Source organism: Trachurus japonicus, chromosome 17 (genome assembly GCF_045865225.1).
Source record: "Trachurus japonicus isolate A0001 chromosome 17, Traja_1.0".
In the NCBI taxonomy this organism is placed as follows: domain Eukaryota; kingdom Metazoa; phylum Chordata; class Actinopteri; order Carangiformes; family Carangidae; genus Trachurus; species Trachurus japonicus.
Window position 1 is genome coordinate 18,734,104 of NC_140923.1, and position 129,115 is coordinate 18,863,218.

The 129,115-nt window shown below is 42.2% G+C and overlaps 2 protein-coding genes across 3 annotated transcripts; both read right to left on the reverse strand.

The window, feature by feature from the left end:
• Positions 1-15,118: 15,118 nt before the first annotated feature.
• On the reverse strand, positions 15,119-112,035 carry gpc5c (glypican 5c). Of its 2 annotated transcripts, XM_085803662.1 has the most exons (9): positions 111,552-112,035; positions 101,850-102,011; positions 86,757-87,460; positions 71,900-72,063; positions 70,664-70,720; positions 69,803-69,925; positions 46,984-47,104; positions 33,089-33,230; positions 15,119-17,632 (listed from the first exon to the last, which is right to left on the reverse strand). In XM_085803662.1, exons 1-9 carry the CDS (start codon positions 111,727-111,729, stop codon positions 17,445-17,447), a joined length of 1,839 nt encoding a protein of 612 aa, XP_085659788.1. In that variant the 5' UTR covers positions 111,730-112,035; the 3' UTR covers positions 15,119-17,444. The 2 variants fall into 2 exon arrangements, with proteins under 2 accessions (XP_085659788.1, XP_085659789.1); XM_085803663.1 differs by lacking the exon at positions 70,664-70,720.
• A 2,625-nt stretch (positions 112,036-114,660) lies between these two features.
• Positions 114,661-117,854, reverse strand: LOC146970494 (G2/M phase-specific E3 ubiquitin-protein ligase-like). Its single transcript, XM_085805924.1, has 6 exons — positions 117,193-117,854; positions 116,582-116,892; positions 116,135-116,310; positions 115,717-115,889; positions 115,368-115,582; positions 114,661-114,917 (listed from the first exon to the last, which is right to left on the reverse strand). The coding sequence occupies exons 1-6, from the start codon at positions 117,852-117,854 to the stop codon at positions 114,661-114,663; spliced, it is 1,794 nt and encodes a 597-aa protein (XP_085662050.1).
• Between the last annotated feature and the right edge of the window lie 11,261 nt (positions 117,855-129,115).

The following is a 129,115-nucleotide window of genomic DNA, read 5'->3' on the forward strand; positions in this document are numbered from 1 at the left end:
GTGTGTGTGTGCTGAAAGTGGAGGAATGTGCACGGGCCGTCCTGACAGCTTGATCTCAAGCAGCCAGGTGTCACAGGTGAGCTGTGGGCGTGTCCTCGACCCTCAGCCCCCCCCCCTTCTCCAATCCACACAGAGTTATCTCTCTACACATGCGCCATCACTCCTCAAGGTGCAATTAAAAGGGGCAACAAGTCTCTACCTGCCCCTGTGCCTTTCCCGGTTTACTTGTCACTGGCTGAATGCGTTCATTATCCTACTGTCTGGACGTGTGTGTGTGTGTGTGTGTGTGTGTGTGTGTGTGTGTGTGTGTGTGTGTGTGTGTGTGTGTGTGTGTGTGTGTGTGTGTGTTAGGGTTGTATATCTCCACCACTGAGGCCGATTCTATACGCATCTCGATACGCTGCCACCGATATGATACATTAACGATACACTGAAGTTCCTGTCCATAAGATGCGATACGATTCACTCCTGTGCATGATGCCATTCAAAAGTTATTTGATAATGATGCGACTTAATTACAAAGAGATTTGGTTGGATATGATATATCCAGTTCGATACAGTTGTGATACAAGAGTTTCTTAACCCACATCAGGTTTTTTACCTCAATACCACTATTCTGCCTTACTGTCTGTATCAATTTGAGGGATGTAGCCTATTTGGTTAATTTTTATGGGGCAAACAACTCATATTTGAAAGGTATAGTAGAGGTTTTTGCTCAAAAATAAATGCTAGACTTATACAAATGAAATCCAGCTTAATCATCACCTATGGGCTTCTAGTCCTGTGTGGTGGTAAGTCTGCATTTTGGTCTTTTGCTATGTTTTAATAATAATAACTTTAATTATATAGCACCTTTAAAAACACAAGTTTAAAAAGTGCTTCACAACACAACATAAAAGAGACAAGTCACAGATGTTTTGTTGTGCATGGGACATTTCTGGGTGGAGAGTCTGTTTTCTCAGCTCCGTGCAGCAGACTCAGAGTAGGAGAGCTACTGTACTAGCCCTGTTAGCTCTGTCCATGGATGTATTATATTAACGGCTCTGTCCCGGATGCTTACCGCTAACTAGCGGTTAGCATCCGCGGCTACCACCACTTCCCAGCTCACTACAACCAGAGCCACTACCACGGCCCTCCTCCTAGTTACAGCCAGTGATGGCGCTTCAGATGGGACTGTAAACTTACTTTTCTTGGCGGCTCTGACTACAGCTGCTGCTGCTGCTGCTGCTGCTGCTGTTACCTGTCAGGGGCGGGAGCTAACGGGCGGGAGGCTGCACACGGCTTCAGCGGTGGTGCATTCAGGTTGCCTCGGAAAATGAAACGATCGATTTATTTACCGATGTAGACAGGCTACAGAGATGCATCGCAAATTCAACCATAAATCGGACCACCGATATGAATAGGTGAATCTCCACATCCCTAGTGTGTGTGTGTGTGTGTGTGTGTGTGTGTGTGTGTGTGTGTGTGTGTGTGTGTGTGTGTGTGTGTGTGTGTGTGTGTGTGTTGGGGAATAACACAAGCATGACATGTTTCTGAATAATTTCAGACTTGACCAAACACAGAGAAGAATTCAACTTAAGTATGAAATAAGTGTGTGTGCCCCTGTCTCTTAGCCTGCTCACAATAATCCTATAAATACAGTAGACAGCCAATCCCTGTTTGTTTTTTTTAATTATACTTTTCTTCAGTGTAGCTTTTCCAATATGAAGAGTGTTTCCTGTTTTCCCATTTACATTTCTAAAGGAAATGCTGTGTTTATGAAGTCGGCTACATTTTATGCATGCTTGGAATTTTTCCATTTATTAATTGCTTTTAATGGGAGCCATGGATTTCCAGTTCCCAGGTCCAGATCCAGCAGGCCAGTGCATGGCCAGTGGCAGTAATATGTCCAGAACTAATGCTTCTGTTTATTTGTGGATTTGTTTATGTTTATTTGTATGTGAGAGGAGAAAGTTCACTCAGTTCAGGTTGGATTGGACCCAGGGCCCTTTTCTTATGAGGCGAAAAATAATTGAGTTTAAAAGTCTCATTACACTTATTACACATAGAGAATGGTATTGGCTTCGTGAATGCAGGAGTCACGCATCCTCCCATGAATACAAACATGCAGTGGAGTCAAAAGTTCAAGGTAAGGTAAAGACAGCGTTATGAGTATTATGTGCCATAGTGTATCACAAAACATTCAGCTGATGTTAACTGATTCTCTGGTACGGACCTGGGTCATTGTGTTGCAGCAACAAAAGAGGATGTCTCCGAAGTCACTCTCTCACGGTGTATGAAACTGAATCAGACACTGTCCGATGGTGCTACTGTACAGCAGGAGATGCTTTTTAAAGGATTGTTTTGCTAAGGAAGATGACACTGCACGTTATTGCAGTGACACATGGAAAAACTCCAATGCGGCCCGAAATAACCGGCCGTCACACAGCAGACTGACAAACAAAAGTGAGAAGCGACGAGGGGAACGAGACGACAGAGAGAGCCGCACAGCGAGTACAGTCATCTCCTGCTTCCGAATCATTCTATTTATGAAGACAGACATTGTTTATGAATACATTAGGAAACGTTACTCTATAATTAGTCTGTTCCTCATGACTGGATGAGTCCAAACAAAGAGGACAGCATCTTGCATGTCGCAAGCTGACAAATAACTACACTTGCTTCTTATTATTTCAGCTCTGAAAGGAGCAGGCGAAAATTACACCTTCCTTCAGCAATGTCAAGTGTTCGACTCTGACACTAAAACGCTGCAGTTACCCTGCTAAAGTTGAGACTTGTGTAACTGTGCCACACAGCAGACAGAAACCACTTTCTAATTATGTGTAATACCCTTGCTTCACTGTTCTTGTTGCCAAAGGCGAATACCGAGAGAGTTAAAGCACATGTGGCCAGAGGTTAATAAGTCTGGTGGCCTCAAAGTGTGTGTGTGTGATAACATGTCCGTCTGTATTATATATGGGTTTGTGTATGTATGACCTTTATGTGCATGTGTGTCTGTGCACATGTCTTGTTTGTGCGCGAGAGGCAGTCAGTGTGAGTGTGCAATGCCAGTTTATGTGTCTGACTGTGTCCCATATGTGGCCATAGGTCGGCAGCGCTGCTCGGGAAACTGATTGGCCCTCCACTGTCTGGTATGGAGATCATGTAATTAACGCTCAGTAAAGCCACAGAGAAGCCATGTTTTCTTCAGGCTGCCGCCCATTTGAAGTTTTATTGGCTCTGACCATGAAAGGCCTTCTAATGAGGAGCAGGATGCTGGGGGAAGTTCAGGAGACCGGGGAGCGCTAAAGAGGGGAGGCAGAATGGTAGCAAGGAGAGAGAGAGAGAGAGAGAGAGAGAACGGGGTGAGAGGGTGTGCAACGTAGCAACTGTCAGTTTAGTGTAACATGTGCAGTAATTATGTGGTGAGCAGTGTCTGGGGCGTGATGAGGTTTTCTAGTGAAAATTACATTGCATCCATACAGAAATACTACAGATGTTACACCACGTCTTCTAAGAAAAAACACTCACACTTGATTCAAAGTAGAAACACAGTAGAAAATGTTTTTGTAACACATGCCATTGCCTTTCCCTCTAAATGATTAGCAGACTTGAAAACTCATCTTTTACTGCTGGCACACAGAAACTGAGCATGTTAGACAGAGTTTGTGCTCAGCCGATCCAGCCAACACTGGTGCAACAGTACACATAAACTCACTGTAACGACAATAATTTTACTGTTTCTTTTTCTTTCTTTCTTTCTTTCTTTTTTACCTTGACATGTTTTGACTGTTCTCTGCAGTTTTCTTCAGAAGAGACATCTGACGGCCACATCTGGGATCATCACCTGAAAAAGGACACGTCGCAGCCGTCAGACAACGCTTCTGAAGAAGACTGTCAAGGTAATAAAAAAAAATGATATTTGTGACTAAAAGAGACAGTAAAATTTGTGATAACAAGTAGACAAAATGAACCTACTCAAGCTATCACAGTGACAGCGACCCAAACTTCCCAAGATAACTGCGTCACAATAAAAGCTCTTCCTGCTCTGATTAGATAACTACAACACACCTGCACATGTTCTGGGACCTACAGTAGTTGTTTTTAACAGATTGCACTTCAGCCTCCTATGAGTTTAACATTGCATTACTTATAGAAGTGGACATAGTGAAGGGTAATCTCAAGGGAACCTCTGGGTACAGAATAACATTATATGTAATCCATATGTTCTCCCTCAAACTTGTTGTTTTATAGTATTGGCAGGAAAAATGTACATTACTAATTTAATTTCCGTAATGTATAATTAAGGATAATTCAGCATGAAATTTGTTATAAATCACTGTATTTTGTAATGAAGCAACAGGGAATGTGCGGAAAATGTAATTTCAATTATCATCAGACAACTGCAGATAATTGTTCAGGTTTGAATCAACTAAATCAGGACTGCAAACCCCAAAAGTATCACCGGCTAATTAAGTGCTGATTGCAGAAATTTACTGCTGTCAAACTAGAGACCTCAGTGTTTTCTAACTTCTGTTCCGAGTATTGAAAGCTGAAGCTGTACCAAACATCTGTTCGTGCCAGCTGAACATTTCCTGCAAGCCAATGCAATGTCTTTATTGTGAAGACATGTTAAAGGGCTAGAAACTTGTTGAAAAAGAAAAGAAATATTCGCAATTCGCAAATTTGGAAAATGTAGAGGCACATTTGTTTCCATAACAGTTTTGAATATTCTTGGCGGTGGATGGTGAGAACAGATTCCATCACACAGACACTTTGATGACGTAATCCTGTCAGATAGTGTAGGCATCAGTTGTGCAGGTATCTCACCCATATGGGAATTTGACATTAGGGCATTCTGCCTGCGTTCACAGAGCTACACTCTGTTAACGACATGCGAGTTCTACCGTTATAGGCACACATATATATAGAGAAGCAATCTGATCCATCTTCCGAAGGTCAGCTTATGTAACCATATGAAAAAGGTGCAAAGGAAGATTTCGTAATTTTCATCATTTTCATAGTGTAGCGCTGCAATATAAACACAAAAAAAGCAGAGTGCTCTCCTCACACTCATCAATACAGTTTTATGAAGACATTAATAACTAAAGAGCAGGGTACAGCCAGATCTGATAGACGACACACAAACATACACACACTTGAGTTTCTCCCTAAAAATAAGTGATGCACTGAAGGAGCAGCAGGTTTGGCCGGAGTACAAGGCCCACTGCCAGGCCTCAGCAGGGTTTCTATGTAAATATCAGAGTGCTGTTTCAACAGATGTAATCAGCCTTTAGAGGAAGATCATTGTGTCCTCTCCCTAAAACCAGTCTCATCCTGGGCTCTTACAGATAACATCGATTCTGCCTCTCCGCTGGATTTTTATGTCAACCATTAGCCTGAGTTCAGCACATTCACCGGAGTGCTCGAGTGTGTGCACATTACTCATCAGGTCTATCTCTTCCCTTTCTCGTTCATTGTCTCTTTTTCTTCAGTCCATCTCCTTTCTATTTTCTCTCTTGTACGCGTATTTGCGGCTACTCTGTATTTTCTGCCTCCTCTTTTGAAGTCTCATGAGAACATATGATCGTGCCTTCATCCTCGCCTGTTAAAATGCAGTCGGGCATAAAAATTTAAACTTGTTTTGACGCCTTCCTTCTCTTCTTGCCTTCCCTTTTGCCGTTTTGCAATGCTACATCATCCCTTGATCACATTTACCCAGTGTCGGCCTGTGCAAACACAGACTCCACAAACAGTAGATCTGCATATCTCCTCACACGGGGCCCTCCCCAGTTGCCAGAGACAGATGATGACAGGAAACGGAGAAATTTTGATGGCAAGTGCAAAGGGTCGACAGATTGTATTGTAGAGAAAAATGAGAAATAGCGAAGGAAACTGGGAGGGAGGGAGGGGGTTGAGCTTATGAGGCAAGATAAGGAGGGAGAGAATGTGATGATGGATGATGGGGAGGGGGGATGACAGAGAAGTGAGTTGGGGGAAGAAAAAAAAGTAGCAGGGAGGAGAGGGATTGCACATTCAAAATGTAAAAGATGAAGTGCAGGGCATAGAACAAATACAGTGTTTTCAAAGAGAAAGGAGTGAGCTAGAATTAAGTGAAAACAAGCGTTGGCCAGCACAGTCCAATCTTTTGGATTCTTGGGGTTGTTCTTGTAAACAGGCGCTGTGGTCGATGAGAAATGCCCCCTGTGGTGTGCTGCGTTGTGCTTTTGTATGTCTCTGTGGGCATCCTGGCACTTTTTCTTTCTGCTCAATAATCAGAGCACATTCCAGTCCTTTCCTAGCTTGGACAAAATTCTTGGTGCACCTTGCAAAGTAATGAAATCCAATGTAAAAACACCGCAAACTACTTACTTGGAAATTACGGCAGGATGGAGTGGAGCATATGAAATCTAATTGAGAAACCACTTAAATCTGAATAATAGCCCCTGAGTGCTGTTTTAAAAAAAATAGTATTTTCTCATGTACAGTAGCTTACGTAGTCATCAAGGAGGAAAAGAAAGCACACGTCTCATTTGTGTAGATTCATTAAATGAGATGATGGCGCTGAATCAAGCCTCTCTCATACACAATGGCAGACTGTACCCATCTGGCAGTGGCGTCTCCTCATCTCTCCACCAACTTCATCCAATTACTCTGTTCATTTGCCTGCATGCTGTTCTCATATGAATATTTCACCTCCTCTATTTGTCATATGTCTAACTGGATAAATTAACTACTCTATTCATCTGTCACTTGCTGTGAAATCTCATAAACACACGGGAAGCAATGACGAAATTGAAAAATACCTCAGATGACCTTGTTTGACCAGCTCTCATGCCATAAACTGTTCACTGGGCACAGACTACCTTTATCAATATAGGCTATACTGTATATATTTATATACATGGTAAGTTATGGTAAATTCCATGTTATGTGCTTCAAGAATAACAAGTTTGGTGGGGTGTATTTTCCTGAGAGTGACCTTGACAGTGATCTTACTATCATAACACGAACGGAAACACTGAAACAAGCCACAAGTCTTGACCACGAAATGGTCCAGAGCCAACTAACCTCAACTCCCACCAGGTTTTGTGGCTCTATGGCAGATCTTCATCCAGATTGGCAGCATCTCCCTCCACGTCGGCCTCGGGGACGGTGGGAGGTCGGGTCTCTGTGTGGTTCTCAGCCCCCTATGAGGAGTCCTTCATTATTTTCCCACTGCCACTTTAGAATATCAACACATTCCTTCAACATTATTCAGACCTCCTCCGTACAGAAGCACTTTATCACATTACCCCACCTCACATTGCTCCAATTTGTTTTTAATGAGAAAGACTGCATAAAAATTGGAATGAATCAGTGCTGAGTCAGTTCGATCACTGGCCACAAATACTGTAAGTGACTGTGTAAGTGCTTGTGTTTATCACAGATAAACAGACTTATAAAACAGTCTTTGGCTACATTTTCTTTTCAATTTTCAGTTTTAAACACTTTGAAAGCTGCCCAGCATTGGTACTGGCTTTTGCCTGTTGCCTTTACTCTCACATTCTGTTTTCAGAGCGAAGCTGCTAATGGGCCATTGCCATTTAGACGAATAGTTCTCTCAGCATTCCCTTCATATGGCGTTGTAAACCGGATGGTAAAACAAATCTAGCCTGTAAATCTGTCAGTTTAGAAACAGTCCGCCTTTGGTTGGGTTTCAAATGAAGCTGTAATGCACATTTCCTGCAGCCTTGCGTGCCTCGTCACAGATGTAAAAAGCCCTCTTGCCTGGAGCATGATTTACAGTAGCATATTCAACATGGGTGTGCTTAGCATGTAACGTTGTCAAGGTCACTGATGCATACATGCATGTTTTACAAGGTGCCAACTGTAAACTGAGACCCTTGAATATTGTAGTATGGTATAAAGGGATCAGAAGGGAAAATAACTATTATTATACACACCATTTGTAATTTCCAGGCTTTTTGAAAGTATCATTTGGCAAACACCGGACAGAACTCATAAACGTACTTTTCTTAGTTCTTTTTCATATCATGCTTTTGTGACGAGTGCACACATTTCCAGATTAAATTCAATGTGCAGAGACAATACTTTCTTCCCTATGGCAATATATAGAATCAAAATCAATTTATTTATGTGACAAAAAGAATTGAGACAACATACTGTTTTAGCTGCAATGTGGAAACTTTACAGTGACAGCTTTTACCAATAAACACATCACTTCCAATAGAGGGACCCGAGCAAGTGTAACTTAACAACATTAAGGATGTTTTCACTGCAGTAGCATATCCCTGGCATAAGCAGCCATGCCAGTGCAACTTTTTTTCTTTTCTTTTTTTTTTCAAACCAATGATTCACAGCAGGACAAGCACATGTGCAATTAATAGGCTAATAACCTGCTGCAGGTTTCTGGGCCCTGATACCAAAGACGGTTTACTTCACATAGCTACTGGCTCCCTGGCTAACGGGGACACCTGAACAGATCAGAGTTCTCATTAGTATTATCAGTTAAACCTGCTATGACAGGACACAATCTCTGCTGTGACAAAAGCTTTAATGTACTGAAGCTACCAAGAGCCCAATTATTATAGCCTATTAATTATAATTTAGACAGGATTTAAAAAAAAAAAAAACATTTCCCTGAAATGATTTAGTACATGTTACATAATGTAGTTACTTTTCCAGTAGAGCAGTGGTTGCTCTAATGCTCTGACAATTTAATCCTGAATGTTTGATTGTCCGGATTTTGCTCCAGGTATAGCCTCGTAAACCAGCCGCTCCCGGAAATGCAATTCATTTAATTTCTGAGGGAGAGTCTGGCCTCATCCCCATTGTAAGCGTTTGGCCTGAAACCCTTCAATCAGCGTCGCCGCTGTGATTGACACAGCACGTTGGCCAATCAGGGACCGACTGGTGCAAAACCCCGTCACTACACCAACTTGCTGATTGGCTGAATGGGGTTGTCTGTCAACGCTACTACTCCAGCCCAGCTCCCGCCCACCCCAAACGCTTACAGGGGGAATGAGGCCAGACTCTCCCGAGAAATGAAATGAAATGCATTTCCGCGAGAGGCTCCAGGTAGGCCTCTGGTTATAAAACCATGGCAACTACATTTGAGCCTGTAGGGACACTGTTTTGGATGTAGGCTACTGCTACGAACAAATAGCTACATTGTCCCTTTTGCTTACGTGTGCGGTACAAAATAACAAAGCATGCTCGCCATGATAAGAAGGTTGATGAATGGTTGATATCCGTTTGCCTCGGAGAGATGTTTTTAGCCGTCGAGCTAAGGTTAGCCACTAGCAGGTCCACATTTATCATTTTTGGCAGGTCGACTGTGAGTGAACCTGGTTTTGCGACATCCGCAAAGTGTGACTGTCACGCTGCGTCACTCACCTGCACCTGTGAGGAGGAGTCTCCTGTCATATAAATGCAAATGAGCTGAAAGGAAATCTAATCAATTTAAGAATGAAATGGAGATGGACTTTGAAACACTAACAGGACTGACGAATAAGGAACTAACTGAATGTACCCCATGTTCTAATTATTTATGATTGTCGGACTATGATTTTATTTTTTCTTTTACAAAGCCTTAAATAAAGTTTGGAGAGAGAAAAAAGGAGTCTCGTCATGGAGGCTAACCTACTTTGCTGTTTGCTGCTTGCTAAACTATAACGTCTCCTTTTCTATTTACAAATGCATTTCAATACATAGGCTACTGTGATATGTAGATAATGGGCTCTTGGTTTATTACTGGCACGTTTGAAACAGCTGTGCTTAGGAACATAAGGATGTTATTTATTTGTGAGCTAATTATTATTCACATAAATGTGTCAAGTGACGAACCTAACATTTGTCTCCTGATTATGTCAAAGCATGTATGAAATCAGTCACGTACTGTAGGCCTAGGCTACTATTTAAAAACATGTTGGCTGTTGAGTTGTTTCTACCGCTGTCTAGTTATTTTTTTTAAATGAAATGGAAAAATAAAAACTGTTTGCATGTTAAGACTGAATTCAACAAATTAATGTGCTTTCATTCACATAAGTAGCCTAGTCTAAATATCACATTGTTGAATTGCATGTCTTTTGTGTCACAATATGTGTAAGACTTTTGTCATTCCTCATGATACATAGCCTACTGTTGTTATATTGCCAAGGAGCAACTAAGGCATTAGATAAATATCACATCATAATTTTCTTATTAAAGCCACTACATATGTAGTATTATTGCTGAGGAAGATTAGCGAGGTTGAAATTGAAAAATAGGCCTATGCATTGGGCTTTTGTTTTGTTGTCACAACAGTAGTCATGTCAAGCAGCAATGTGTTTTTAGTGTCATTAATGTAGGCTGATCCATATCCCCTCTAGTGTGAAGCAGGGGGATGTGTGTTGTAAGTATGAGGGTGTACGTGAGTGAAGATCTTGTGGCCCTGCAACATTGATCGCCGCTCTCTCAGGCCCAGCAGAGTTGGACAGCGGCAGGCGTCTCTGAATCTGTAATCAGAGCCAATCAATGATGCTCCTGTCTACCAGCGCGCTCATTCATTCTGGGTCACACACACACACACACACACACACACACACATACACATGTGGTCAGCATGCTCACACACGCTTACGCCAACCAACAAACAACCACGTCAACGTTCACACTCGGCGCTCATTCAAGTCTAATATCACAACACAATGATGTCGGATATTCAGATCATGCAGGTAGAAATAATCCTGACAGGAACAAGGGAAATATAAGATTAGGAGAAAAAACAGAGAGCAACTAATACAATACTCAAAGAGGGTTATATGTGAATTCAGCTCCAGCCTGATAGAGACAGAGAAAGAGGGAGAGAGAGTTAGAAAGGTAGAATGGCACTCAGGGGAGCCATGGTACATTCACACCATAGCTCATCCATCTGTGGGACATGAGTAAGGAGGCTGCCTGTAGCATGCCAAGCAGACCAAGCCTGACAGAGAATCCAACATGAGATGTTGGCCAGCATTGAACATGTGTGATAGACATGCATGCATGCACACACACATTCTCACAAACTCCTTCTTAAACTCCTTAATCACGCCTCACACCACACACACACACATCAGCGCAGACCCCACTGGTCTAATTGGAATGGGAGCTCATGCTAGCGGGGCCACATTTCTCTCCAGCTCGCCATTGTCATGTGGCGACATAGTTAATCTGTTTTTCTAACAGCCAGACTTTCACTTTGACTAATGTTCAGGCCCCTTTTGCACCGCCTTATTAAGACACAATGCATTCTAATGACAACTCGACCTCAGCGAGTTTCTGGTTGGTTTTCTTGGGCCTGTGCATGACTGTTCATGTGCTGTGTGCGTGCTTTGAACTCTTCACATCTGTAAACACAATTTGAAAAGTTTGAAACACATGAAATTGTAGAAATTGAATTATCTTCTTTGTGACAAGAAAACATATGCAGGCAAGTACACTTTGTTATTGGTACAGCGGACATAAAACAGCCCAGTGAGCTTTCGTGACTATTTGAGGTGAAGAGATATTGAGACCTCTCTTCTCATTTAGCGTGCTAATGTGGTATCGTTATAAATTGAAAGATTTAGTGCATTTGTAGCAATGGTTGCTTTAATGTCCTCTCTCTCATCAGCTTGAGACTTATTTTAAAATATGTGTGGGCAGAGCACTACCTGAAGCCCAGAGAACATCTTCACCCTCAGGTGTCCTCAACAAGTAGAGAGGTCCAACACAACAACATGTCCATTGTTGTGACGTGTGGCACTGCAGGCACAATAAATTGGGATTCTCGTGGGATCTGAGATTATAGCACAGATGAATGGCTGTTCTGCATTACTGCCTCCGTCTTCAGCTCTGTTGATACACATCCAGAGGGACTTGCCAGAGGGAACTGTCTGTAAAGTGACTTGTACAACTTGTGCAATCTTGCACAATCTTAAACTTTCACAATTGTCGGTATGCATGAATGTTTTGTACACACATGTTGGGTTTTATATTCCTTCATAAGAGTTGTTCCCACGGTTGGAGAGAAAACGGCAACAACCTCACTGCTGCCAGGAAAATAACACCACCTAATACTGTTTACCTGCCCTCAGCCAGCAGCACACTGCATGATGGGAAACAAACCTGACAAGTGAGGCCAATCAAGGAGAAGGAGGAATCGAGCAAAGGTTCCTGCAGTGCCTGTTGCAGATACGATCTCTGTCAGGGTTGCTGAGATTCTCAACCTAACCCTTACCCTTGATTGCTGTCATGTTGGAAATTTGTTTAATTGGACTCAATTAGACGACTTAAGAGCTCATTGAGCAAAATGCTAAGTGGCCAGCAGAGCAGGGTGACAGAGGGAGAATTGGCAGTGACAGCTTGTGTTGTCCTGTTGTGGGGGCAGAGGCTGCTCTGAACAGAGGGGAATAGATACAGTTGACGGCTGAAACTCAAGGAGAGCTGTGGCCAACAGGAGCCGCAGGTCCCTCTTCGTTTCCCCCTCTACCTCACCCAATTGTCCATCTTTGAAAAGCTATTTCCAGTGCCTCCCTCCTTCCTTTTGCCCCCCTCCTTCTACTTCTAGTTCTTGTCACTCTGATCCCCTGGCTCAAAAGGTAAGACAATCTGGTTGAAGGGGAGAGAGAGAGAGAGGGGGGGGGGGTCTCCGTTGACTTCAGGAAACATCTGGTAGAAGATGCATTTGTGCATCTTAAGGCTCCGTTCACGCTGTGCGACGCAACTGTTCATCTCTGAATGTTCAGAGTAGTGTAAGCTAAGGCAGGAGACAGATTTCAGTGTGTGTGTGTGTGTGTGTGAGGACATTTAGGTGTGGACTTGGCCAAGCCAGTGGGACAGAAGCGCTGATGTGTGCTACCGTTTAAAATAGCCCAGACAGACAGCTGAGCAGCTGTGACCTCAGGTCCCCCGAACTCTCAGTTACACTCACTGACCACACTGCTCTTTGCAATATATGTGTGTGTGTACGTACAGTATAATACACTGCGTTGTCTATACCAATTTTGGAGACATTAAAATGTTTTCTACAAAGTGGACTTTGGTTAGAAAACTCTGCTGAAAGTAATTGTCAGACTAACTCTCTCTCAGTGCCCGAGTTTGCTCCCATTATTGTCCATATTTTAAAGTCATCCATGGCTTTCTGCGTCAGTCAGCGGAGGTTATTAAAGGACGACAGACAGCTTTGGTTTTGTCAGGCAGGGACAATGCAGCCCAATTACAGCTCAGGCAAAGAGGAGGCACGATATCCTTGGAATAGGCACTCGGTCTGCTCTCGTCTGCAGCTATAGCCAGACACTCAGTTTCACAGCAACAAGCATGAAATAGACTCCCAAGGATCAAATACGGTCCGGGTGCGATTGGAAGTGCACGACTGCGGGATATGGCGTGTGAATGAGATCATCAGTGTGGCTTTTTTCTGATGATTTTTGTGTTCATGAAAGTGCACGTCTGTGAGAGTGAGACAAAGAGAGTGAGAAAGAGCTCATGGGCATTATGCGCTTTAGCCAGGAAAGTGCTATTAGGGTATGCGCTCTCAGGCTGATGGCTAAAACAGTGAGAGGTGTGGTAAGACTTGGAGGGCCACTGTCGCCTGATACATTGCCATCAAATGCTTTTATAATTACTGCAGAGGAAAAAGAGACATTTGAAGGTTACTTTTTTAAAAGTTTGCCTCATTCCTATTGTATGCCTGTGTGACTTATTGGGCTTTATTCGGTAATGCTAAAATAATGCATAAAAACACTCCTACAGTATAGCCAAGGTCAACAAACAGTGATGCAAACATTGCAGATGACAGCACAGACTAATTCAGGGCCATTTTAGCTCATGAACACGCAAAGTTTCCAGCCAAAGGGGTCAGGCGAACATCAGCTGAGCGAGCAAACTGTCACTGTCGACGCCGCTGTCATCACAACGGACTGTCTGTCGCGGTCCTTTCCAGCACCATGCCTATTCATGTCCTCTGCGCTCTCACACTCCCTCTGCCTCTATTCCTGGTGCAAACACACAGATATGTTTAACAAGAGGCTTCCTGGATGCAAATAGAGAAGGTCAGACTGAGACGGCTTGCCCTGCCTACGCCCTCATAACTCAGGCCTGCTCTCCTGCTGACCAGCAACAAGTATGGTCGATGAAAGTGATGTCTTTTCAGGGACAAGACGCATGACAGTGCAAATGTAGTCATGTTACTTACACTTTCTGGTTTCAAGATACTTAATCATCCGTGGAAATAGCCTTACTTGCAGAATTAGATGAGCAGGACTATACTGTATCTATTAAGAATGAGGTCGTTAACTTAGTCTGCGTTAACAGCTAGTCTGGCTCACTCCCGTAACACACAACACATCTACAGGCTCCTCCAACGCTCACAAACTTGTTTGTTTAATCCATGCACAATTCATAATTTTAGACTGACAGGGTGTGCCGCTACAGGGAGTTGCATGCTGTACCTGTTTCTTGGCAGGTCACAGTGACTTCCAGGAGTCTTGGATATCAAATTAGATATACCGTAATGTGCTAAGCTTTAGAGGTTTGAACTTTGGTGTGAGCCAAGTTCAGTGTTTCTGCATGTTTGCTTGCCTTTATGCTATGCTAACTGCCTCATGGCTCTGGACCCACATTTAAGACACAAATAACACAGAAGGCTCAGAAAGTATCACTGGAATAAGCCACCTCACTGTCACTCCTTTTATTATATTCTTTTTTTGAGCACAGGGGCAACATGTGCAGTGTCAACATGAAATATTTAAAAGCCTTCTCACCCACACAGGTGTCTTCACCTGTCATGGTTCATTAAACTCTCCCCCAGGTTAAGGTTGGGTGGAGATTTGCTTGCGTAGAATTACATATTTTTAAAAAAAAAGTGATGATAATTAACAGATCAATAGAGAAAACAAAGACGTAGGTTGTCTCCATCTAACAACAGCACAAAGGAAAGGTCAACCAAGCGTGGCCACACAGTCCTGAGAAGAGGATTAATGAGAAATAACAACACCTGTGTGGTGTGGGTGTGTTACTATATGAGTGCACAGGCCCTTTAATAAACACCTTGTCCCAGCAATTCTATGTTTTTAATTAACCAACGTCTGTTGTGACTGGCTAATCTTCAAGGAGAGGCTGTAGAGACGAGCAAAAAAAAGCAGAGCACCTTTAATAGAGCCCAGCTACACCGTATCATACTGATACAAAAGAGAGGAAATGAGACACAAAACAAATGGTAAATGACTTAAAATATGTACATTTATACACATGCGAGGGTATAGGGCTGTAAGTGACCTGTGGGTGTAATGAACGCCAGTCTGGAACAAAACATACATGGAGGAAATCATATGAACTAAACAAATGGTTATAGAACACAACATGTGACACATTTAAACTGGAACCGTTTACATCTGTAGTCATTGTCATTCTCCATTAACTGCAGGCAATTAATGTATAGTTGTATGTGTTTGTGTGTGTAGTTAAGCAGGCCATCCTCTTTGCACTGCCAGGCAGAGTTCAAGGTGAATTACTTCTCATTAACGACAAGAAAAGTCGTTTACAACCAAGGCTTGTTAATGAAAGAGGTATATCACTGCTCATAGACCCATGTCAACCTGTAAGTGTGTAGACCTTTTTTCTTTTTAGCTTAGATACTTTGTCTATGTAGCTTGTACATAGGGCATAGTCAGCTTTAATAACGCATTTGCATAGCAATCATCATACATTCATCATCCTCATCCTCATTCACACAGGTACTCTGCTGTACCAGCATCTGTACGTACAAAATCCTTATCTACACAAGAAAGAAAATTGGTATACAGAGGAAGCCATTGTAGAAGTTGCTTTTTTTCCATTGTTGTTGAAATTTCCTTTTGTTCCATCCCCCATGAGGAATCATCGAAAACAAATAACAATTTTCTCTTTAACTAATGGAATTCCAAGGAATGGTGTGCAGGACTTTGAGCTTATTTTGCTTGTTTGTTTGCTGAATGAAAAAAAAAAAAAGTTCAATACAGGACAAAACACATGATAAAACCCATGACTTATACAATGGCTACCACTGTACCAGATCAAACAATAGATGCACCCATTTGTTAAAATACTCAAGATATTTTTTTTTGCGTTTGTTTTGTGTGTGCAATGTATCCGGGAAAGGTCAAACCTGATGTCATGCCATCAGTGAACCATCATAGGTAAAAGATTCTCGGATATTTGTATTTTATGCTGTCTGAAGAAGGACCTGATCCCATCATAATGACTTTGAGAACCTGGCAGGCGATACATGCATTAATGTGCAATTCAACAAGCAAACACACAAAACTGGATGCATGATAAACATCAAATCATCGTCAAATCAACAACGTACAGACTCGTCCACAATTTGTCCATAGGATTTGGGGTTGAAAACTGATGCACATTCCTGCTTTGTTTCTTATACAAATGACATCTCTCTACATTTTTTGCATTGTTTTCTATGTAGTATGGACAGACAAGCATAGTCCATTCACAGCTGGTTGAAAATGAAAAAAAAAACAACCCATTCAGCTAAATCAGTTAAGAGCTTTTTGCAGAATCAGAACCTAGTACACGCCATCAAATCTTTCCGCCTATATACAGTTACATACTATACACACCTAGTTTGTCTGTGTTCAGCCGTGCAAGTGTGCCCGTGCTCTACCTGTGAACTCATTACGTTCTAATCCCTGCCAAGGTACACAGTCATTAGAGTACATCAAATCTGCTGTTCTGGGCCAGGCACCTGGGATTGATCTATCAATCTATCATGCATTCCTTAATCCTCCAAAAGAAAATGAGTGGAGTTTTTCCTTCTTCTTCTTCTTTTTTTTTTTTTTTTTATTGAGCGTGATTTCTTCTGGCTGGCTGGCAAATGGCTATGATGAGGATTTTTAGCCTGAGAGGATAAGTAAAATCCAGCAGTACAAAAAAACCAAACAAAACAAGATGGCTGCGTTGGTACTGTATATGTAAAAGACATGTAAGTGAGTCTATAAGTGTGTAAGTGGTTTTTAAGTAAAATCAGAAATGATGATGTCCTGCCCTGAACTACAAATCGTGTGTGTTTATGAGTGGAGTTACAGTAGGAGCTGTAGGCCTATATTGGCATTTTGTATACACACACACACGCACACTCATATCTAGTCCCAGAACAGCCGAGTGGAAGCAGCAGGCATAATCTTTGTAGACGAGCGTGCATGGGATCAGCTTGTTCGATCGTCCACATTGGTGATGCTGCAGGACAAGAAATTCCTGCAAGTCCCCCCCCCCCAATCTACAGTCTCCTACAATGGTGTCCTCCTCTCTTCCGTCTCCATCTTGTTTTCCTTCTTCCATCTTTACGATCCATCCGTGCAGGTCGAGGACAGGAGTAAGGATACTACGTGTGATTTATATGATATGAGTGTCTGCATGTACATGTAAAGGAGGGGGGGGGGGGGGGTTCACAGATGGTGCTGGCATCAGAATAGGGTCCACTGCAAGCAAAGTGCTGCTAAGAGCAGTGCAAGGCTCCATGGTTGTGCCCAGCTGGCAGACGGCGAGCCCCCCCTCACCTTCACTGAGGGGGGCCTGGAAGAGTTCTCGGGTGGGCTGTCACCTCCAGCCTGTCTCCCGATGGGCTTCCCTTCGCTGGAGACTTCTGTATGTGCTGTAAGAGATAGACAGGAGGGGAGAAGGGAGGAGAGAGACAGACTCAGATAAATGGTTTGGCACATCACGGGAATAATGGTAACCTGCTTTATTGTTCCGAGTCCTTTGGGCTTGTAAAATTGTACATTAGAGGCTCATCATCTCCAATCACCATTCCCATCACCTCATTCCTGGGATATTCAAAAACAATCAGACAGAAAAATGATGCATGATTATGTCTGTTCATAACGTACGTGAGAAGGAGCACAGCTGTGGATGCTTCAGTCGATCACATTCATAATTTTCTCTTTTTCTTTTTGAAGAGTGCTCTAAAATAATTCAGAAATGTATCCACAGCGCTACTAGATTACTCTTCAGCTACCAACTTAATTTTAAATCCTTTTGTTCACAAGCCACACACATCGAACTTGTGCTGCAATACACAGTTTGTGTTTCTACCCCACACGGACATAATATAATAAAAACTGAACTCCAGCTACAGACGTACATCATTATTGGGGACTGACAGGCTGTCTAATCTCCAGCAGCAGATGATGGACAGCCCTCGCCGTGTCATTACAGCCAATCAGAGATAAATCAGGTTGATGAGGGTAGAGCTGACATTAAGCACCCTTTCTATCACCGTCCCCACAAACACTTCATAGAAAAGTTTCACGCACATTCGTACAAACCCACTCTTGCTGACGTCGGTCAAATCCCAGCTTTCCTTAGAAAAGGGACTTCCCTCATGCCTCTACCCCCTGCTGTTCTTCCAGTCTCTCCCCAACTTCAATCCTCACGCCACACCGCTGCGGCTCTGAACGAACCTCTTTCTTCCCGTCATCTCGCTTTTCCTTTGGGTGGTGACAATGTGCTGGTTTCCCTGATATTGAAAGGAAATTAATTCCATCTGCTCGTTACCCAACCTTGTTTCCACTCCTCTTTATGGATCCCACGCGGACCAAAGCCCAACCCTGACCAAATACGCACATGATTGGATTAGAGACACATTACCACCCCCGTCACAGGAAGTGCACCACACACTCGCAATCAAATTCCCATTAACCTGCACCACTTAGAACTTAACACGTGCAATAGATTTAGTTTGCACCCATATGGAAGAAACAAATAGAGACAAGGGTGAAGGATAGAATGACTGTGCGTGTGTTGTGAGAGGGGGGAGAGCTTGTTATCAGCACTGACAATGCCAAAGCGCCGTGTCAAAGTGTCTCTTCAAGCTGCCACTGTCGCATAAACAGGCCAAGTTTTCAATGATTCACACCAGTGTGTCTGTCTAGAGTTCAGCCGTCTAATTATATACAGTTCAAGCTGCCCCTCAGTGGTGACTTAGCTGTCAAACAATGTGACAGCCAGGTGTGTGAAAGGTTATGAGATGTTGTGCTCACATAAAACCCCCCAAGTTTCAGAGAACTCTGTGTAAGAGCTTTACATATGTTATGTGATCACTTCTCTGAGATCAATCAACATTTGCTGCCCTTTTAAAGTTGTCATGCAATATGATTTTTTTTTTCTGTCACAAAATTCATAGTAATGTGTGATCCCTTTTGCAGAACTGAGAATGTGTAACCCATCCCTATTGTGCACTTGGCTTTTATGTGTATGCAAGTCTGAATGGGGCTAGGCAGGGCTCTAGAGAGAAGTGTTTCACATGCCAATGGTTTTTGTTGTTCCAGAAGACAATAGACAAAGACATCATTTATCCCAAATCAGATTGCTGTTATTGTTTCAATGGAAATGGGCTGCATCTCATCAGGGAGATGTCAGAAAACAGCATTTGAATGGGCCAACACAACACTAATACTGCTCCACTGCAGGCTAACCAACTGGCTAATTATTGGAACAGGTCCTTGCCAGAACAACCAATTACAGCACAGACAACAGTGCTGCCAACTAGTTAAAGTGTCTTTTTTCATATAAGGTAGGTGGTGCATGGTGTTGGAATGCTTTGAGATCTCTGATATTAAACAAAACTGGATGCAATAAAATGAATTTACAAGGCAGAGAAATCAATGCGTAATAAACTAATCAGCTAACCAGCTCCATTTTTGGGCAAAGCCAAATTTGGCATAACCTGGAGTGCATGCTGTGGGAGAATCATAAGAATCTAATATACTTTGAAATGTTTATCAAAATTGCATCTGATGCGACAAATACATAAATAAACAAGACAAAGCTCACACTGTGTACCACGCCAGCCCTGGCGGTTCAGACCCAGAACATGTAAGGCAGATTAAGTTTCCCAACCAGATAGTGTTCCTGCTTCCTCCACACGGAGATGGTGCACATGCCTGGTGAGCTGTCCTCATGTGCTGCTGTCCTGACCCAGACCCAAAATAAGCAGTCAGAATTTCACTTCATGGATGGATCAGTGCAGTGGCACTGTGGTAGTTTAGTCTGAAATATTTTCTTTTATACAGAAAATATGTTTTTACATCGATTTAAACAATTCTTAAAGAGGACATTGCTGAAGTCTTGAAAACAGATGACCATCTGTTGTGAAACAGGGGAAGGGAAGTTTTCCAAAACATTGACAGGTGCAGTCAAATTTTATAACATAGTTGTCATTTTATCCTAAAATGTAATAATGTGCTGTGCCATGTTTATCTTGGAGGAGTTTCTTTTCAACAATGGAGCATTTTTAAGCAGTTCTCCACATTTATTTTGGCAGATTGACCATGAATACGTTCTCAGGGGAAACCTTCCCACACAGTTAATAAAGGCCAGGAATTGTGTGCTGTATTAACTTATCCTATTTATCTAATATTTCTTTTCCATCTATTTGGTCCAAAAATTTGGTCTGGTGTCTTTTAAATTGTTAATCACATAATATAGGGGATATTCTGTCATACTGTAAGAGTTTTATCCAAGTAATAAAAGAGAAACAGTGGATGCAGTAGAAACTTGAGAAAAAAAAACAGAGAGCTATTGAAATAGAAAAAGTCCCTAAAAGTATTCAACAACCTGAGGCAGAAAAAAAGTGAAAACCCAGGAGGGCAGCAGCATAATGGAATGTAGTGTTGTTGTCATAATGAGACAATGTTAGCACATAAGCCGTGCTTCATAAGCTGGCTCATGTGTAAATCCTCCAAATAAGGCAGGAGAACAAGCAAGATAGAAAAACAGAGGGTGGGAGGGAGTGAAAGATGACGTAAAGGGCAAGAAGAAGAAAACAGTTAGTTTGTCTTTCCAGTATGAAGAAGATGAATGTCTGTCGTCACCTGTATCAAGGCTGCGGGATGCCTCATTGACATGCCTCTCCCATCATGACAGCGTTCAACAGTTGGTGACATACGTTCTCTACCAGTAAAAGACAAATGCGATTTGATTGGTAAAAAGCTTTGTAATAGGTGACAAAGAGTGACAGTGAAAAACAGGAACAGGGCAAAGCAAACCCAAGAGACAAATAGAGCCTGAGTGCTGAGACATTTAATGTGAAGTGTGTATATGTGTGTGTGTGTGCCCCTATACAAGTATAAAGAATGGGTTGTGGTAGCTTTTATTTGTCATTAAAGTGTGTGTTAGACAGGGCCATGGAGTGAAAGACGATGTGGGATACATTAGAACATCCACCATGTCACCTTCATAACGTACAGTACAAACCCCCCCCCCCCCCCCCTCTCCTCCACCTTGTTGACCTCTGTGTTGGCTGACTGTGTGAGAAATGGTTCATAGTGTCCTTTGCCATTAATGCCTCTCCAGATGGGCAGCTTGTGTGTTTGGAGGAGCCTCCATTTCCCACTGGCCAAGGAGCAACAACAGCTGCTTCTAACAAGCCTGGCCACGGCACTGAGGAAGAGGTGGACCTCGGGCTCTGGCCAAAAGGAAGGAGGGATTGGAGGGGAGGGAGAGAGGAAGGGAGGAATAAGGGTTGGAAGGTGAGTGGGAGGAATAACAAACGCCTTGGCCATCACTTCTTTGGAAAAAATTCTGAGGGACAGAAAATTGCATGATGGTTGTCTGGGCAGCCATGTCAATTTTATTCTGCTGCTCTCCTTCCTCTCTCTTTCCCTCTTGCCTCTCCTCTGGTTTGCCAGCACACAGCCACTGCTGCCACACAGTCTAAATCCTTGAATCTATGCAAAGGGAAGAAGCAAAACTGTTCCCGAACAATCCTGCCTCTGTCTTCAACTGATAAGATTTAGTCTCTCTTTTCCTCAGCATGTCATGCATTGACCAGAAGACACACTCGTAACAGTATAGATGCAAACAACCACACATCACAAATGGAAGCATTAAAAAAAAAAAAGAAAAAAGTATACGCACACTCTTAGAGGAGGCTTAGAGGAGCAGCAGTCCCGGTGCAACAGGGCACAGAGTTTACTAAGGGACAAATCCAATGAGTTAACCCAGTGTGTATATGTGTTGTGCATTTGTGTGTGTGTGTGTATGTGCAAGTCTCCATGGGACTCTTGGCAGAACACTAGCTGCAGAGCTGTAATCCAGTGAGGAATGGTGCTACTGTATACTGGGGCTTAGCAGGTTGTCATACTATATGCTATCAACATGACAAGGCAGCTTCTCCAGACTAAGCACAGACCTGCAGCCGTTACAAACACAGATGTGCGGTCTGTTCGGCTCAATTGTGCTGCTTAATTCTGTTATTTCACTGAATTAAAATCAATCTACAGTACAACTGTGTTGTAGGGTCTCTCAGTGTTGTAACATAACTCCAACATAAATAGCACGTGTAAAAACAAGACTTTTAACATTAACTTTAAAGCATGTGCGGTTGCTCTCGCCCCTCTCCCTGCTGTGTATAATTATAGAGATGGTCAGAAAGGTAGAGCTTCGATTTATGGCACATCAAGGGAGTGCGGTGGAGGTGGTGGGTAGCGGGTGGAGGTCAGTAACTTGCTCCTCCTCGCTCTCTCATTCTCAATCTTCCTCTCTCTGGGCTCACACCTTGACCTTGGAGGTTTTCCTCTCTGCTAAGCGGATGATGGGGAGATGGATGCGGGAGGCGTCGGGGCTGTAAAGCAGCTCATGGTGCTGAGTTTTGACAAGGCCGCTGGATTTGTCTCACGGCGATGTTTTATTAGGAGAGGTGACCTTTAACCTCTTCTTTTTTTAACACTCAAACGGGCAAACATACATGTGAGCCTGCGCACAGATGAAAAGATTTGTGCGTGTTAATATGCACACAGACATGTTGTCTGAATTAGTGGAGCGTGTGCTTGGTTGCAGCTTCAGTTCAAGACTTGTGAGCGTGCCTCAGGGACAACAGAGGTACACTTTATCCAACTGTTCCTCCCTTTCCCCTGCGACAGCTCTGCCAAGCTGCTGAATAATGACACTGTTGATTTGCAAAATGATTCATTTGTGGTAAAACAAACGCAGCAGCCGATATGTCTTTGAAAACGTAGGCTCACCTGTTCACCGTTTTTCACGAGCAGCAGAACTGTTTGTACTTTTAGTCTCTGTTGACTTTAACAGGAACAGATCATTCCCCTCTGATCCACCCTGATGCGTGACCTTTGCCAGATATTTGCCTCTTGCCATCTATCCCTCTGAGAACAGGAGGCACTCCGTTTCCCAAATGAAAAGAGAGGAGACAGACACAATGTTCTACCACTCCCTTTTAGTACAGGCACATATCCAAATAAGCTTTAAAGTTTCATGTCTGTAGATTTTACTTGGAACTGTTTACACTTTTACACCTCCTTTCAGGCTAAAGAGTAGATGAGTTCTACAAATATGATAAATAAAGTCAATCATGAACACATATTTTTGCCATTTCTATTCTCAGGTAAAGCCAGTGTAACCAACAGCACAGATACATCAGTCTCTCTCTGATCAGACCTTTGGACACCAATAAAAGACGGATGCTGCTCTTGGTGGCAATTGATCAGGAGTGTCGACAGTATTTGGTACATCAGCAGAGCCATTGAGACCCAGGAGAAAACTCTCTGAGTCACAATAGTTTTTACGGGCTCTCTTTCACTGTCTCGCACACGGACATTTACCTTCCCAAACGCCCACACAGTGCTCCCTTATCTCTTTTTCACATACAGTTTCTTACAAAGAGTGGTAAGGTTAGAGGGTGGAGAGAAGGGAAGGATGCATTCACACAGTTCATGACTGGCCATTCATCTCGGTGCTGTTTTTGTCCACAGTTCACTCTTTATGTGGTCCCATGTCAGGCAGGGGCTCCTACCCCATCAAAAACTAATCTCCCTATTCTGTATTCTAAGTTACACACTGAATCTGAATCTCACACAGACTCACTTCTCTGGGAACTGTCCTTCTGGTTCACAGGCAACCTGTATAGGGAATCCAGGACTGGTACGGGGTCTCTGGCAGGCCACTCGAGGGGCTAAAGGGCCAAAAATACAGGGGTACCGGTGGGGTACACATTGGAGCCTACAGCTAACCTAGCAACGGGCACGGCAGCATGGCAACTCTGGAGCGGGGATCAGCGCAATGGAATCTACCAAGTGCGATTCTTGGCTGTACAAGACTATTAAGCTCCTTGGCAAGATTAAGATTTACTCCCCTCGACACACAAACACATACACACAGAAACAAATAGGCTAAAGGGGCCCTGGGAGGACAGTGACCTCCACCAGTCAATGGGACAGATTTTCAAGATGGAGGGGGGATCCTGAGGAGAAAGCAGCCTCTATGCAACAGGAGGAGTTAAAGGCCCAGCACAAGTCTCCATCTCAAAGAGGCACATACGCTGCTTTCCCACCAGAACACTCATTTGGATGATATCAGCGCTGAGACACACACACACACACAAACACACACTCGCCTAACACCACACCTGTGTGCACTCAAACACCAGATGCCTCATTGCATTGGCAGGTGTCAGATTGTCCTTGTGGACAGACAAGCGTGAAGGATGCAGAGATAAACTCACATTCATATTGTTTCACTCTCTCTCTCTCACACACACACACACACACACTCACACACAATTCATTGCCATCCATTATAGTCAAGAGGAAGTGCACATCAGGAAGCGCTCGGGGGACACAGTTGCTGTGCATGTCTGCCGACTTAACACGCCACACAAGGATCCCTGCCCGCTGGAATCAGCGAATCAGCACAGTCTCAAGACAAATCAGATTCTCCCAGTGATTCTATACAGTTTTGTCTGAAGTGTCAAGAATCCAATGACACACTCGGTGCTTCAGAGCCCGCTCTTGTTCGGGTTCCGCAGAGGGCTGTAAACGCTGAAGTATGGAAAATATGCTTCACAGTGTGTAAACTGTCATTGGATACAACCTGCTCGGCGACACCGAGCAGCATTGGCAGTGCCCACATAAAAGTAAGACGCAGAGAATAGAACGAAAACCAGCCTCCTCCGAATTTAACTGATCTAAGTGATACTTGCCTTTTCAACTTCAAAGTGTTTTCAGAAATCTGTGTGGGTTAGAAAAGAAGAAGAAAAAAAAAGTGGCATGATGTTATAAATGTTTGATTTTATGGGGGCGAGTCAAATACTTTGATGTAAACTCTTGGTTGCGTAACTGACTGCAGTTTCAGAATCAAATTAGAACTGTGCACTACATTAAGTACGCTGTCAGCGGGTCTTCCAATCTGATCTGTAATCAGCTGAAGCAGTGAGAGGTCAGCCCCCTCCCAGCCCTCAGGCCTGGCAGTCTGTTGCGAGTTCAGCTCTAATTGCCAAATCAATTATGGATAAAGGAGAAGGGCTTTGTCGTTCTCACTGCTGGTCAATAGCATAGGCTTTTAATGAAGTGACCAGTCTTGTGTATGTGTCCCTTTGATACATCCACATATATGATTGCACACAGTCACAGTGCAGGTAGTCAATATAAAATTTGGCTCATTAGCACCAACCTCCATTATCTGATCACTCATGCAGTGCTAATGCACCTCTGCAGATACTCCGATCATGGTGTTGCTTTAGAACAAAAGTTTGCATCGTCTGAGTTTGAGATAGAAGTACCTGCCTCAGTGGGAAAATTCCATCCCGAGTCCCTCCACGCTTTTCTCTCCTTCTCCCCTTCACCTAATTTGTATTTCCCCCTGCATACCACGCTGAGATGAGACAAAAAGGATCAGACTCATCCCTGCTTATCCTTCAACTGTATTTTTCAATATCAATGGAATGTCTGCCTTTATTTGCTCAGTGCTGTGTTACAGCAGGAATGCCAGTTTCTGTGTTAGTAGCCAGGGTTGGGCTCCAGGCAAAGCAGGAGAGTCAAGGAGGTCACTCATGCAACCCCCGCACACCCACCCTCCCATCCAATCCCCATCTCAACCCCTGACAGAGAAGCCTGAGTATGAGCATTAATAAAGCAGCCCAAATAAACTAGGGACATTACAAAGTTGCCTCAGCTGTGGGCCTGTCTGTTAGTGTGTGTAGGCAGCAACAAAATATTTCCATAAATTCATTGTGTAGTGATTAAGTCTGGTCCCAATGACATCGCGCAAGTTTAATATCAGCCTGACTAGAGGCTGGGGCAGAAAGTACGAGTGTGTTAGGCACACAATAAAATTGAAGTCATATCCACTGAATTTGCAGCTTTCAATAAAGAACACTTTATGAGTCTGGACACCATCTTTAAAATGCCATTTACTGCTTGGAAACGTGCACAAGTTGTAAGGATTTCTTGTTATATAAGTGAATAAGAGCTCCTTCTGCGATACTGAAGTGAAGACTTTTATATGGTTACGGTATCAGAGCACTGAGTCAGTGGCATTCCTTGCTCCCCTTGCTTGTAAACTTCATAGCAACCATACAAAATGCAGAATACTATGAATCATTTTCACTTTACACTTCCAAGGTAGTAATTCCCACCACTTCCTTTAGTTTATAACCTGTTGCCATACGAGAGATTCTTGGTGTTTCCCAACCGGGGTCCCAAAGGTGTGCTGGAGAGGCTCAGTCATAAAGGTCTCACACTGACGCTGCTTAGAAACGAAATGATGATGCCGACTAATGAGAACCATTCTCCACTGATGACCGCACGCCTAGGGAGCCCTTCAAGCTAATATGCTCTCATAGTGCCATAAAACCACAAGGCAGAATATGCCAAGCTAGGACAAAAAGAGGAGACGGCTGAAAGGCGAGGTGGAAAATAGTTTAAAAAGGGATGGATGGGGGCAGCAGGAGGTAGGATATAACAACAATGAATGTCTGATACAGCAGTTGTAAGAAAATTGACTATCTGTTAAGTAGTTTAATTTCTGAAAATGGGTTTGGACACATCTTAGTGTGAGGGATTACCACTGTAATTGTTCCACTTGAAAGATTCTGACAGTTCTCAGAATCATTCACATTTGTCAGGGCAAATACGAAGAAAACTTATGCAATGTTATTTGCAGTGTCGTATAAAACAAATAGATGATTCTGCATATCTGAGAGAAATTGTGACTCATTCCTCCCACATCCATCCGCAAACCAGACCATCGCCCTGCCCTGCCAAAGCCGTCTCTGATCCTCTTGTTCCTTCTTCTCCAGCCCTACTCTGCCCTGCGGAGCTCCCTCTCAGCCCCTTGAGCTTCAGATGAAAGGCTAAGGGAAATGGCAGTTCTACTGGTAATATCCGCACCGGGACATCTGCTGTCCAGCCGGTCTCGACACACGCCAGTCCCAAGGGGCCCAGGCTCGGTCCAGGTCCTAAGGATGGGAAGAGCGTGGGGTGGATTGGTTCTCACCAGCCTGGCAGAGCATACACGCACCAAATCCTCCACCCATCCTCTCACGGCATGTTGAATCGCAGGTTTGCACGTTGCAATTGTCCTCTCTGAACCTCAGCCTTTAGCACTTTAGGCTTAAGCTGTACCTCCTAACTCCTGCAATTGAACTGTAACATCACGTCATACGGCTCCATGGTATTAACCCTGTGTTTTGTTTTTTTTGTTGTTGTTGGGGGTTTTTTTCCTTCTAAAACCCTTTCCTGCCCCATTCACCCCTACTTCTGACTGGTGTCCTCTCTCAGACCCCAACTCACAGAACTTCTCCCTTAATCTCCAGTTTTCTAACATGAAAGGTCGGTGCGTGCTGGATCCAGGGCCACAGCAGGCTGTACTGGGCTTGGGGCCGATCCAGTGTAATCCAGCTAACACTGGTGTAGGTTGGCCATATCCTGCCCAAGCAGCCGTTCATGCTAGGAATGTACTTCCCCTGCCAGGGCGAACAGCTGCCGCACACCTTTATGGCCTTATAGGCTTTGAAAAGTTCTCTCCAGGCCTCTGACTTTCAGGTACAAACACAAGAGAAACCCAAGACACCTTATTAGGCTGATATGGCAAAGCTGAGTCACCGTATCACAGTCAGAGTCACATTCAAGGTCATATCGGACACTTTGCTGTAGTGTATTGTTGACAATCAAAGTATAGAAATACAGCTGTGGATAGCGAAGTCTCCATAATAAAAGAGTGCGTGTGTGTGTGCGTGTGTTTGCGTGTGTGTGCGGGCAAGAGTGACAGACACACTGGGCATTGATGGATGGGGCGTACAGATTTAATTGGGTGACCTTTAAACTTAAATCCAAAACCTGCTGCCATGCGAGCACGTACCCACACACGCACCCGCACACACACACACAGACAGATATACACACAGCCAGCTGTTTCCTGCTGTATGATCGTACGCTAAGGAGAGACAAAGAAAGTTAATACATTTGACCCTCTGTGCAAGAATAATGGAGCGCACTGAACTGCTCTTAAATCTTCCCATCTTGTCACATTTAGCTAATTATGTTCCGCGACAGGATGACAATGCAAAACAATCATTGCTGGTGGCTTCATGCTAATAGGCAGGTTTAGCCAGTGAACTGCAGAGTGTGAGTGAGCGATACCGGGGGTGTCTTCACTTTCCTGATGAGCTCACCAGTGTTCCTGACAGATGGTGTTTGTTACCAAAAGAGAATTGTACTTTCATGGCTGTACGATTCACACTTTTTTTCATTGCACATCCCCCCGGCTCAATCACAGGAAGTGTTTATCCATGCATTTACTTCTCCTCCTCCTCTGAGATGGATAACCTGCTCTCTCCCTACATTGTGTTTTTATGGCTTCTCGCACCTTTGCCAGGCAGGCTGCCTCAACAGCAGCACAAACAAAACTATATTGCAGTAAGCAGAGAGCAGTGGGACTTTTCTCTTTTATCTCCCACGTTCCAACTTAAACTCTTTAAGAGTTCATGAAATCTAAAATCAACTTCTACCTTCTCTTACACCTTCACTGCTAGGAAATAACATCTCTTCTCCATTTGCTTATCTGTTTCATCAGATCTACTCATAAGGCCAGAAAAGGAAAAGGTTGCGTCAACTCTGCCAGAGACTCAGACAAGACAGCTGGATTGGAAGCACAAAGATAAATACAGTCATGTTGTACCTTTCAAAGCACAGACATCTGGAGTCTCCTCTCTCTATTTAATGGGCTGATAGTGGTCTAATGTGCCACTGTGGATCTTTTTAGAGATTAATACGTTAATGAGCTAGCTACAAATGAATAGCTCCTTTGGAAGCAGTGGCTATAAGTGTTCCCGGGCTAATACAGTTAATAAGCCATAGTCACACCACAAAATCTACCACAGAAGAGGCTCTCATAGCTGCAGGGGAGATGGATGTTATGGTTCATTAAAGATTCACTGATTTATTCTCCTGTTCATGGCTGTGGTCATGGCAGTCCTTACATTACCAGGCCTTGTTTAGCTGGCACACAAAGTACACTAGCATGTCTCCAGGCAAGAGTAGTGGGATCTGAACCAAGATCAAACAGGCATGACATCATGCAATCAGGCTATGCTTTCTTGTGGTGATGGAGAGCAAATTGGAGTATGTGAAAAGAATGTGACTTTTCCAACTCTTTTTCTATAGCCTTTTTTTAAACAGTGTTAAACAGGCACATTTGAAGCCCAGTGTCCATATGGTTTCCTCCAGCCCCATGTCATCTGCATGCATACAGAGAAGCATCTTTAAATATGCTTTTGGTATGCAGGGGGCTGTATGTATGCATCCTATCTCCTCAGAGAGACTTGCAGCAGTTCCATCAAATCTGAGTGATAATAGAGACAGTGAGTCTGTCCTCTGCAGATTAGCGCTGTTCATTAGCTTGGTAATGAAGTCTCTCTTAGCAGAACAGTGGGTGGTCATGGCATGCCCCCTTTTAACATGGACCTTGGGAGCTCTGCCACATCTACAGACTAGGCAAACAAATGCACAGACAGGTGGAAGTTGAAATTTGCCTCCAACCCCTATAATGGATTACAACCACACCCACCTAAGGAATTCTTTCAACAGTTGCCGAAATTTATGGTTTCATCAATAACATTTTAACTTTTTTGAAGTCGTAAGAGAACAATAAATCAGAGATTTTTTTTTTCCTTTCTTCAATTTCCAAGTATCACGTGGCGATCAGTGCGGCAGATCTCATCAAGAAACATCAAGCAGCCAAGCGGTACATCTGCATCTACATGTCAGATAGTGAGCTGTAAATGACTTTAAGAAGATTTAATAATGCTAAAAGTCACAGGAAATCCGAGATCAAATCCTAAATCTCAGATAAAATCCTAACTCCTAAACCAGTCTCTTCAAAGAGCTTGACAGGGGAGCGCACCCCCCAACTGAGACCGAAGAATGAATGTCGATTATCAAGTCAGTTTTTCACCTGAAAGCTTTGGAAGTTGTCTGATCATACCCGCAACTGAGTTCAAAGCGAGCCTTGGCAAGTGCGAATGGACGATGTACCAAAACTGGAATATCTTTGCTTCAGAGAACAAGTGCTGCCAAGCTTTTGCTGGTAGTCTTCAGAGAAGCAAATGATTCTCTGTCATATTCAGAATCGTCCTATGATAGAGCCAATACTGGAATCTGTTTTTATAGATACCAAGAGGCCAAATACCTTTCAAAGCAGCACGGATTTGTTACTGGATGACAAACCTTCTTTTGAAAGCTAAAGGACAGCCGAACAGAGCTCACCAGGATATGGATTTATACTTAAAGCACAGACTAATGGGTTTTGTTCAGTAAATCTCAGACAGTGGTTTGGATTGATTACCCCCTGCTGTTGGGATACTGGCTCTGCTGTCAGTGCTCAAGACACTCCGGCATGTTTTATCCACATCATAACAAGGAGCAGCAACGACCTGACCAGAGCAGTGTGTAACTGGGAATGTAATGGTTATCGATTGCCGGCATGGATAGCCTCCTCACTACACTAAAAAACTACACTGCTGGATCTTAAACCACACTGGCTGTTTGTATATTGACTTATATCCCTTTTGTCTTGTACTGTATGTATTACTCTGCACATACATATATTACAACGGGGTGGGATTTTTGTTTTTTGTACTGAGATATTTGAACTATTTTACATGGACTGATGCTGTTTTTAGCTGCCTTTTAAACTTCAAGTTGTTATGTAAACTGCATCAAGCACAGGAGCACAATGAGATTTGATTACCAATTATGCAATTGTCATCATGACAGACATCATGACAGTAAAGACTGATGAGATATGCCCCACTTTCTGTTTTTGTCTTTGCTGTCAATTGCAGCCCCATGGTGAGTGGTGAAAAAATCATTCTGGTATTTTAGTGTGCTTAAGTAATGTGGTGATGACGGGGGTTATTTGAAAATGTCCATATGGGTGCACTGATGGCTTTTGTAACTGTTGAGGTTTGATTCTTTGAATGTATTGTATATTCTTAAATGACATTTTGACATCAGAGAAAGAGAGGCAACATGTACAGTAGCAGATGACATGGAAACAGAGAAAGTCTGACAAGCGCTTTATTTTATTTATTTATATATCTAACTGTTATTTAGCCAGCTAAGTCAAATGAGAACCAGTTCTCACTTGCAATGGCAACCTGGGCTAGACGCAACAACACCAATTCGTGGAGAGAGTTTCAATAGAAGATAGTAAAGAGATTTTTTAGAACACCTGAAACTATGGCAAAGATAAATTCAAATCAGATGTCATTCTCAACAGGAAAAGGATGTACAGTACTGTATATCCTCCAAATAGTACTTATAGCAGCAAAGAAAGCAATTGGCTTAAACAGGATCCCCCCACCTACAGTATGCTGAATGGGTAGGATCCTAAGAAATAGTTACACAATGGAAAATGGAGGTGGTGGGGGAACAAATGGACTGATAACTCAAAGAGTTTATTTTCTTTGTTTGTTTGTTTTCAAGACAGGAGTTGGATCATAAGTGATACCCAGAGGTGATTGATGAAGAAATTGATTAAGTTTATTTATGCAAAGGGGATGTATGACCCATGATTCGTTTTATTTTTAATAAATAGTTTTTTGCTTTGTTTTGTTTTTTCTTTGTTTTCCTTGTTTTCATTGTTTTTGCTGTTCTTTTTTGTTTTGTTTTTCTGTCTTTGTTAAATATTCTTAATTTTGATTTTTTTTTACACACACATACAGTATATATAAACAAACCGATGCTGATTGTTTGTCTACTAAGACCAATTGTAAAAGGAATTGTTCTAATGTGTGTTGGATTACTATTGTTGTAAAAGTGGATGTGAGGGAACAATAACTAAACAAACAAAAAAACATAAAAGACCAAGGCCACCAGCAAAGCACGGTGTCTACAATATTCACTTACTGTATGTGCTCATCATAAGACACACGTTGATGCATGTGGCCAGCCCTCTGTGCAAAATGTGTCTTTGATGGACAGAGGAGGCGAAGTGCACATTAAGTTCCAGACTGTTTTTCTGCAGTCTGGCACTCAGGGCAGCCAACAAGAATCAACTTACTCCAATGAGGATCTTATCAACTGGGCCTTCCCCTCATTAAGTTTTCCTGTCAGCTGGCTTGGATGTCTCAGCGTACAGTATCCCCTCATGGCCTATTTACCACCCACATGAAAAGAATCACAACACTTGTACCAAACCTGGCACCCGCTGCTATTGTGCGCATGGATGAGTGAATTTTCGCTCCTCTACGATTCTCTCTACTCCCTCCTTTCTAGTAAGACAATGTTCCACACCAGACTCCTTTGTTTAACTGTGTAGGTGGAAAATACCAACATGATAATTAGGGATGATTAACGTGAAGCTTCTGCAGCAGATCAAATGATTTTCATCAAAGCCAACACATGCCCTAACACCTCTTCACGGTTTTTTTTCTGTGTGTGTGTCTAAGTGCCAACTGTAAACTGGCTTGTTTTCTCAGGATCTGAAGAACCTCCTGTGCTGCCACCTTTGCTGTAGCCTGGAGGAGCTACAGTAGATGAGGACCGCTGAGTGTGGAAATGCGCTCTTAAGTTAATTTCTCTTGCTATGCGGGCAGTGAATGACAGATTCTCTGAAAAACGGTTCAGAGGCTGATTTGCCTATGGTTACTGCTGCTCAACCATAAAAACCACAATGATACAGAAAATCATCACAAAGATCAGTGTGGACGTAATGGTCACTATGAAGGAGACATCAAGAGTGAAGGACACTGGGCTTAAAGGAAAACAAGAATGATTTGTGTTCATGTGAGTGTTAGTGCAGGTGTGTGACTTACAGGTCTTTTCTGGACCGTCTCCTGAGGCTTGACATCCGTCTTCATCATCACAGTCTGTGGTGCTGCCCTCGCCTGGTTCCCCGCTTCCCAACTCGTCCCAGGCCTCCACCTGGCCCAGTTTTGGAAACCTCTCCTGGGTCTCCTGAACCACAAACACAACAACACAAGGTTTATTATTATACACTGGTTCGTGCATAATATTAATAATTCTGTATCATATTTAACTGCCGCTATCCAATCCCATCAGGAAGTAATGACTACATGGATTTAAAAATGGAAATATCTGATTTCTGATGTCACGCAGTGTGTGGGAGCTTCAGAGAAAAATCTTATTTAACACAGCCGAAATCCCTTTGTCAATCCCTTTAACACAAGCCTTTACACAGAGAGATACCGATAACGGGCATAGTGTGCGTCGCAGGGGAACATTATGCTTCCTTGTGACTCCTGTTACTGTTCTGAGGTTGACACACAACTTTTCTTGCCCTGACGTATCAGGCCTTGTAAATGTCAGGGTCCAATAGATGACGCACCATCCCGGGGAGGCAGAAGAGCAGTGTGGGTGGTGTACAACAGCGAGGGCCCTGGGTGGCAGGATGATGGGTTGCATTTAATCATAACCATATTTTAGGATCATTGCTTATAAAGTTAAGAAAGAGAAGTTTTGTGGCTAGGCCCTGCAATGTTAAGATGTAAAAATTGGTTGTAAAATTATTGGATATCAGTTCTGATAACTACTGTATGTTCAACACTTAACTAACAAATAAATTCCACACAGACTGGACAAGTTTTCGGTGCATGATCTATTCGCATGGCGATTAGATTATAAAACGTCTGCAGCTATCTTGACATTTGTTGATTTTACCCTAAGTTCCTCTGAGAGTCAGTTCACAGCTCTTGCATTAAGTAAATCGTGGCCTGTGAAATTTGAATCACAGTGCATCAAAACACTGACGAATTCCATCCCGTTAACACTTTTCTTATACCACATATCTTGTACAGATTGTGAATCTTTTTACCATGCATGTGCTGTCACAGCTCATTTTGCCTTAAACAAAACATCATCTGTACGCCACCGGTGCCTCTAACACCTTGACTCATAGATAATATATCACATCATACTGTGACTGGAGCTCTTGCATGAAGACTTTCTCAGCCTGGAGCATGAAAACACTCCTCTTTATGATGTTCTTCCCTTCCAGCAGGCAGCCAACTAATTGGACCACCTGCTGGCCCTTCCTGCTGTCCACCATCATCAAGGTGGCCTTTGTTCCATCACACCATGTCAGACAAGGGGCACTCTTGACACAACAACAAATGGTGCTTTGGAATAAGAACGCAGAAGACTGACATGAATACCAGATTTGAAGCACATGTGAAACAATAGACAGACACACTTTGCTCTTGTTGACCATCCTTAAGCTCTGTGCACACATACACACACACACACACCATTAAACATTCATGAGAAAGCTGACAAAGATCAATCCTGCAACACATCTGACCTTCATATGGAGGGAACAGCCACTGAAGACATGTCGAGGGGTGGATGGAAGGAATGGGGGTGGCTTAGGTTGTTGAGGGATGACTAATATCCTTGCCACTGACACCACACTCTGCCTGCCTGTCAACACACCTGGCAGCAAAGGTGACCTTTAACCAATTGTCTCCTATGGCTTGAATGCCCCCTCAAAAAACATGAAAGCTGAGAGGCTCATGTATTGATGAATACAATGCGAATGTGAACCCAGATTAATCCATGTAAGCTTCTCTGTGAGTTTCTTCATCAAGCTACATGTCAGCAAACATGCAGAACATGTACATGCACAATGTTGACACTGTGATATTTAGCAGGTATAACGTCTAGATTGTAAAACTGGCAGGTCATAAACCAAAGTAACTGTTGGTGCCACTGTCATTTGCAGACACCACATACTGTATCTGTAGCAGAAGACACAGTCTTATATTTAGTAGCTTTGAGATATTTCAGTCTAGACCTTCCAACTTGCAAGAGAATTATATAAAGGACTACAGTAGGTGCCAGACAGTCAAGGCCTTAAACTGACAAGTAGAAATAATGACTAAAAGGCATATAACTGATACTGATTTATACATGTTTCACTGTCGCCAATAATTCTTCAGTAGCTAAACTGACATCAAAGTTATCAGAGGAGCCGGTATAGAAACGCTGGTGTTCTTTCTGTTTTTAATGCCAGAGTAGTTAGTACCCGTTTCATGCAAGGGAGAGTAGAAGAGGAAGCCGAAAAATGATCCTGACACTCATGGGTACTTCTGATTCTGTAACTCATTACATCTGTCATGTATCTCATTTATACCCAATGTAAATGCACTCCCCCTCACTCAGGCCTGAGTGGGAGAAAATGAGTGCTACACTGAAATGAGTCATGTACAACCATAACACAAGGCTGGGCTTCACGAAAATTGAGTGGGCTCTTCAGTAGGAGCAGGTAAAACATATCACTTGTGCTCACCGCAAAAAGTGAAATCCATCGACAATAGCAGGATGGCCCACTTTCCACAGATCGACAGTTACAAGAGGATTACATTGAAAAAAATGCTAACAGTTCTGCACAGTGCTTACAGCATTGCATTTTATGGTTATGGATAGACATGCAACAATCTGTAGACAGGCTCTTTGTGTGTCTTGTGCTGGTCCCACCTGTTTCGAGGCTGCAATGTGACAAGCTTTGGTCAGGGGACTCATGGCTCATTAAAAAAACAACCCTTCCCTACTTTTAACACTTTGAATTCTTAGGTGGTAATGGTTTGATTTGTGGACACAAAGTAAGATTGAGTTTAAGTATCTATCCACTGTTTTAGTAATACAGATATTTAACAGAAGCCTGCAAAGGGGAGATAAGTGATGGTGGAAGATAGACAGGAAGGGAGAGAACATCTTCCTTGGTTCTGGACAGCAACCATGATAAACACATTAAGCTTTTTTTTTTGTTTTTGTTTACTATGCAGAGCAACAAAATAAATTCAATGCACATTCCACGAATTCACAAGCAAACGCTCTGCTGAACAGCCGAATGCTGTGTACCAACACCATCCAGATAACCAGTTGGGTATTAAGCTAATAACCGTGCTGTTCAGGGGACGTTTAACACAATGCCGCTTGGCCCAGCTGTCCTTAAAGCATGTTAATTAGAGAAGGAATCAATTAAGGCGCCGTCGCTGTGGAAACCACAGTCGGGTCGTTGTAGAATTGGTAGTTGGCTGCCGTCCAGCGGAGTTTTTTGGTTTGCTGTGACTAAGTCAGGGTGGCAAGACTGCCAGAAATTTCAGTTATGCCTTTCTGTTGAAATGGCATCTCCACTGTGGTTATTTCAGAGGTAACGCGCATAGAACGGAAAGCTGGAACGGAAATGTGGCATTTCAACAACAAAATGAAGAAGAAAATTTCTAATTTGTCCTTGGCACTAAATGAAGAAAGATATACAATATTCCAATACGAGTTCTTAAAGACTGTTGAATGCATTATATGTGGTGAATCGTCTCTCTCCCCTTATCTGCTTTCTCATAGAAAAAGACTGTTGCTGTACTAAGGAACGGCTCTGGGTTTCAATGAGAGTCTTAAGCAGTTCCTCAAATTGGATTTTCTTTCCTCCAGCATTCCATCTTCTTTAGACTTGAGGCAGTCATCACATTAGAGGACAGTCCACACACATCACTGCCAAGCCACATATGTTTATTTCAAGTACAAAAAAAACAAAAGATTAAAAAAAAAAAAAACTGACTCAAACAACAAGCGTAGAAAAATTGAATGGAATTGAATTGAATTGAAAAAAAGTGTGGTCTATTCATGCCATCCAAAAACAACGACGACAACAACCTTTCAAAGGCTTGTCCTCCTGATCTGTCACACTGGAACATATGGAGAATGCAAGCAAGTGGGCAGAACATTTCAATGGCAGCGGGGGTGAGGTGCTAACTGAATGTGATGTGCTAAGCAGAGAATTGCTGTGACTTTACTGCTACAGGTATAAATGTTTTTGGTCTACTCTACCTTCTCCTTCTGACATTTAAAACGATAATGAATATCCTCTGTGGTTGGATTAAATATCGTTTCCCAGCAGCCTTTGGGTAGTGAGAACGTGATGCAAGTAAAAAAAAAAGAAAAAAAAAAGAACAGAATATTTCGAAAATTCAATTCTATGTAAAAGTTAGTCAAATATCTATTTTCTTACGTTTCATAAGACTGGTCTGAAGTTACCATACTAAAATCACAGGTAAACTTATGTAATGATATGTTCCTTATACTCTTGTGATTGCACAGCATTGTGGGCTACTGTGAATACTGTACCTCTGACTGATAAATTGTCAGTGTTGTAGATTTAGTACACTGTGTTCATTAACAATATGACAACTGGGTCAGAACATATGAGTGCAGTGCGAATCAGTTAAAGTGTTGCCTTTACAGATCAACATCTAGATAAGAGTTCCAACTGCTCGGGCCAAATAAAACACGAAGACGATGACAGAGTGAAGAGAGAAAGACAAAAGAGAAGGGGGAAGTAAAAGTAGAGAGTGGAGGTGGGAGAGGAAAGAAGAAGAAAAAAGTCAGTCATAATGTACTTAAGTGTTCAGACAGGAGGACTGAGCCGGTAGCTGTGTAAGCAGGTGATGGGGCTGAGGGTGGAGGAGTTGGGAAAAAAACCAACAACTATAAAAAACAAAAAAACAAGATGCCAGTCCTCTTTAAGATTACCTTGAAATTACCTTGGCATCCGAAGAAAAATCGTTTATTCCCCAGTCTTTGAATAAAATCCCAAATCATGAAATATTTTCTAGTTCTCCTCTCAGCCTGCCAACTCATTCTCCTCTCTCTTTCTTTATCAAAAGCATTCCTCAGTCGAGGCTGATTTGGCAGGTTTGAGAGCATCAAGAGCTGAATTCCTGCATGTATTTGACTGCATTCTTGTCACATTAAAATCTGTTCTGCCAGGAGTAACCGATCACCCTGAAGAAGTCTGGTGGAAATAGGCTGAAAGAGTGTGTGTGTGCAAGTTAACCAGGAGGGAACTGTGGATACACATTCCAGTTTTATGTGGAAATAGAAAATCTGATTATGAAATATAAAAATGTGAAATGTGGTCATTAGGGATGGAATATGAATACTGCAGCTATTGCACTATTGGCGTAAATGTGTGTGTGTGTGTCCGTGCACACGGCGGTGCACGTGTAATATGTGGGATAGCATTGTCGAACTGGAGCACCAGGATCATAAGTCATAACCTTTTTTGCATGCCCACATGGAGACATGTGCTCTTTTTCTTCCCTGACAATTTGAAACAGTATCGGCTCATTGAGGGCAGCGGTGGTAAAACTGCATATGTGGACAGAGAAAAGGAGACGAGAGGAAAAGCTGGAGGAGGCAAAGGGAAAAAGTGACAGTGGTAATCTCTAAAAGTCTGCAGCAGCCCTCTTGGCTTTTAAATTAAAATTCTCTCCATTCTCTCACGTACTGTAAAGGCTCATAATGCTTTTGTGTATAAACAAACATCAGCTGAGAGGCAGAAAAAGTGTGTGTGTATGTGTGTATGTGTGTGTGTGTGTGAGTGAGAGAGAGAGAGAGAGTGTGTGTGTGTATGTGTGTCCATGGTTTCAGAGGAAATGGCTGCAATTCTCTCTACATCTCAGACTGCATGACCAAAAAAAGGCAGCCAAAGGAGAAAAAAATAAGCACCTTTCCAAAGTATGAGTGTGACAGAGAGAAAGAGAGAGAGAAAAGTCTTCTAGGAAGAGCGACAGACTGCAAACAAAAAGTAACTGTAGATATCTGCACTGCTCAGCCATCCAAATGCTGATTCTGGAAGAGATACGATGTATTGTTTGCATGGATTAATTGCGTCTGTTATGGCTAACCAGTTACCAGACGGTTCTTAATTAATGCAGTGCCTCTGACTGGCAGAATGAGCCATTTGTGGACTGGATAGCAAGAATAGCTGTCAGAGTCTGGACTTCAGTAAAAGTCTGTCATTGCCATCCACAACATGGAAAATGAAATTGATTCCAAAATGATTTTTTAAATCAAAGGCATAACAAAACAGGGAGCCAAGTATTTCTCTGCTGTTGCCCTGATCTCTGTGGTTGAAGACATGGCCAACACAAACCCTTTATCCAAAACTGACAACTAGATATTTTGCTTTGTTGACTTTTTATTGTGAAATCTATATGACACTATGGAGAACAAAAAGATGGAGTTCAATTCTCAGATCACTGACCATAAAAATACAGCTGCCATCTTTCTGGACAACATACAGTATCTGAATTTAAAGGGGGGGATTTTTTTTTTTGCTTGCAGACCACACGCCTCTCTGCCAAAGCCAGGCAAACCTTGAATATGTTTTGATAAATGATAAAAATGTTTTATATTTCTGTGTCTGGATCTGCACCAATGTACAAACAGTGATAGACAATCATGCATACTGTAAAAACGAAGGTAACTTCTTCTGCACAGTGATTATCAAAGCTTGTTTGTGTAATAAGTGTAATACCCCAGCTGGACGTCATAGGAGGAGCATGGAAAAGCAGAATAGAAAACAATAGAGAAAATGATTGACTATTTATTTAGGAGGAAATGATCCTGCTGGAAGAGATCACTTGAACAGTGAGATACAGGGGAATTCTGCATCCATGTCTCCTAAGCTATGAGCCAACAGTGGCCACATGGTGGTGTTTTCTGCAACAGAAACTAACCATTTCAGCCCCTCCTCGTGAAATCAGCATGAAAGATGAAAACAGAAAACAGTCATGTTTTTGAAAAGGAATGAGTAAATTTCCCATGAAGTCTGAGTAATGGTAAGAACCCTGTCTAAAACAATAGCAGAGTCACACACCCCTGCGCTGCAAGTTAGCACAAGCTGATTCTGTTGCTAACCGTTAGTGACACTTTATTGGTAGTGACCTCATGTAACCCTCATGAGTCAATCACAACAACACACCGTGGCGTTGGGCTGTCACACCCTGCTCCTGTCAGGCGCTGACTGAGAGAGATTGTGTGTGTGTGAGAAACTATGTACGTGTGAATGAACTTTGGTTTTTCTCAGCCAGATGATGGAGACGTTGTTCGAAAATGGATGACAGTTTGAGTGGCATCAGCAGTTTTCAGAGAGCATGTTCCAGCAGCTACCTCGCTGATGAGAAGTCGGTTGTGAGAAATGTCAGGATCAACAGACACTGAAGGCTGCCGCTGTGATTCTGGGAAACAGAAGCCTTTTAGACTTCAAACTGGGTCTCAGAAGCCCTTATAAGGCAGCAGCAGCACAAAAGATTTGAAGAGGCCCCCTGATATTTGACCACTCCTGGTTACTCACCGCAAATGTCCATCATTATGGTCATCTCTGGCTTACACACTACATTAATGAGTGCTGGTTCTACATCAACTCTAATATGATTCATGTGAGACAGAACAAAAGAAATAAGATGATGTCCTACTTTTTCTTTGACAACCAATCTATCCAAAACTCGACTGGGTTAAAAAAAAAAAGAAAAGATCTATGAATAAATGAAATCTGATCTCAATTTTAAGCAAGAAAGACTACATAATGTTCCGCTTAATCCTACTTTTTTATAAAATGGGTAGGTACAACCACTTTCCAGATATGGCAGCTGAGAGATAATATCATGTGTGTGTGTGTCCCGACTAGACAACAAAGTCCAAATGAAGGTACTGCCGTGAAAGCAACTCCGTTAATGAATTAGGTAATTTATTGGTATACGGTTTCTCATTAGCTTGTTATTTCATCAATATGTAACCTGGTTCGTAATCAAGAGAGCTAAGATCCAGACTGTCTGCCCTCACACTGTATTTGTAACATACAATACAACAACACAGCTGACCTACAACTTTGTGCAATAACACAGCTAAGCTACTTCATTAGCATCTTCATCACCAGCTTTGCTTTGAGTTAACGCAAATCGAACTATGGATGGGGAAATGGCACCTGACTGGACACAAGTTTGTTTTTTGTTTTCCTAAATAGACAGTCCATGAATGAATGGACGGGGAAAAGCATTAACAGAAGTGAGCAACAAGAGGAGGACTAAATTTGGTTAAGACTTTTATTGGATTTATTAATTACATTAGTTTTGATAACTTTTTTTGGTTAACTGCCCTGCCCAATATACAGCTCATTAACTAGCCTATTAGCTTTTGCTACTGTACACCTGCTGAGGGAAGACCCTTACCATATTGCTTTCGTACATTGGATGAAGCACCTCTGTACAAGCATAAATGATACAGTATTTATTCATAAACTGTAAGTAAAGACAGATGTACCTAGTTTTCTGAAGAGCACTTTTGAAGGGCAGAGTGAGCTACTCCACCGCCGCCATTTTCGAAGTGCCTAACTGCTTGCATTAGGCATGTGAAGTCAAGACATGTCGGTTTTTGGCAAGGACACGCTCACCAAGCTGTCACTCACACTAGCACACCTGCAATTACTCATAACATAATCCTTAATGAAATTCAGACATGGCTGATTTTCTTCCAGGCTGTCGACATGTTTATTTCCGCTGTGAGGCTGGGCATTTAACATGCGAGTCTGTGTGGATTGACTCACTTTTGCAGTCAGTATCAAGTGGCCATTGCTTGTATTCATCTTACTCAAGATTTCAACTGAACCAAACTGAAACGAATCAATCTGAGTTCATGTGAGACATCATGCGAAAAGAACATCAACAGGCTGAAAAACATCCGCAGGAAGTGTCAAAGCAGAGGGAGGAGACCAATCACAAATACTTGACAGGATACAGGACGCAGGGATTTATGAGTTGGGTCTTTGAGTTGACATGACAGACTTTGTGTCCAGGCAGCCATATGCACAACTAGTACAGCTAAATCTATGGTGAGACTCTTGATTCAGATTGTGGATTGTGACTAATGCCAAAGTGTGATACGATCTTTTGGCCATATTGCCCACGCCTTTCCAACCCTATAATGAAAACCATTTTTACCCATTATCCTGAATGGAATACATTCAGTGAGGAAAAAAACAAAACAGAAACAACCATCCATCAATACAGTTTACAAAATACTTGAACCCAGAGGAGCCTGTAATCCCTGTTGCAGATAACCTTTGAACATGGTGTTTTGACGTTTTACGAATGCACACGATATCAGAAGGAAAAGGGGATTTTCTTAACCATGTGCCAGCAACACAAACAGGTCACATATTTTCTCCACATGACAGGAATCACTGTCTTCATGGAACTGAAACCCACAAGGAAAGTGAATATGACCCAGTGTGGAAAAACATTCACAGTTCACTGGATTTTTATGAGCTTTTCATCTAATTGTGACGGTAAAAACTGTTCTGCTTAAAGTCTGGGTTCATGAAGGTTGGTTGCCAAACTACAGAGAGCCCTGTGCTGTGAGACTTGTTGCTGTATCGTTGCCACAGCAGCAGCAGCAAAGAGCAGCAGAGCTCCTGTGAAGGCCAGCTCCATCATCTTCTTCAAGTGGAAAGAATCTGTCCCCTCCCTGTGACAGGCTGCCAGCTCAGCCCGAGCTCTTTCTTCATCCCTGGACTCCACTAACTCTTTAAAGCTCAAACCCTGTCTGACTGCTGCAGGCACTGCTAAAACTTTAGAGAAACGTATACAGTGAAGGCGAACTGAAGTCACAAAAGCAACTATGGGTTACTCATACAACTCGTATGTTCTTTACGAGTTAACATAAAACATTTTATTTTGTTTATTTCAAGTCCTCAAAAACAAGAGCACTGGGTCCCTGCACTGGTTGATAGATTCAAGGATCTAAAGGATTCACAGTAGGGATGTGTGTGTGTGTGTGTGTGTGTGTGTGCGCGTGTGCCTGTGTGAAACATAAGTAAGCTCTCTGTGATGTGGTACCTGGCTCGGCCACAGGCCAAACCAGAGAGCAAAGCAGTAGACACTTACAACTGGCCTCTCTGTACTGAAGTTTTATGTTGGAGTCTTTACAACTCCCTGTCCACCACAGCATTTCTAATGATGCTGTCTGAACCCGTGTGTGTGTCTGTGCGTGTGTCTGGGAGAAAAATATTGACAGAAATAGGGGTTCGAAAAGGGTAAGAATGAGCGTCTGGGTGTTTTGCCCCTGCATGACATGTTACTACTGACTTTGTATTTGCTTAAGTGCAAATTGAAATACTGACAAGTGATCTGGCTTTAATATTCACATGGAAACAGATAGACCACTGTAGAAAGATCCCCACCCAAAAACAGCTGGACCGATGGCCGCGGATCAAAAATCCACTTTGAAACATTTATTGTCCACATTCGCAATATTTACAGGCAGAGGGAAACAGAGCAAGAAAGAGGATCGTCAGTGGAGACACACAGGCCTGCTCACTTAATGGACCATTTTATAAGAGGTCAAGAGATTAGGTTTGTCCTACGTGTGTTTGTGTGTTATTTACAGCTTTTACAAACTTCATTTAACTCCAGATATTTTGCTATGATTGTGTGTATAATCCCTCTCTCACCTTGCAAGCCTGTCTGTCATAGGTTGCCTGTGAATCCAGCAGATGCTCTTCTAAGTGCATGCGCAATCTAGTGTGCGCCCATACACACACATGCACGTTGTGTTTGCAGAGCTCTGAGTGCTTTAAGAGCAGAATGCCATGGGTAGATGAGAGGTCAGAGCCTGTGATACATCAGCAGCCGTTTCCTCAATCCTCTTAGTGCCACAGTGCTGTGGACCTAACTACTCTCCAGCAGGTAAAAATATACACGTCTCAACCTCACTAATCCCGGAAATGGAGGAATAAAGGTTATTCAAATATGGAGAAGCTCAGATTAGGGATTCGTTGAAATACCTGCAATACCTTTTAAGTCAAATAAAGAGAATATGTGTGAATTTTAAAATCAGTCCACTGTATTTTCCCCACTGAGCATAAGTCAAACCAGCTCCAAGGATGAAAGAAGACAAACACACAAGAGGCCTAATTGTATTTCTAACACTGACACAAAATTCAAATCTTAGCTCAAAAGAGTTCTTTGATGTCGTAAAGACTGATATAAATTATTTGGCTTCTTAAAAATGCCCTCACTTTGAGAGTCTGAGACTCAAAGTTGTTATTCTAAAGACAGGAAAGTACAGACCTAAAGAGCCAAAATTAACCACCGCACTGACATTAGTTTGATTGTACAATATCTATGTGGGAGCCGTCTAAGCACAAGATCAACAACGCTGCTTTCTGTTAAGATTTTTCTCACTGTTAAGGTCAGGTTTGTTTTTCCTCAATGTGGGCCTGGCAGATCACAAAGGCCCATATAGGCAATTATTTATTTAAAGATCTAATCAGTATTTAAGCTGGGGTGCAGATACAGTAGGTGTTGCTGGTCAATGCCAAACACTTTGCTGTTACCTCAACGGCTATATATATTTAAAGTTATAGTACCTGCTTCTCTCATCCACATCAGGATCCACACAATGAATGCTGATCATTCATCCATCAGTCCAGTCCAGACTCGTAGTGCACTGGCCTTCTTATCATCAGTAATGATTGTAATCTCATCTCAGGTTATATTGCTGATTCAGTTATAAGTCTGAGCTTTGTCAATGTCAACTAAGGAAATAAATCAAACTTGTATGGATTTACAGTTTTTTTTATATCTGTAAACAACTCCCCCCTGATTGAACTGCAATTACCTTTACAGCCTAAAAGGCAGCAAGGGTGTCCTGTAAAGTTTGCGATTTGGAAAAGGATCCAGATGGGCTTGCCAAAATCAATCTGCAGATACATTTATTTTGTGAGCTTGACTTGCCCACCTGGAAGATTCAGATTTAATGGCTGTGTCTCCAAACGTATGAGGGCTCTGGATAAAGAGGAGCAGGTGATGACCTTGTTTGTTCAGAAACTAGAATATTTGTCTCTTTTCAAACAAGGATTCAATTTCAATAATGTTTGAAGAACAATTATCGTAACTGCAGAGAGAGGGGAAACGGCATTTTGATTTTAAGACCTGCAAACTTCCCCTTATAGTAAAAGTGTCAGACTTTCAAGAGTGAGGTGGCAGGAAATTTGGTGATTTGGGAGATGCTATGCACTGCTGGAGGAAAATTAAGGAGTGTGCCTTTAAGCCTGTCCAAAGCCGTTTGAGCGTGAAATGGTATTAGCCTATTACGACGGCTGGCAGAGGATGGCATTTTAAAGAAAATCACTTTGATCTATAACAAACAGTTTGGATGGTACCTAGGGTTCCTAGCTGTCACAGGTGAGTGTCAGAAGTTTAAATGCTTGGATACAGAATGGGACAAACATTTTTATCACTAATGTTTAACAGTTTAGTAAATATACAGCAACTGTGCAACTATATAGCGTTGGCGTGACTCAAAAAACGTAGGCTATGTCCATACTCATGGGTGTGTTCAACTCATCAGACATCAAAGAGCCTGCCGCGTCAAACCGTTTAACACTTGGTGATACTTTTCTCTCATTTGGCACCGCCACAAAGCTCAGCCACGCTCCGCCACCTGGTCTAGAATGAAGGTAGGCGTTTTCAACCCTGTAAATGTCAACAAGACACCCGCTCAACTCTGCATAGTTACCATGACAACAGGATACTTGACAGATACCATGTATAATTGGAGGTTGTGGTCTGACAGAAATGATCTTGAGCTGTCAGTGGCAGACAGGTTGGCTGACACAGGTTGGCTGAGACATATATGTGAGACTCAAGATACATGTGAGTCGGGAAGGCAAAAATAACAATGTATGGGGAAAGAGAGAGAGAGAGAGAAGAAGAAAAAAGAAGAAGTAGAGGCGTATAAGGTGATGGTTGCAAGTGAGGATAAAGAACTACCATGATATAGAATGGATTAAGAGCTGATATAGAGGTGCTTTAAAAGAGAGAAAGACAAAGACAGAGAAGAATAAGGGCAGACAGGAGTAGATCTTAAGATGTATTAGAAACATCAGAAATCAAATAGGTACCAAAAGGGTCAAAACTGAAGAAAGAAAGAGGGATTTAGAGATAGAAAGTGAGAGATGGCTGGTGTACTGTCTGTGGGCATAATTTTCAGGGCAACAAAAGGGCAGGCAGGCAGAGGGGAACCGAATCCTGCTCCGTTTGTCTCCTCAAATGGCCTCTAGGGACTGTGTGAAATGGCCCTTTTCTTCTTGGTCCCTTTCAGCCCTAAACCCCATCTACATGACAAACAGTGTCACTTTGAAGCTGCTTGTGTCATCTCGGCCTATCTGTCACTCATTCCTGACCTTTTGCTCCCGCCTCTCATCTTTCTTTTTCTTATTTTTTTTTCCACAGTAATTCACTTTTTTGTCACTGTCTCCCTTTCACCTTCTGTCCTTTTCATTTATCTTTGATATCTGCCTCTGCTCTCAAAACAAGACTTTGGGTCTAAAGAAACGGCAAGGACATTTCAGCATCTCTCATGACTTTGTGTTCTGTTGTTCAAGGAGCACTAATTAGACAAAAGCTCCATAATTTAAGATTTTGCTGTTGTTACATAATACTTTAGTTGATAGTGACTTTTGACCCGTTTCAGTACACTGACATTGAAATACTGGGAAAGGCTGTTCTGCAAAACAAGATATAACCCTGAAAACTATATTCAGCTCCGGGTTTTTTTAATACAAGTTATTTTCTTTATAAATTCTTCTTCTAAACAACGCAACTGTCAACAGATAGTCAGCTAAACAATGAGGTCTCCTTGTTTTGACATGAACAGTAATTGCTGTGACCCCCCCTGCCACTCAGTGGAGTCCCACATATTATGTGTGACATATGCAAGAATCAACAGATGAGTCACTGGCACCCTGATGCCAATTACTGTAGTTTTGAAAATGCTAAAACACAGACAGCACATACACACTTATACAGAATGTGTTTATACACATCATGTATAAGTACATTTATCATACCTGGTTAAAAAGATCCAACCTCTCCTTGACCTCAGCCAGCGAAGGGTCTGCACTGCGAACTTTGACCTCTGGGTTCTGCCTCTGGGCGTGTAGACCGTTTCCTACAACTCTGCCAGAATAGCTGTGAGGAAAGGAAAGAGATATTATGGTATTTAAAAAAAAAATATATATATATATATATATATATATATATATTGCTGTCAAACAGAGGTAAATATTGGCAGAAACACAAGATATTCTGGTGCAATTTTGCTGTTGTGTTTGCTACTCTAACTGTAGGTATTTGTTATTGTGAGTTTGTTCATTGTTGATCTTTTCTTGTTGTATGTAACCATGTGTAATTATGGTTCATCAAAAAAACCACAATGGAAATAAGTGTTAGACTTCATTGTATTTTACTGTCAAATAAACTAAGCTAAACTAAGGACAGTGCTGTCCACTGATATGTTGAAGTCCTCTGCCTACACCGCAGTGCTTCTTCAACATGAGCTGAAAACCATTAGTATCTCATCCGTCAGAGACGAAACATAGAGCATGTTGCACAAACACATTAAAAACTCAACACTGCAATGTGTTTTGTGTCAGCAATGCCTTGAATGAATCGAATGTGCTCAAACATCACAGGATGCTGCTATTATGGTCTTCTGCGACTGAAAATATTTCAAATGAAAATATGACTGGGCACAGCGTGGTAAAAATGAAACTGAGACACATGGTGAGCTGGACCCTTTAATCCCTGGCATGCTCCTTGGGCCTGGCAGGGATTATAGCTGTTGATTTTGTCAGAGCTGTTGTTGAGCTGATGTCAGGGAGGTTAACATTTCTAGCAGTGTGCCTGATTTGGAAGGGAAGTACTGTAACTGTTTAAAATTAAAACATAGCTGTCGTTGTTTTGGCTGATAAATAATACCTATCATGATTCAGCACACCACAGCTCAGCATCCACGAGGGATTTACTGAACATTGTATTATTATGATAGCATTAATTTTTATACGAGCTGGACTACATCGTTATTTGTTTTTTTAAAGCAGGCCTTTAATAATGTAATCCACAGTACTCTAGCTTTATTTATTTAGCCGTCACCTATATGTGCTGCATATTATTTATTCTACTTTTCTCTCTGTTAAAGGTCACTGAAAAGGTAACGCCATTTATTAACTGTTGCTAATAAAACACACCGGCTTGTGGGCAACTGGAAATGAGTCATTACACTGAACCTAATTAACCCAATTCATTACATACAATAACTAAATGACCAATATCTCATTTGTTTACAACGTACAACCAAAGTCACCAATTACAGCAACCAGTACAATAACAATGACAACTCAAAACTGGTAGAATAGTGATTAGTTTCTGCAAATGAAAAGCTCATAAATTTACCCTGTTGCGGTGTGAAAGTGTCTGTACTTTAAAATGCATTAATATCTGGGAGACTGTTAATATTAAAACTCACTCACCCACTCTCAACTCTATTTCTCATACTTATTATGCACATGCACACTCAGTCATTCCCCTCTTCATTCTGGATATTGAGTCTCCTCAGCCTGTCCCTAAGGTTAAACACTACAACCTGCAAAGGAAATTTTCATCTGCCTCTTGAATTGTGATGTTGTTCCACTGATCAGAGACTGTCCTACTCGGAGGAAATGACCCCGCAGTGCTGGGCAAACAGCTTATTACCCATAGTGAGGCTTTATTGTTAGGCGGAAGGAGGAAGTCAGGTGATGTAGTATATAGAGAGAAATAATCCATGTCCATGTCTGGAGGAAACAATACCTAAACAATAATCTTTTCCTTAATATAACCACATCATGCTGATTCCACAAGCCTTACCAGGGACTTATTACAGTAACCATGGCACCAAAGGTGTAGTACAGTACATCTGCTGCCCTACTGTTCTTACCTACGTTGGCCAAGGTTAGATATTTACTGTAGATACATTGTTAAACTGACAGCTTCCACATATTTAGTTTTTTCTCCCACAGCCATTACACTGTTATCCAAATTAATTTGAGCATTGTGGATGCTAATCTTCAATGCGTGGGGGGAATTCAACAGTAAAAGAGAAGAATAACATCTACCACAGGCATCGAATCAACGGGTGCTTCCACAGGCAGCGCGAGGCTGATGAAATGATTATGGACTGTGTAAGTGAGTGTGTTTATATGTGATGCGATGGATGGGCACGTGCGTGGATCTGCGGTGCGGTTGTGTATGCACACACCTGCATGTATTCATGTGGATATGAGCGGAGGCAATCATAAAAGTGCTGAACCTGAGAATCTCTGTGATCTAAGCAATGTCTTGATAAGGTCTGTGCCCCTTCGGCTTGCTGAAACAGCGCTTTACACATCACGCCCATAAAAATGCAAAAATTTCTCACTTAACCCTCTGCTGCTGCACATTACTCCACATCTCCTTCTTGTTTTATCCCCTCCTCCTGCTTTCATTGCTTGTTTCTATTTACTGTATTTGCAAAGTGGACCCCCACCATCCAAACACACACACACACACACACAAACCACTGTCTGCTTTGACAACCAGTGAATTCTTAATGGCCGGCGGCTTTGAATCGTCTCTTGTCAAGATGGAAACAATCGATTGCTTTTGGGCTTTCAACTTCCCCCCTATGACATAAATGATTAATTGAAGAATCAAACAGCTCCCTAAGCAGTGGTTGAAAGTGGGGGCCAGTGTGTTCGGAAGCATGTGTGTGTCTGTCTCCAGCCTTGGCTTGGGATAACAGCACTGGCGTGGAAAAGAGCTCGTCAGATGGGATGCTAATGAAAGGGAAGTGTCAGGGTGAGTTTGGCAGGCCGTGTTAGACCTGGAACACTTCACTGCGGTCTAGGTTTAATATGACGTAAGGGGTGTGACAACTGACACAGCAGGACATCTCAGGGATGATTACCTGCTAGACAGAGAACTAATGCAGACATCAGATGTCATGATAAACTTCCTGCCAGTGGGCATGCCCCTGTTTCAAAATGATTCTCACTACAGCCCTATGTCCTAAAGGATTACAGTGTGACTGTGAAGGTAGAGCAGAAAACGGTACGAGAAAAGCGAAAAAGCTCAGCACCTAAATGATATCACCCTCTCGTGTGGTTAATAAATGGAGAGCTCTCCTCCGGTGGTCTCAAACGTTCAACCTCAACAAACATTCAAAATGACTACCTACACATGTACGGCTTCTGACTCATGGCTCTCCGGCTATTTTCTACTGAACTGACTCATTCCCCTGTGAATGCCCAATTGATGCACTCTCCTGAAGGCAGCTTTGTCTGTTCTGTCATTCCCTCTGCCTGGAGCACAGACTGCAAGTGACCTCCACTCCCCGATGCTGACCCCAAACTGAACTGTCTTGATCTTTTGAAGGCCCGCAGGAATGCCTGTGGGGCTGTGAGGCAGAGAACAGATATTCAATATTCATCTTTCAAGGTGCACAGGGAGACAACAGAAGGCATGTGTGCGTCCAGGGTGCACGTTTAAACATGCCCCTACAGTGCACTGCTCTATGTGCTGTAAGCAAAGCTGCGCCATAGCATTAATAACAACATTTCAAGGATGTGTAAACATTTGATGAGGGGTTTACACGAGGTTAGAAACAGTCAGAGTGGGAGAGCTGGCCCCTGGTGAAGTAGATTCTGATTGGTCTTTCATCTTTGCTCAATTGCAGACTGAACACCAGTTGAGCTCACAACACTCACCAGGGATTCAATTAGATAGATGTGTTTTGTGTATACACTACATGTGTGTTTCTCTTTAACCACAGGTTGGGATGATCTTTGTTTTCAATCTCTTTTTGTTATGCGACACTCATCGGAGCACTCTGAACTCCCCTTGAACCTCCCTTTAAAACAGTCAGTACAACAAACAGCTTGAAACTAGACTGATTCCTTTTTTCTATTCAACAGCAAAATTTATTTTAAACCTCCAAACCTACAATGATTGCTGGAGACTCACAGTGTGACCCATACACACCATAAAATAAACACACTGTCGATTCAGTAGTCTTGTTGGGATTGTAATTTGTCTAATTGCTTAATTGCATTGGTTCAGCAAACTCTCTGCAGAGATATCTGCCAGGATCCCAGTGGGTAAGAAGATTATCCAGTTGTATCTGCCAGTGAGATAAACGGTTGCACATAATCTCTGAGATGATTAAAAGGCAGTTTTGTTGATATTTTTTGATTTGTTTCAAAATTCACGGCAGGATTGTGGGATAGCGCATCAAGGCTACATGGTGTGCCTGACATTTTGTGCCAAGATTTTCTGAGTGAATACACAGTCTACAGTATCTGGATCTTTGCTTTAGTAATCAGAATCAATAAATCAACCTTTAGTAGCTCAAAAGCTCAATGCATCACGAGGAATGTATCAATAGGATAATACTGAATAATACAGACATATACAATGCAATGGGGGATACTTTCTGGAACAATGAAAATCAGTCTTGTAGATCCAAATATTACTTTCCACGGGCAGCATATGAGGACTAAACATTACAACTCTGCATGTTTCCCTGACATTATACAGTGATATAGGAGACATGCTGTGCTCTCTGCCTCCCAGGTCAGTAGGAAACACATCAAATTATGCCTGAGAAGCACACACATCTCCTTCGTGCAGTAGGATGTATAAACAGTCAATTACACTGAAGGGAAATCCTCAAAATGAAAACTGCCTGATACCTGACCACTGTCCATCTATGTATGAGTCTGTCAAAAAGTATTCAGTCACATTAACATTTAATTGACTGATATGCGATATAGAAGACATGATACAATTTCCATCATCCTGCCTCTTTCAAATAAAGTGTTTTCTTTGTGTGTTTCCCTCTTGGAGATGCTATCTTCTGAAAGCACACAGCATCACTGACTGATGCTTCTTTGATTAAGCGATCTAAAGCTTCCTCTCCTTTTCTATTTATTAGAGGTGGAAATATTTCCGTTTGCTTCTTTTGCAGTCACGTTTCCACATGGAAATTGATTTGGATGAATAACTCCTCTGAAAGAAACATCAGGCTGAATCAGAGCAAAGTGGGGAGGGCAATGATTAATGACTGAGAGGGGATGAGGTTGTTTTCATGTTGGAGTGTGTGTATTTTTGTGGCTGTGGGTGGTACTATTTCAGCTGAGGAGGGCATTGGATTAGTGCTGGTGGATACTGCTGTCAGGGTAAACAGCAAATTGTTGGTTCATCATGATTAATAAAGCCTCTCCACACCCTCCCACCCGCCGTGGGTATAGGAGATTGAACAAGCGCCGAGTTACTCACAGTGAAAGGTTATGATTACTACACAATGGTTCAGGGCAGCTGTAGTATCTGAAGATGTCATCATTGAGGCTTTGGCACTTTTTTTTGTGAAATTGTGCGATTTTTAGCCACTCTATGGACTATTTGCTGCCTTTTCAGAGCCCTCACCACTCTACACTATAGCATCAAAGATAATTTCACTTTCAGGTCATATAGTTTATTTGTCTGTTCCACTGCAAAAGTCTATCCACTTTTCCTGCAATGCACACTGTGACGCAGTCTAATCAAGAAGTTGCGATTTTAAAGGAGGTTTAGTTCTTGCTCTGCCGATTTTTTCATTACAGACACAAATTCCATTAATAACCGCGTGTTACTGTGTATGGGAAACACAGTGTAAAATGTGAACTTGCTGCTAACGTCAAGGAGAAAGCAGCTGCCACAGAGTTTTAAAATAGATCCCTCTTGAAGTCTACTGTGCATATTTGAAGAGAATGGATACCTCTGGCCCATCTAAAATAAACAGAAATATTATTACACTATACACATTTAATTATTTAATTTCGTAGCCCTTCTTTTTATGATTTAACATTCTGTGATTTACACTCACAAGACAAATATATATTCAGATATTTTAGTACCAAAAGAAGAGATTGGCAAGAAGAAAAAGACTATATTTTCATACTTTTCCTACATTGCCAACATGCTTTTCACTGAAGCTAAGACCATAGTGCTCATAGTGCCACTTAAATCTTCATTCACACTGGATTAATAGTGCAGAACAAAAAACATAAACATACTGTAGAGCAAACAGTGCTTGGGAAGTACATTCATCCATCATTCAGGCCACAGTTTCTAATTTTTAGATAGTCCATTTGTCCATTTGCACGTCACCAGTCTGAGTTTTGTAATTTGTCAATATTCTCCAATTTGTCCAGTTGTGCTTTTTGCAATCTCAATTTACGTGTCAGTTTTTTCCATTTTGTAAATTGCTTCAATGATTGTTAGATATTGGTGCTTTGTTGGTGGTTCTACTCCCCCAGTTCCTTGAAATTGCTTTTTACTTGCTACTAACAGTATTCTAACAAGATAACTGTCGCTCCCCATTACACTTTCTTCCAACGATATAACTCACATCCTAGTGCTGGTGTTGTGTAACAGTTCATGGAAAATTGTGTGCCAATGACACATTTACCGCTGCTAATTTGACTGTTTTATTAAGTAATATAAGTCTACATAAGATGAAAACATACACTGTATATACAGCTCATCATAACTCTGAGTAATATAAAGGATTCCAGCTTTCTCTTCCTCTCCACTGGAAGAGGAGGAGGACCTAAAGTCACAAGTGAGGCCAGTAGTGAGTGAGAGCAAGGGAGGGGTTGAGTAGATGCTTGTAGCCAGCTAACTTTACGAGCAGGGCTTGGACATGTTGAAATACTCTGAACAGGAGGTTTTGTTCTGAAAGGCCAGGCTGTTCTCACACACACTGTGAGCTTAGCAGTCATTCACTGCACTAACACTAAGCACATGAACAGGCAACTGGTCAAAAGCCACTTTGCAAACATTTAATCAACATGACATGATGTATGTGCACATGCTGTCCGTTGGACAGTAAACACCAACGTGTGCAAACACACATACGAATGTTTCGCAAGACCTACCACAAACCCTCCTCCCAAAGGCTTGTTTCCAGTGATAAACACAGTGAAAATAAACATACCAAACAATGAGGTATATACAAAATTAAACACTGGCTTAATCTTTGGCTGCTCTTACAGAAGACGTACAAACTCCTGGCTGCAAGCGATGTGGCTTTCTGTGCCTCAAAGTCAACTTTATTAGAGCGGAGATGCTCTGATCATAAAATGTGCAAGGAGAAATAGCACGGAAATCAGGAGAGGTTATCTACAGGGCAGGCAAGCTCAAACAATGTGCTTTTCTGTCTGTGCTCTATTCCTCTCATTCACCTCCCAACCCCACCTCTTTTTTTTTTTAAATGATCTCTCCAGCTCATCAAGAGTCTTTAGTTCAAGTCATATGTTCTTCTTCCTTTTAATTTCTCAGCCCACTACCACAATATCCAATTAAATTGTGCTTCCTCTCTCTGTTCTTTTTGCTGTCCTTTGTAACGTAGCTGGTAACCACATGAACATGCTAAACACCACCAGTAGCTGCAGTCGCTCGGAAATCTCGGCAGTACATGGGGCATGCAGTCATGGCTTCATTTAACTCTCACTCTGTTCCCAAGAGACACGTGTTTTTCCCCTCTTTATGTGTCCCCTCGTGTCTTTCGTCCTCACCTATTCCTTGTTCCACCTGGCAGCTTGGGAGATTTGGAGCTAAAACAGTTCTAGCTGCTCTTGTCCCAGTGAGACATCGGCCTAATGGACGTTCAGAAACACTGGGACACTGTGGATAATGAGGCAGACTTGGAGAAAAGTTTCCCAAGTTTAACAACCAGCAAAACTCAAAGAAGCGTGTCAGATTTACTGTAACTGTTCAGTTTCATTAGATTCTTTTGATTTATGTGATTTCTAGATTTCCACTGCTGAAAGTAGAAATTTTGACTGTAGTTTCCGAGCAACGAGAGTTCAATTAATCCGTCCAAATTCTGTGAAGTTCCCAGTTAATTTCTTTAAAAGCTGAGTCAAGGATGCCATGTGATGTTCGTAGACCTGGCCGCTGGCCCAGTGGACCCTCTGTCATGCTTTCTTTCAGTCTGGCAAGCTTCAGTATATTGAGCGATGAGACAGAGATGTAAGGTGGAGTCAGGCGGGGTCAGAAAAATAAAAGAGCAGCACAGGCACAGCAGTCATGGTAGAAACCCCAAACAAGATCAACACAGTCAGCTGCTGAACCCAGCAATCTCATTTCTCTTGTTTTGAAGCGAGTTGGAAACTGTTTTGGTGATTTCATACTGACTAGCTGTTCCTTGTGTCCGCATGACTAATCATGAGATGTTGTGATACTGAACCTTGTTTTGCCTACATAATCAACCATGGTTAGTCCATGAAACTGCTTTCTTTAGGTAGGACTGGTGATGTCACTTTTACTTGAACCTAGCAAAAGTTGACTTTTTGACCTACGAGCGACCCATTTAAACAATGCTCAAATTCTGTCTACTTGTGACCCAACACCACAGGTTACATACATATCTGTCAGTTGCACAGTTTTTTCCTTCTGGTTATTTATTTATTTATTTGTTTTTTTGGGAGGGGAGGGGGTTACAGTATTTCACAAAAAACTAATACTAGTAGAAATAAATCATCCTGTGACCTCTTAAGAGAGTAATGGGGCCTTAAGTTGAACTCAGTGACCTAAAGCAATCGTCACAAGTGCAGAAGACATGCCCTTTTACAATTGATGATGGGGCTCCACACAAACATAAACAGTCCACAGGCTATTTCTAACTCTACTTATTCTACTAACTGCAGGGTTTTGTCATGTCAGCCAGGATGAAACATTTTAGTCCAGGACCTTAACATTATTGAATCTGTGCAGTTTTTTTGTGTTGGACTTTACCTGAGGCATGACACCTGTGCTGGGATGGCAATATATCTGTCCTAGCGGTGCTGCGGACCAGTGAAATATATGGCTGTTTATGGCTGTGTGGTTTGGTTGGAATTACACACCACTATGTTGGTCTCAACTGCTTTGCCACTTCTTAAGAGGTCCCAGGGTGATTTTACCAAGACCAGGCTGGTTTATTGAGTGGTTGCAACTGTAACAGCTATATGGTTGAAGGTCCAATGGCTCATATTACTCATGGCTATTACACACTGACAGCCTGTCCTCTACAGTGCAGTAAAAGGTGTTAGTGCACTTATGAATGGCTCCCTTCATACTGCATGTTTGTTTTATATATTCTTTTCTAATGCCAGCAAATACATGTACACAGTCTTTATTGGGGCAGGTCAAGTATCAGATCAATATTCTCCCTCCATCCTGTTTTCAGTTCGCCCATCACTGCTGACACTTATCTCTTTCACTGAGCGCCCCTGAGGGGAATCTAGCATTCATAAACAATCATTAAATCCTGATTTCCTTTCATTTGTATTATGCACATTTCTCTCTCTTTACTGTGACCAGAGGTCCTTGTGGTGAAGCGACGCAGCCTATCTGAATGTTTTCTTGTCTGCTGTGTAATCAGAGTGGCAGTGTGGTAGCTGTTGACTGGACATCTCTTATCAGATTGTTGGGCGGATGGAGATGAAAGCTGACCCCAGCCCCCTCTGAGCCAGCAGACCATGGTGCCATGGAGATGTGGCCCACTGCTAATGGCAGACTGGAAATTCTCTTGAGGATCGGGATTTCCAAGATTCTCAGTGCCAAATTAATATAAACAAGAACTGCTGACCATAGTTACACTTACACTTCCTGGATACAGCCAGTCTAAACGTTTAAATTTAGAAAGTGGCCCTAGTCCTTATTTGTGGTTGCAAAACCACCCCAGCCGTAGGCTACTTCAGCAAGTACTCTGTCTTCTGGGTTTACCCCAAGTCTAGTCCTGCCTCGGTATGCTCTCTAGGCCACTGTGACCTGGGCCAACCCTCAGGATAGTCAGAGAGCTGGAAAAGAGACTGAGCAAGAGAAAGGGCAGTGAGTTTAAAGAGAGAAAAACAGAAATATGAAAATGATCTATGAATAGGCACAGTGATTTACTTAGCAGGGGTATATACTTACAGGTAATCAAATACTGTGATTACCTTGTACCCAAGAGGCGTTTGATATTTATCATTAAGACTCTTCTACCTGTCTCTTTCCATTTCCGTCTGCTGACGAGGTGAAGTCTGCAATATCTAGTTTGGCTCATCATTAGCCCATTATAGGCCTACACGTAGCCAAGCATGTTTCATTTCAAAGCTACTCCAGGCTAATGAACAAGTATCGATTTATCTAACAATCACAGTAACTGCAAAGAGCTGAATTAATTTGGTGTAAGTGACTCACTCTTGGCAACAAACTGCTCTCGCTGCTGCTTTTTTCCTCACGTTCTCCAATGCACACACATACACACTCTGTCTCTTTCATCCCTGTGGCTGTGTCAGTAAATCCTGACATTAACAGATCCAAAGCTGCAGCACGATGTAATGTATACACTCATCTACTCACGATAACAGCTCGTCAGATCCAACGCATGGTCTCTGTATTTGGTTCTACCTTAAAACGCTCACCCCATATGTAGAGGCTACGGTCCTCACTGCAGTCGGCCCCGGTTCCGAATCCCGCATCGGGCTGACCTTTACTGCATGTCATTCCCCCTCTCTCTGCCTCCCCATTTCCTGTCTCTCTCAACTGTACTATCCATACAAAGCTCACAAATATACTTAAAAAAAGCCTCACATGATGACATTGAAGGTTTAGTCTAATGTAAAAAAAAAAAACACAAACAAGAGAAAAGCAGAAATTAAATACGGTAACTCTAATTGAACTACATTTTAGTATAATACCAAAGTGTGTCATCAGACTTTGTTGCTGGTTGACAGTGAAGTAAAATATGCTTCCACACTGCACCCTTGTGGCTAATATTATGTACTGAATGCTGACAGTACCTAATGTTTAAGGTAATGAGCAGTTCTTGAATTTTAAGAATGACTTGACTGTCCTGACAGTGCCTTCAGGCTAATTTGGCACCAGTGTATATTTAAAATGAAAGACAGGGCTCTGACAAGCCTTAAGGGCATATTTATCTGACAATCATCTTAAACAAAGCCTGACTATTCAAAGTGAGAAATCTAATATGACTAAAACTCCCTAATAACCACTGGTAATGTGTAATAAGATAATCAAATCTTAGTCTTTGCCAGTTTTGTGCACTGTAACTAAATCCAGTTGAGGCAGCACATATTTCACAAGCTGTAATTCACCCCATCTCAAATCAGGCAATAAACATTAAACCAGTGAAATTGTGATTCACCGCTTTAATTTTCAGCTAATTAAACACAATGTCCTTACAGGAAGTGAGGAGGTGCTTCTACCCACACTCCTCCTCCACTACTACAAATCAATGTAACTACTTGCTCACATGAAAGTGAAACAAATTGCAAAATGAAGAGCTTCAATTTGTCTGTCTCTTGTGCCACAGGCAGACAAATGGAAACCTAGAGGATGACTACAGTGCTTAAAGCTGGTAGCAGTTCCATAGATTACAACTCTAATTGGTCTGTGGTTTGCTTTGAGGATATTCCCAGGCCTGACTGTCCCGACTGTGTCTGTCGCTGGGTGTAACAGTTCCCCACCTCACTGTGTCTCCTGCTCCGATGTACCAGCAGACATACTGCAGGCTGAGTCAACAGACCACACAGACTTCTGGGAAAATGCTGCACGGCTCCATTAGATTGAAGGAATACGAAAGTAATGTCCGCTCTGCCCACACATGAAAATCGCATGCAGACAGCAGGGCATAATTTCCTGTCAAATACAACAATTTTTCTCTGTGTACGCCGCCACACACTCACTCAGCTGCGCTTTCCCATCTCTGTGTTTCCCACAAACCCGCACAAATAACCTCATATGTGTCTGACTCAGTTACACAGGTCTGTTTGCAAAATGTGGTGAAATTACTGGTGAATCTTCATGAGAAAATGTCCTGCTTTAGAAGAGGAAATATCACGTTCTGCCACTCAGCAGTAATCATGGATGACAGTGAACCCACTGCTCACTGTTAACTATAAATCTATATCACACACAAACAAGTCAATTGGGTGTAAAACCGGGGAATTCAGAAAGAAACAATTTTTGATTCAAAAAAGTATAAAAAGAGTTTCTCCAAATTGCATTGATTTCTCAAATATATTTTTTAAACTTTATAAGCAGTAATGACATGACACATCTGCTTCAGTGACGCTGACTCCCCAGTAGGTGGCAACACTGACCTATTTAAATTCCAACATCCACCACACAGCTCAGAAATTACAAGGATATAATGTGGATGTATTTGGAACAAAGGGATAAAGGATGTATGACAGAAAAAGTGAGGAACCATGAGGCCAAAGATACTGACACTGTGTACCAGTGCTAGTAAAGATAGAGGATGGATTTAAAAAAAGATGTCAATGCTGAAGGAAGGAAGAAAGAAAGAAAGAAAGAAAGAAAGAAAGAAAGAAAGAAAGAAAGAAAGAAAGAAAGAAAGAAAGAAAGAAAGAAAGAAAGAAAGAGACACAGGGCGATGAATCTATCCCCCCTTCCAGCCACATGCCCACATGCCGAGGAGGGCATAGATAACTGAGGTTGGGTTGGGGGAGGGGGTGGGGGGTGGATGGTGGAAGGGCAGTTGGTGTGTGGAAGGCAGACAAGGGCAGGCAGGGGCAGAGCCAGGAGAGTAAACTATGCCCCAGAGCATAGACGAGTGGAGTGGACTCTGATCCTCTGGTGTGGTACGACCACCTGTTTGTCTGTCTGTGTGTCTGTCTGATCCGGGCCGGAGTGGTGTGATCTACTGCTTCAAGTTGACAGCTTGAGTGTACACTAAAAACCAGTCAGGGGGCTCACCGCGGATACAGCTGAATATATCCTAAGTCGTGACTTTACGTATCTTATTTTACATCTGGATGTACAGTACAGCCTGGTTTTGCAATCACACGGTGTCTCAGTGTGTACAGTACAAAGTGTCAGAAACATGGACAAACGTAGAGGGAGGCATAACGCCACATCTGGACTGTACTGTATATGCTGCATGTGTAAGCAAAGTCAAGTCAGCACAAACAGTCAACTTCAACTTCAGGCTGTATGTTTGACTCAAGGCAACAAACATGCACTCAGGCGCCCACATACTCAGACATACCCGCAAAGAGTGGCGAGGGCTTGCGAGGGTGTTGAGTGAGGGGGTCAGGGATCAGACTCTGTTGCCGCAAAGGGCACGTGGGATCACAACTTAACCACCCTCTACCATTAAGACGTGCATACACAGACAACCACACAGTACATTTATGATGGCAATGTGCACTCAGAAAAAAGCATACACCCTGTGAGAGTCCTGGGCAGAAATGGTCCCAAGACACTCAATGAGATGGACATTTGAGAGTACGTATATTGTAGATGAAGAGATAAGGCAGCAGCTCCAACTGCAGCTATCTGACACCAGAATAACACGTACAGGATTATATACAGCAATGTTGTGCAAACTTTGTTTAAGGTCACGGAGTAAGGGAGTGACTGTGCAGCAGACAGTGAGAAGAAGGGGAAAGGTCAGGGAGCAATTATCGAAATGAAGTCGGGCAGATGGTAGCATTGACAAACAGATGGTCAAAATGACTTTCTTGGCGGAAATCCCAGCCATAACTATCATGTTTGTCATGATCAGGCTTATCTGTCAATCAGCCACAGGTTGGAAATTGGACACATCATCATAAGTCAATCAGTAAGATGAATCTGAGAGATCGAGTTTGGGTTAAGAGGCTTGGGGAGTGTAGCTTAACAAATTTGTCCCAGGAGCTCAGACTCATTGGCAGTATCAATTTTTTTTAATAAGATTAGCCCCTATCTGGCATTTTTCAACAGGTCTGGCCACACGTAACAGGTGCTTTTCAATAATTTACCCCAGTCAATAGACTAAGATTATTTTGTACATTTGAGACTCTACCATGATTTCCTTCTCTTGGGAGTTTGTATGCAGCAGGTGACAGTCTGAAGTTGTTTACAGTAGGTGTCAGCTGTGATTGTGGCCTTGCCTGCTGGAAATGTCATCAATGATCTCTAAGCATGCTCCTCCTCTGGTTCCAATCTGAGATTACATTTATTTAAGTCACAAATACGTAATGTTTTCGTAATGTGGACCACAGCTCTTCCATCAATGATACCTTTGATGTACAAACCTGCAGCAACAAATTTGATTGGAAAACGCTGTGTTCATTTATTGTGGGGATCACCAATAGGTTTGTCTTTCTAAATGAATCATAAACTTCTACTGACTGTAGATCATGTTTTTTCTTTTTACCAACAACAACATCACATTTTTTTACGGTTATTATTACTACAGCTCTGGGTGAATCTGTCTTGTAAAATGTGTTATTGGCAACAGTAAATGGTTTTGTGTCTCTCTTTCAAATACAGAGTGAAGTCTGCATACTGTTAAAGCTCCTGAAGTGTTTATTTATATGCGTTTCGATCGCATGGATCTTCGTCGAAGATCTATGCAATCGAAACGTTGATCCCTACAATAAACACTTGAGGAGCTTTAACAGTGTGCAGACTTCACCCTTTTTTTCCCGAAGTTTACTTGTTTGTTAGTCCTGCACCTGCAACACTTTTGGATGTGCGTGCTCTATCCCACTATTGTGTTCTCTTTGGCTTCTCTCTTTGTTCAGATGCTGTGGCTCAGATGGCAGTGGGATGTTTCTGTTGCCTATCTGTCCAGCTATCTAACAATAATGACCTATGCATATTTGTTTTTTTCCTGCACTGTCTGTTTCAAATAATTTGTACAAAAAAAGAACAAAGAAAAAGTGATGGGCAAAATATTTTGGCTCCATTCGCCACAATATGCTCCACAGAGCGCTGCTAAATGGAGATGACTCTCATCTTGAACAGGCCGTGTCTGCCCCTTCAAATCCGTCCTGATCTGGGAGCCAGATCCTGTTCACATTTTGTCCTTCTGTGTATCATTACTGACAGTCCCAGTCAGACTGACCCGGCCGGAGACATCCACGCCATGCAAGACATTTGACCTAGACATGGTGATTCGCATTGCTATCTTTCGTGACTTCACAAGACACATACTGTCGAGGGCCTATATGTGTCCATCCAGTTTTGAGTAAGGTCAGGGTGTTGCCCTAACCTTTGGGTTACGACCTAAGGGTCAGGGTCTGAGCAACAGACAAATAAAAAGCTATTTCTGAAAGTCAAACAGTTTCTTCATAACTTCCGTCTTACACCTATTTTGTTTAGATATATGCATCAATTGGCAGGTTGCTGAAAAATGTGTGTGTGTGTGTGTCTGGCAGCCTATGGATATGTATATGGATGTATGGCCGTACGGAGATGAGTAGGTGGGTGGCTGGGGGGACTTTCCCTTCATTCTGTAGCTCTTCCGTGCAGAGGCCGCATTCCCAGCACCACTCAGGGGGCTCCAGTGAGCGAGCCACGACACCAAACCCACCCGGAATTCTAGGAACGTTTTCCCTGTGGTTTCAGGTTACCACATACACACAGCGAGCGCAGATCACAGGCACACACACAACACGCTCCACAGTAGTGTACTGTACTTTTGTTGTTTGTACAGAGTTGGATTTGTTAGCTTTCCTGCTCTCCTCCCATGCCTGTCATTCGTTTTCATTTTAAACTCACATACTTATCCATTGGGTTGGACAACAACTTGGACTGACCTTAAACCTGCCGTTGGAGTTAAACCAGACATGTTGTTCGGATTCTCACTCTGATGGTAAATACCACATGCTGAAAACTTAAACTTGTACTCAGATTCACACTGAAACTCTACAGGGAGTACAGCCTGTGCTCACTGCAGGACCCAAATTTCAAACTCGCAGGTCTACACTGCATCACACAAAACTTCAGCTAAAATTCAGACAATCAAGCTCCAACTGACGATGTCTGCTGTATCCCCAAGGAAGAAGGATAACGGTGTCCCCTAAAAATAGTAACTACAGAATGAGGTTCAGCCCTGTAACTCAGATGTGAGCATGCTGTGTGAGTGTTGACGGTGTCGGCTGCGTGAATGTGTGCTGTGTCTGTGGTACACAGAAATAGTGTGATAGTATATAAGGCCGTAATCCCATGTCCGTACGGCTACGAGCCCTGTGTTAGGATCAAAGCAGAGGTTTGAGGGTGGATTTTCTCTGCCTTTGAACACTGTTAAAACACACACTAAACTGAGTAAGTGTGTTAATGATACGGTACGAGTGAAACACATGAAGCCTTCATCATACCATGAGCTGCATTACATGGGAACTGGTTTTGTTTTTCTTGGTTTTAAGTGCACTATCAGTCAAACTTCATTACTTCTAATGGTGGCAAATATGTAGCTCACTTTGGTGCCACCACTCAAATTTCCACTTCTAGAAATTTAGTTAGAAAGTCACGTGAAGCTGCCAGCTGAGAAATATGACATAAAATGTAACCTTTGATCTTGCATACAGTATTATGTTTTAAAACGTAGAAATCAAATTGAAATTCCTACACGAAGGGAACAGACTGTGTTGACACAGACAGAGACAGCTCTTATATTGTGACACCACGATAAGAATCAGAGCATTTGCGGAGAAACAGCAAAGCACTTCATTGCATACTTGTGGTGTCTTCCAAGAGCAATTTTATGACACAAGATAAAATTGCCTCTAAAATTCAGGGTTCGTCCTTAAGGACTCATGGGTGACTGTTTTGTTTTGAATGTAATATCTGGGTGGTGTGGAGTTGGTGCAATAGCACATAATCAGTGGTGTCGACATCGACGAGGACCCATTTTGTGGGTTTCGACCATTGTTCCCTTGGCGTGGTCGGTCAGAATGCATGTCAAACTGTGATACAGAAAAGGCTACAGTACCACAAGCCTCACACACACGCACACACACACACACACACAGGACAATGACATGCAGACCACTATTGACTGGCACCCAGACACGCTAGCACTGAGGACTTCAAACGGGCTCATAGAGGCAATTAAGCCACAAAGACAGAGAGTTCTCCTAAAGCCACTGCTTCCTGCTGCCACTGACCTACATCTCTTTTTTTTCTCCTCCATCCATCCAACAGTCCATCTCTCCTTCTATCCATTGTTTTCTCATCCGCCCTTCCTTTCCCTCCTCCCCTTCATGTCTATCTCCCCGTTTCTCGTCCTCCTTGCCCGCTATAAGTCTGATGCCTTGCCAATGGGCCAGCGCAGAGGTTGGTGAGTGCACTATGTCAACCTCACCCAGTAGGAACTGCTCCAGTAAAACATGCCGGCCTATTGTGGCATTTTAATTATATTAGCTCTACCCACTCCACCGGCTGGACACACAACAGACGGGAGAGGCTGTAAAACTGTGTCCCTTCCATAAAAGTGATGATAGTGAGACTGGAAGGAGATTTTTACAAATACACGATGTGCACAAGGCACACCATAAACCCCAAACTTGAGGAGGCTGAAACACATAAACACTCTTCACTCAGAGGAATATAAAGTCCCAAACTGGCAAATAATTGTACAGTGAGGCCGACAAAATCACATTTGCTTACAAACAACTGCAGAAACTATCTCCTAAGACATTGTTTCCCCATTTTCTTGTGTGTATTGCAACACATTTAGAAACACCATAACTCTAGACTCTCACAATCCAGGCATTTCAGCAGAGAGAATAAATAACTCACAGTTACTGTAATATGATCACCGTTGTTTTCTTTTTCTGTTACATGGACACTCACACACACACACACATACCCACACACACACACACACTACAGAGATGCAGGCCCAAAGAGAGAAAAGTCTAAGCAATGTAGAGCGGGTCATGCTGAGGTCCCAGGCAGCAGCCCAGGGTTATGGGAAAGGGATGGGCCACTGAATCACAGCTAGGGACAAATAGAAGAGAAGGATTGTCGGGGGGGCAGAGGAAGGACTAAAAAGCTTGTCGTGAGACGTCAAATGCAAATGGCAGAGGTAAAAGGGCAAAATGCAAGAGAGAAAGAAATGAAAGGGTATAAAGTCCATATTTCCATGGCTCGTCATTACTGTCAACCGTTCTCATGACTCAGTCGCTGCTGCCTGGCGTCATGTCTACATTTTAAAAAAGAATTGACAGATTCAACAGACTGAGCTGCTGGTGTTCTGCTGCCACACCACAGGCCTGTAGGCACATATGCACAGCACACACAGGCTTGGAGCAGAGGATGTCCTTCCTAGTAATTAATTTATTGTCCCCTCTGCCAGAGTTTCATTATCCAATTCCCTTACACTTGCATTTTTGAGATTGTCTGACCCAAGAGACTGATACAGAGAAGGTAGAGGAGGAAAAAAAAGAAGAAGCTATGGCTTGATGGGACTGGAAGAAGTGAACACGAATGTGAGGGGTGAGGGCTTTGCCCAATACAGCACTCTCGCTGCTTCTCCCTGCAATAACAGAATGGATTCCAGATGTCAAAATGATAAACAAATGGATTGTCATAACCTTATAAAAATGCAAGGCATTCAGAAGCACTCACACTGCTGTATTGTCTATAGTACGTCCCTCTGAGCTAATCCAGAACTTTTGAATCATCCCTAAAGTATAGTGATGAGTCAATGAGGAGTTCTTCCCAAGTACTCAAGAACACACACATTCAGACACACACACACACACACGTGTGCGCACACATTCACACACAGCCAGAGGGGCATACACCCATTTATTTTAAGATCCTCAGCAATCTGACCACATTTTGACATCCCACCCTGAGGGTTCAGTGGAGAACACATTGAAAAAAAAATCTGCCAAAAAAGTACAAAATTGAAAAAAACTAAAACAAAGAAAAAAAGTAATATATTTCTCCATGCCTGATGATATTGAGGGAGGTTGACCTTGAGGTTAAAATGAATGTATCTCCACATATAGGTCAGAGAAGGAAGTGAGCTGTCCAAAGAGCATTATAATGCCTTACTGCTGATGTACTTGGCTGGAAGTGGATTATTTCTCTTCCTCCCTCCAGAAACTCTACCTGTACACATTGTGTAAATCAGCTTAATACAATGCAAATCCCAAAAGACTCAGAAGGCCTGACTGCTGATGAACTGCCAGACTCCATCTAAATCATCAACACTTGTACTGTATGTAGAACTTAGGCAAAATTAAAAACAGGGAGACTATTCAATCCACTTTTTGTTTCTTTTTTTTTTTTTTTTTTACATTGTTCTATTATAACATCAGCTTTAAATCTAAATGACATATCCTTCCTGGATCATGTCATTTAATCAACTAAGTCTAAGGCTGCAGGGAAACCAAACGCAGCAAGTCCACCAAGCACCAGCAGTGCTTCTCAGACTGATTTTGTATGTCTGCTGCATAAATCCAAACAATGGTTTCTGCACATTGTTCTCTGGTGGTTGCAATAATTGTTATTGTTGAAGTAGATTGCTGCATGAGCTGCGTCTGAGAAACAGTGAGTCTAAATCCAGAAATAAAATGACATACTGCACTTCCTTGTTTAAACTATGGCCTCCACTTCTTCACCTGACTGTGCTTTTGCCACTTCTGGTGTTGATTTTGCTGCTCCTCATAAAAATGACAAATGCCCACAACAGATGCAAAGGCTGATTGTTGAGCACCATTCCACTCTTTTCACAGTCAAATTAGTAGCACTTGCACATGCTCCGCTTCCTGGATTGTGACACTGATGCCAAACATCTGTCCTCCATGCTCCACCATGCTCTTTGTTGTCGGATTGGTGATGGTCAAAGGAGTTATATTACAGACTCATCATGAGCAAAACTAAACCTATACCGGGAGAATTAATTGAAATTCTTCCCTGAATTAAATATTATTCACCTTAATTTGCCATCCACACCTAGTATTTGGTGTCTGGTTGTGAGTGGTTGACATTTGTTTTCTACTAAAACCCTCCATGTGTTTTCAGTCGGGGAGCCGATCATGGCCTTTATGGAGTCAAACAGTAACTATATCCAGAAGGATTGTTTCATAACTTCCGCACATTATCTCTAAGCATGCGACAAAATCTCAAAAGGGCAAGACAAAACAGGAATAGGAATGGTAATGATACATAATTTAAGCAAGGGGAGATGGCAATTGATTATTACGATTTGTGATCAGACTACTACAATAGATTTACAGTAACTGGCAAATCTAAATAAGGAACGTGGTAAGTTTGGTTGATCTTATCTTCCGGAAAAGATGGTGTGAAGTATTCACACATGTGCTGTTGTAAATGTTCAGAGATGTTTGAACACATGCCAACACGCACTTTTGGTTGTAAGTACAACTGCTTGCCCCCCGCTCACCCTTCTGTCATCAGATGCTGAATAAAGAGAAGAAGGGAATTTCAATCCCCAGTGCCTTTGATGTGCTTTGAAGTATTACAACATACAAGTGTGTGTGTGCGTGTGTGTTTGTGCTCCACACATGTGGATGTGTGTGTCTCCTTGTCCCAGCACAGTGTGATTGTGTCTGAATGAATAACCCCTCCAGCTGTTGAATAGCATATGGATTTTATGTGGATTGATATGTGTGCAAGTGTGTGTGTGTGTATCCTCCTGCATGTGGCTGAATGTGGGGGAAACCCATCAAGTCCTCAGAGGCTTTGTGTGTCCACCACACAGGAAGTGAGAATATGACATGAACTAACATGATGGCAGCTTAGCATGTTCATTTTTGATCCCACCATTCCTCTCATCCTTTTCTGCATCTCTCTGTCTCCCCTCCTGTCATCTCCTCTGCAGTCTCTCATGCAGCTTTCCCAGGCATGGTGCGGGCAGTGGCAGAAGCAGTGGCAGCAATGTCCAAGTCTTTCCCATGCAGCCTCATAGGAGGGTCTTTGTTTCCCCTCCAGGCTTTGGGGGTCCCCACGGCAGGACTGTGCCCCACTCCACTGACTCCACAATGGGTCTTTATTTGCCAAGCCCCCCCCCCCCCCGCACAATCACTCCACCATGCTTCCCTCATCAGGGGCACGGGGAGGCACAGGGGGCACCACGGCACCAAAACGCCAACCCTTTTCATGCCCTGTCCGGCCCCTCTCTCTCTAAAACATGCCAACAGAGTCAAATACAGTGGAAGAGGTTCACTGAATAGCCACAAGCCAATGTGAGCAGTTTATGAGTGGTGCCAACTGTCTCAGTAGGGTACTGTTTTCTTATTCAACCCAAGAACACTTGACACCGCAAGCAAAGACCTGGCTCTCACCAGGGAGTGTGTGATAACACACCGTTACAACTCATTAGCAATGTTGCTGAAAAACCAGTGGCTTTGGTAGTACGAGTGACATTCACACACTCACACTCAAAAAATAGAAGTGGCTTTAAATACACACAAAGAGGCTGTTCCTTGACAAGTTCAGCCAGAGATACGGTCGCCTCACCCTGTGTTTATGCTCATATGTTCCTGATCATGGACCAAGCGCACACACACATTGGCTGCCTACTGTATTTTGCGTGCATGACACACTGTCACAGGCCCTGATGAATGGGTGGTCTGCTCAATATGTCTCAGCCATTGGCAGATTCTCCGCAGTTGGGAAGGGTAGGAGAGTGCAGGGCCAGGAGAAAAGAAGGTTAGAGAAAAGGAGAGAGGAGAAGAGATCCAAACTAAAATAATGCTCAGATCCTGAAAGCTGTCGTTAAAAGTGTTTACAAAATGCGTATGTCTAACACTGACGATTATAAAATAAGCCTACGACATCTGTACATTTGCCTAATGTCTCCTCATGTACTCATGTAAAGTTTAATGTATGGCTTAAACCATCAAGCAGACAGAGGCCAAAGGATCCTGCAAACACTCAGGGCGGATTGTGGTGGAAAAGCATCCCCAGACCAATGTCTTCCTCTGTCAGGGCCAATATTGGCAGTGCCAAGAGCTGAGGTTGTCATGGTAATGGGAGCCAGTTTAGGGCCACCACAGAAGAAGGAGAGCATAACCTTGTCATAATTGTGGCCTGAGTTTCTAGTGTTTAAGAAACAGATCCAGCAGGAGGAATCGGTTACAGACTTGCATTGGCTCAGTGCTCTGCATCAATTCTGTGTTCTTCTCATGCTGACTGAGAAACACACAACCACACACATACACACATATACAGAGTGAGAGCTCCAGTCTCTCAGAGATGGACCCAAAACCATAAAGAGCAAAAGGGCCCCAGGTCCACACCTATAAATCAGCATAAAATAGAAAGCTCATAAATACAATAAATATAACACAGAGAAAAATAATGGCACAGATAACAGTTCATTAACTGAATCTAATACAAAGGAGAAGAGAGCATAGCAACTATTTGTTCTATCTGCATTCACTCAGTGTGGAGATGGATTTAATAAATTCCTTATTTCCACACTGATTAACAACAGCCATACACGCTGACTAACATACCCTGACATTATCCTGCACAAGCGCACAAACACGTGCAGAGAGGGTCTGTTACTTTTTCTCTCAAATCTCAATATATTCAAAACTCACAGTGCTCAATGCAATTCAATTAGGGCTTTTAAATCTCAGGTGGATCAGGAAGGATGTGTTTGAAAGATGCCAAGAGCCAGAATCTCCTGTCATTTGGAGGAAATGAAAGATCTCATCCGCAAACTCCTGCTCTGCCAAGAAACCTGTTTATGCAACTACTGGCCACAGCAAAGCAATGCAACGAGATACAAAATGTTGCCTAATCATGATGAACGGCAAGGAGCAACATAATGCCAAACTTAAATCGCACTTGCTTTTATACAAACTGAGACAAACAATGGATTTTTGGGCACGTAAGGTGACAGTAATATTTATGTTTGATGTATTTCTTAAGGAATACAATTCAATTGTGATGATAGACGAAAATCTGGATTGAATTTGATCTTTTTTTATTTTTTTTATCAGTAACAGCATTAATATGGTTATTTATAGTTCAAGTTTAGTGTGTGTGTGTGTGTGTGTGTACCTTTCCACCACATCATCTCCGCTCCAGCATGTGGAGTCGTCCACTACGTTCTCCCCTTCGCACAGCATCTCTGGTAACGCCGCAAAGAAGGACTTGTAGCGCTGCAAGTACATCAAGAACTCCCTAAGAAAGAAAACAGAAATGTGGGGAGAGCACATACAAAGGTGTGCGATTTAACACATATTGTATCACATGTCTTTCTTCAACACTGGGAATGTTAGAAAAAACCGAGTAATGCAATGTGTCGTGTGACTGTGGCATAAGTGGCCACTGGGCACATATTTAGGACAGCTGGTGGCCACACTCCTCAGTATAATTCTTTGGCATCATCCCATTAACATGAAATAGTTATCTGTATCCCACTCAACAATATATGCATGTGGTAAATAACACCTAGTTATAATATTAATGGTGGCAGAAAATGAGCGGCTTTGAATGTGACCATTTCTCTAAGTCGGCACATTTTTTTCACTACTATGCCGTGCGGTGCAGCACACGCCTCACCAGATCAGCTAGCACATGTTATCGATATAGATGCTTTCATCGCGAGCAAAACAATGGCATGATATTTTGATCTGACGCATATTGCTGCCACCCATGAGACTGAGCAAAAACAGCAGGGGTCGTGAGAGGTTATGTGCTGAGTCAGTGCAGTGTCGGGAATCACTTCTCAAGAGCAACAGATGATGGTTTTGTAAGACATGGAAAAAATGCACGAGTCACCCAAAACACAAAGATGATCAACTGTTAAATTAAATGAAAATGTCACAAGTATATAAACCAGTCAAAACATTGAGCTGTCATTGCTTGATAGACTGTGTGAGAGATTGAGAGGAATGAGTCCCTTGGGTTCATGCTTACCTAGAGAGCGTTCTCAGACTATGTTTATTGTTCTTGGAGGGTTTCAGGGGGAGCGAGCTGGGAATGATGGGAGTTGAAGTCCAGGGGAGATTGTTGCAAGCAAGTAGGATGCAGGGATGTGAAAGTGGGGGGATGGGAGTAGGAAAAAAGGAAACAAAAGGACGACATGACGGGACACATGGGGAGGAGGGAGAAAAGACCAGTCAGTTGACCCTGGAAAAGAGTGATTAATCATGCACATGCAGAGAATGCCCACACTACAAAAACATCAAAACCCATTTCTCCCCATCCTAACACCACACCACACCACACCACACCAACATTTAAAACAGCCCCCAGTATGTAATGTATATGTAAAGTCAGTAAACAAACAAACAAGCAAACATCTACAGATGTGCAACAGTTAAAAGTTTCACAGGAGAGCCAAAGAAAGTTTGGCTGTATTTCTCCATTTACATTTTTCCCCATTAAAACGAAACATAAATGTTGCTCAACTATATCGTGTTTCATGTTTTTCAGCCGTACACTCGTCTCCCTTTACTGCAGTGGGTGCTGCCAGGCCTCTGAAGTGGTCAGCGCTCACATGTGCTCTGGTCAGGGTTGGCAGCGAGCAGGGAGTTGGATTGTGTTGTCATGAATGGCGGTGGCAGTGCCAGGCCAGACCTGTCAGCTCGGCTGGCATCAGTGCAGTGATTCATGGTTTGGGACAAGGTCAGACAGGCAATGCAGCAAGTGTGTGTCTGAGTGTGTGTTTCTGTGTGTGGTGCTATTTAAGCCGAGGCTGGCTGGTGTTCAAAGTTGGTGGTATGGCCGTCTGGGTAAAGAGGAAATGCTTGGTCCGTCAAGATTAATCTTACCCACACCCCCCCCCGCCCCCTTGACTGTAGCTGGGCACATCACTGCCAGCTGCTGTGGGCATGGGATGGCTGCCTCAGAGGCCAGGTGGAGGGCACGGACCTTAGCGCCAGGCATTGCATTTACTATGGGTGTGTGGGCGCGTGTTGTGTTCAACCAACCATATGAAGAAAGCAAGAAGTCATGGCAGCTGTTGAGTAGACGTGGGCCAACCCCTCAGGCTGTGTCATACACAATTAACCACTTTTCATTTGATTGGAATCTACTTTCCATTTAGATCTAGCAGCACAACAAATCAAGAGGCAAAAACTGTGCTTGGAACAAAAAGAGTCATACTGAGTTTTGAGTCTGGACGAATTCATTTTTATTTCCTTATCTTACCTCTTCAAGTGGGCGAGCTGCCCCAGCCACTGCTCTGGTAAAGGTTGGGAGGGAGCGGCAGATGGGAGAGGAGACGATGAGGTCACGGTGGAGGTTGTGACCTCTGGGCTCGTAGGCTGCATGCCTGTAGGTTCCCCAGTAGTCAGGCCACACACCTTGTCCACCTGTGGGTTAGCATAGAAAACACACAGACGCACACACACACAAACACACACACACCTGTTAAGATAGGAAAACATAACAGTAGGGGAAAAGCTGCAGGATTGCTTCCGCAGTTGAAAGCATGGAGTTGAAAGCATATAAATGCGGATAAATTATTCAAAGTGAACTTCTTGATTTCAGAGTGAGACTGACAGCTTCAAGTGAAGAGTGAATGATTGCAGGATGAGAAGAGGTGAAAGCGATTATGGCACAGAGAAGCTCAGAGTAACGGACAACGTGGGAAAACAGTGGGCGTGAAGTGAGGGATGTGATGAAAGAAAACGCTGCGATGAGTGAGTTATTGCCAGGAGGGCTGACGGTAAATGTAGAACATTCCACTACCTCATGGAGGTGAATGCATGTGTGCGCAGTTGGCAACGATGGCAAGTACCTCCAGTGGGCTATTAAAGCCAGCAGCGGAGAGGAGGAGACAGCAGGGTCAGGAGAATAAAAGGGGCGTGTGCTTCAAACCAAGAGGTAAAATCAATGACATCTCATTGGCTTAAAAGCATCTGGGCAGCATTATTAAGTGGTCCTCAATTAGCCAGAGAGACAGAGCGTAATGGGTCTTGCACACTGGACTGAATAGCTCCTCACTGTAATCAATGCACATGCACTGCTTTGTCCTGGGGGATGCGTCATTCCACTGCGTAAGGCCACCCAACAGGACCACGAAATATTTGACAGCACAGTTTATTTATTACTGATTGAGAAAAAAAGAGCAGTGGGAATTATTCAGGCTGATGTAACTGAAGCAGAGTGACCCCATCATGCAGTGTGAAGTTTTCATACATACAGTTAAGCACACATAAGACGTTTCTCATTTTACTTCACCGGTTTCAATTAGAGCTGAATGATGTTTTCATTTCCAGGTACACAGTGGGGAGTTTTTACAACCAGTGCTCCCAGAATACAATGACTTACAATAAACACCACATTGGAAATTGGTTGGTTGTTCTATACTTGATAACAGTATATTAAAACAATACAGTAATTAGCTCCAATGTAAATTCTGCACCTCTGCTCTGGACAAAATAATGTGATTTGATTACACTGTTAGTCACACTGCTATGGCAAAGGCAGTGTATAGGACTGAGGGCTTCTGGGACAATGGAGCACACAAACAAGTGCATACATTTCACTTGGGAAGGAAGTGGCAAGCATGTGTGTTTAAATGGCTGCTTGAAGTGGTGTGCCTGCACGGTGGGAGGTAAGTATAATTCTGGAAGCAGCTGAAATATGTGTTAAACAGTCACAAATTTGTCCTGCCAGGCGGCTAAAGATACACTCCCCCACCAGGGTGAAGCACGTCAGTCATCTCATGTGCCTTATAAATTCAGTTTTAGTGGAGGTTTTCACATAACAGCTTGCTATTCCTGAGCTGTGGTGAAGGAACCAAAGAGATGCTTTACTACTGCTAACTTACTATCAGGACATTTTTCTTCCTCATTGCACTGTTTGCACTTCACTCCTCACTCTGGCCTTTTCTCTCCTACTTTTTCTTTACGACACTCTGGTCTTAAATCCTGTCTTAAGGCAGACGCTGGGCACGGGGAAAGTTGTTTTATTGCATTAACCTTAACTCCCTCTGGACCCATAAAACACGCTCACATGTGGTAGAACAGCTCACAGCCACACATGCACATAGCCACACATACACATGCAAACATGCCACACACACTCGCGTTCCAATGCGTCGGTGAGAAAAGATGGAGCATCGCAACTGTTCTGTCCGAGGAGCTTTTCAACACACTAAGCCAAATGCTCTATGCTGCCGTGCTTCTGCAGACAATTACAGTTTAATTCATTTGCACACCGTTCCCTCACTATGATGTGTTCGGACATTTATATGAACACTTGTAAATGTTAAACCTGTAAAATGGTTTTATGAAACAAAGTTAGCAAAATTTGAGCATTTGAGCAACGGCAAAGAACACTGAGATCCTCTAAAAAATGTTTTAATATTGTTTATTAGACTTGGGGCTTTCAGCATTGCACAGTCCGGTATGATCAACAGCAGCAAGTATGCTAGTGTTTGTAGCAACGATGTTAAAACTAACCAGCTGATTCCAATGAGTAGTGAAGCTGTAAAAGTCAAAGCTGATTCATTTTACCTGGCAAACTGACTTAAACCTGTTAATTAACTAAATGTATAAATGTTTAAAGTACTTAAAGTCCTCTTTATTTACAGTAGTTCAAAGTCCAGTTATATGAAGTAAATTCCTTAGATATTCCTGAAACATCATATAGTACAATGACATAGTGTCCAGACAGTTTTTGGGAGGTCTGTAATACTGTGTGTGTGTTTGCATGAAGTGGTGAACCAAGTAGACTGTGAGTGCAGGTGTGCAAAGGCCTGAGCTTAGCCAAGACTGGTCTGCAACAATATATGGAGTTTTTTCATTGGGGAAATAGTGTGTTTATAATGTAATTTTTTATTTATTTTTTAATCTTTTTTTTATTCTACTGCATTCTTTGAATTTTGCTTCTGTGTTAGTTGGGGGCACTTCAGCTGGGACTCTCAAAAGTTCATACTAGATGAATCAATGTAAAAATAAATGCTATGGGCCCTCAGTGGGTTTCAAGAAAACTAGTGTCGGGGGACTGACAATGAAACAGAAAGGCCATTCACTGCAAAACGCACCTAAGCAAATACAAGGATATAATAACAAAGCCATGCAGTAGAGAAGACAATGTATTTGAAATATCTACAAAAATCCATTGGGTAATTGTTATTGAATGTAGCCAGTGGTTGAAAAGAGCAAGAAACTCTTTACTGGGCTTTACTGTATTTGTGGCTCTCAGTATTGACTTTCAAATACCAAAAGGTGATAAATTGAATTGCACGGGTAAAAAAACAACCAAAAAAGGTCAGAGCTACAGGTTATCATTTCTCTGCAGTGTTGATAAATGGAGGATCGAGACAGGATCTAATCCTATCATTGTGAACTTTCAAAGAGGCAGACTTAAGTTTAAAATCCAGTGCCATTTCTCACCTGCCTTTGTATGACACTTTGCTATTCTGCGAGAGAAAAATGTAAACATCTGTGTAAAATATGAACATCAAGACGAGGTCACTCGCAGTTCTGTTTGCATTACCCCATTATTTTTACAAGGGAAACCACAGAGTAGAGGTTCAAAAATGTGCTACTTTTGAAGAGGCCAGAAAGGATTGGAGCGAAGGGGCCTGCATTTCAAAACAATAAACGCTCACACAGAATCATCCTTTTGCCTAACTAAACACACAACAGTGTAAACAGAACACAAAGTCATCTTAGGGAAAATAAACAGCATCTTATGGGTCCTCTTGAGAAATGGAGACACGCTCTTATAGGTTGGATCTTGTGACTACATAATCCTGAGGGCCAATCAGATGACAGATTGAATAACGACATGAGCTAGGGACACAGCCATAAATCAATTATCTCCTGACCTGATGATGGCGTGAGAATGAAAATCCCATTTGGGCACAACATGAGTACTTAGTTTTGAGTGTGTATGTGTGTGTGCGTGTGTGTGCGTGTGTGTGTGTGTGGCCACCTGTTTGCCCTTGTTATACCTTCACAATTTCAGCTATTTTGTGGAGCATTCCTTATATGATTGCCTGAGGACAGAGACTGATGGAAGGGGCAGATTGGTGGGATGCATGTTGTCCATATGAGAAGACTTTAGGGAACTACAAGGCATCTGGCTCTATGTACATTTGAGCCACCCATTGACATTTGATTTCTATTGCTGCAGGCAGGATGTTTTCACAACTACTTGATATAAAAACATATTGGGTTTACTGTTTTGCATACCCACAGAGTCAGACATCAGTCCAACTAAAGTATTTATTTTTACCATACAAAGATGTGGACCAGAATCTGTCTCCACATATTTAACTCTAACGTGATGAGAGGATGTGTGTATGTGTATTTGTGCTTTATGAGCATAATATCCTAAGGTGAGAGAGTGTAAAAGGAGCACAGCAAGAGAGCCAACTCTAAGCTAGCCAAGCCCAGGGCCATCCCTCCTCTAGGGGAGTATTGGTTTACAGATAGCAGCGGTGGTCTTGTCTTCCTAGTTTATTTATCAAGGGATTACCCAGTAAAGCCAAGGGAACTTTCTCAGCCCCCTCTCACCCCAAGCACACAGCACTGTGGGATGGAGAGGGCCGGTTCAGTCAGTGAAGACCCCCTCCCCTTCTTTTCCCTCCCTCCCTTCTTCCACTTCTCCACAGTTTGTGTGCTAAGTGTCCACACACACACATACAGCGTGGTTGCCTCTTGCTACCAACTGTTTAACTCTAGGAACAGTACTATACTTGTCAGCTCTGCCAAAGTGAACAACGGCTAAATTCCCTTTCTAGTAGAGCCAATTCTTAGCGTTTGCAACAAAGGTACAAAGATCTTCCCTTCACAGCAGTTGGCCTTTTGATGGCTCCGGTGGTCAAGCAGAGAATAGCTTTTAAATCTCACAGAGGCCAAGTTTGTTGAATTAGAAAAAAAAAAAAAAACTCATCTCACTCTGAGATTGTGTTGTTTTGCCATTTCCTGACCTTAGCTGAAACAATATCCGCTTTTCAACCAAGCCTTAGTGATTGAATTCATTTATATCGGTTCTATATTAAAGGGATGAACAGCCTGAATGTAACATCAGCACTGGGCCTGTGCTATGAGTCGTATTATTTGAAATTAATCTTAGGAACACTACTCTTGCACTGTGACAGTGGTGTGCATCTCAGTAAGTGTAAGAGCCAGTATAAATGCATGTGCAAATGTTATGACTACACTGTGGCAAGAAGCTTAAATCTGCAAAATTGTTGCTGCTTTCATTTGTATGTCTGAGAATGATCATGGGACTTCTGCTGACATCCATTATGCAAACCACAGTTTACTGTCATCGTGAAATATTGAACACTATAAAACTATTTATTTGTCATAAACATGAAATAGTGACTAACCAACAAAAGTTAGAGAATAAAATTATGCCGACAGCAACACACACTACACTCAAACATAGAAACAAAATATGCTAGGTTTCGATATGCGACATTGAATCTAGAAAAGATGTAAAGGGGGAAGAAATCCTGCACAGTGCCTCCATAGCAATGGGAATTTCATTCACTGTTGATGTTTCAATGGGAGTTATGTAACCAAATACCAGACTGAGAAAAATAAGAGAGCAAACATAATTAGCTTTATTTGGTGTTTACTTCATTGGAGTTACTAACTAGAGGAAAAAAAATGCAATCAGTAGCCAGATTGCGACACAAGTAGCGGGAGCGTGCAGAGAACACTAGACCACTGCTTCGCATATTATTGGCGGTGCACTGTTCCACTTTGGCAGCATGCTTGTTTATGATGTTTTCTCCAAAGAAAACCAGACGCATCAATTTTATTTCAAATGAGTGGAGTTTTTTTGCCATTGAGCAGTATGATAATTGTGTTTAAACAAGTAACAATTTCCATCCCTAAGTGCAACACATATATAAATAGAAAGGGAGGGCCCACTACTTACAGTACACTACCATGGAGGGAGTTCCATTTCTCCTTTCACTGAGTGCATGTAAAATTATGTCCAAACCATAGAGCAAGCTTAGATCCAGTGTTTTAGTAGAAAAACACCAAGGAGTCAGTTAAATAAAAAAGGTGACTTGTTGAGGATCAACACTGGGTAACACTTACAGTAGCCTACCTTTACAATACTGATATCATAAATAAAAAATACACATATACAACAAGGGTCCACCAGGAACTTCTTCATACATTAAGGTGCTGCTCTAATTATGCAGGACTAGCAGTGCTTTGGTGGAAGCCTTCAGGTGAAAGAAGCAGGGCTTGTGACGGGACAGTTGCCCTTTCAAACCCAGAACCATGTGGGGAATTCTGGGTGCGTAAGGGGAATAAGGAAAAAAAGTGTTTCTCCTCCCTCAACAACAATGTTAGGAGTTGTTTTATGTTAAACCACCCACACAGAGAAAGGCGTATAGTTTAATCGGAACATTATGTCTTCAAATGGCAGTAATCCACTCCAGCAGTAGACATTTTTCTTAAATGAGATAAATCACAAGATATAATGTTGATTCCATCAAACTGGTGTGGCAGACTGAGGATAATCTAAAGTGGATCTCTATGGCGCAGGAAGAGACTGAATCAATCAGCTGAGCTGATGATATGGGTGAAGATTGTGTTCTGTGATTGGACCTGATGGCTGATCATAGTGACCTACATAGTTCTGACTAACGTAAAGTAGTGTTCATATTTGCACTTGAATATGACGAAAAAACAAAGAAACAAACAAACAGCAGAACAGAAAAATGAAAAAACAAAACAAAACAGTTTGACATTAAGGCTGCACCGCTCATCCCTTGTGTTCCAGTCATAAACAGACAAAACCTTTAAGTTTAGTCAGTAAAATCAACTGCTTACAGCTGATGCTGTAAACACCACTGAACTGATGACATACTTTATTCTTTTCACATTATGTGAAGTAAGACTTAAGTTATTTTGGTCAGGAAACATTAAAGCTGGCGACTGTAAGTGCAGACAGTAATTAAAGAAAACTGCATCAGATACAGATGTGGCTGTTATATGAGCTGTATAAAGCTTTGCTGATTAATTACCGAATACAAAAGAAAGCATCATCAGTGTGGGGATTTGGATCTGTCCTCAACATGATGTATTTTGGGAATTATGGGTTGTGGTTCTAATCCCAAAACAGTCATTTTTTTCATTGTAAAAAACATTCAGACATCTCAGACAATTTTCAGACTCTTTTATTTTTACTGCACATTTTATGTTTTTTTTCTCATCAATCTACACTGAATACCCCACAACAAGTACTGTATTTAGTATTACGACCTGCTACTACTATGCCATTTGACACTATAGTAAATCCAACTGTTTGGATGTGATCTGTAAAGGCACATGCACCTGCCTATATAAGGTTTCACAGCTGACAGATGCAGATCAGAGGAGGAAGGAGCTGCCTGCAGAGCACAGGAACTGGACCGTGTTGAGGCATAGATGTGGGAAAAGCAACTATATCAATTATGTTGCTCTGATGGCTCCCAGGAGCACAGTGGCCTCCATAATTCATAAATGGAGGAAGTTTGGAGCAAGCAGGAGTATATCTAGAGCTCATCGCCTCGCCAAACTGAGTAATGTTGGTAAGAGAAGTGACCAGGAACCCCATGGCCACTCTGACTGAGCTCTAGAGATGAGGTGTTGAGATGTGAAAAACTTCCTGGACATTTGTCAAAAACATTTAAAATTCTGTTTTCACTTTGTTATTCTGGAGCATTGCATCAAGATCGATGGACAAATGATTTTTTAAAAGCATACAAAATAAAATGTATAAAAAATATAAGGGGTTGTACAACAGCCCTTGAACCACCCATAAGCTAATTGTGATAACCTTCTACTTGGCCTCTCCCAGGAAGCCTTGAGTAAGAGGGGATAGATGATTTACGGCAGTGCTCTTCTTCGCTTGCTTTCGTTTCTCTCTCCACGCCAGTTTTTTTATTGCCATCTTTCTAGCTGTCTATTCTCTCCGAATCACTTTGTCTTCATCTTTCTTGTTTTAGTCTTTAGTCTGCGGCCTCTGTCAATCAGCCCCCCACCCCCCATCCTTCGCTCTCTCTTATCCGAATGATGTCAATGCTAATTAAAGAGAGACTCAGTCCCTCGTATATCACAGGGAGAAGTCCTTGAGATTCTAATCAGTGAAGAGAACGCTGAGTTTTTCTATCCACGATGAGGCATGTTTACCCTGATTAAATCACTCACAGATGATCTAAAAATTAGAGGCTCTTGCGTATTCCTAGTAAATATGGGTGTTACTGTGGGATTTGTTGACTACATTTGTCCATCTTTGTAAACAAATTTATGAGAAGCACAGACACAGAATGTGGCAAGATGTCTCAGAGGATTCAAGTGGTGCCATACCACAAAGATGGAGGAAAAGGGGGCAGGAAAAAGACACAGAGGGAGGTCAGGCCAGTTCATCTCGTCTGTGTCTGCGATATGGCAGAACATACGAGCCCAAGGAAAGAAAATAAAGCTTGTGGATAGAAACTTTGAAAGTCCACATGTCCATTTGAAGACTTCCAATGAACCAGAAATTACCACAAAATCATAACACAGATGCAGTGGGCATTTGTGTTATCTTTACAGCAGCTGTGTGAAATTACCGTACCAGCTGACTCAAGTTCAGTGGGGCTTAAATGCCAGTCTAGTGGGCACCCAGGCATCAGGTAAAGGTGAGTATGAAGACACATACAGCATTGGCGTGGGCTTTAAAATGGAGAGGGAGGGAGGGAAACCTGGAGGGTTAAGAAACAAGGCTTGCAAAGGGACAAAAGAACAAAACAGGTGGCAATTGAAATACAGTGAGAACAAGTACTGTAGAGAAGGCCTTGGCATGTTTTTGCTTGGGCATCATAGTTTATCAAATTTATTTTAACTATGTTTTCACTATGCTTTTTAATGGTGGTTTACCATAGGCAGCAACAGTAGAACTTGCTAAAAAACAACAGCCTGTTAGTACAGGATTGACGGACTCCTAACCTCCATCAGTAGTTTTCTTTCTATCAACCTTTTCCCTGATTTTGCATTTTCAGCCATGATTCATAGTGAAACCGGTTATACTCCTCTGGTTGAACTGTATGTTTGTTTATGTGGTTTCAGTGGCTTTCAAAGTCACAAACGGCGAAATGCCGGCTTTTAGTCACAGCAAATGCCGGCTTTTAGTCACGGTAAACACTGGCTTATAGTTGCGGTAAACAGCGGCTTATAGTCACGGTAAATGCTGTATAGTAGAACATGTACCATTGCCGTAATGCTCTGAGGGAGAAAGTGCCTGAGTCAAGATGGCGGCCGCGTAAGCAACGCGTCTTCTTCTTATCATGGTTTCACCGATGTTGTCAAGGCTTTTTGATATACAGCGGCTACTGTAGTTGCAATGCACGTTTCAAAGAGTGTGGTGCTAGAGTGCACCATTCGTTTGAATGCAATACACGATTTCAACGTTATGGGTGTAATTCCTACACAATGTCTCTTTAAGGTTCAGTGGGTCCTGATTGACACAATAATGGACAAAAAGGAATGTGGGAAAAAAAGTCAGTCCATTGTTCCCACAATAAGTTTCTTTGACAAATCAAATTAGGGCACATTAGCAAACTGTCTGACTATGAGCTATGATATGAGCTTTGTTGTCCATATTTACTAGTCCCTCAAATGACAACATAAACACACATTTCCCCACTCTTTTTGTTGTCATCTCTGCCACTCCAAGCAGAGCTGCCCACATTAGTGAGTCTCCATCCTGGAACATTTCATCAACTTGCGCTAAACTATCAATCTGAGGATTAGGGTTAGAATATATAACTACAGTATAATGGGCTAAGTCTGGGGAAAACAAAGAAAAATATTCTCAGGACCTCTGCTTTAGTTTCAGATTCAAATTTAATGACCCAGAAATCAGTCATATGGCGGTTGGAGGGTTGGAGGTTGGAGAGGTGAAGAAATGCAGGAATGCTCTGTGGTGCTGAGGACTGCTGCATATCATCTGAATATTAAAGCAAGGAAAACATCAAAAGGGGGAAAGGCAGAGAGGGGAATGAAGTGTGAGTGTGGGTGAGGAGGAGAGAGGCTGCACCAACCATCATTAGCTAATGGACTGCTGAGTAAGTGAGTCAGCCAGCTTGAGGGTTAGACTCAGTGCCAAAGGCACACACAACTCAGAAAGATGGGTTAAGCATATAGATTGGCCATGAGCGCATTCTGCATCAGCTACCATTCTGCTAACAGTCTCAAATATTAGATACAACAACCATAAAGGCCTGAGCCTGTGTAGCTAATCATTTTATAGAAGGTGCCCTCCAGAGGTGTTCTCAGCAGCTGATGTCAGAGTTTCTCAAAAAGTTTGAAAGCCTCATCTGTTCCTTTTATTCTTAACAGCACAGATAAGTTATCATTATTGTTGGTAATATTTAATAACATTGATTTAAATATAGTAAACTTTTTATCCAAGCTGTTCTGACTCATAAACTACTTGGGCCAAGGTAACAAAAATAAAGACTGTAGAAATATCCTTTGATTCATTGTCTTGTCATACATTATAAAAGGCAACACAGAGTTTGTCTATGTTTAACATCCAGTGATGCTGAAGTAAAATGACTGACTAAAATCCTCAACCACGATTAAATACCAGATCAAAAAAGTATCAACTGTGTTGCTTGTTGATTGCAACATTGCTCCTAATGGCCAAATACATAATACTATGGCAAAATATTTACAGTAATAGCATGGGACATAGCATCATGTTACCCACTCCTACACTAAATCATGAAAATACAGGGTTGAAGAGAACTGCACAGGGAAAGTAAAATCTCAAAGCGTGATAAGAACAAAGTTTGTTTTCATACCAATGATATTCTTTCATTTTATTGAAGGCTTGAAAAAGAAAACAGCTTTTGCAATGTAAGCCACTGCAGTCTATTAAGGTGCCGCCGTGGTGAATGGAAACCTTCCAGTCATCCCACTGGCCCTTGTTTCCATTATCTAAAGGCCCAGGCTGCTATTATCATTCCTCCATAAGTCTGTAATGAAAAGCTAGGGTAAAACCAACAAGCGGATAAGGTAGACCTGCATATAAACTGTTTTAATCTGGACCGCTCGTACTATTTTCTCATGAGCGGACTGTAAGTCCTGAGTGAGTGAAGGAGTGGACAAGTGAATGGATGAGTAAGTGAGTGACAGTGTAAGTGAATACAGTATATGCTTCTTTGTGTTAAGATTCATTAAAAAGCCACAACTCATCTTCAGCAAATACAACATTTTCCCTCTAGGCCAGAGGAGCCCTATCATTTTTTATGGCCATGTCAATAAACAGCAGTTTGCAGCCCCTCAAGCACAGGCTCTGGAGGGAGAGCCTTTAAAAATGAATGTGTCGTATTCAGAGGGAGAAAACCTCACTAAACATTGGAGCTACCATTTGCATTGGGGCCCAATAAGAGTCACCACTTTTACTGGATATTTTCCAATTTTCTCCTAATTGTGTCTACTCAACATAACCCAGCCTCGGGCTCCCCTAGTATCCATAACCATAACCACTTCCCTCTGACCCACGTTCAAGCTCCGTCTCAATAAGAGCAGGAATGTGTTAAAACAGAATCTATCCTGCTGCTGCTCCACATGTATCAATAGCTGCCTTTCAGCCTCACGTGCACTGCCAGTATTGTCACAGGGTGGGCCGCACATCTAGGCTCCTTACAGGACTTCTAAAAACCTGATACCTGCACACGCTGCGGTGGTGGTAGAGTGTGTGTGTGTGTGTGTGTGTGTGCGTACAGTATGTGCTATGACCCAGGACCTACCCTATGACGTATAGCAACATATAGAGGAGACTCTGTGTAGTCTGCAGCTCTTTAAATGACTGAATACAGCAACCACAAAATGGTTTGGGATAACATCCCAGTGTAAAACCACACAGTCACAATAATTCCTTTAATAACAACTGCATATAATATTCTGACTCTGCAAAAAAAAGTGTGTGTGCTTGACTTCACACATAGGGACATTAGTTGTAAAAAGGCACAGTATGATAACCAAGGTATTTGCTTAGCAGTGGGACAGTAAGGGTAATATAGCATATGGTTATAAAAAAAAAATAGGTGTTCAGAATGGGCTGTTCATATGGGCGAGGGGCATATGGAGGCATAAAGGCGAATGTGACTATGCTGCTGACACAGTAGTTGTGCACTGGAGACTTAACAGTTTTCCCTGACAGGCCACTGTGGCTTTATAAAAACATACTGTGATTTAAAAAGGCCACGAGTGTCATGAGTGTGAGTGTGTGTGTGTGTGTGTGTGTGTGTGTGTGTGTGTGTGTGTGTTTGTGTGTGAGTAAACTTTGGTGTTCGTGTTTGCACTTTGCAGCCTGGGTCTATGCGCCTGTGTGAAGTGTGAAAGAGCACAGAAAACGGGAGCCACCAGTGTCCGTCTGGGGGCCACCTCCTTTTCCTGCAGCAATTCTCTGGGCTCTTTTTTTCCAACTGGCTGGGTCTAGATTGTATGGCCTAGCTGGAACCCTTTCAATTCTGTCCCATTTGTCCCCGTGTTAGACTCCCTGCTCCGGACTTGCCTGCCACCCCATGAATACCAAGCAGGCATACACACACACACACACACACACACACACACACACACACATTCGTACATACACACGCAAAATACAAGCTTGGTCTCCTTTCTCGCATAGTTGTATTAGGTCAGTCTTTAAGCCTGGCAACCGACCCTCCCCTGTCTGTGCGTGCATGTGTGTATACAGTAAGCGTCTACGCATTTGGATATGAGTGTTTATTGTAGAATCATAGAAGCTTTGATGTTTCCCCGCAACTTTAAAAAGCCATACCAGTGGTTTCACATGTTTGACCCCATTAACTACAAATTACATATATTTTATGGTTACAGCCAAACAGTTTCCACTACTGTACCATGTTAAATATATTTTTCCACCTTCCAGGCAAACATTCACCTCAGTTCATTGTGGCACACTATGAAAGTCAACTAGCTACAGAGACAGGTTATCCGTCACAGTCATAGACAGCCTGTCCACAAGTGACTTCATTGTAAAACTCAAATTGTCCAAAACTTTGGACATTTTTATCAGCAGTACACAAATGCACAAAAGTGAAGTTCAGATGATAAAGACTTCATTTGCTCATTTAACAGCATTGCATCCACAAGCTGTGTATCAAGAAATAAACCCATGGGCCAAACAATGATAACAGTAATGACAGTGCATTGGGATATTTATTCACAAACTAATGAAGTGAGCATTACTTACAGGGCTAAAATGTATCACAGTGCCACAGAAAGTCTGTTCAGTTTGGAGAAAGAAAAACAATCCACTGATAAAATCTTTTGAAAATACAGTAAATGCTATAAAAACAGTGCTTAAAACATGCTGAGCAGTTGTCTATTTCTTTTTCTTCCACAGTAATCACTGGCCTAAGAATCTTTTTGACAATAGTTCAATTTGAAGGATTTGGACCGTAATTTAACTCAAACAAAATGGACAAGTTTAATCCACCAACAGCTTGCACAGTATGGCCTCTATAGTGTTTTCTTATAGCTCCAGGCTAGTTCTGGGAACAGTTCCAGTGTGGACATGTCCTCAGGCGGTCCCATTAAAAATATTACCGAACAACTGCACCCTACACAACCTTTCATATTTTGAAGCATTGTTCCTCTATGGCCCCATACATAATGCAGTTCAGACCACAGAAAGCTATTGTCCGACCGCGTATCTCAAGGTGTTGACAGGATATGATAAATAAGGATGAATATAAGACAGCCACAGTCTCAGAGAATAAACAGATATAACAGACCATTCCCAAAAGTCAGGGAAGTCAAGTCCAGCCACGTATCCGGTAAAGGGGACCACTAAAGGTTATGGAGGCATGTTGTCAAAAACTCTCCAACTCACGTCCTTGGGGAGACAGATTTCTATGTGCTCTTATACATTCATTAAAAATCAGTGAAAACACAAACTGCATCGACAATCATGTCTGAAATATTGTGGAGGGAGGGAAATGTGATACAACTGTTTTGTTGATATTCTTGTGAGAATTAAGTTGTTTTTTTCCCTCTTGATGAACATCAATCTTTGCTAATCATATTCTGCTCCTTGGTGTAAGGCTCATGTTACCCTACACACACATGTATGCTCATACCTTTTAATGTTCATATAAAATAGAGAAGCACCTCAAAAATGATGATTACAAGCAAGGCTGAATTTAGATGGTACATGACACAGGCACACCATGCACACCATGCTATTAATCAATGCATGACATAATACTTTGTATGCAGGGATATTAGGAAACAATTAAGGTGATCCTATCCTTTTACAGCCAGTGAAGTTGTTTTTAAAAATGAATAACTTTGCATTAATGGTAAAATAGATCGCAACTGCCTACTGGATGGATTTTGTTTACTCAGTAGGCTATAGTTTCACAACAATATGTGGCGAGAAGAACACAAAAGTATAAAACCGAGATAAATTGTTAAACAAAATCAAAATTTTTACTTCAGATTTAACAGCAGTGTTCACTTTTGTCTGGCAGTCTTTCATGAAACTGTCTTCATGCTGTGAACATCCAACTTATAACCACATATAGCACAAGGCATATGGTAATACTCACAACCTGCAAGTGCACCCAATTCTCATTATAGCCTCTACCTCTCTCATTTTCATCGTAGTCATTGAGGAATTCGTAATCTTCCCTTACAGTAAGAATCAGTGGTGATTTTTTTTTAGCTGCCTTGCCATTTTGGAAAATTGGTCCCTCTCTCGCCCTGACCCAGCCCCCATCTCTATGGAGAGGACTGAATATTTTGTGCAATGTAAACATTATTTTTCTCTGAATGGTTTCAATACTGTGCAAACATTAATGCAGTGTGCAGGGTTCTTTGTTGCATAGGTGGAAAAAAATAGCTCATAACCCACAAGCAGCCCGCAAAACCTTTCCAATTAATACAATGAACATTGCCAAAGTACATGTATAAAACAAAGATGTTAAACAAAAAAGTTTGGAGGTTTTTTTTTTTTTTTTTTTAATGTGTCATTAAAGCTGCTGATCTATGTTTCTCCAGTGTGTACTCACTGTGGCTGTGATGAGTGGACCGTGGAGCTGTGCGTAGAGCAAGGCCTCGTTAACGTGCCCTCTGACCCCCAGCAGGGCTAGTTCCAGGCTGTGGTGGCCGGCCATGGCGTGGGTTAGTTGCTCCAGTAAACTGGTATACCTCCTCCAGGACTGGTCCAGCTCTGACACACTGGCCAAGCAACCTCGCATTACATTTAGACAGTAACCCACGCAGGGCTTGATCAGTGTTAAGCCTCTGCAGTGGGAGCAGTAAACCATCTTCACGAGGCCCTTCACACACTCTTTGCTCAGGCTGACATGTTCGGTGGCATTCATCACTTCCACACCCTCCTCAAGGGCCAGGCCCAGTTGTCGCCCGGCTCCCAATGCACCGGCCAGCTCCTGGGCCATGACAGCTGGATGAGGCCCGAAAGGGTTGACATCCTGCCTGATCATACGGAGACAGTCACCCATTTCACTGCCCGCCATCATGCTGCCTTCAATACCTGGATTGATGAGCCGGGTGTAGGCGAGTGGGAAGAGGTTGTTGAAAAATTGGTGAACTGATGCCTCCACGGACACATTGGCCCCGCGGAGGTAGAGGGACAGCGAGGAGAAGAGTTGATTTACGTGGGGCAGGGCGTGACGGGACAGGGATGAGTAAGTTCCCTCCAAGAGTGAACTCAGGTGGCCCTGAGAGAAGGACAGAAGATACTGGAACATGTCTGGAAAGCAAGCAGAGGAGACAAACAGAGTTAAGAGATAGAAGGAAAGACAAGGGCAAAGGGCAAATGGTGAATTGAGTCATTTAATAAAATCACTGATGGGATGATCTAATAGCGCTCCGTGAAATGGGTAAGACATTCAGATTTCCAAACTCTGGCTCTCAACCAGCAGAGCTTGGCTTAAGTGTATCAGTAAGTTGGACTGAGAGACCAGTGTCAAGTTTCCCTGTAACGCAGTTGGAAATCATCGTGTATGAAGTCATCACCCCAATAAGTATGTCTTAAGGAGACAGAAAGAGAAAGTGAGACAGGGAGAGAGACTCGAATGCTGCTGATATGAGCACAAACCGCAATCAGTTCTCATTTTCTGCAGCAAATAATGTGTACTCTAGATTCTACAGGGAGTTCGTACATGTAACCAACCTACTCCCCTCACACACACACACACACCCACACACACACACACACACACACACACACACACACACACACACAACCACACACACTCACACTTGCTTGAGAAAGAGTTGAGTCATCCACCTCTTATGTCATTTCCTGGTGAGCAAGTGAAGCTGTACAGCAATCAATGATGTCAGTAAGGAGGTTGATTAGTGCCAGTGAAGTGCCACTTCTTGCTAAGCTAGGTGCTGTAACAGAGCAGAAAGAGTGAGGGAGGATAGGCAAGAACATGGAAGAGAAGTAAAATAAAATAAAAAAAACAGTTTGGCCCCAGTCCCTGTTAATTTCCCTGTCCCCAATATACCCCATTAAGCTGAGGAGCTCAGCTTCACGGCTAAGACACAAATAGACGCCATTATATAAATAATAGCTGGTATTCAATTAATAGCCGGATCTCATATAATGGCCGGGGGCTATGGTTACAAATGTCGGTCCCAAATACAGGCCGCGTAAAAAAAATAAAAAAAACTCAGTCAGGAACAAACTGACGGGGATAGGACAGGATTGAAGCTGACCTCATCCTACTGTACGCTTCAGAGAGGGACAACCTTGCACTGTCAGACAGCAGGTCTCTGCTCTGTGTCCAGAGTCCGGTCAGGACTGGAGACGGACTGCGGACTGCGCACACTGTGAAAATGCTCTGATTGACTTGAATGGGAGTGAAGCACAACGGAGACCAACAGGGTCTCACAGAGACAGAGACCCAGGTCCGACAGGGCAGCAAGGAGAACAGCACGTGAGGAAGATGAAGATGAGCTACTGAACGATGAGGACGGATTTAGAAATAAAAGCCTCCCTCAGATAAAAGCCTTCCCCGGATAAAGGCCGGGTCTCCTGGGCAATTTTGTAAATAAAGGCCCCGGTCCTCCTGATGAAATTAACACGGCAAAAAATCGACCAATCAGAATTTTGGTTGAGCCAGAACGTATCGACCAATAAATCGAGGGAGGTTACAGCCCTACTGTACACATACACACACAGTTTATATACTGTATATATACATACACACACACACGTGTCTGGTGTGTGTTAGGTTGTATATGTGTGCCCTGAACACAACACTCTTCTCTGGGGTGTGATGTCAGCTTAAAAGCATGCCAGGACATGAAGGAGCAGTAGCAACTGTACAGAAATTGAGACAGGAAAAAGAGGGTGCCAACACACATTCCCCAACTACCATCACATAGAAATACACACACGCGCACTCATAAACTCACAAATACATCATGTGACATAAGCCCAGAGTGCTTGACAAAAAAGTAATTAATGATGCACAGTGGCCTTAACTTTAAAAATTAGTCAACACATACTCCTTCATGACACTACCTTTCCTATAGTGAATCTATTTTAGCACAGTGATTGTTACCAAACAAGTGTGCGTGTGTGTGTTTGTGTGTGTGCCTGTGTGTGTCCAGCCCCTCCCTGCTCACAGACAGAAGGATAACAACAGTCATGTCCTCCTCAACAGCTGCACTAATATGACCGCTGTCTGTGACACACAGGGACTCCCCACTGGTCAGTAGAAGGCACGACTCATTTGTAATGCACCAGAAAACACTATTGTCATCATCGGAGCAGCTTCCACACGCAAAACATTTAAAGATGTAGCCTATTAAAATGGGTTCTGAAGAGCGTGACTGCGTGTGACAGAAATAAAGCAGACAGACATTAGACGTAATGGTCTGTTGGGGATTATTACTGTAAAGTAAAGGGTTGTGAATCGTGGTCTGACTGTAGGCCGGGAGCAGCCTGATGGCCCTCCAGAGATGTCAAGCTAACAACAGACCAAGAAGAGCAGCAAAATGAGAGACCCAAAAAGAAAGAGGAATGAGCAAAAATAGCATTAGATTGGCAGAGAAGTTGTAAAGTTGCAGTTTCTGTTCCACTTCAGTGTCTCCTGAGCTCCTGAGGCTGCAGAGCTGGTACCAGTGTGAGGTCTGTCTGCTTGCCTGCCAGTCAGGCCACAAGGCTCAATAGCCACAAAACATTTACACCACAAGATGTACTCACAGGCTTGGGTTACAGAGCATTACATAATGTTATTATAAAATTATCATGCTCAGAAATATCACCACAGTTTAATCCTGCTCTCTGTGAGGTGTCGTGGGAGCAGAAACAAAACTCGACAAGTCTGCATTATAGACTGAATATGAAGATGGACACAAACTCTATGATGTCACTCATACCGTAGGTTTCTCAGGAGATTTCAAAGCTGAGAGTGGGCTGCTCTGTTGTCACTATCTTGGCAGTGCCTGACTCAGTTGAACTCCCAGCTAATCCAAAAATGGGCAGTGCCGTGATGTGGAGTGTTAAGTGTGGAGCTGAGATTTTGGTGCCGGCAGGTTCAATAACTGTGGCAGGCAAAGGTTCCCCTAAGCACTATCAAAGGCCGATCCGAGGCTAATTCATTTGCTGGCTAATAATGTATTAAATGCGCTAAACTGAGAAGCAGAGTAATTATTGCTTACGTAAATACTATTATTTCTCAGAATTAACTGCACAACAAGCCATACAGTATTATCTATATGATATTTACATGAAAATTCCCCCCAAAAGTCCTTAACACTTCAAACACCAATGATAAGCTAATGACTCAAATTCACTGTGGTATTTCCGAGCAGATACAGAGCAGCTAGCCAACTGTTACAGCATCCATCTATCATTTCAAAGCAGCCATGCCCTAAAACAGTTGTCATGAATGGGGAATGAGGTATAACAGCTAAAAAACATGTTTTTGCTAGTGGGCATTTTTAACAAGGGTGTTTATGAGGGTGTCTGCCTCAAGTGGCCATTCAAGGGACTCCAGTTTTTTGACACTTTCATGTAGGCTTCAGTTTTCAGCTGTTCCGTCTGAATATCAATGTAGTTTGAAGAATCGATCACAGTCTCAAAAAGATCAGGTTTACTTTTCAAAACTTCAGTCTTATCCTTCTCAGAAGGGACACACATCTTTCTAGGGTTTATGACAGGATCATTAAATGCTCAAGACATTCTGTACTTGTTAAAAAAGCTTGAATATTATTTGCCAAGAGAGTGACATAGAGAGAACACGAAAAGGGAAAAAAGGGAAGAGAGAGTGGGCGACTGCCAGGAAAAATGGAATAAAAAGAAGCGACTGAACTTTTAAACAAGGAAAAACAACTACTGTACAAGTGGACTCCACCTTGTGAACATGCACTGACATCTGGATTCATTTGGCCCCTGGGGCCACAGAACTTCCCTGTCTCTCTATGGCAGTTACTTCAAACATGTCTTTTTCTGAATACACAGAAAGAGGACTAGAGTCCACCTTTCTTCCTCTCCCCACTTCCTCTGACAAACAACAAACTGGATCTTGTGATTCATTAATTTTCTACATCAGTTATTTTCTGTTTTCTATCAAGTTCTCTCCAACACACGGATCTGGTTTCTCATTCTGCGATGAATCAAGGACAGTCGTTGTGGGTTTCTCTGCACTTTCCAGTACTGGGAAACAGGGTGAGAACAAAAAAACAAGAAACCAAAGAGAGAGAGCTTTTTCTGTCCTAACTACCATGGCATGATAGTCAATTGGGTTTGATCTGTGTGACCACTTTGTCTGAATCGGGATTCAACCACATTCCATTTACTGTTGTGGGTGGCTATCATTACCTTGTCATATCTCCCATCCATAGAACTCTTGGGAAATGAAGTCTGGCTGGGTTGAGGATATTTTGCATGAAACAATTATCTTTAATTTGCAAGGAAGTCCTAAAAACACTGAAATTCAAAACACATAATTGTCAAGCTAACTATACAGGAATAAATTAACAGTCCTGCTTTGTCTGTGGCCCTGCGGGCCTAAACATGCGCTCTGCTTGGAATAAACAAGGCATTAAATGGATAAAAAAGTAGTGGTGGCAATGCAGAGGAGGCGTTAGTCCTGCAGTGGCTTAAACTGAGCTGCATTTATGACTCTGGGATGGGATATTATGCCATATCTTTCCACCAATACTAAGCCAAGGCCACTTTTCTGAGATCACAGGGTTTTAATCATAAGACACTATTTCCACTTTACATTCTGCATGGCAACCCAGTGTTTTAGCGACACAATTAAAGCTAAAGTGTCACCATGGCAAAGCTGCAGCTGAGTCAAAATAAGCACATTGGCGGTTCTGATATTTAAGTCACAGATGTAATGTTCCTCGACTTTGTTAGCCAGTGGTCTCTCATTTCTAAGCCACTCCCACATACAGCAAGGTGTGTGTGTGTGTGTGTGTGTGTGTGTGTGTGTGTGTGTGTGTGTGTGTGTGTGTGTTTGTGTATGTTAACTGGGCTGTATTGTAACAGTGTGAGAATGTAACAAACACAGAGGCATCAAAGTAAACATGTGGCACCAGACAGCCAGGATGGACCACCATGGTAAGTGTGTGAAGAGGCCAAATGAGAGACAGAATGTTTACACTGTACTACCATTACTAGCAGTTGGTTGTAGAAGTTGTTTACTATTGACATGTAAGACTTGAACATTTCTGATTTTGGTGGCACCTAGTGGTAAAGAAAATAACTCCGAGCCTCGTCACGACACATACTGAATATATTTTCATCCATAGAAAATCTGCTTCACTTGACAAAGCTTTTTATGGAGTCTAAAAATACAGCATTTTTGAAGTCCACATCCAGTGGACTTATTTATCCAAAACCAGCCACGCTTATATGGCCAACCCAATTAAAATAAATGTAGAACAGAAATCATTGACTTCACATATTTTTTTCTTTAATTTACCATTTGGCCCAGAGGAATCATAATGTATCTTGTGCAAAGCACTACACTTATCCCTGTAAAATCCTGGAAATGCATTTTATCACCTTGATAAACATGTGCTCTGGCTTTTGCTCCAAGATATGGTCCATCAGGCTCTCCCTCTTGCTTTTCAATACACAATAAAATTACCAGTTACTAATATTAATCGAGGACAGAGTTCAATGACATCACTTGATGTGCAAACAAGAACAACTTTACAAAATGAAATGTGAGAGAATTAAGGCTTTGAGTTATTGATGTCACATGAAATTATTTTTATTGGAAAAATGGAAAATTGATAATGTGCAACTCAGCCCAAAACCAGCTGTGTGGCCCTACTGTGTCATAAGTGAGGCTGCATCTTTTTTTATAAGCGCATGCATTCAGGCCTGTCGAGGTGGGTGTGTGTGTGTCTGTGCTCACATGTGTTTGGAGATGCGGTAATATTGTGATAATGAGGTAGGAGACACTGTTCTCATACCATGGAGCTGTGGGCCATTCCTATCTTGGCAATCAGTCCTGACTGGACCTGACCAACCGTCTTCTCAGGCAAAGCATTTTAATCCTACCATAGGCTTGGGTTTCAAACAGGTCACCACACAGATATGTGACATAGTGACACGTGTGCAGATTACATATCCTTGTTTTAATTAGTAGAAATACTGTTCTTAGGTCCATCTCCCACCCAGTGCTGGTCATCTTGGGTTACAGAGGAGAGCTGCAATGTCACATATTCTCCCAACCGCTAACCTTTCAGCAAACAGTTTTATGGTAATAAACTATTAATAAGTCACTGAATCAATCTGTTGATTCATCGTACTTGTACGACAAAATCACACGTCAAAAGTCTAAAGTGGGAGCATGAGTCATCTGTCAGACAAGGCGGACAGACACCCAAATTTGACCTACATGAACTGCAGTGTTCCACAAAAGCACTGTGACTCCACAAACCAATTAGAAAACCTATATTTTTAATCACAAATGTGTGTGAACATATTGCAGCTAAGCCCAGCCACACATTTTTATTTGCTTGTCTTGTCCTATCAGGGGGCTAACAGGTGGGATAATTAGTTTGAGAGGGAGGATGGAAGAAGGAAAGGAGGAGGAGGAGGGGGTGGGGGTGGTGAGGAGGAGGGGAGGGGGGGACAAAAAGGTCCTCATCTCTCCACCAGCATTCCAGTAATTAAAAAGGCAGCCCAGCTATATCAAAACTCTGAAACATAAACAATTCCACAGATGCCAGGGGCAATCGGGGTGCACTGGGCTATAATGTAGTGGGGAGGAGGAGTGGAGGTGGAGATTTGGCATGGGGAGGTGGGGGGCATGTGTGGTGTTGGTGGAGGGGGGTGGGGGAGTCACTGCTCTCTCTGCTCTGGCCAAAGTATGGAAACATGATCGAAGGCAGGGGAAGGAGCGCGACGAGAGAAGGACGGGGACAGAGGAAGCAGAGCACACGAGCAGTGGGTGAGGGGCTAAGGGAAGAGCGGAGGGAGGGAGGGAAGGTTGTTCAAATGGCTAATACCATAAAGGGGAGATGTGGAGGGCCAGCCTGGGGGCAGACTGTTGACAGGCTGATGGACAGCACCTCTGGTCCGAGGCATTAAGGGGGACACAGCTCTACAGTGACCCCCCCATTTCTCTCTCCTTTATTGGAACATAAAATATGGCATTTCTTTTGATATAGTGTAATCCTGTGGAGCAATACAAAGTGCTATACACAAAAAAGTATTTGCACCCACGGATTTAAAGCTGCACTCAAATATGACAATTGTACAAGCATAGTGTTCAAGTTAGGAATGACCTCTGACTCTTGAACGCAGCACAAGCAGCTTAACTGCACAAACAGTATCTTGACAAACATCCACATCCTCCTGTCACATACATTTTTATCCTGAAGAATCAGTTGTGAAATATTGCATATCCGGGAGAGGACGAACATGTACATCCAAGAAAGACTCAGATGCTGGACAGAAAGAGCTGTGAGAAAAAGTAGGTTCCATGAAACAGCAAATCAGCTGGCAGTGTTTTTCTCTGCCGATGAGAACATTAAAAAATGAATCTGAAAGCCTGGAGGCGTTTTCTCCATAACCATGGCTATAATGATGTCAGTGTGGTTTTCTTATAAACAAAAAAGCCTTGTCAAGGTAATAACCCGTAATATTAAGTAGAAATTGATGATGACTAGAGACGGCCAGAGAAAGTGACTGCATGGCTTCCAGATTTTCATGAAATAAGGAAGGGAAACATTTAGGCCACTATAAGATTAACATGAAACAGACCCTTGAATGGACTCTGAGGTGTGAAAGGAATCCAAGATGAAAGGAAGTCTAATGAAGAAATTTCCACTTTTCTTAGCAGGTGTGGCCCCTGTTTTCATTTTTCTGCTTCAGCATAAGGAGGGTCACTTATGCATTGTTCCAATTATCGACCAAAAATGCTATTTTGATTAGGGCTGAGCTTTTGTGAAAATGCCATTAAAAACACAAAAATGCTCTGATCCGTTTTGTGGGCTAAAATGAATCAAAAGGAAAACACGCAATAATCAAGATAAATGTATAAAAACATTTACGAAGGACAAATTCCATCCCGTTGCTGAAACCAAAAGAAGCATTACGAATTTGCCAGTGACAGACTCCGTTGCGGTCGATGTAAGAGCAGATCCATGTAAACCCTCTGTTCATTTTGGCAGACAGTAGAGTAGATATCATAATCCATCATGGGTCAAAAAAAGAAAAATGGACACGGCTTGCAGGTCAGAACAACATTCTGTCTATCCATCTCTCTCATTTATTGAACCTCCTCTGGAATACAACGAATGAAAGGCCGGGGATTAGAGAATAAAGTCTACCGTGGGGACTCCTTAATGGTGTGCTAGGAGCCACAGAGGCGAGTAGGAAGAAGAAGAGGAAGAATAGGAGTGTCCAACACAGCGTGTAATGAGGAAAGTGAGTTGACTTGAATGGAGGAGTGATGAAGTGAGCTGGTAGTGGGAGATGGGAGGAAGACAGCCAATTCCAACCCACTTTGGAGCTGAAGTAACGGAGTGAGTCACAAAAAAGAGACGCGTACATATGATGCTCATCCACTTATGCATTAAAAGCACATATTAAGTACACGCCCTGATCTCCCACAGGCGTCTCTCCCTCAGAGGCGTGTGAGTCTGGCCAATATGCGGTCTTCAACCCCTCTTTCTCTCAAGCTCCCAGCGTGACCTTATTTTGGCCAAAATCCACCACTTAATTATATCTGCTCTCATTAAACTGAATAAAAGTAGATCAGATTTCACCAAAAGAGTTAGTAGTCTGGCAAATTTGTCGGTTATTAGACATTTTCCAAAGAGAGTTTTGACTGGCAGCTGCGATACAATCACACATGTGCACGCACAGATCTTTATCTCATACTTGTACACATGCCCACACACGCACACACATTTTATGGCTTTTGGGATCAGTCTGGGAAGGACGGGTGCAGCGGAGTCAGACAGGACACAGGAAAAGGCCAGGCTGGACCAATCAGCAGCAGTAGAGTATAAATCCCATCAGCCAGCCAGACAGATTGTGTTCCAGAAAAGCCAAATTCTCTTGGACAGAGAACAAGCCCCGGGAGATGCGACTTTGTCTGATTACCAAGAAACTTCCTGGACATCAAGCCTATTGTCTTCATACAATAGCAGTGAGACCAATGAAGTTTAGTCTCTATACCAAAAGTGTTTGTTACTGTCACAAATAGTAATTGTAAATTGTGAGCGAGAAGAGATCATGTTGGCGACAACTAAAGAGGTACAGTATCCATCTCAGTTTCATGCCAGTGTAGGCTGTGGAGCCTGGCAACAGGCTAATCTATGCATTTGTTTAGGCACTAAAAGTAATAGTGGGGAGCAAAGCTGGTAGGTGTGGAAGCCTGGGGCAGTTGGGGAGCAGAATAACATTGCTGAAGGAAAAACAGGATTTTTGGGGTGAAGAAAAAGATGGGGAAGAATTCCTATGTTTATGGTTTCATTCTGTGGAGCACACATTTGGCAGCAGGGTTATCTTTGAGACGTGAGGGTTCCCTGTAGAGCACATGGCAGCAAACAAGCTGTTGGCACAGTGCCCAACCAGACCCAGCATGCTCTTGTTAAGCACCCACTGCTGACAAAGCACGGGCCACAGACAGCGAGACACCCAGGAAGAAAGAGGGTGAAGTGTGAGCAGCAGGGAGCTGTAAACCCACAGGGCACAAACCTGTTGAATCAACATTCTTTACCACAGACACACACACGCCAATGCATACACCCGACTGAACCGCATTAAAACACACCTGTGCACACTTTCACTGAAATTCTGCTTTCGCCAAACCGAGTCTCGTCTCATTTTTCTGTCCTCACTCTCACAGGTCTAACTCCCTGCTCCTCGCACATTCTCACTCACACATTCATGCTGAGGTGAGAGGGGAAGATGAAAAGCAGAGGTAATTAGGAAAGGTTTGAGTGTGACTTTATGACTGCGAGAGGCTTTGAGCTTTCCCCCTCACTCCTCCCTCCTCTCCTTTGTTCTCTCCCTCTTTTCCCCCGTGAGCTGAGCCCTGAAAACTCTCAGGGAAATGCGTCCTGCCTGCCTGTATCATGTCGACTCAAGAGACTGGAAAGGCGTAGTTAAAACACAAACATGTTTAGATCACACACGTGCGTGCACACATACACACACCATCAAATACAATATGTATTTGCTCCACTATTAGGCCCATAAACACATTTCCCCTCCGCCCTGTATGATTAAATAAGACATGCAGGGATGGATTCCGGATATCCTCCCTAATTTGAGCATGAGCTCATGGCGCAGTGCAATGTCATCCCATGTCCAAGCATCAGCCTCTAGAGCAATAATCCTGTCGGTCAAAACATCTGCAGAGAAAAATACATGAAGGCATGAAGTGAGTGGGAAAAAATGATGATGTGAGATGGAGAGGACGGGGTAAAAAGATCACAGGCAAAATGAGATTGAGACCTTCCAGACCAACACAGAGAGATTTCAATATAGATTGAATGACTTATGTCTGATGTAAGAATGAAGAAAGGACACAAGAGCCAAGTGATTCATCGGCCTCATTGCTTGCACATATGCACATAATATGCAAATTCAGACAAGTACCCGCACAAATTGTGCGCACATGTAAATCTTCAGCATTCAAGAAATGAGACATTAGCCTTTCAATTGTGTAAGCCACCCAGGATGATACTATAGTCAAAGTGCAAACAGTTTAATCTGTGGTTGCTTCTTAACAGTATGGCTTTAGGCTAAATATCATTGACTGTCAGTCTGGGGGGAAAGCAGAGACACTTGGGAGGGGGGGGGGTCTACTGTCTTAACAGGCAATAAGGCAGGCGCAAAAATTCCCAAGGGGCAGAGAGACAATTACAGTAGGCTGAATTTAACCACCTGTGGGAGCCTAGGGAGACAGACAATCAGAGGGAGAGATGCACCAACAGACCACACAGGATTTTTTTTTCTTCGTATTTCTTGTCCTGTCTTAGCCCAGTCTTGCTTCACTGAGCCCTCTTTTTCAGACATCATCAGCAAAGGCCCTCAAGTATCCCTTTGCCTCGGGTTATAGTTTTCTTCACTTTGCTTCTCACATACACTCGTGCACAGGCCGTCTCCCAGGACAGGAGGGGGTCTGGAGAGTTCTTGGATGATGAGACAAGGATCAGCTAATTATGTCGCCTCATTGAGGAAAGGCTCCGTCCTTGCCATGGCCTCTTTCTCTGTCACTCTCTCTCTCTCTCTCTCCCCCTCACACGCACTCCCACGCTTGCTCTTTGTCAAATGTAGCTCTTGTCCCTGCACTGAAGGGCACACCAAGTTTTAAATGCGGTGCACTTTCATTGATGATAGAGTGTTATCTAGGCCAGGAGAATATATTTCTCTGAAAAGCATTTGTCAGCTCCTGTGAGGACAACTTGAGCCTAGCGGTGCTCATGATGACTTGCACGGGCGGTAAATACTGCACATGCTCACGTCTTTGGTGCACATATACGCACAGTAATACATACACACACACACACACACACACACACACACACATACACATACACATACACATACACACAATGATCAAGATGCACATGTAACCAACAAACACAGATGTCATGGCCTTTAGCTGTGGGCCAGGTCTGCCTCATATCCGTGACACTGGTGATCAAAAGTGTCAGCATTTTCTTGACGTCTGCTTCCCAGTAGTGTGACCATACACCCAGATACTTACTCTCTTGCTCATCATTCCCACCTGTCGTTCACACACACACACACACACATGCGCGCGCACTGAATTGCCTGTACAACAATTTGCTGACAGGAGTAATATATCAAAATTAATAAGTAAGCTTGCTTCGACTGGATAAACTTGAGGTTCTCACTCAGTGATTGTGCCATTTAACCATTAGCAAGGCAGGCAGCCATACAAACATATTCTAGTACCTAATCCTTCTGTTTCTTTCTCTCAGCCAATCAGGAGGCCTTAGTAAGGTGTCCAGTCGGTTAGATTACCCCAGATCTGATTGGCTAGGACAGGTTGACAGACCAAAGCCCTTGATGGCAGCTCTAAGCTGGCCCAGCTTAGACTGGACCAGCTTAGACTGGGCTCTGTCTTTGACACCTACCCACCATCAGACTCTAACACTCATTACCTATCAACAATGGCCTGGATTAAAAGGGTCTGTCTGTTTGTGTGTTGGGGGGTTAGAGAGGAGACCAGTGGCTTTGGCCCAGGTGTATCTGAGAGCATGTTTTTGGACAGATAAATTGTAGGTGGTGGAGATAGAAAGAAGAAAAGAGGTTGTTGTGCAAAAAGATGGGACCTGTCAGTTGGATTTAGGGCTTGGCAGTTCTAGGGTAAAAAGTGGGACTACAATATCTGGAGATTCCCAAAATATTATGGGTTCTGTTTTACTAGAGCCATCTTTACTTTTACAGTACACAGCTTAACCTATACTTTTATATGAAAGCAGTATCAGAAATACTGGTAAAACGGAAAACCTCTCAACATTCATAAATGTGGTCTGTGTTTATGAGGTCATACTCATGACATGACAACTCCCACATATGACAAAGCACAGTAGGGCCTTTAGGGCTGTCAAAACAAAGGAAGGCCAACGAAAACACACATACACACACACGGGGACACACTTGCACGAATGGGTATCCTTATAGGAAAACACACACGCACATCTCACTTGTTAGAAGATTTATGATATGACCTGAATGACTGACAAACAGAGGGCTGCACTGCCACATCATGAAAGAATTATCAAATAAAAAACAGATTAACAGCGGAGCAACAGAGCTTTTAGCCTCGGTGGTCAGCTGCATGTGGTACAAAGTATTGCATAGATACAGTACAAACAAATAGGAGCAGGACAGGAAGCTACCCACACTTTTCCACCATCCAGCGCGTGAATAACAGTACCAATGATATCAGCCAAAATCATATTCTCATTACTTCATGCGGTATATAAGCCACTTGCTACTTCACATTCCACTCAAGGCACTCAGACAGCGCAGAGACTGTCCTTAGATGGCCTTGTAAATTGAGGGCTAGTGACATAATCATTTTCGGCACCACCATACTCCAGTTTCTATTGTTATTCCATTGTTATTTTCCATCTTGGCCTTTTCTGGACATGTGGAACACCTGATCTTCATTCTCCAGACAGGCTCAGACATGAGGTAAGACAGGAAAGATCTTAATGATGATGAAAAGGACGAATACCAGGAGCACTATTCAAACATGGTTACTTCAATTCATGTAACCTACTTGTGAAACAGCTGTAACAGGGGCTTATCTCCAGCACTGTGTGTGAAAACCTACATTGTAATACGTTTGACAGCCTGGATTTCACATGTTGGTTCTCTTCTAGCACAAGGGACATTGTGTGACATAAATATATCCCGACCATATGGCATTTACAAGTTGAATATGACCAATAATAACTTCCATGACAACAAGGTCTCACAATAATAAATTCTCCATGACTGCTCCCTAAACAGTTCTTTTTTATGATGCCATTTCTTCACATACTGTATGATATGACTTTTCCATATTGGACATCAAGACCAATAGAGTTCTTAAATCCACGATAAAATAAAATAAAATTCGGCCAACATGGCGGCTCAACAGCCCCATTGTCTTATAAAACTAATTGCATGGTACTGAAATTCCTATAACACTAAAAACATCCAAAGCATGTCTCCAACCCTGTGGGATTGTGTTGAATGTTTTGGTGAGGGAAAACTTGGTCTGTTTGGGAAATTTTTAAATTTATATGACACTGCAATTACTAGGAACTAGGAAGAGGGAGGACAAGCTTGGGCAACTCGAGCACTGCTTGATGCATGAGTTGCTCAAACACAAAGCCCTTCGCCAGGCAAGACATAGCAGAAACAGGCTTTTTGTACTTTGGAACTCAGATATCTGATCTGTCCCAGCTACCAAAGCACTGCAACCAAAAAACAGAGCCCCCCAAATAATTACCCTGTGCCAAAACTACTGTAATTTCTTGTAGGGTTTCCAGTAATTGTTTTGCTGTTTTGCTTGAGAGCAGGATAAGATAATGACAAAGCAGACCATCTTCCACCAAACACTAGAGACTGAAAAAGGCATGTATACCCTCTCCTCCCATCTACCCTCAGCGCTCCTTCTCCACAGCTCTGTTACTGCCAAACCCACAGAAGAAGGGAGAGGAGGGGGGGGGCTGGGTTAAAGCCTTGCCCATTTTGTGAGTTGCACACTTGCCTGCACACAAGCTACCATGACCCAGGGGAAATGAGTTAAAGAAAAAGAAAGAAAATCCACAAAATATAGAACAAATAAGTATTCTTTACAAGCATGAAAACAAAGAGAGTTATTTTGTGTTTATATTCACGTAAAAGCTAAAAGTTCAGTTTCAGGTGGGCAAGGCCTTGGGTCTAGATTTCAAATTAAATATTTTTTAAAAAGCTAAAATTCTGGGATGTTGGTCACTGCATGAGACTAAGAATGTTAGCTCATGCAGTGGTTAGTAGCCTACCAGATATTTAATGACAATTCATCAGCCCTGGAATATCACATGACTTCCCCTTCTGTCAACAACAGCCCAGTGTTTCAGGCCAATCTCACTAAACCCCAGCTTGGCCCCTTTGTCGCAGCTCTTACCCTGGAAGGCATCCGAGTGGCCGGAGATGAGGTGCTCCAGCTCGTAGCTGTAGGAGTGAATGTTGTGAAGAGTTTCTCGTTTCACAGCAAACTGGTAGCTCTCCTCCATTTTCCGGGTGCAGCAGGATGGACCCTGGTGCTTACAAATCAACAGATCCACATCTAGAAAAATCAAGCAGAGAAGAACATGTTGTTGTTTTTTTAATAATATCAAATCAGAGGTTAAACAAAGCATATAAAAGGAAATGGAGGTGCAGATGGACACATAAGATCATACAGTGCAAATTATACAAAATAGTCTTATAGTTTGAGGTACATATCCTGTGAGGGCTATACACACGTCTATATATAAATGTATCCATACTGTGCTGCAAGTATGTGTGGGTAATAGTGTCCTGAGTATGTACATATCCACTGGGAGACAGAAGAGGCACCATGGGAGGGTGAGAAAGTAGACCAAGAATTCATCCATGTTTCTTGCTAAAAATATTATGTCTGCTAATATATAAATATCGCACACATGTCATCAAGACATACATTTGCACATGTATGTAAACTCTATGTCCCATAAAACACACTGAAATGCATGCATGCAAACTGAGTCTCTCTCTCTCTCACTCACACACACACACACACACACACACACACACACACACACACACACACATTCACATTGTATGGTAATCATGACTTGAACTAAACAGTCATTAGCCAATAGCCATAATGCTGTAGTTCATAACGACCACATGATGGCAATGACCTAACTGCAAATAAAAACAGCTCAATCAGGCGCAATTACATCAGCTGAAACAGAGTCCACCCTGTCCTGCCAGTGTCACCTGCTGCTCACCATCGCTATATATATATAAACACTGACATCACTGAGACTGGTCACAATTAGCTTGGGCTGTTTAAACTGTCCCTTCCAAAAAACATTTCCTTGCACAAACTCACATATATGAGGGCATTTCTATAATGCAGTAGCTGATATGATAACTCATTTTACAGGGGGAAGGGCTGGATATGGTGGCCGGAGGCAGGTGTTGTAACCAGAGCCTAAAGCATGGCCTTAGGACAGACCGCAAGACCAGTGCCTCACTGTCCAAATCCCTCCATGAAACACAATAGGGTTGCATTCTCAATCCCTCTTTCCCTTTCTGCTCCCTCTCTCCCATTTGCCTGGCATATCCTAGTGAGGCCTGGGTGTCTCTTAATTACTCAGTGAGGCTCCATTTGTTCCCATCCCAGAGCCAGACGAGTGAAGTCATAACTGGCTGTCCTGCCCCTTCCAGCTCATTATCTCCATCTCCGTAGCAGTCTACTCTCTTTATGTCAACACTGTTTCTGCAAAGCCCGATTGTAATCTTTTTTTACGGTAATACCACTCCTGCTCTAGCTTGCCCCCACAATCAAGGCATAAGATTTGCCAATGACTGACGGTTGTTAGCTTACATTTGCAACTTGACCTCCCTTTTCTTTGGAAAACTGTGATATAAATTGGATTCCCAATCCATCTCAACATACAAGCAAGATATATTTATTGATTAAAACATAAATTAACATTAATAAATTGGGGGTCATGTAGATGAAAGGACAGGTCAGTTAAAAATAATAGGAATTAGTTCTAATTTTGTTGGTTGAGGTCACAACGATACAAGGACAAGTGAATACTGCTGGTGGTCTACCTCATCCTTAGTTTCAATGTCGTGGCAACAACCTTTTAAAACAGATCTTTTAATATGAAAGTATTTCCGTGAGAGCAGAACTCGTCTACACCCATGTCACCAAGCAACAGAGGCAATCTAGCAACACTTGACATTTCCACTTCATTTTACTGGGTAAGTGCAAGTATGCAGCTCTGACTGGAGAAGATATTGGTTGTCTAGGGGCGGAATGACATGCAACAACAAACCATAAATGCCCTTTATAGAAGCTATATATTCTAGGGATATAATCTAAGGACACTGCATTCTTTAGATTTCCGTGAACTACTAAAAAAAGAATGTATATCTCAATATATCAATATCCACACATAGTTGAGGTGTCATCCTCATAGAAATGTAAAGAAGTTCATTACCTATAACAACAAGCTTGTTAAAATTGTTAAGTTCACAAGTAAGAGAAACAGCTTGATATATCATATTAGCTTTGTTTTAGGCTCCCATTTTACCATATTTGGTGTCTGTCCTCTTCCCCCCTCTGTCCCTGACCCTACTCACTTCACTGGCTGGTTCTTTCTCTCCTTTGTGTTTGTGTGTTATCTGTGATATGAAACTAATATCCAGGGACTCACAGTGGAATCCAGCCTGGGCTCTCCGTCCCTTGCGAGTAGCTGCATAGAGTAAGTGATACTCAGGAATACCTTGGCTGTTAAAGCCACCACAGCAGTCAGGACCGGCTGACTGTGTCACGAATGTACCAGGCCACTTTCTGGAATCATTAGACACCATGTCACTATTTCTAACAGCAAACAAACTGCTGAGTCTGTTCTTTTTGTGTGTGTTTTATATATTTTTTAAAATAAAATATATTAATAAACATAATTTTGGTGACTTCTGCCTTCAGGGGGAAACTAAAATATACTATACTATAATACCCAGGGCAGTAGTGATCCAAGGGCACTCTAATTCACTAAGGTATATAATGTAGGACATAAAATATCTTAATACACAACTGCCTTGATTCTGAGTAAGACAGACCACAAACTCATAAAAGGCAGACTTACCCAGAACTGTTACATTTTATACTATTTAATCAAATGAAAAAAATGGTGTAATGGAGTTTTAAAGGGTTATTTAATGTCAACATAAAAATAAACTTGATGTAATGTTATGTTAATTCAAAAATATTTGCAGAGATTATCATTTTCTTGCCGTCAAAATTTAGTAGGCACATTTGGCAATACTAACAGTCTTGAACATCTGGACACTGAAGTTTTTTTCCCCATTATTCTTTGCAAAACTACTCAAGTTCTGTCAAATTGCCTGGGGACCATGAGTCAACAACAATTTTCAAGTCCTGCCTCAAATGTTCAATTGGATAGATTGGAATGTCTCTGACTTGATCACAACAGACATCAACATCATTGTTTTTGAGCCATTCCTACACAGGTTTGGCTTTAACTCTGGGCTTGCTCTCTTGCTGGAAAATGAGAAGCCATAGAGTGAACTTCAACTCATTCTTCTCCTTGCTAGGCTGTTAAGGTAGTAACTGTGATCACTCCAGTCTGAATCAGGGAACCCTAAAACTACTTTGCCCTGGTTTACCTAATCCCATTAACTAATGGTTTTAGGTGGGAATCAAGCATTTCTCTCCTTTGTATTTTGTTGACCCATCAAGCCCACCCCCCTCCTGATGTTGACTTTGTTGTTCTTTACTTTGTCGCTGCACTCTTCCCTTTGATTCTGTCATATTAGCACAGCCACTAGATGTAACCTAACAACAAAAAACACAACTATGCGTCATGATAACTTGCTACATAATGGGTTCTTTTTTCCCCAGAGGACATTCTTCTTATGCAAAACTGTCCCCAAGTTGTAAGTGCACTGGAAAAAAAGCTCAAAAACATATTGTGTTTTTAAAAGAGCATGAGAAGAGATAAATTAGACTGAAAAGCTGAAACTAACCAGCCATGGATATGAGCATAATGAACATTTTGCTGAATGTGAGGGATGACAAATACAGCTAATTGGCCTGCAATGTGATATCAACTATTTTATGTGGTATTTTTCCTCTGCAAATTTCAAAGTGTCCCATGAATTGCAAATGTTATTTTGTCTATTCAAAACCCATTCTTCCCATTTCAAATAACCCTGGATTTAATGTAACTCAATACTCCAAGGGAGAAAGAAAACCAAATTCTACGGGTTCTTTTGTAATTAGTGCCCACTATGTATGCTACTCATTCTGCCTGGCTAAACCTTAACACACTTTGCTCTCCAGACTGGATGTCAACTCTGAATCCTAATTCCCTTAATCGTCCTCAGGTGACAAATACCTCTGGAGTAATTTGCCATATTAAAGCCATGGCTCAAGGGTCTTGACTTGTTAGTCTCATACTCTTCAGCAACACCTCAGTGCCCTTCATTGCACAAGTCAAAACTGAGTGGAGAAACTCTACCACTGTATAACTGACATGCTAAATTACGTACCATTCTTATTATGTGGTTTCCAGTAGCAGGGCTGAATACAGTACACTGCTGAGAAGATGCTTATGTTACTACCACTCTTTTCAAATGTGTGCATAAACTCACAAAGTGATTTATATGCAGCTCACATCTCCTTAGTAGTATGGTATTTAAATTTCGCTTTGATTTTGAATGTGTTGATAACTTAGAGCGTTGCGGTTTTTAATGCTTCTGTTTAGATATTTTTCAGAGAACAAGAATAACTTTGTTCGCAAGTGGGCAATTAATATGTTACCCTTCTCCTGCCTCAGGAAGCCAGTCTGCTTTGAAGCTCCCAGTTCCAGTGAACATACAGGATATTTACTCTATACAGATTTGCTGTGCTTGGGATGGACCATGTTGAATGAAAACAACTCAAAGGGCCTTTGCTGCATACCTACATTTTTGGATAACCTTGAAACTCAACTGGAATGTTTAGCTTTCCCAGACCCCAAACTGCAACTACCTACAGTGATTGGCACGGAGTCCAAAGCCACACCAGAGGGCAGAGGACCAACAGAAGGATCTTTAAGGATAGAAGTGAATGGTTAGTGGCCAGGTAGTTGCCAAACTGATGATGCAGCATCATCATATTGGAGGGCCACAGACTGGCAGAGTAATTATGTTACCATTTAAGATAATCCGTTGCGAAATCCTTCTCAGAAACCATTGCCTTTTTCACGTACAATACGTTCATCTTTTCTAAATTGTTATATTATTGGAGAGGATATGCTTGACAGTCTTCTAACCTCATAAAATCTCATCTGCCTCTATCACAGCAAGCCAGACGGGTAAGGTAGCACACAATCAACTGAAACACAAGACAGACTTAGGTGGAAATCCAATAAGAGATATTGTGTACAGACAGCATAATCAGCTTCAGTCTGGTGAAACACTGGCAGGGCTGGACTGTTTGGAGTTAACGGGAGGCATTTGTATCTGTACTGTGTCTGGTAATTTGAAGACAAATGATACCATTTTTTCTAACAACTAGTAACAACTGTCTTTTTTAAAAAGATAAAGTTTTACAAAACTTGGAGATATCTTCCTGTAAATTTGCACATCAGATTGAAGGAGGATAAGTGATGGCCAGTAAAAGAAACCTCAGAAGCCTAATAATTGTGAGTGTGCATGGGGTAGGTGTGCACTATGTGCAAGGTCTCTCACTGAGAAAGACCAACTAAAAAGAAGGACTCAAAATAACCAGAGCCAATCAAAGAGCATGCTGAGCTTTGAGAGCTTGCCAGGGCTTTTGACGCTGTAACTGGTTAAGGATGTGGTGACATGTGATAACACACTGGGCTCCCATTCTCTTGCTATTAACACATGACCCTGCTTGCCTTGTATTAAAGATGTAAGACACTTTATCTTTCACTCTAAAATAGCTGTTAATGACTGAGTAAACTAGAGAATGACAGTGAAGTAATAAGATGAAAAAGTGTCATCTGTGTGGTATGTACACCATCAGATAGGCTGCCCTCAATCAGATAAGTTTTAATTGAGCTGTGATATAGATTGATCATATCTGAGAACATAACACAACAAGACAACTGTAAAAGTGAGTCTGTGTACACCAGTGCTTCCTTCTGCTTTCCAAATGATCTATCTCCAAAGGGCTATATCAGCACCCTCTGGTAATCTCAATATGGAGTGTTTGGCTGTGTACCACAGTACCAAAGTGGTCATAACTCTTCAAAATAACGACAGGATAAGCAACTTCATGTCACTGATTATCCAAGTTCCCTTGATGCCGAATCTGGCATGGAGATAAAGTTACTCATTATAAATTGTGGCTCTTGCATGGAACAAACATCCAATGTCTAAGGACCAAATACAGTAGTTTGGTCTGGAATAATTCAATATGGATATAAATGAATAAAATACTTTTAATGGTCAGCCATTAACACATCTTATGTACACACTTGTAACTGCAATGAGCACTTCTTCCACCACTACTCACAAACATGAGTGGTCTTGATAATCAGAATTCACTATCACTAAATATTGCATTCCATGCTTTCTTTGAATGCCATATTTAAAGACAAAGAAATAACTCATAAAATATCTACCCTGTTAGAGTGCAATTCTTTTTATACATGATCATATCCAATTGGCCGGCTCCCTGCTGCCACACTCCTGGCGCTAAGGGAGAATTCAGTTCACCACACATGAATGAAATGCAGCACTGTATCCCAATACAAACATCAGGCTCTGAAAAGGGCTGAAGTTTTGCCACTTCAAATTTCAAGACTTGCTTTTGTTGGCATTTGATCTGAGAACTGAAGCAGAGTAGCATAATTGTGTACACACACAAATATACACCAAATCTCCCACTCTAACACCCCCTTCCAATGGTCAGCACTTTGAAGGCAAGATTGCGCCTGACCCAAAACAACCTCTCTAGGACAAGTACAAATAAAAAGCAAAATAAGATAGAAGCCCAGAATGTCCCGGTGAAGCTACAGCAATGTTTGATTAGCTGTGGAGGGAAGGAGTAGCAGAGAAGTGGTGGAGTGTACAGTAACTGCAAAAATATGCAGTTCACCACACCTTTTAAACAAACACCAATATGTATATCAATTAATAGTCCAAACCAACGAGCCACAGTTTGCATCTGGATCATTTTAACACAATTTTCCAAAAATGTTATAACTATAGATAGATATTGTGTCTCAAAAATAAAATATCTTACTGCCTGAGTGGGGGTCAAAGTGGGGGAGAGCAAATTCATTAAGAGGAAAGACTATTGCATCCACTTCATACTCAGTGTATGCTTCTGTCTGCTCGCTGTCAAGTATTCTTTTTTACCCACAACTGCAACTGTCATGGCGGGCTCATACATAGCTGCTGCCAATGCAATGCTGACTGTAAAAACTTGTCATGCAACCCATGCTCCACACTGCTGACATCCTCAGAAGACCAAGGTCTTTCCGTTGTCTTTAAAGAGCTAACCCTAAACTACAGCTTGCAATGAAACAGTCGGTCTCTGTTGCTAGTAGTGACACCCTGCTAAACAAACATATCAAGTGGTTTGGATGCACCTCTAGGTATGTTTCCCACTCAGCTATCATTGCTCTTCTCCCTGTTACAGCATATAGTCTCAGACCGAGTGATATTTAAGTTGCCACCAACCTGCATGTGACACCACAGCAGTAAAGACTGTGGTCTGCATTCATATATTGCTGTATATTCACTGGAATACACTGGTATTTGAGAATTTTAAAGAGACAAGGACAGTCCCAAGATTGAAAGACTTAAAGTAAAGAAAAAGAGAAATACAGTAACTATTTAAAGATTTGAAAGTCTGAAGTAAAAATATAATAACGGCCACTGAAGAGCCTCATTTGTTGAGTTCAAATATACAGACGGTGGACAAATTAATGGAAAAACCAACATTAAGTTGTGTTGGGCTATTACCACTTGCTGCCAGAACAGCTCCAATGTTCCTTGGCATTGAGTCTACAAGTCTGAAAACTCTACTGAACGGATGAACGTTGTTCTACCATAACATATTATTTCATTCTGTGTTTTGATGATGAGGAGGTCATTAACACCATATCCCCTCACTGTTGGGGTCAAGCATCCGGTCTGTCTGTTTACGCTATCAGATATGCACTCAGGCACGAGTGGAGAATATTAAGAGGGATGACTACTCTGATCATATAATTTTTTTTAACCACATCTCACTGTCTATGCATTTTATATAATCAAACCTTCAAATGTGCATTCTTCCTTGTAATGAGGGATTTATACAATGTGAGCCGGCTTTAATACTCCTTTCTACATGACTGCTGCAGTCCGGTCGTATTCTGCACTGATGCTCTCAGTCCCCTGATGAAGTGTTGTACTGTTTTTCCTCACATACTGCACTAATGCAATAACATCACTGTCATCACGTGCTGTCGACCTCAATTTCCAACCCCATTTACTAATGTTTTTATAAAGATTTAAATGCAGATGTCACTGCTCCAGTTGAGACAAATTGAGCAGTTTTTGTGACTGAAGCCCCAAGGCATCAATCAGATACAGAATCAACTTGGCCTGCTCAGCATTGCTACACACGTTACAGAGCTCTGCATCTAAATTGTACCAATTTAGGCACCATGCAGAAGCATCGCATTTGTTATGCATCTCCGATCTTTAATCCAAGTTTTTGATTTACTATTTAATTTCTGTGTACGTGAATTGAAATGTCCCCCTTGCTTAGGAAACAAGACAGTTAAAAGTGATGAAGTGTTTTCTTTTTTTCCTGACGGAGTAGCTTTCAAGCAAAACTATCATAGTTGAACCAAAGCCTAAAGCCACTCAACTGTGTTTTGCCTCCAAAACAGTTTTGGCACCAATGTTTATCCTCAGAAAATAAATTTTCCTCAGTGTGCAGGAAGAAAGCACACACCACAAAGCCTTCAAGGCATTTGAGGATGCTTTCAAGCAACACTGACAAAAATCTGTGAGAAGACAGTAAGAATCTGGGGACCATGTCAGCAGAGGTATAAGCTTCTATAGGCCTGCTCAGTTTGGACAATTGATTTCCATAGTTCTATTGTATCAAGTGCATGTATAAAGTCTTTCTCTCCAAAGTATCTAAAGACATGATGACAAAAGAGTTGGTGGTGCTGACTTGTGCAAATCAATCTGCAGATTTCAAATCAATCTTTCCCCCTATTGTGAACACAATATTGTAGCCTCTTTATCCAGACAGATTAAACCACATGGGTCCCCTGCATCATAGCCAGTTGTTCTAGCTCAAAAACCCCTGTCTCAGAAGCTTGTGAATGCACTGGGCAGCTTCTCTGCCAAAAGAAATTTGCAAAATAATTGTTTAATTTCTCCAAACAACCCGCATTTGATAAGCAGCTGGGTGTCATGTGAAGCTGCAAATTGCGGAGAAACTCTAGAGGCTCTGATGCTTTTAACCCCACAGATCAAATGGGAGCAATATATTGGCCAAATATTTAACACTTATGTCTACGTGCATGTTTTTTTTCTGTTTGTTTTTTGAAGAAAAAGAAAAAGACTTCACAATGACAGGCAGATATGATTCCTGGAAATCAATTGAAAAAAAAAAATACTGACAAACATGTTGAGAGACACTTCACTAGATCACGAGATCATTTTAGACTGGGCAGCACCAAGAATGCACCACACACAACCAACATCTGACAGATGTGGTCAACAGCCTTTACTCTTTTCAACAAAAAATTACACTATTAAAAGAGAGACAAAGTGAAGACAGACAGCAATGAATGTCTCCTATGATGTCTTGCTACTGTCACTTCAATGGACTTATTCTTCATTTCAGAGGACCACTTACAGTGTCTGATCCACGTGGTTTTGACAGGAGCACTGAACTGTAAAAAGCATCAGACATCCACTAAAGACTATTCTACAAAGTTAAGGGTAGTCATCAAGCTGCTCAATTAACAAACGTACAGACGGTAATGATTTAGTTAGTAGGAAAAAAATGTGTGACTCTACTAAAAATGAGTTTTAGCCACAGTGCTCTGTACTGTAAGCGCCAAACCCACACGCTCACCTGTGCCAGGTGTCTCTGGTACGCGGTGCAGCGGTCCGACCTGCCGCAGCTGGAAAGCGGTCCTCACTTCATGACAGCTGTACGCGTCCACGTCGATCGCATTCAACGCGAATACGACCGCTGATAAAACCCAAAAGGATCCGCAAGAGTTCACGCGTGGGCATATTCCTCGGGACATTGCCGCATCTCACACCAGGTATCCTCGTGGATAGCGTACTGTAGCGTGAATGCAAAGTGTGTGACAGTGTTGAATGTCGACGACCCTGAAGTACAATGAAGCGACGATGAGTTTAAACATCTGACAAACGTCCCCGTCTGATTTTTCACATTATTGGTTGGGATGAGTGGGAGCGCCTCAAAGCAGGCTGGAGATTCTGGGCTCTTCTGCACAGATGAAGAGTGCTGTGTGAGCTGAAGCCAGTCTGTCCCGCGCTCCACACTTTGCAGTGGTCGACAGTGTCTGCATGCCTGTTTCCAAAGCCTTGTGCACACTCCCCTCCCTTTCTGTTTACTTCAGCGAGTGCCCCAACTAAAACTCATACAGTATCCCTATAGGGGCTTAGATCCTCAGTATCTTTCTAATAACAGTGTTTTAATCCCTTCAACTAAACCATACATAGGTATAGTTGATTTATGATTTTTGGATCATATATGACTTGTTGTGTCCCTTTGAAAATTATTTGACACTAAGCTATTTTTTGTAACAAATGTGTTACTATTAGAATGCACAATTTTCCTTTTCTTTTGGCGCACTTCAGATCTACAACAGACAAATATCATGAGATCAAATCCTCACATTTACCTTGAACTTTCGTTTTCGTGGAATCTGCCTCAGACCCAATTTCCTATTTTAAACTGTATACTCACAGTCACTACTACAAGAGACTATATCACAACTGTTGAGATGGCATTAGGTAGCTTCTCTTTTTTCCATCAGGATCTAGGATTACCAATAAATGGATTATGGGGTAATAGCCTCAATACCCACATTTGCACAGTACAGATGTGAGGAGTAGGCCTATAGTTACAGCAGCACAGGACATTTTATTTAGTTATAAAAGTTTGGGGGCTGTTGAATTGGAAGGGATTCTACCTGCAATAACAGAATTTGCATCTCCTGTTTGTTACAGCTGGGATTTGTATAGACCACAGACTTACTTGTTATTTGATTTACATTGCTGCCATCTTCTGGCAAAAAATAAAAAATAAAATAAATAATGCCACCACATTTTTTTCCAAATTGATATGCCTTTCAAATGTTATTATTATGATCCTTGCATATTATAAAACTTCGTCTGGTGGTATCAAGTAAGATTTTTGGTGAGTTAAATACATTAATAAATTAAATCCCCATTTCTGATTCAGATTTGCTGTCGAACAACTTAAAAAAATATATACATCAAACACATATAGTCATCTTATTTTATCATGGGTTATAGTTGGACCATATTAGATTAGGTATGTAACACATTTCAATGTTTTGTGCTAATTTCATAATGTCAAATGTGGTGCTTCTTTTATGAATTTGATTTTGTGAAATACTACCCTCTGTTGGGCAAACAGCATACCACATCAGCAATCAGCTGCCAACTGGTAACAAACTATGAGGGGCCGTCAGGGACATAATTCAGAATTACCACTCACACACACATGTAAAACAAAACACATTCACACACAATAGTAAAAACTTCACACACTTACAAGTGAAATGCTTCCACACACACAACTGAAACGCTTTCACACACACAACTGAAATGTTGTGCTCTCACACACACAACTGAAACGCTTTCACACACACAACTGAAATAATGTACAATTAAGTCAGACATACTCAAAAGTTATTTTAAAGGAGACATATTATGCCCCTTTTACACAAATTGAAATAGTTCCCAGGTGTGAGGGAAGAACTCGTAAAACCACATGGATTTATTTGTCAATTCTCAAATTTTGGGGGTTGGAAGTCAAGACAAACACACAGAGCCTTCAAAAAAGGATTTTTCCATAATATGTCCCCTTTTTTAGCGCTCACTGTTCTGGAAGTATACCATTTCAGTGTTTTATTTTTTGTTTCTGTTGTAGTTTTCATGTTTAATAGAAATATAAAAGTTATATATAAAAGTTCCTGTTACTCTTGTAGACATTTAAGATTATTCTTGTTCTAAGCCGTTATGTCTATCCCATTAGTGCACAAGTGTAATAATACTGATTCTGATCTCCCAACAGGCATTTCGATGGAAACCACAAGCTGGTTAGGTGGCGTCTGGTCATGCATGGCTGTGTTGATGGCTTCAGCCGGGCTATTACATACCTGCGGTGCTCATCCAATAACAGAGCCTCAAGTGTTCTATCATTATTTTTGGAGGGCATTGAGAACTTTGGTTTGCCTGCAAGAGTCAGGTGCGATCATGGAATGGAAAATGTACTCGTTGCACGTTTCATGTTAGAGAGAAGGGGCCTGGACAGGGTCATTACAGGTGTTTCAGTCCATAACCAAAGAATTGAAAGACTATGGGCAGAACTCAATAGAGTTGTTTGTAGACACTTCATAAACATATTTAACTTCATGGAAGAACAAGGTATCCTTGATTCATTGAATGAAATACATCTTTTTTGTCTGCATTATGTTTACTTGCCAAGAATTCAGCAGGCAGTGACAGAATTTATTAACCAATGGAACAATCATGGCCTCTCCACACAGGGGGGGCAGACACCTCTTCAGTTGTGGCATTCAGGTGTTATTAACAGTATTGGAATTCTGCCGGTTATAGATGACATTATTCATATGGATACACACTATGACATCAATGAACATGAGCCTTTGCCAGGACTTCAGACTAATAACAACATTATAATTCCAGACATTAACATACCAATCAATGAGACCACAATGAACATGATTCGACAAGTGAATCCTGTGGAAAATGATGGGAACTATGGCATTGATGTGTTTTTCTCACTCCTGAACATATTTCGGTAAGGAGGCTATGCATCTATATCTATGTGTTGTTGTTTTTTCAAAAATGTTTTGTGAACAATTTGTGAAACTAATAAACAATGCCTAAATGACAGTTGTAGTTAACCAAAAAAGTGAGACACTTGCATATGGTATTCAGGGTCTGCCAAATCCATAGGTGTTCCCTAAGGCAAAGTCAAACTTTTCCTTAAAGACCTGGAATGAAACATGGAGAGGCAACCTAATGCAGTTAATGCATGTGTTGGCCTTCGGAAACATTGGCGTGGAAGAGAAGTCATCATCTCCTTGATGAATGAATTCCACAGATGGACTTGGTGAAAAGCCGATGGGAGGGACAACAGACGCGCCAGTTGCAAAGGCCAATACCTTTTGCAGTTTAGATGGCCCTTCATCTATAAAACAGAACAGAATCAACCAATAATGAAATCATAGTGCTTAACTCTTGAAAGGTTACTGTTGCTTTAAATGTATAAACTGTTCCAACATATTTATTAGACTTCCCCTTTAAAGTCTTTACACTCAATAGTAGCTTATTATTAATAAATGATTTATTTCTAGTCAAACTGTCTCATTTCTAGTCAAAATTAATCTATTATACTTTTTTTTTTTTTTGACTAGAAATAATACAAATATTCTTGGTAAGATTTTGAGTTTTTGCAGTGTTTGATTTTGGTTCAGATCTCAAAACATGAGTTATTTGTTATTGATGACAGTTCAAAGCTTCTGTTACGTTGTTTTTTTGTTGTTGTAATGTTTAATCAATAAAACAACATTGACTCAAAAAAAAAAAAAAGATTTATAATTATCAACCAAAAGGCAAGGTTCTAAGTCAGTTATTGTACCTTCTGCATCTTGAAGATAGTCTCGCCAGAAGGCAATCACCACTTCCTCTGCAACTCTCCTGTTGCTCCCTTCTGGTGATGGACGAATGTTGAAAAGATCATCTACTTGGTCAGCAGTCAGGGTGTTTGGTTCATAGCAGAACAGGGGGCGAAAGCTGTCTGGATGTTCCTTGATTTTCTCCAGAACCCCTAGAGTTTTCAGTCCTTCACAGAATCTATAAGAAACAAACAAAAAACACAACAACAATAATAAAAAAACAATTATGTTTGTTTAATTCATTCATAATTACTTGTTAATGGGTAAAAGTCTATTCCATATTCTGACTAACTGTACACCAACACTGAATACCTTTGAAATGGCCCTTGAACCCGGTGGATCACCTGGAACATTACAATGTCTTGCACCAGGAGATCCCTGTCTCTGATTGACCGAAGATGCCTCAGGCATCCGGCATTGGCCAAGTAGTCCAGCAGGGGGGCCTTTGCCTTTTCAAGGTCTTCAATGGTTGTGCTTTCTGATACCTGGCATCACAAGGAGCAGCATATTGGCTTGTTATACAGCAGAAGCTACTAATTAGTTAATTTTTTGGCAAAGGCCAACGCTTATGTGAAAACATCGGTAATAATAAATGAACAGAATATGGCACAAACATTTTTAAAAATCTGCCTTGATCAGTCCTCATAAAGTGACACATTTGTTGATTAAATTATGACATTTCAGCATTGTGTCTGTTATTCCTGTCATCGTAGAAAGAGTTGCAACTGACCTTTCTTACTTTCTCCAAAAGGTCCAAATCAGCGATGTCTTCCATAACTGGATTTGGCGGAACATCAACCAGTAAGGAAAATAGTACTGGTGAGAGGAAGTTTGGTGGGGGACCACCATGCACCAAACTTATTGCGATGGCCCCGCCTGCCATATAATACCAGTCCTCTCTTAGAGCTGCAAAACAACAGAATAAGAGGAACTGTAATAATACTAGAAAAGAACTACATAATGAAATCACATTTTATTGTACAAAATTAAATGATAAAATCAGACCAAAAAACAAAAAGTTGCATGTAAAAGTCACAATAGATACAAATGGCTATTCTTTAGATAGGAGGGAGAGAGAGAGAAAGAAAGAGAGGGAGAAAAAATAAAGAGAGAGAGAGAGAGAGAGAGAGAGAGTGAGTGTGTGTGTGTGTGTGTGTGTGTGTGTGTGTGTATGTACCAGTACTGTTGAGAGCAATGTTTTTGCTGGTTTCTTTTCCCTCAAACATGGCGGACTTTGCAATGCTCTCCATTAGGAGCCTCAAAAATTCCCTCCTTGGACCTCCTAAATCAACTCCTTCTTCGTTTTTTCCCATGTCATCCGAGAACTTTATAGACATCATCACGTTGGGCGCATAGGACAACCTCTTGAATCCCCGGAGGGCTCCGTCCCAAACAGCAGATCTATTTATGTTAAATCTGCACACCCTCTTCACATTAATTTTGCTGGCCAGTTTCAGCAGTATCGCCTGAACCGGAACATTTTCAACGCTATGAAAAAACACAAAATATAATGATGATCAGAAACACAGTAATGTGACATCATACAAAGCTTACCGGAACACTTCAGTTTGTTGATAGGGGTAATGGCTGATTAATGAAACACATACTTTTGAAAGAAATAATTGTTTTTTGTGAGCAGACAACAAGAGAAGCTACACAATGTCCCTTTAATCCATTAATTGTTCCATTACCCATATCATAACATCATGTAAGGACTAATGATTTACAGTCTATGTAAAGGATCAGATTATCCTTATTTGTCAAACTCAATCTGTGTGCACTACTCACATGCGACTCTGCATACTGGCAACTATTGCCTGCTGTAATTCTTCATCCTCAGAGCAATCATCAGGCATAGCACCAACAAGTGTTAAATAAGAAGAGTAGTTGTCCTCATCAAGACTGCTTGTTCCATCACGTCTTGCAAGCCAGACTTCCTCTGGACCACTTATGCCTCTTGTACTGCTTGAGCCAGGAGGACGACTCTCAGGACCACTGGTGCGAGGAGTACCATCACTTGCTGCAAGGCCCCCTCCATCAGGAACACTTGTGCCTCTTGTACTGCTTGAGCCAGGAGGACGACTCTCAGGACCACTGGTGCCAGGAGTACCATCACTTGCTGCAAGGCCCCCTCCATCAGGAACACTTGTGCCTCTTGTACTGCTTGAGCCAGGAGGACGACTCTCAGGACCACTGGTGCCAGGAGTACCATCACTTGCTGCAAGGTCCCCTCCATCAGGAACACTTGTGCTTCTTGTACTGCTTGTGCCTAGAGAATCACTGTCAGGACCACTGGTGCCAGGAGTATCATCACTTGCTGCAAGGCCCCCTCCACCAGGAAGACTTGTGCCAGGTTTACAGTTACATCTTTCCCCACTGGAGCTGGTGCCAGGGCAATCTTCGTCATCACTGCTAATGCAAATACTAGCCCTTGTAGTCCTTGTTGACATTGAATGGGTGGTATCAGATGGAAGTTGGTTACCGTCTTCATCTTTACTGTCCTCCTGAAATATATAAATGTGTGTGTGTTATAATATATATGTAATTGGTAATAACAAATAAAAAAGGCACACTTACCAAAAGCATCCTTGATGGTTTTACATACAGAGCTTTAGTTTTATAAACCTTGTGGATAAGAATACCATTCAGCTCAGATAGATTGTGACTGTGTCAGTATAGCACATGCCATGATTTATTACTTCTAAAAGACATGTGACCACTTTTTTTTTTTTATTAAAGAAAGAAAGAAAAGCCTTTACCTGACATCTTCTGGAATACGCTCACCAAATCCATCCCTGATGCGTTGTAATACAGTCTGGTGGTCCCAGACCTTCTGGAATTCAAAGGCACTGAGGATGTGTCCATAGCTGTGTCCCAATTCAGGGGCTGCATCCTTCGGAGGGTGGATTTGAAGGCCGATTACGTCACAGCGCTGCGCGAAGGCTGTCCCAATTCGTCTAAATTCGAAGGCTCCTCCAAATGCAGCCTCCAAATGCGTCCTCCTTTCCCTAATTATCTGAAAGGAGTTTAAATAATCACCCTGCATTCGGAGGATGCACCGCTACTATCCTTCGCGGCCTCCCGTATCCCAAGATGCTTTGCTGCACCGTTGTTGTTATTAGCAACCTAGCCGTTAGCTATCGAACGGAGCAGCTCTGTGCTGTAGCCATGGTAACCCGGCTCTGCGGCCGGCTCGGAGGTGTGGCTGCCCGCTGCTGAGCTCTGCTCTGCTCTGGCTGCACAGGTGAGGAACGGAGGCAAAGCATCTTGTGTGTGACAACTTTTAATAAGAAAGCTATGAAAACACATTACTTGTGCTCTCTTTATTCTCTATTCAATAGCCTACCCCCCTGGCTGCTGTTCAATGGTTTGTTTATTAGTATATTAATGATAACTGCCCTTGTATTGATTCTACTTCTTTAAAAAAAAAAAAAAAAAAAAAAAAAGTGAGGGGCGGAGGAGCGGTAGAGCTTTTGCAAGCGCCACTTTTAAATGTTTAACTTCCGCACAGAATCCCGTTGTTTTACGTTTACGCCGTTGTTTACGTTCGGATCAGGAAATGCTCTGAAGGCTAGACCGTCCCATTTACCGACCGTTGATGCGGCCCCCGGAGGAGCCTCCGAAGCCGTTGCCTCCGGAGACCGCGTAGGCTGGGTCCTCCGAAGGCTGCAGCCCCTGAATTGGGACACAGCTCATGTTTGTGTAGCCATACTTTGGTCCCTTGTTTGCAGACAATTCCCCATGATTGATTGGGAAGAAGTATCACATCTTTGTTGAAGTTGTCATGCTGCTGTGCAGGAGCTCTGAAATAATAAGAGGACATAATTAAGTGGTCAATAAGGAGGATGTTATGAACAATGAGCAGCATTTTTAAAACCCAGCATTAGCTACTAAAAACAAATATACACAGCCGGAAAAAAAGATAAGTCAATGAAAGTAGTAGTGAGCTTAGTAGTAAAGATGTAGCTAGTTTTTGATGTTTTGAGTTGAGGTTTTTTTTTAAGGAACTAACGCCGGACATTTTCAGTGGTCAATAAGGAGGATGTTATGAACAATGAGCAGCATTTTTAAAACCCAGCATTATCAACGTTTCCTGAGGCCTATGGTCCTCTGAGTTTCCACTGAGGTTTAACGTTACAGGGGGTTATGTAAATCACTATCTAAATGTACCCTAATCAAGTTACTGTTCTGATTTCTCCATTGCATAAGTAGTTGCGTTAAAATTAAATTATTGGTTAGGCCTACTTCATTCCCTCAAAAAAAAGAGAGGTCCGTCGATCCCGGGCAGACCGGGAGACTTGTCTCTCACTGACCTGTAGCGACCACCGGACCGCGAAGGGCAGTTAGACTGACGGACGTCCGCCGCCGCGAAGCCTCCCTCTCCGTGAGGAGTGGCTGTGGCCCGACACGGTGTTTCTGGAGATACATCCACCGACAGATGAGCTTCGGTTCTAGCAGTGACTTTCAAAACAACGCAGTGGGGTGGGTGGGTTGTGTGTTGCTAAGCTACGTGGAGTGTGCATTCACTGTCTGAACTACAGTAGGGATTTGGAGTTCATTCTCGCAAAACGTGTTTTATTTATTTATTTATTTGTTTGTTTATTTATTTTTTGGGTCAACCACGAGCCGAGCTACTCGGAGATTGTTTCGGGGCCGCCAATTGAATAGCCCTGTCGAAGGGAGTTTACCAGAATCACACAAAATAGATATAGGCCTAAAACCTTACTTTTCCACCTGTTTTGGCTATTTACCACAATAGAACGTTGATGATTTTAAAAGAGTACCTACTAAACCAGAGCACCGTGGATGTGGCGCTGCACGGCTGGGGGAAAAAAAAACAAAAAAAAAACATGTCTATCGTCCTCTCAGGCGCTTAAGCAGCAACATAGCATGCAATACACGGGGTAAATATCCATCCCACCTTCTTCTCCGTGTGCCCGATGTCCACGTGCCGAAGCTCTGCTGAGCTTGATACCGCGGCGCAGAAGTCCGGACCGGACCAGCTGCTGGCTGTGGCTGGCCGTTGCGGCTGCTGCGGCTGCGAGATGGGAAAAGCGACATCAGTCGACTGTCCACCGTGTCGGCACCTGAGGCAACCGGTGACTGCTGCCCGGCTGTTGCATTAGACAATGTTCGAATTGTCTCTGCCGATGCCAAAACGCCTTCCGGTTACACTGAAACGCCTTCCGGTTTCACTGAAAACTTAGTAGTATTTATGAGAGTGTTTCAATGTGTGTGACAGCATTTCAGTGATGTGTGTGAGAACACTAGGCCTACATTTCAGTCGTGTGTATTATTTCAGGTGTGTGTATAAAAGCATTTCAGTTGTGTGTGTGGAAGCGTTTCAGTTGTGGAAGCATTTCAGTTGTGTGTATGAGAGCACAACATTTCAGTTGTGTGTGAAAGCGTTTCAGTTGTGTGTATAAAAGCATTTCAGTTGTGTGTGTGAGACCACAACATTTCAGTTGTGTGTGTGGAAGCATTTCAGTTGTGTGTATGAGAGCACAATATTTCAGTTGTGTGTGTGAAAGCATTTCAGTTGTGTGTGTGAAAGCGTTTCAGTTGTGTGTGTGTAGAAGCATTTCAGTTGTGTGTATGAGAGCACAACATTTCAGTTGTGTGTATAAAAGCATTTCAGTTGTGTGTGTGTGTGTGTGTGTGAACACAACATTTCAGTTGTGTGTGTGTGAAAGCGTTTCAGTTGTGTGTGTGGAAGCATTTCAGTTGTGTGTATGAGAGCACAACATTTCAGTTGTGTGTATCATTTCAGTTGTGTGTGTGTGAGAACACAACATTTCAGTTGTGTGTGTGAAAGCGTTTCAGTTGTGTGTGTGGAAGCATTTCAGTTGTGTGTATAAAAGCATTTCAGTTGTGTGTGTGAGAACACAACATTTCAGTTGTGTGTGTGAAAGCGTTTCAGTTGTGTGTGTGGAAGCATTTCAGTTGTGTGTATGAGAGCACAACATTGTGTGAAAGCGTTTCAGTTGTGTGTGTGGAAGCATTTCAGTTGTGTGTATGAGAGCACAACATTTCAGTTGTGTGTGTGAAAGCGTTTCAGTTGTGTGTGTGTGTGTGAAAGCGTTTCAGTTGTGTGTGTATAAAAGCATTTCAGTTGTGTGTGTGGAAGCATTTCAGTTGTGTGTATGAGACCACAACATTTCAGTTGTGTGTGTGAAAGCGTTTCAGTTGTGTGTATAAAAGCATTTCACTTGTGTGTGTGTGAGAAGACAACATTTCAGTTGTGTGTGTGTGAAAGCGTTTCAGTTGTGTGTGTGGAAGCATTTCAGTTGTGTGTATGAGAGCACAACATTTCAGTTGTGTGTGTGAAAGCGTTTCAGTTGTGTGTATAAAAGCATTTCACTTGTGTGTGTGTATGAGAAGACAACATTTCAGTTGTGTGTGTGAAAGCGTTTCAGTTGTGTGTGTGGAAGCATTTCAGTTGTGTGTATGAGAGCACAACATTTCAGTTGTGTGTGTGGAAGCGTTTCACTTGTAAGTGTGTGAAGTTTTTACTATTGTGTGTGAACTAAGATATCATCTACTGGTAATTGGGCAAGTTTGTTGCTTGGTATCAATAGCTTGCAGGCCTGCTCCATTCCATGGCCTTAATTGTCATTTCAACTCAGTGGGAGAAACTCACTAAAAACTGCTAAATCTCATGAAAATATGGCAAGTCTTAATTATAGTATACTATTGAAGTACACTATTGAGTTAACAACTATCAAAAAACAGGTTTCAGTAGGACTTCATTATACCTGCTATTAAAGTATTGTTCAATTGGTGTGTTTCATCTTTCTGTAGAAATAACCCATCACAAACCCCCATGATACCTACACATGGATACATGCACGTATGTGAGACACTGCAGGGGATTTGGACTAACCTGAGAGTTTCTGTGTAGCCGAACACTCATATGACACAAAATAATAAAAACGTTGCACTGCTTGGCCTACCTGGTATCCGCAGCTCCTCCTAAATTCTGCATTTCTTGGGTCACTTTCTAGATGCCACCGACTGAATCCCTCTGGAGCTTCGGGCAGAAATAAATGTTGTGTCTGAACTTTGAAAGTGAAGCACAAAGGATGCAGGCAGGTATTTTATGGTGTAAAGTACAAGGTAGGCCTATTACACTGGCATACCAAAACCTAGGTTAGTCGTTTATGTACAGTATTTTAAACCAACACTAAGTAACTTTTCAACCTTCATATAATATTTTCAGAACTTTTGTGATGGTACATCGACTTACAACAGGTTGAATGACACCTCTGTCAGGGCCTGAGGGGGTCTGTATCACCTTCACTGGCACTAAGCAGCTTTGAGGTGGATGGTAGGAACCCCTCCACACAAAAATGTGCTGACTGCTTTACGGTACACACGTCACTTCCCCCTTTCGCCATTCGTTAAAAACACGGAAGTCGAGGCGAACGCCTATGTAGGATTACCGCTACCATGGCAGAAGCAGCAAGAAAACCTAAGAAATTTAAAGTTTTGTCTGAGGAGACTAAACTAAAGAAGGAGAGTTATGCGGAATGGCTGCAGATCCGCTCCGGTGTCGTGCCAGAAGTTGATTGCTGTCAGAAACTGATTTCTGTTCCATGGGAGCGCACACAGTCTGTTAAAGTTGAAAAGCACAGCTACTGTGGCTATAAAGCTGCCTTCATCAGGCTCAAACAGCCAGTATGCCCCAGCATATCGATGGTAGCCTATGTGTGAGACAATAACACATAGCCTATTTTAACAGATTTGGAGGTGGTGCGCGTTGGCTGTTTAGAACGCACAGTATGCCAATCAAGCAGTATTGAAGCAATCATTGAATGATCTTATCAATATAATGATCCGATAATGATGATAGTGTATTGAATATGATCATCAAATGATGTTATTTTTTATCTGTGTTTGATAGCCTCCTGTTTGTCCAGTAGCCTATATCGTTATTGGATAGTTGGTGATTTATATCTGGCTTGTATGTAGGCTAATAAAGATATTTGGCTTCGAGAGGGTTTCTTTTTTTTCTGCCCCAAAATGACTTTATTATATCACAGTAAGATTTTTACATTGTAATGTGCCTTTACGTGTTTTTCAAGTGTACAGGTCAAATCTTGTAAATCTTATTCTGCTGAGTGATATAGGCTATAAGTCATTTTTGGGAAAGATACTGTATCCCTCTATGTTCAATACCAGAGGCATGAATCTTGGGGCAGAAAAAAGAAACCCTCTCGATGCTATTATAGCCTATAAATCACCAACTATCCAGGACGGGTTAGCTGTCATTCCGACATCCCACCATACATCCCACCATTCCGGCATAGCGACATTACTACAGCTTCCGACATGCGAACGTCCCACCATTCCATCCACTCCGACACGGCTTTCAATAAGGAAATGTGCGTTACTCAACTGGTGACCCGGCCGGCTGATAAAGGAATACCCACATGGTTGTGCGTCGCAGCAGAGCGCAGACAGGGACTAGTCTGCCTGTCTAGCCTCTACTGGTCTTTTTACTAAACTTAACCAACTCCTTTCTTCATTGCCTAAGCAGTGCAAAATGTTTTGGAGGAAAATTACGCTATTTGTCGGAAAGGCAGGATGTTTAAAAAAAAAAAAGAGAGAGAGAGAGAGAAAATAGGCCGTCATTCCGACCATAGGAGGCAAAACTTGTGGGAATGACGGGACATAAAAAGTGTTGCCATTTGTCGGATGTCGTAGTTACGTTCTCACGTTCTGAAAATATTATATGAAGGTTGAAAAGTTAGGTACTTTAAGTGTTGGTTTAACTTATACAGGCTTAGCAGTAGGACCTCTGACCAATAAACCAATACAGTGAAACTACTCCGTACCTGGGAGAAGGTGCTTGGAGAAAAGGTAAGTGATTTGAACGAGAACTTGTCGGCTTTAGATGTGCTATTCCCGAGACTCCACCTCCACTTCAGCGATACTGGCAGTTACGTTAAAGCTAATCGCTAGCCTTTTAGCTAGCAAAGTTTTTTTGTCAGTCCAATGGTTTTTGCTTTCTGAAGTAAATCATAATAACAAAAACTGAAAATTTCAACAACAACAAAAAAACAAGAAATTATATGATTAGTTGAAATTACTTGAAATTAGTTCTGTGCCGACGTTGTTAGCTTCCTGTTAGCTAATTTACCCCTCGCATGAACCATGGCCAACAGCCATTTTACCCATAGACTTACCTAGATGACCAATCCGGAAGTAAAGAAAGTGAGAGGGGAATAATTTCCCAATAAATGGGGTGGGGTATTATACAGGTTAAATAAAATAACATAAACAACTCTAAAGTAACTCTATTTCCCTGAGAGCAATCAATTTAGTTTTTCCAATAGGACAGTTTTCATCTGTCAAGAGTAGCCCAGGTGAAATTAATAAAATCAAGGAAGGCTTGATGCCATTAATATCAGCTGTTTCTGAGCTAGCAGTCACAACACCTGCACCTACTGTAAATGGGATGCAGCTCTCATCAACATTATTAAATACACCTGTGCTCATGCTACGATGTACCAATGTGCTGCAAAAGGGCCTGTGCTAGAAGTAAAAATCACTGACTAAGAAACAAATGTCTAAACTGGTGCTGCAACTATTTGATATGCAGTTATATGTGCATGAAGAGTTCACCCAAAGCCATGAACTTGAGTCAGCCATTTACTGTGCAGCATTCAGTAGTTATAGGGCAAACATATTGTTGTTGTTTATGTGGGTACAGTAATTATTTATTCATTTGGACCATGCAGTGATTTGGACTAATAGGAGATAGGCTGGTCTTATATTTTAATATAATCCAAGGTCATTTTATAATAGATTGCCCAGAGCAAACTGCAAACTGTATCCATGTACCACAGATGTCACAGCATAGTCATGTGGGTGTGTTATTTTATCAAGGCATACAGAGTCGGATACAGGCCATTGTCAAATAACACACCACTTTTTTCTGATTTTTTTTTACCATTTATTAATGGAACTGGAATTAGATGGATTCTGGTTGAATTTCAATATGCAGTATTTTGTAAATAGAAATTGTTGTTTTCAGAGTTGGTCAGCAGATGGCGCCAATCACCCTTTTTAGAGACCCCACTCACATACCCTTGGTGCTTATTTGTGCAGGTTAAAATTTTCAGCATGAAGCCCCATTAAACACAGTTCAAGTAAAGGTCAGTAGGAGATGAAAAGGATAGTGTGTTTTTGTGATTTTACCCTGTCTGAGGTGACAGGAAACCACAGTTTTTCTCTGCAGCCAGTACACATCATTTTGAGGCCAAACCCTATTTTGAACTCAAATAATATCTGAAAAAATATCCGAAAAACAGTAAGACATCGCATAAAGCATGATGAACACGTATCATGTGGCAATGCCAAAGGAAAATATGATTCAGTGAGAAACATGTATCCTCAGGCTGACCTCCTACATTGAATCATTTAATAGTGTCCATGAGCATAACTTTAGAACCTATATTGCCAATTACCTATGCAATCATTTGACTAAGACTACAGGAGGATGAAGTAGCTGTGGTTGTTGTGGCGGGGGATCCTTAGTTCTGTGTCCTCATGCTGTATCTGGGTCCAGTATAGTTAGTAGACAGTCTGTGGGGGCTTTAGCCCATCAGTTCTGGCCCTCTAAACTGGGGATTTAAGGGCTTACAGGGGGTTAAAGCCCCAAGATTTGAGCCCTCAACTGCCTGTTTGAGAGATTATGCTCTTCAGTCTCCCATTTTCACCTCTCTGTCTTGGTGGAACAGCAGGAAGTGTTGAGGGTGGTCATTAGAGACATGCCTCAGCTTGACATCTCTAGAGGAGGGGGGGCTGGTGATAAATGAGTCTTGATTAAGTAGAACATTACCTCATGCTGTGCAGATGAGTTCTAAGGAACATGTCAATAAGACTTTTGGTAAAACAACATTTGAAGTTATCTTGCATTCTTAAATATGATATGTTGTGCATTAAGAAAGGAAGTGGGTGCATAACTTTACAGAGAGAGCACGCATGCATACATGAAACATGCAGTGGTCAGATGTCTGCACATTGCTGGTCAGAGCAAGAACCTTATGCTCCATTTCTCTCAGGAGACGTGAAGAGTGGAAGTAAGCCATGTTGCATCTTTAATGAGAGTCTGACATCCTCAGTGCCACTGTCTCACTATCTGTCCTGCCAGCGCCTCCTTCATCCTCACCTGCATGGCACTCACAGGGAGAACAGAGAATACCACTAAGCCTCACAAAAAAAATCTGAATGCCACCCCACTCCCCACTTAGAAGCAGATACCATTTGCAGTAGCACCATGTGTAGGTGCCAATCCCCGATAGCAGGAAATGGCACTCAAGCAAATCTTGTAAAGCACAGTCCTTGCTCTATTTATAATGGCTCTGTTTCCTCAGTGGCATTTAATTGATTTGTATAATGGTTTTTATAGACTCTTCATTAGCCTGTTACAGCAGTGGATCAATACAACATCATTACATGCTTGATTGAGCCGACTACCAGGCATCTGCTGCAGGGCACATCGGTCTGTATCTGTAAACAGTCATTAATGTCACAATGCTCCACTACATACATGAAGTGGCAATGTTATGTTTCTTGGCCAGTGCCTCAGAAGACTGATTGGCTGTCTACATGTTATTGGCTTGTTAGCAGATGAACAAAGGAGCTATACTTTGATTTAATCATAAAACTGGTTGTGTTGTTAAATTGAGTTGTATCTTATCCCAAGGAGGGGGCGGGGGTTTTGAGTTGTATCTTATCCCAATCTTTTTAATTCTTATTTTTAATTCCAGTTTTAATTCACATCAGAGGGAACAGTGCATTCCACTGTAACCAACTCAAAAATTATTGAATTATAAAAACCCAGCTAAAAAGTAATTTGTATGCAGTAAAGCATGCTTTCACTAATATATTCATCAAGTTTGGATGCTTTTCTCTCTGAATGCAGGTCGTTGTGTGTCTCGAAGTGTGTGTGAACTCAAAAGTTACAAGCGTTGTAGCTTATTTCACCCTCCATTCTGTCCCCGAGGGAGTGTCCTCCGCTGTTCACAAAACAAAGTACTGTTGTGCACATAGGTGGAAAAATTTGTTTAACCCATTCACCCCAGAGATTTCCTCACTGTCTGTGTTCATTGAACTCTGAGGGGATCTAAATACTTCCTTTGAGATTGTACACCGAGGTCAGGCCGGGGTCTTTGTGTACATGTGCATGTGTTTGTGTGCGTGTGCTGAATTGATAGACTGGATGAAGTGACTTGCTTTGTGCGTGACCAGTCGACCACATCCCTCACAATGAGCAGAAAATGGGGGTGACTACCTTTTGACAGAGCATTTTATCTCAGTGAGATCATAGCAATTGGCTATTTATGGCATGTGGCATGGTGTTATGAGAGGAGGGTCTGAACTCGTGCAGAGAATTACTGTTTAATTTCACCCTATTTCACCTTTTACTGCTCACTCCAAAACAGTTGCTTCTCTTTAGTAATAAAATGAAAGCCATCATCCCCAGCCGGCCAAAGTGTGTTGCTCTTTTTGGCTCTCCCTCCCTTTCCTTTATTTTTAACAACCCCCGTTATCCCCTTCTCTCTCCTAAAAAACTGACCATCGCATGTTTGTGAAAGCTGATTTTCGGTGACCTTCCGACTCCCTTCAACCCCTCTTTTTTTTCCAACCCACAACAAGTCAGACATAGTAGAACCATAGTAGATATAGAGGGAGGGGGAAAGTGAGGGGAGGAAAGGGCGGGGGTTAAGAGAAATGGAGGGAATGGTTGATGAAAACAACAGATCTCTGCTCCCTAATCCTTTTGTGTCGACGGTGTTAATCCACCCGAGCGAACCCAGCCCCACCCGCGCCGCTCACCCTCCCTCAACCTCTGCTTCTGCACCATATACCAGGCGCTCCAACCACATAAACAACCGACAGCACTACTGAAACCAATACACATCCCCCAGACAGTCAAGTAGAAATACACAGCCGCCGCAGTAGCCCCCCTGACAAACACACAACTCCGGCTCAACTCTGTCCCTGCTTTCATCCTGTTCATCTTCGTGGCCACTGGGAACGAGCCTCTGTTTTGGCATTGCTTACTTTGTTTGTGTATGCAAACGCATTTTTAAATCTTGCATCAGTGCGTCAACGTTTGTGTATTGGAAGTGCTGGTAATTGCAAAGTATTGTTTTGGGTTTTTTTCCCTTTTGTGTATTTTGCTTTCATGCGTTCGCTCCTCTTTGTTTTTTTTGCTTTTGCTTTGTCTTGGCGCACAGTACATGCAGTGAATGCACTTGAGAGAAACACGGTGTATTCGCTGCAAGTGTTTTTGTGTCGTGGTCTTGTTTACGAGCTGTAAGAGAGAGGAGTGGGAGGAGGTGGCGGTGGTTGTGGGGAGGGAGGGAGGGAGGGAGGGAGGGGGGGGTCGTCAGGGAGGGGGGATCGCAGCGGTTGCTGGGGGAAGAGGAGGTTGTGTCTAATGAGGTCACACCCTGGCAACCCGGTGACTCCTCCCACTCAGCCCCCCCCCCCCCCTCCCCCTCCACCCCCATCTTTCCAGTTGGCCCCCTCCGAGTGTGCCCACCCACTAAACCCCCCCACCCCACCCCCCCCCACCCTCTGACAGAGAGAGCTCTCCGTGGTGCTGAAAGCAGAAAAACACGCTCAGGCTCCAGTTACAGTGCAGCTGCGAAAAGGGGAAGGCAGAGCAGACACACGAGACAAAACATAAAAAATG

Coding starts and splice junctions, on each gene's coding strand:
- gpc5c (XM_085803662.1), bottom strand. CDS start 111,729: ATGTCCCGAGGAATATGCCCACGCGTGAACTCTTGCGGATCCTTTTGG. Junction 87,461..101,849: donor CCACTCGGATGCCTTCCAGG/GTAAGAGCTGCG, acceptor CTTGCTTTCCAG/ACATGTTCCAGTATCTTCTG. Junction 70,721..71,899: donor CAGCTCGCCCACTTGAAGAG/GTAAGATAAGGA, acceptor CATCATTCCCAG/CTCGCTCCCCCTGAAACCCT.
- LOC146970494 (XM_085805924.1), bottom strand. CDS start 117,854: ATGTCAACAAGGACTACAAGGGCTAGTATTTGCATTAGCAGTGATGAC. Junction 116,893..117,192: donor GCCAGTATGCAGAGTCGCAT/GTGAGTAGTGCA, acceptor GTTTTTTCATAG/CGTTGAAAATGTTCCGGTTC. Junction 114,918..115,367: donor CTATCTTCAAGATGCAGAAG/GTACAATAACTG, acceptor TCTGTTTTATAG/ATGAAGGGCCATCTAAACTG.